This window comes from Polyodon spathula, chromosome 14 (assembly GCF_017654505.1).
Source record: "Polyodon spathula isolate WHYD16114869_AA chromosome 14, ASM1765450v1, whole genome shotgun sequence".
Classification (NCBI taxonomy): domain Eukaryota; kingdom Metazoa; phylum Chordata; class Actinopteri; order Acipenseriformes; family Polyodontidae; genus Polyodon; species Polyodon spathula.
In genome coordinates, this window is record NC_054547.1 from 5,501,871 (window position 1) to 5,618,877 (window position 117,007).

General features: G+C 36.1%; 1 protein-coding gene across 1 annotated transcript; it reads left to right on the forward strand.

Moving 5' to 3' along the window:
* The first annotated feature begins 34,738 nt into the window (after positions 1 to 34,738).
* Positions 34,739 to 100,562, forward strand: LOC121327074 (pre-B-cell leukemia transcription factor 1-like). The gene is made up of 10 exons (XM_041270869.1): positions 34,739 to 34,923; positions 37,082 to 37,137; positions 88,633 to 88,877; positions 89,583 to 89,648; positions 90,179 to 90,369; positions 91,787 to 91,922; positions 93,599 to 93,758; positions 95,565 to 95,677; positions 97,210 to 97,299; positions 100,335 to 100,562. Exons 1-10 carry the CDS (start codon positions 34,739 to 34,741, stop codon positions 100,425 to 100,427), a joined length of 1,335 nt encoding a protein of 444 aa, XP_041126803.1. The 3' UTR covers positions 100,428 to 100,562.
* The last annotated feature ends 16,445 nt before the right edge of the window (positions 100,563 to 117,007 follow it).

Below are 117,007 nucleotides of genomic sequence, written 5' to 3' on the forward strand. Positions count from 1 at the left end.
GCAACAGATTGAAAGTCTTCTTGGCCAACTGCTGGACCAACACAGATTTCAAAAAAAGGCACATTGGGTGACACTGAACTACCACTGAATAAATAAGAAGCTGGTAAAACCTCCTTTAGTTACTAAAGCTTAAAGTCGTAATGATTTGTGTTACATTGATTCTGGTTTCACTATATTCCAGAGGAAATGGGTAAATACAAATCTTAATGATGAAAATGGCTATTAAGTATTAATTGAACCTTTCCACTCAGGTAGAACTTTTTTTTCTGCTAGAGTTCCTTTATACTATTTAGAAGTACTATTGAAGAATGCAGTGGGGTGTACTGAACGGTTTAATTGTAAATAAAATAAGTTTTGTAATTCAGCAAGCAATTTTAAATAACGGGCTAGAAAGGAATTCTTTATTAATTGCCCATTGCAAACTCTTATACAAACTGCCTCCATGCTGATGGTGCATGTGTATGTAAACATCAGTCTAGTCTAGGTACAATGCTGGAAAAGTTGATGCTTCATCAAGGTGCCCTGAGTTAAGTAATATGCCCCAGGTAATACAGTAGTTCAATGGCTGTACAGGGATTCAAATCAAAGATTTCTAGTTTTTTTATGATTGGATGAATGCAAAATCCCCAGCTGGCTTGCCTGTCCAGCAGTCATTACAGCACATTACGATGCGGGACTGAATGGAGGTAGTGAGACAGGCTTCTCACACTTTTCCATGGCTCAGGTGACCCCAGACCCCCATCTCGGTGGAAGCTTCTTGGGTGTCCTGTAGAGCAATGAGTGATATTCACGGCCCAGCTCACTGCTGTACTGCAAGATGTCCTCATGGAATTAGTGACTCATATTCTGCCAGGGGTTTACTAACGGCTTATGGAAATCCATGCCAACCTGTGTGGAAGCCGTTTAGCTTGCCAAGGGCTACCCTGTCCTTTGCTGAAATGGGGATTTGAAACAAGTAATTTCTAATTAGATTCTCAGACAGTGCATACCTAGACTCCAACTACAGTTTTCCTTCTTGTTTATTTGCTTTAAATATTTAAGGAGACAAGGAGGAAAGTATTATATAAAAACTAAGAATAAAACACTGAAATTATGTTTGTCTACAGTACATATCCTTAGTTTCCTATTGCTCTGTAATTAGTTCTGTATTAGTGCAGTACCTGTGTAGGCAATGATGTCATTCACTTGGAAATGCATGGGGGAGCAATCCTTGCCATATTATTTAATATTCTCCACCTGCATTAAAGTAAATAACCACTGAATAGTCGCTGCTTTAAATCTTCATTATGCATGTGCCATTACTGTAAAATAGTGAAATCCTTCCGTGGATATGATCGACTAAACTCTGTTTACTGACTGATCTCAAGCAAGACAATATAAGTTAACCTGGTATTAAAAGGCTACATTTCCCATTAGCCCTGCTCTAAAACTACTCAGGCCAATTGGAGAGCACTGGATTATAAATTATACAGTGCTTCTAAACCGAAAACATCTGTTGGCTCTTTTTTCCCAGGTCCAAAAGCAGGCCTCCCAACACCTCTCGGGGACTGAACCAACCCTCACCTGTCTATTTTTATAATAGATTTTATCTTTTAGCTTCCCAGTCATTGTCCCCTCTTTCATATCATCTATTTATTATTACAGACATATCGATGTATGGGAAAGAAAGTGAGTCCTATACTTAAATAGCGTCCTTCATGCACAGGTATCCCAGATTACTTTGCAAAAATACTTTTTACAGAACTAAATGCTAGCAATAATAGGGACTAAGGTGTGTACAATTAATAGGCTACAGGTTTGTCAAGATTATCCAAAACCCTTTTTGTAAGCGAATGAAGGAGAAAGGTAGTAATAAAACAATCATATCTAGGTGGTGGATTCAATAAAAACAAACAGTGCCGGTGCTATGTGCCTGTTCTATAGTGACAGCATATTGGATTTTCAATGTGGGATTATCGAATGGAAACAGTTTATTTATTCCCCCTAGCTAGTGTTGGATGTGCATCCTCCAATGTCTGGAAGTTTGATTGAATAGCGCCAACATGGATAGGGAAATAACGTGGGTCAGGTAGCAGCGCTGTATTTGTTTATTGATTGAACTCTCCCCAAAGTGAGGCTAGTGGAGTGCCTCGGAAGAGACAAATACAAACAGAAACCATTTTAGAATAAAATGTCAGATTTTGACCTTTAGATTGCAGGAGATTCTTTCACATGATTTAGTGACATTAAAACACTCTTTAGGGAAGAAAAACCCAGGGGCGGTTTTAGTGTGTTCTTAGAAAAGCTTACCTTTTTATCACAGATTTTTTATGATCGAGTTCAGTGCGTTCAGGTATATTTCCAGCAGACAGGAATGATTGTTTACTCTTAGCTCGTCATTTGTATCAAATAAAAACAGACCTTATATGAGGTAATGTATTCATTGTTAACGGCATGTGTACTTAGATAAGGTTCCCATCCTTTAGATAATATAAAAAATACTTGGGTTGCATTTTTAAACCAAAAATCTCAGGGCAAAGTGCAACTCCATCCCCTGTCTTGTGAGCATATTGCCGAACTTGCCTGGGACAGAGAAAAAGCTGCACTGCCCTGCAGGCTTATGAAGGAAAATGTTCTGGGAAATGTCTGGGATTCAATGCAAGTCCTACTGGTCAGGTGCCTGGCATGTGCATATAGAGACCTAGGCTGGACCCTTGTCAGGGTTCTATTGCACAGTAACACCCGTTGCTTAGGTGGATGCAAAGAGGCGGTTGTCTTGGGAAGGAGGGATCCCATTCATCTGCTGTCTTCCTGATTAGTAAGTCGATATTGCTTTTACCACAAGAGTGTGTATTACATGGAATTTACCTCCCAGTACTGATTCAGATAGTAGTTTTCTCTTAATACAATAGTCTATTGAATGCACACCCAGGGCAGAGTGGCCAAAAACCCCACCATTCATGGACAGCAATTCTGCCCTCCAATGGTGCTATACCAAATTGTACACCCTCTACCCCATATTAAAACTGAATATAATAGCTAAAGTACTAATTTATGTTTTAAGTTATATCTTTAACTGGATATTTCTAATGGAACAAGACTTTTATATATATAACAGTATACAGCTTTAAATGAGAAAAGTCCTTGAGTAGGTATCTCAGGGGCTTTCAACATTCTGTCTTTCTTTAACTGTTTAGCTTTTTATGAGCTCCCTTGGAGATTTGTCCTGTTTGTTTATTTTTTTCTCATAAAAGATGGGCCTGCCTTTCCATCTGTAGCCAGTCTGCAGTCAGCTGAACTGCAGTCAGTGTTAGACAAGAAAGTGCTGAATTATTAAGAGTGCCAGATTTTTGTACTGCATACTGCTTTCGTTCCATCTGTTTAAAAAGCATTGGTATATGTGAAGCACACCTTTTGTGAGTGCTGCCAATCTGTTTCTGTGCACCTGATAGAAAGTTTGAATGCTGTGACAGCATGAATCTATATATCAGTACCTTAGTATCACTCATTCAAAATAACATCATATCAGTTAATTCAATATTTAAATGGTAGCTGTATTTATATCTTTCACTGTTCAGATCAATTGACTAGATCCCAAAATAAGCAACACATGAGTAATCTGTTGCATTAATATTGAATATCTAAGTATTTGAAGTAGTACTATCTGAAAATGTCCTTAATGGATTAGCATTAAATGTTTCCCAGACTCTATTTTAGTGATCTAAATAACAGTGGTCATATGATTGATCCCTTTGTGTGCCGTGGTTGAAACATTCAACATCTCCAACAGTGCATGTGAAGCTCTTTAATGAATGTTGGTCAGTAAAAGTACTTAAACGGTGGCAGATCTGAACTCCAGATCATTAAAATGAAGCCCATTGGCTGCACTTCAATGCAGTATGCATTCATTTGGGAAATCAGCATATAGATAAGTTGTGAACATTTGCTGAAAATGTGACCATATATCTCTTTTTAATAGACTCTAAAGATTAGGTTTTGTTTTGTTTTAATATACAGTATTTGCATTAGAAATACAAAAGGTTTATTGTTTCACGATTTCTAATTTTTCTAATTGTTTTAAACATTCAGCTGCGCATTAATGTTAGCAAAGGGGAGTGGTACCAAGATAAATAGGGAACCGTTCTTATTGCATTCAAGTTTACCATTTGACAACAAACCTAAGAGCTTTCTTTGGCTTGCAAAGGATAACTTTCTCTTTATTGTGCTTCTTCTTTTGTTTTTCATTTAGTTTAGCCGTAGCCTTTGGATTCTGAACAGTAAGGTAGGTTCTTTATGCCAATTAAAACAAGAAAACCATATAAAAATAAAAGGTAGGAAGGAGGATGCGGTGGGCATTTAGAAGAAAAAAAAAAACAGAACAGCAGAGCAGCCTGGCAGCTGGTTTGAATAGACTGTATATGGAATAAATTAAAAGTTCAACCTTTCCTGTGCTATATTCAGACGTCTGCCATGCAGTGATTAATCATTTGTGTCCGGATCTTTAATCCTATTCAAAGAAAAACAAACCTGGTGGCAGCATGCCCCTGTCCTGTACAATAATCCTGTTTGTATGTGCAGATAACTGAGCCATTGATGGGTTCCATGCTGGACTTCAGCCTCTGACTGCAGACTGCACCAATATGTAAACCCTAACTGTTTTGGGTGAAGACTTTAGAAAGGGTTTTCAAGGGCAACCAGAATAATTTTCAAAGGGTACTCTAATCCAAAGAAGGAACATCCCTTCCATGAGATACAGAGGTACAGTATGTGCTGCACATCGGTGTGTGCATGATGCCAAATCCTGACTGGCAACCATAATGAAATTCGTGGGAATGCTTTTCTTATAACAATGGAAAATCTTTAAATAATACATTTCCATAAAATATGCTTTCAGTCCCTTTTTTTTTCTTATAATATATTTAATTTTGTTCATGTCAATGACAAAATACAATACATTTTATAAGTAGACAAGGCACTTGTTTTCACAGTGGAGTTTGCTTTGAGTGTAATAAATTGTGATCAAGCCTATAAGAAATTATTTTGCTTTATGTATAAGCTGTAGTTTGTTCAGAGCCCATGTCTTTCAGTTAGGCTGTGACCTTTTTTTATATGGGCGTAGATTATTGGATTACACTATGTAACACAATTTTTGTTCCTGGGTAGTAAGTGTTATTTCCTAATTGCTTATGCCTCAAAAGTATAGAAAATGGCTATTATTCCCCACAAACTTTGCTTTTGTGACCAGGGCAGTGATATTTCAAAATATCACTATTTCCAATGGGAAAATGGGCAAATGTGTGTCTTTTCGTTCACATAAAGTCAGAAAAAAACAACATATGAATCCAAATTAACACGTGTTTATACTAAAGTAATACAAAAATGACTACAAAAGATTTAGAAGTGAGTAGTTTTTCGAGATTTACGATTATACTGTAAATGATATGTGAGTCTACACTCAAATGTAACCTGCACATGGAATGCAGAATCAAAACTCAACACACATCGGTAGCACTGGCAATATGCAACAGTTGGGAGAAACTGAATGGTTCAGGTCAGATGATATCATTTACCAGATAACTTCTTAATTTTGTTTACGAATGCACACATCTCTGCAAATGATTATATGTGACTTAATAATTTATCAGTATAGTCTTGAATTAAGTTCTTACTACACCTTAAAGATGAAATCCAAACAAACGAACCCAGGTGCATAGATCCCCAATTACATATAGTAGCAGAAGTCAAAAAGGATCCACACACTGTGATCAGGAGAGTGGCAAAAAAGAAACCGCTACACATTCAAAGTAAGCGAAAGTGTAAGTGCATAAAACAGTGCGATTTATCAAACACAGTGAAACGTGCACATTACTTCATGACGTCACTGTATCATAGTGACGCTAACGTATTCTGAACACAACAGTTTATGTTACATCTAAAAAATATATAATTAGCAGTGAAATTCTGCTTTATACGTCTTTAAATGTGAACCTTAAAGAAATCATAATGCAATAGCACTTAAGAAGGGGTTACTGTTGAATTTGAGCAATGCTTTCAAGAACACAAACATATTCAATCTGCAATACATTTCAGTCAAGGGAAATAAGTCTTTCAACAGCTCAATATTCTAAATTCAGGGTTTAATAAAAACAACTGACAATTGGAGACATTGAATCAGACATTTAAATTTTGACTGCCAAAAAACAGATAAGGACTTGTGCTGATATTCCGTGGATATGTTCACTTCCATCTGCTTCACTCCGGGAGTCTGACTTTTTGGAGTGGTTAGTTCAACAATAGCCTGGAGATTGCAGGATTAGCAAATCATTGCAACCTAGTAAAAGGATGGGCAAAGTACCCACATTTCCTAAAGAGTCACCCAAATGGGGGCTTATACTACTGCAAGGTTAAGTCTAGGGAATGCATGGTGGTGATCAAGACAGTGTGGCACAAGCTTGGGGTTGTGGAGGTGAGTGGTTATGCGGTGGTCCCCAGTGCTCCCTAAGGAAGTCTAAAGGTAAGAAATGTTGACGTTGTGTCAATGATGTTCTCCTGTACTGAAGTCCATATACGTGTCATATACTAGGTTATATCACTTTATTATTCTGCTGGTCTGTAGCAAAATTACATCAAACATGGAATATATGTAACATAATATAATGCCAGATATTATGATGAAGTGAAATTGCATGGGAACTGTTATCATGTGGCCTTTTCATTTTAGGTTTCTGGTTACAAATGCATTCATAAATGGCATCTTCTAGTGCTATATCATTACATCTGTGGAGCAAGATATATATATATACCTCAACTGTATGTAATACTTTATTAACTATAGATTTCTTTTACTAGAAGATGGAGTATTCAATTTAAGACATACTCAGTGTTCAACAGCAGTATACAATATATTACAAACTCAGTCTCAGTTTCAATTAGAATCAATTTGGCTGCAGTAGTCCTAGCTAAGTATAGTTCGGCATTGTTCCTGTTGAACTTTTTTTTTTAAATCCATTATGAATCTGTCGCTATTTTTTAAGTTACTAGGGCAAAACTACAAAATGTAACATAATTTCAAATTTAATTGCATGTAAAATACAATCTAATTTCTGATTGAATCATCAGTTGACTGATTAGAGGATGATTGCCACTCATATTAAAAGCATTATACCAACCTGTAAGTTTATAAACAGTCTAAAAGTTTATAATACAGTAGCAAGCAATACTATACTATTTCTTGGTTTAAAATTGTATTTAACCAAGATGTAACATTAAATAACCAACGTGTTAGTCTGCGCTAGGAACCATGCCTCATAGGAAGCTCTGTTGAGCCCTTGTTGCCACTATGGACCTCTCTCTTGACACTTCTGTGATCCATGCCTAGAATGAAGTCTAGCCTGAGGGCTGTGTGGGGCTCATGTGGGAAGGAGACATTCTCCGCCCGGCTCATTTAGCCAGAATGTTGGTCTGAAAGCACAGAAGATTTTTTGGTTTTTTTTTTTTAGAGCAAGCGTCTTGTTATTGGATTGTTTGGCCTAAAATTTCAATTATAATTATTAACACAGTTTTAATCACACATGTGCTCAAAATATGTGAGTAACATTTTAACAGCCAGTCGTGAAGACAGATGAGAGTGATTACATTTGTATCGGATTTCCCACATTTTTGATTTTCTGTAAACTTGGTTTTAATTAAACATTCCTCTTGTCTTTAAACTTTTTTTTTTTCATTTAAAAATGTCACACCAGATTAAGCATCTTTGGATTGCAGTGTTGTGCTTAAAAGAGGATGGAACACCTGAAATGTACATTATTACACATCTACTTCTGTTCCATATGAAATATGTAGAAAACATGGAGACTGTGTGACATGTTTGCATCGCTGAAGAACTCCCATAGGAAAGTAGATGTTATGGTTGTATCTCATGGTATGAAGTGCATTTGTTGTATTTTAAAACCCATCTAAAAAAAAGATAAATAAATCTGTAACAAACCTGTGTACAGGTGACGACGCACTGAGAAATGTGAAATGTGAATCCAACAGATCAGAGGTCGAATCACAGGTGCAGATTAGTTCCTGCGAAGGTGTAAGCAGAAAGAAGGAAGACATTTTTATACAGTGGCGAGAAAGGACTCCTGGAGTGTGGTGGTGATGTCACTGGCCGCGCACTGTGAGTGTGCTGTGCAGTTTATTCCAATGAGGAAATATTTCTCATTACACAGCCCATATTAATTTAAAGCTCTGATGACAATTTGTTTGCTTTGTTTCTGAAAGATGCTGGAATGCATTAACTGTAATAAATACATAAGAAACACTTGCACACAATATTTTTAATTAATCAACTAAACTACATTTTGTGCTAGGGTTATAGTTTAATACCAACTTTGATAAAGCTAAAACATTAAAATATTTATAGAGTGTACAATAGTATATTTTTTTCACAACCCTCTTACAGCACTGAAAGATCGATTATGACTATTGCAGTGTATGAAAGCAGGACTGAAAGAGAAATGGGGTGCAAAACTACCTGAAAATATTGCAAGGAAGAATTTCTCATATTCCAGGCAAAGACTTGCTTGGCATTAAAATACATTTTACCAACAACTGTTTAATCGTGTAAAAGGTGAGCTATAACACGACACCTGGGACTTAGATAATTTGATCATTTATATACAGGGGGAAGCATTTAATAAGAATAGTGAACAGTTGGACTTTGACAGCAATTGCTGACACACATACACACTCCAGATTTGAGCTTGTCTGCATTCAGTCAATAGCCTCCTTTTATTCTGACAGAGAGAATCAAAGAATTCATTACAGTCCGCTTCCCCATGCTTTTCTGGTTCATTTATTTTTTATATTGAATGCACTGCCATTATAGTTCTGCTTTGGTTATTCTTGATTCGGCTTTTTTGTCCAATGTTGTTCCATATTAGATTACCAGATGACAGGTTAGTTTTAGTGTTCATCCAGTATATTATCCATTATTGTAATTTGCAAACATAAAGATGCTTCATGTCATTTTTAGGATACTAGGGTACTCCTCCTTGTGTGTATTGATTCAGTAAATACAATAAAACCAGTTTCCCACCAAAACAGCCCCAAACCATGTTTTATTTTTGCATGCTTCACAGCAGGGGCTGCAAACTGGTCCAACAAATGCTCAGCAAGCTGCCAGCGAACAAACGCTTCACATTGCATTTATTGTTAAGATTGTGGATGCTTAGAGTGTGCAGATGGCTATTTGTCACACTTTAAAGATAAAACAAAATAAAACAGAATTGTGTGTAATTAATAAGACTTACATTAGAGAGCATAAAGAATTAAACTAAATTATCTTGTAAATAATATACATTCTCTTGTTGGAATAAAGAAAACAAATTATTTTAAAATTACTTCTGCTTTTTGCTGTCTAGAAACATGCTCACGTTGTGCACCAGATATGCTCTTGTATGTTATATTAGGGAATACTGAATAAAACAGCTACACGCAAGGTTAACTCTTGCAATTCAGGGGAAATTTAATAACAAAATAACTCATTCTATATGTTACAGTATCTGTGAAATCCCTAGAGCACGAAGGAAGACAACCACTCTACAATGGAACGTAGCCTAGCAACAGACACATAAAAAATACACAGCTATTTGTGTTTACATATAAGAAGGATGTTTCTGTCTTCTAGATAGCTTCTGAAGTATCCTACTGTAGTGACTAGCTTGCATGTTGTATGTTTTAAATTCTAATGTGCACAAGAAACTGAAATGAGGACATTTTATAGGTACGCTATGGGATCCTCATAATGTATCTTTCACATCACCCTGCATTTTTGCCTGTCAGTATTATTTGATAGTTTTGTCTTTCTTAAAGAGTGCTAATCAAGGTTTTAAAATCAATTTCCAAACCTCTTAAAAGCATCAGCAGCATTGTAACGGTTGTAGAATATCTTTTGGCTCTTTGCTTGTTTTTCATACTTGGAACAAGCAGGAATTTCAAAGACAAACATCAGTGGAACAGAAGCGTAAATCCACTGCTGTTTAAACACTACCACTTTTATTAAATGTCATGATAAGCTATTACTGTTTGTGTTTAAACAGTGAATTTTTACATCAGCTGGAATAAAAACCATCCCCAGCACTGTATGGTTTATGAAGGAAATAAGTAACTGTTTCAGTGTGCAAAGTATAAAATACATTTTACATGACCTCTTACACTTCCTTGCATCTTGGTATTTTGTGCATATTTAAGTAAACGAATTACAGTTCTTTTTTATAAACAGCTCCTTTAGGGGCTCATTGCATTGACATGCTGACTCTAGGTATTAGCACCATAAATTTTATGCTGCTCTCTTGTATACTTAAGAGATTTGCTGTCAGAGTAACAAGATTAAAATCTGTTTTTTCTGAAGAATATATTACTGTATCACAATGCCATACAGTGCAATACAATGCCAGTATCTTTACCGTTAATGTGGTGTTTAAACAAAAGGGAAACACAATCTAGGTGACAGAGAAAGGAAATATTGCATTGTCTGTAGGTTCACATCATGAAGCACTGATTAAATAATGATGTGCACATTAAACTTTACATTCCACTTTATAAAGTTACTGCATCATATAAAGTTTGTGCTCCCTCTCTCTCTCTCTCTCCTTTTTTCATCTTTCTCACACATCTTCCCTAGTCATGATACTGAAATTTTCTCATACCTGGGGCACTACAGGCCTGGATAAGTAGTTTCCATAGTTACAAAGGTGTATTGGTAGAAGGGGATGGTGGACCTCTGAAAGGCTGTTCTAATTAATACTCTAGGTACCTCCCCTGTCATCACCCCAAAATTCTGCAATGAAGGATGCAACTGTGCAGTGGATTGTGGGAGAATCCTGCAATGAATGAATGCATTTCTATGCAGTTTAATCACTATTAGGTTTCTTGTTTTTCTCTGCCAGATTCATTTTGGTCTTTCTGCGTGATATTATAATAAATACTGTATTAAGAACATAAGAACATAAGAAAGTTTACAAACGAGAGGAGGCCATTCGGCCCATCTTGCTCGTTTGGTTGTTAGTAGCTTATTGATCCCAAAATCTCATCAAGCAGCTTCTTGAAGGATCCCAGGGTGTCAGCTTCAACAACATTACTGGGGAGTTGATTCCAGACCCTCACAATTCTCTGTGTAAAAAAGTGTCTCCTATTTTCTGTTCTGAATGCCCCTTTTTCTAAACTCCATTTGTGACCCCTGGTCCTTGTTTCTTTTTTCAGGCTGAAAAAGTCCCTTGGGTCGACACTGTCAATACCTTTTAGAATTTTGAATGCTTGAATTAGGTCGCCACGTAGTCTTCTTTGTTCAAGACTGAACAGATTCAATTCTTTTAGCCTGTCTGCATATGACATGCCTTTTAAGCCCGGAATAATTCTGGTCGCTATTCTTTGCACTCTTTCTAGAGCAGCAATATCTTTTTTATAGCGAGGTGACCAGAACTGAACACAATATTCAAGATGAGGTCTTACTAGTGCATTGTACAGTTTTAACATTACTTCCCTTGATTTAAATTCAACACTTTTCACAATGTATCCGAGCATCTTGTTAGCCTTTTTTATAGCTTCCCCACATTGTCTAGATGAAGACATTTCTGAGTCAACAAAAACTCCTAGGTCTTTTTCATAGATTCCTTCTCCAATTTCAATATCTCCCATATGATATTTATAATGTACATTTTTATTTCCTGTGTGCAGTACCTTACACTTTTCTCTATTAAATGTCATTTGCCATGTGTCTGCCCAGTTCTGAATCTTGTCTAGATCATTTTGAATGACCTTTGCTGCTGCAACAGTGTTTGCCACTCCTCCTACTTTTGTGTCGTCTGCAAATTTAACAAGTTTGCTTACTATACCAGAATCTAAATCATTAATGTAGATTAGGAATAGCAGAGGACCTAATACTGATCCCTGTGGTACACCGCTGGTTACCACACTCCATTCTGAGGTTTTTCCTCTAATCAGTACTTTCTGTTTTCTACATGTTAACCACTCCCTAATCCATGTACATGTGTTTCCTTGAATCCCAACTGCGTTCAGTTTGAGAATTAATCTTTTGTGCAGGACTTTGTCAAAAGCTTTCTGGAAATCTAAATAAACCATGTCATATGCTTTGCAATTATCCATTATGGATGTTGCATCCTCAAAAAAATCAAGCAAGTTAGTTAGGCATTGTGCCTATCTATTAAGGAAACAACATTGTTCTATAAAAATGTTGTCAGTTACCAGTTGTCCATTGTGTATTACTTTGCTTTCAATGGAACTCAACTAGAGAATGGTATTACACTATCATAATAACACTGTCTTACCTTAAAGAAACAGAGCAGAACAATTAGCTGGGCTAATCCTTTTGGGTCAGAATGGTGCCAGGAATGTTGTGATGATGCAGGTGGCTGCTTGCAGGCTTCGAGGTTACTCAATAAGGTTTATGGTCTATTTACACTAAATGCTAAGCTGGGTGTTACCACATAGCACTTCCCTTCATATTCAGATAAATAGAATATGTTTAATGTGGTCCATTCAGAACACAGGCAGGAACGACATGTATGTCAAAAAGTGAGTTAATAACAATCCATCTTTTTGAAGTGGAGCATAACCGATACGGAAAGCTGATAATGGCAGTGCAAGACAGACATGAAATATATTGCTGGGCTACAGATACAAAAACTGTACTAGTTAAACTGACAATGAGTTTGAATGTCCAGCTGAATACATAGAGTAGCACTATATGTATACTGTGTAAGATCTAAGCAATACACAGAGAGCCAATTGTAACTGCTACTTTGTTTACACACATTCTTTTTTTTTTAGGTATTTATTTGAATGGGTTAACTAAGCATTGCTACAACACATGATTGGTCTTTATGAGGTGGATGCTCTGAGAGAGGCCTACAGATGATGCTAAACAGCCAATAATGACAGCAATTCAGAGCAATCCAATTATGCGAATGGGAGTCTAAACAATTTCATCATCCCCAAATTAGATTGTCTTAATGAGATAAAGACACCAATTAATCCTGAATTAATTTCAATTGCTCATTGCAGGAAAACACTTTGGTATGCAAATGCAAATGAGAAACAAAGCCTGCAGTTGAATATTCAAAGTTCAAACCATTTTATTTTCATCTGCGTCTGGTGTACACAGAGGCTAATGAATGGGCCAGAAAAAAAAAAAAGTTCAGTTAGATGTGCAGCAACCCACTTGTGCAGCCTGTGATTCAGGCTGGCATAAGCCATCTACAAGTAGCATTTCCAGGGCTGCACAATGAGACTCTCTCTATTGTAGACAGCATGCAAAAATGAATTTGTGGTAGGGGAAAAAAAAAAAAAAAACCTAAATAGTTTTACGGGAGTATAATTCTGAATACCTACCAAACATAGATATGATCACTTATCTAGGCATTGGACCTGAGTGCATAATTCCCTACCCCTTATAAAAGTTTTCAGCAGGACACTAAAAGTGGGGGAAAGCACAGTAAAGCAAAGCATAGTGAAAGTATAGTTAACATGGGTGGAATACCATAGACTGAGTATAAGAAAAGCATTAAAACTCTAGACTGAAAACGTTTGTGCTAATTTACCATGTTGAACGTTTGTAACAACATACAATCTAGCGTCCTGTAAATGTTTGCTATGTGCTTCTGGTCTGTTTCTGAGTGGTTCTGGGCTCTGCTTTGATGGGATGTCACATCAATAAAATTTGCACACAATCACACAATGCAGAGCTCGCATTTAAATTTGATATTTCATTATTTGTTATTTTCCAGTCTTGGAAACAGTCGTGCATGGGATCTCAGATAGAAAAAGAAATTGCTTTCTGCATTAAATGTGTTGTCAATTCGATTGAGTTTAATTGAACCAGGGTTGAGACGCTTTTTCTTTTTGCAAGATTGCAGCAGAAGGTTACAGAACTAAAAGAAAATCTGATAATGCAAACAGATGTTAACAATTAAAATAAAGGGAACATTTACCTTACATAAAGCAAACAGCAGTATGCTGACAGCAGCACAGAGGTCCTTTTCATTGTCCAGTCGAGGCCAGTACTGCTGTATTAAAGATTAAAGTGGTCAGAGTCTTGTCTTTCCCAATATGAAAGCCATTTAAACTTTTCTCCCAGGCCACTCTACCACTCTCTAAATCATCCCAGCATGTAATTTCCCAACTACTTACCTAAATGAACTATCAATTCATCCTCCCCTTTTCAGAACTGTTTTACATGGTGAACACTTTGCATTTCACTGCAGAGAGCTTCGTCTGATTTATTTTACATAAATAAATGGCCAGCTTGTGACGAGAAAATCATCTCAAGAACATCTAGCAAGGCAAGTAGAGTTTCGGTTGTTTCAATGGGCAAATCAAAATGCTATAGCACTTATGCAAGACGGCTTTATTATGTGTTTGGTATCACAGAAGCTGCATAAGCAGGAAAGGCCTAGTTTTTTAAATGTGTGTATTGATTTCAAAGTAGGAGATACCTGTGCCACCAACTTCGGCAACTGCATGTCCGCTTTCTTTATTAAACCACAATACAGAAGAAAAAATAATAACTGACTGTATTGGCATTTCTGCTGATGCATACAGACCTGAAAGCTTAGTCCAGTAATGATGTCTTTCTACTGTATGTAACCCATTAAAAAAAAAAAAAAAAAGTGTTTCTGAGGAACAGGGTCTGAGAAGAATCTTGGAATCATCCCAATCCGGTTTCTTTCTGGTTGCATTGACGTGATTGGCTAAAAGAACTACTTGTTTTCTTCCTGCTTGTGAGCTTTTTCAGTTTGTAAACAACAGAGAACCAACGCACGATGGTCACCTTGACAACACAACCTCAACCAAAGGAGTTTGTGACCAAATTGTGGTAAATGACATTCAACTTGACTTATACAGAGTTAAAGATTAGAATGGACCCCACTTTACAGTCTATGACAATTTTGTATATACACTTTGTATTTACACTTGACTGGTTGATTCCTTATATGTGATTAACTGTTTATGCATTATTAGAAATGTTTAAGAGGACAGCAGTGGGAGAAAGCTTACTTTGCCATCATCATATACATTTTCTTTTGCTTGGCTTCACATTTAACACATTATTGGAGGTTTTTCATGCAATTCGCTGCTGCCCTGCCCATTTGAAACCCTTAATGCAAGTGCATGTCTGAAGGTCACTAGTTCTTGATGCTCTGCATCGCCTCAAGCCTCACATGTCTTCCGACAGGTTGGTCAGGCATTATGAACAGATCATTTAACCGCATTGATCTCCCACAAACACTGAATGAAAAGAGGAGCCCTTCCAGTTAGAGCAGAGACAGGCAGAAGTATTGATTTTATGACAATGGGAAAAGCCAGTGTCAAATCAAGCAGCAAAACATTGCAAGAAAGTTTCAATTAGCTCTTTGTGGACGAAATTAGGGGTAAAAATAGATTCCAGAGTTGCTCTCTGTAATAGATAGATAGTAGCTTCTCTAGATAATAGATAGTACCTTCTCTACTTCAACTGCAGTATTTTTTAGCATTTAAATCCAAATTCAAAACACATCTCTTCATAATTCCAGTTGCAGAAAATGTAATAATATTGTAGTTTTATGGTATATACAGTCTGACTCATAATCCTTAGAAAGAAAAAAAAAATAGGTATAAAAACACAAAGGCTTCTTATAGGAATGGTGTATTTGCACTAATGCCAAGATACTAAGAGACTATGAGTATTTTACTATGATTAGGGTCACCATGGGTCCTGGATGGTCCCAGTTTTCAGCCTTAATTTTCTGTCCCAGTCAGAATTGTCCAGGTTTTTTTTTTTTATTTTATTCCATTTTTAAAAAAATGTACAGCATAAGCATGGAAAAGGCATAAGACAGCAAAATGACTGTTAATTTACCATAGCAAAGAAACAACCATTACAAGTTTTTCTCTAAATGCATCTGCGTTGAGTTACATGTGGAGAGCACATGCAGTGTACCTCCTAACTGAAACCAGTGCTAGGACAGAAAATAATATAAAGCATGTTGGTAACACAAACACATCTATGCCGAAATATTTTGATGTTTTGATTGTTATTATGGAAAGGGATATATTGCACATGCTGGACTCTTAGGCATGCACATGAAACTGAAGTATCAGAGGCTATGTGTGTTAAAACAAGCCTTATACTAACCACCTTCTCATCACTTGAGGGCTCAGTTAAACTATGGGCAAGGCAAGGAATAAGACACTGCATGTCCATTAAGGATATATACTGTGTGTTTGTATCTCTCGCGCTCTCTCTCTCTCTCTCTCTCTATTTATATATATATACACACACACACACACACACACACACACACACACACACACACACACACACACACACACACACACACACACACACACACAGGGTGATTAGAAAGTAAGTTCATCACATCAATAATATTGGTATATACTGTATTAATCTTACATTTCTAAGGAAAGCTGAACTAAACTCAAACATTGTAATCTGCCCACCATGATGAAAGCAGCATTCTAAGTGCTGGGCTCACCTCTGACTTACTGAAGTCAGTCAAAAGTAAGCCTGCAATTGAAGGAATGTAATGAAATAAAATGGGCCTAATAACTGCTGTCAGATTTTGCTTGTAAACTAGGAGGGTGGTGTCATACCATCATACATGTCTTGATTATTGAATTCTGTACATGTCACTTGTTGTTTCCACAGAGATGTCATCTTATGACACCACCGCACAGTGGATAGGGCCTTCATTCCTCCCAGCCTTTATCTTTTTATTGTACAGTATGTCTAACAAGTATGAGGCAAGCCCTACCAATTGGTAAAGCCATCTTCTTCAGGTTCTAATGGTTAAATGTTTTTTTTTTGGTGTTGCAACTGTTTTTTCTTTGGAAGTGATAGGTTCAAAACTATTATTATTACACAGTTTGAGTAGTAATAAAAAATAAATATGCTATAGCTTGCAAAGAAAGGCTCATGAGCTCATTAAGGTCAGTTGTAGCTTGTCCTCATGTACAGCAAATTATTTTTATAAGAGTGCAATCTTTTCATCTAGCATAGAGCTTGTACTTCCAATTATCTTGGCTCTGAAAACAATTCTAATTGTGGCTGGAAATGAAACTGTAAGAGAGATTAAAAAAGCAGAAAGTTTCATTATTATTATTGGTTGAAACTCTTGGTTTTAAGTATGTAAGGTTGTATGTATGTAATGTGTTTTAAAATGGAATACTGATTTTTGATATATGGAATGTCAGTTATGTTAAGTGCATCCAGCCGTGCCAGAAACATACTGGACTGTTACATTTAGCTTATGGCTAAAGAATAGGTTGAAGTGATCGAACTTGGTACAAATGCTTGATTGACAGTAATGTTGCTCTCAAGCCATAAAATACAAATTTGACTCAACTACAAGAGTAATAGACATCTCTTTTGAGACTTTATTTGCTCCACTTTGGCCCTTTGTCAATCAAGCCATGTGAAATGTGTCATATAGACATTGTTCTGAAACAGATGAGCTTTGCATCATTTCTGTGCTAAGAAGGCATGTGCACTTTGGTTTCAGTCGATGGTTGAACTCTCCCTCCCCAGTCTACTAAATACTCCGTCTTCCTTCATGGATCATTCAGGTTACAGCCTGACTCTCCCTGTCCAATTGGAACCTCCGTTTTTCCATCACTGCTGTTAAGCTTTCCTTTCTTTTAGGAAATACCTGTTCATGGGTGAGGATTTTAAGTCTTTGGAGCTGATTCTTCAGGTCTTTTAATGTTCTTCTTGATTCTAGAAGTGCAGCGTTTAGAAGAGGTCTTTGCTGTCCCATTATTTTCTCACATGCACTTGTGTATAGTATAAACTTTACATTCAATGTTTTAATTTTAATTTTTTTTTTTTTTCACATATTGAATCCAGCAAAGGATGATACCCTTGGCTCAGGGCCAGCATAACCATAGGCAGAACAGGTGGCCGCCTAGGGCAACATATTGAAAGGGGTGTCAAAAATGGTACATAATTACATTTTATACTTCGCATTTCTTTAGTCGTAAAATGTTCAACATCTTAGATCACTGTTTCTTTTACTGCAAAACATATTGCTGATGATACAGAACCATATCGTGAGCAGTGGTGTAGAGGCTAAATCTGGAAGTACCGGATCATGCGAAATCTGGTCTCTCCTGGAAAACAGGCTTGTGGTTGTTGAGCCCATTGCAAAGCAAAGGACGCATTGAAGTTACTTAGTATTCAAATGGGGTGGGGCATTATTGGATTTCATTTAATTGTCCTGACAATTATTCTTATAAAAGGACGTTGCTAATACAGGATAATCGAAATGTTTTACTCTTTCTATATCTCTGAAATTCTCAGATGACTGTTCTGGAAATCACTAGATTTGTAGCTAGTTGCTTTTGACAGCAAGTCTTGCCAAGTCACCCTTAAATCGCTAGATTTGGCGAGAAATTTGCTAAATTGGCAACACTGCTTGAAGGCGGAGAAAAAAAAAATCGATTTACGCGGCTTATTATTGCCTTGACACAAGGAAAAGAGATTGCGTCATCGGTGCCCAGGCACTGAAACTAGAGCGGTTGTGTGCCATTTAAACATTTTCATAACACATCGGTAAAAATTCTTTAATTATTTAAAGTTGATTCTTAAGTCAAGGATCTGCCTGTAGAAAAAAAAAAAGTACCGGAGGATTTGCTGTGCACGATTATATTTATATGATCAGTAACCTGCATGTTTCCCAAGGAATGCAATACGGTACTGTACAAATAAGGTACAATGAAAATACAATGTGTTTGAAGTAACCTGCATATCCTGTATCAATTGTTATTCATAACTCTAAGCTCATGCATGGTGGTAGAGTCCATTGATCATAAACATGAATTGCAGCTTACTTGTGCCTAATTGGTTGCTTTTTCAGCATATAGAATTATAGGAAAGGCCAATTTTGTTACAAACATGCCTTGTTTTAAGATGCTGCTATTTTAATACAGTACCATATTGTTTTATGAATGGCAGGCAAAATATATAGGATTTTAATGGAATTTTGATGGACAGATAATGGCAAGGTTGGGTGACAATATGAAGGCTGGTTAGATTTGTGACATGGTAATGAACATTAGTTTTCCTTCTTGTTTAAACATGCAAGCCTGTAGATAAGTAAAAGACAAACTATAGCATATAGGGAAGCCCCAGCTAGTTTGTTAAAGACATTTCTTTCCATTCCAGTGCACTGGCTGTAAACACTTTGCTCTTCAGCCTCTGTGGTCCTGAGCTGAACTCACAACCTCTCTTTTCAAATGGTGCTCCCAAGGTTCTTTGCTCAAGGCTGCCGAAATCACTGTTTCTAAAATGCAGCCCTGTAATTCACAGAATGCTAGATCGCCTGCCAGCAAGTATTGATTTTTGTTTCCCAATCTCCAAGAGAGAAGGGAAGAAAAGATTAAAAACACTTTGTCAGTTTGGAGTTGAATAAGAATTCAGCACAGGGGATACCTTGCAGTGTGAAGGGTCAGGGCTGAGGTATGTCTTTATGGCGTTAACTGTTTCTCTTCTGAAATAACCATCCCCAGCAAACCCACATTAGTGCTGGAAGAAAAACCTCAGTGTACACCACAAGACAATTATTGACAGTGTTTGTACACACAAAACGGTTTCAAATTGTAGACACGGAAAAGTGTGTCAGCTTAATGGAGGCTGTGGATAATCCTAGCAGTTCTAATGTTGGAAATCCATTTGCTTTTATGAAACCAATCTGCCAAAAGCTTTGAAAACACAGCAAATAATTAAGCTGTTTCGTATAAATTGATTTTGTTTTGCTAAACCCTTTTTATTAAAAATTCTTGTCAGCTTGTGTCGCTCTGTTTTTAGAAGCTTTCTTTTGTGAATTTGTAACATTCTTTCCTGTGTATTTTAACACGGCTTGTGACAGAATGACTTGCAGACATCTTGTCAGTGAATTTAGCATCAGCATTATCCTTTGAACTGGTTGGCTGCTTTTACCTCAGAATGCCACGTTCAGCTTCACTGAAGGGCATTTTATCGATATCTGATGGGGTAACAATAACCCAACACATTAGCAATTCGATGGATGGTGCAGTCGGATAGTTTTTACTCTTACTTTCAGCGACATGTGTTGTGTTATTTCTCCCTATTGCTGGTTCCACTAGAGGCTTTTAACTCCACAGCAATATCTACAGCATTTAGCCAAACATGTAGCATCACCCTATAGAATTAACTAATTTTGCTTCCTAAAGTCAAATGAAACCTGCTGAATAATGTTACATAAACATATTGAATTACATACCACTTTGTAGTTTTCCATACACTTTCGTTAACAAAAAACTGACTAAAATTAAAAAATGTGACATTTCAAAATATAACATGGAATGCTGTACTACTGTTATGGCTACCGGTAGACTTGTGTGATATCAGTTTGCAGTTTCTTTGGTTAAATAAAATATCTAAATTATGTTCGTATCATTTTAATTATTTTTAAATGATGTCTCAATCCTAAGATGCAAAATGTTTGGCCATAGCTGTACGAAAGAAATCCTGCTGTGCTGTGCTAAACATTAGTTTTTATGCAAATCAAACTTTATGGTTCTAGAACACATTCCCAAAACTCCTGACCAGCCGCAGCATCTGAATGTGGAATGCCCTTGGGCACCAGTAATGATCATCACACAACAAGATTATACTATTGCTTAATAGGGCCATAGATACTGCATTACTGTATATCTATTAACACATTAACCACACTGGTGACAGATATGTAGTAACAAGAAATATATCTCTGTCAATTGCTATTGAACTGGTACACATTCATTACATTGATATGAGGATTTATTTCAGTATTTTAATGTTCACTAAGAAACCAGTACCAATGCAAAAAGATCAGGGAAGAACACAACCCTGGACTAGATTAGTCCACGAGGATCAAAGGAGTCCAAGGTTACAGCCAAACATCCCATGATGTGAAAAAACTAATTGTTGCATTATCTTCAGGTTACACATCTGAGGCCGAAACACAACCCCAAATAGCATGTCTTAAATTAATATTTCAGTCTGACTAATCTAAAGGGAAGATGCAAGCATTCTAATCTGGACTGCTATATAGACAATATGTACCTTATAACGTCAGGTACCTCTGTTGTAATATTCATTTGAATTTGTTGACAAAATAATAAAGGTGTTCCTTTGGGAAAGGTATCTGTTTTGTACACAGAATTGGATTTAATATTCATTTGTCAGTCATAGAGGTACACTATGCTGTTGGTACAAAACTGAATATACTGTATTAGAACAATTTATTGAAATGTTAGAGGTGGATGGAATTCTGTTTCACATAGTATATGAAATTAAACCTAAAAATTCCAGTTTTTCGAGATTTTCACTCAGTTTGGCATCATTACTGCTGTTCCTCTGTTAGTAGGCCTCATGTTGGTCATTCACATGTTTTGTTTACATAGTTGAAACACGTTTTTAAGTACAGCTCTGAAAGGCCTATCGGTATCTCAAAGTGTTTCGTATAAATTTATAAGCTGTCTCTGAACATTCACTGTTTACTGTATTGCCCATACAATCCCTTTATTGCTTCCAACTAGTTGAACCCAGCTGTAATTTTGAATGCTTTTCAATAAAATAAATTAGGGAACAAAAGCAATGTTTCCCATCGGAAATAAAAATCGAGCAGAGGGCAAGTCAGTCTTAACAAGCCTACCCAGATGAAGTTTTCACATTTAAGCCTGAATTGGTAAGGATAATTATTTGGTCTTTAACAGACTAATCATTATTTTATTAATGACAATTAATTGACCAGAAAATGTGTATTCATTCCGACGTTAATATTTTTGAGGCCGCTTGGATATTACAGAGTAATAATAATAATAATAATAATAATAATAATAATAATAATAATAATAGCAAAGGATTTTGTCAATGTTATTTTTATTTATTTATTTATTTACTTGTTTTTTTGAACAGATGTGCAGCAATAGCAATCTGGAAAGCAGTCACCACGGTGACATTTTTTCTTTTGCCTAGGAGAGAGTATGCAGGTGAATGCAGGAAGAAAAGACGACTAACAAAAGGAAATGTAGATAAAAATACAGCAGCTGAAACCCAGGTGGAATTCGAGCAAGCTGTTCTCGTCAGCATCCCCACTCCCTCCTGTCAACAGAGCTGTCAGACAGGCACTACTCATAATGAAAGGAAAAATATTTTATTCAGATTTATTAATTTGAAAATGAAGCATGCCTGTCGACAGAGGGACAGTTCTTCTCAATCTGTCATCGTTGAACCACACGCTGCTGACATTGGGATTCATTTGTCTTGTCGGCTCTGACAGTCGGATTTTCCCAGAGCTCTTCCGAGAGGGATCGCCTTGGGATTTTAAACCGGATAAAACACATTCCGACAAGGAACAGCCTCCTTATTAATGCAAATTACCAGAGAAAAATGCTAGCAACAGCTACTAGCTTCTCCTTTTTGCATCAGTCACATTTTTCAGTTTTAATAAAAGCCCTGAGTGCTGTTACTTGTATAGATCCTGTAGTTTTACAGGAATAATGTCTCTCTAAAGCAGTGGCATGTAAACAGCCTTTTATAAAAACAAACAGAAGAGAGGGACATCACATGAATGCCAGATTCTATTACGCATCTGTTTTCAAAGCTGGTCATTTTAAACAAAATACATTTAAAAAAAAAAATGATGCCAATATGAATATACAGTATGAACTCTGTTTTGTTCTATTCTGGTAAAACAATAAGAAACTGCAGCGTTCAAATTAAATTGTTTCAAATATCAGATATCACAGTGTCACTTCCAACAAGGTATTTAAATGCTGCTGAATTTCACAATCTAAATGACCTACTTCTAATCCACAGTTGAAATTCAGTTATTAATATTTCAAAGATTGCAATTGGATAACATGGATTGTAATTACTGTCATATTCGATAAACACTGTAAACTTGATCAATCCATTTTCCTTCGTGAGTTTTCTTTGAGCAATTAGTTGAAATACCTTTAGTGAAATAATTAATAGAAACTAAGCTTTTTTTTTCACTGAGCATTAAGAGCAGTTTCTCGTATTTGCAGCATTTATATTGACTATTTCTGGCCACTGTCACTGGTTTTGAATAACCATCTTAACTCTTACTTACAGTAGATTCAAATTACCCTCATTACTTACCCTCATTCTGGGTGGTCTGTTTTACTAATACTTATATATATATATATATATATATATATATATATATATATATATATATATATATATATATATATATGGTGTTTTAAAGCCTGTTTAGGAGCTGCCTTGCAGTTTACTTTCCTGCCACATTGCCACAGTGTCTTTATATGCAACTTGGGTGTCGACAGCAGTACAAAAAGATACTTGATCCTTAATACCTGTTTATGAGATGGTGCCGGCTCTTACTTCGCTAGACACTTTGTCTGATCTAGCCTGGGTTACACATGTCTGTGACCATCAACTGAAGCTGAACGCAGCTCCTATTCAAATACACGAAGCCATAGCCCCTTATTATGTGGTCTCTCATTAGTCTAATTTCATTAAGACCTGCCAAAGAGCTGATTTGATTTGACATGCTAAAAAGCTTGTTAAGACCTGTTAACAAACACCTCCAAAAAAAAAAAAAAAAAAAAAAAAAAAAAACATCACTTTAGAATGGTTTAATACTGAACATTTTAATAAAAAAATGAATGCTTGCAATTTTCACATTTTGAGCCTTTCAGCTAACTAATACTTTGCTTTGACTTGCTGCAACTTGTGCACATAGTTACATCAGTTCATGTGTCACTGCCATGCCCTTTGACATGAATTCACCTCACCTGCCATCTAAAAATATTATATTAAGTGTGACAAGTGCTTCCCTCTTCAAACTCATCCAGGCTCTCGCCCTGTTGACATCACCCTCCCAGCCATCTTTGTGCCTCCCTGTTTATGACAAGTCACTGTGCACACAACCCACTGGGCCTTATTTTAAGAGATTGGGTGTAAAACCAGGCAAAACTCAAACCATTCACCTATCCAAGTGAGATTTTTACGGGCATTTGGCTGTGGGAAAATGACTGCTCAACTTGGACTGTGATTGGATGTGAGGTTCACAATGTGAGCAAATAAATAAATAAACAGAGGGGGAAAATTAGCAGTCAGCTCAGTTGTCAGAAAATGCCATTCATCAGTACAAGTTCTGAGACTCTGAGGAATAGGAACCACAATCCAATATACATGGGAGTACTGTAAGGAAAATGGGATGGCTCTTTGGCTCTTTTAATTATCTAATGGGAGGTGAAGGGGATCGAACCTTTTGCTCCCAAAAGAACGCCTTGCAAATTGGTTAATGGAACATTCCCTTAGGCAAGCAGGAAGGTGACTGTTTCCTGTAAAAAAAACAAAAACAAAAACAAAACAAAAACATGAAAGTGCAATACTGGTGCAACAAACTCACTGCACATGCTATTTATTTAGCTTTCTCTGGGACCTATTTTAAAACTGTAATAGGTATGTCTGCATTTTGTCATTTTTGGCTACTGTACTTTCTTCCAACTTTAAGACAAGTATAGTGATTACTAATATCAACCACAAAAAGGCTAGTCGCTAATACCAGAAACGTGCTTCAACCTGTCACTAGAATGGAATGACAGCTCAAAACCCACTCAGTCCTCGTGAGAGGCTGATAGAGTCACATAAAAAGTAAGTTTTTATAGACACACTGTAGGCTTGGCTGAGAACACAACAACTCATTCCACAAAGACTCCCAGCAGCCACCATATGGAAGTTACTTTTGATTAGTATTGATCTTGGCTACCATCCAGCTAGAAACTTTTGTGGTATAACAGTTATTGGAGGTTTCTGCCAACAACTTCAGCAAAGATAAATATGTACCCTATCACGTGTGACACAAGGGAAGACACTGTTTATTTGATGTGTGGTGTAATAGCATGACAGATGATTTACATATGTATTGTAAGCTATGTTTATTTTACTGTAATCATGCTTTATTTAAAAGACACATTTGAAAAGATCACAGTTAAAGGTAGAAAGGGGAAAAGTAAATTGCCTTTAGATTACAGTGACTGGATTAATTTGGGGGTTCCAAATGTGTTGCTTCATTTTTGGAACTTAGTACATAGAACACACTGGTGTTAAAACCTAAAAGGGGTTTCAGAGGAACTATAGTGTAGTATAGTACAGTACAGTATACTGTAGCATACATTACATAAGTGAAATAACCCAACCACCGTTAAAGGCACTTAATAGAAATGACTTCATCCCCATGCATAAAATAGATGGCAAGCACAAAAGGCAAAAAAATGACAACGTGTTTTTATGCTTAATAATAATTTCCGAGTACAATTTTCTTTCTTGTGGTTAAGTTAATACACAATTTGATAACAAGAGAACTCCTACACACAACATATTCACAGTATAGAACCAAAATAACCATAATTGAAAGGTAAGATAAAGGTAAAAATTATAATTATTATTATTTATTATTATTATTATTATTATTATTATTATTAAAACGAACAATTATAATATATTGAACAAATTAATTCCGAGCTCGGACCTCATTATGTTACATGATTTATAGTTAATATATTTTATGTATTCCTATCATTCATGCGTGATTCAGATAACTCAGAATTTGACATCTGAGTATAAGTGCATTTTTAATACAGTCTCAATTTATATTTTTCACAGGTTTTTTTACATTAGAAATGCAGTCATTGTTTAATATTTACATTCCCGTTAATGCAGGGTTTAACCTTGCAACAACAAGCTGCCGCTAAAAGGTTAACCTTGAATCAAAGCCAGAACCATCTTAAGCAACTTGTCAATCTTGAAAAACATCTCAGTCTAATGGATGGGTAGTTGATTGCTCAGCCCATCTTGAGGTAGATGCTATATTTATTGAATAGACATTAAAAAAAACATTTCTCAATTTCTCAGCACCAGACTCAGGGTCAATGGATCTTCAGGGCAATGAAATGCTGAGTCTACTCCTACCTCTTAATTTATCTATGTTTAGATTAAAGGTTAATTAAGTCCATAGAGTTACGTTAATAAATCTATAAGGCTTTTGCATTACATTCCCGCTCCTATATTTGTTGTTTTCTTTTATCTAACAGTAAATATAGATCTAATAACTTGGGCTAGTACTGGAAGCCTTATGTATTGTATACTAGAGACAAGAATGGTAACTTTCTCTATTACTGTGAAATATTTGGGTTACTTTTATAATACTTGAATGAAATATAAGACTAAATAGTTTTTTTTTTTAAATTAAGAAGCTGAGAAAAATGAGAAGCCCACTAGACCAGTAGGCTTATTTTTTGCTAGTTATAAAGGTTTCTACAACTGTTTGTCAGTGTGTTAGATGGAGGTCTGGAGTTTTGGTCTTATTGAACTGTTGGGAGGCATTCATCTTTGCCCCAGTCTATAGCCTAGTTGACCTCCCCTTGAGATTTAAATGAGTAATATCTCACTGGCCTGAAAACTTGATTGGCTAACAAACTGTCCTTAATTCTTTGTAATTCGATTGAGACCAGTTCAATGCAATATCCATGTGCAAAGGAAACGGGCTGCCTACTTTTGAACTGTCATAAACCAACAATTGCATTTGGTGAACTCACTTACCATACCAATGGCTGTCTTAAGGAATTCTGTATCTTAACATAGTCACTATATTATCCACAAAAGTATATACTGTATAAGCAAATTAACAATTAACAAATGGAATGGTGCCATTTGTTTGTCTATGAGTGTCTTATGTGACTTAATAGTGAAGTTAAACCAGTAGTAATAATACTGAGCAAAATCCCTTTGTATGGTTTAACGATCAGTTTTCTGAAGCTGGAGATCAGAACAATGTGCAAAAACATGCATTATAACTGATACATATCCCCATGGGAATGCAAACATATTTCTCTTTTAATCTGTCAGTGGAATCCTTGGTGATATTAAGGGAAAATTAAAAATCTATATGAATTACATTTTTGTCCTTAATTACTCAGTTCAAAGGCTGTAGTCTCTTAGTGACAATACAATTTCTTTATTGTCGCCAAGGACACATAAATACCAAGACTGAATGACACTGAGTGAATATAATTTAAGCTATTGAAGATAAGTAAACATTTGACCTTTGTCTTTTAGTTACCAATGGTAAAGGTCATAGCCTTCCCAACTCTGCATCTGAGCATTAATAATGGTTTGTATCAACAAAGCTCTAAGGTTTCATATTTGATACAGGTCCCTTTGTTAAGATGTTAAAAAAATACATCTATTGCTAACAGTTTCACCACAGCTCTGAAGGAAATCAATATCAACATCTTTCAAGATATAGTCTATGTTGTCTTGCTTGCTGTCTTGTCTTTGATTTACTTATCACTGATTTACGTCAAATACAAAAACGTAATCACATCAATGTAACATGAGGATTTTGAGAAAGTGATCAAAGTATGCAGAATGTTTTTCTACTTGAAGATGACCAGATGACTTCTCCTCCTGAAATATTCATCCAACTTGAATCCATTCCCAAGAAGGAGAAATAAATTCCATTCCAGTTCTACTTCATTTGATCTTCTTTCTTCTTTGGGAAGATCCAGCTGTATCAATATGTAAAACGACAAGCTTAAACCCTCACGAACTGAGACCCTGTAAGACAAAAAAATTACTGAAATGTTAAATGGATCTGTTGAATTAAGGCTAATGAAATTTGAAGAATGGTTATCTGAGTCTTCTATTCTATACAATCCACTGGAAGGATTTAAGAGTTTATTTTAGATTGAGGGACTGCTGATTGACTGATTAATTCATGGATGGATTAGTGGCTTCTAGTAGATCCTTATTATGAAGAGAAAGGTTTCCAAAATAGGCTCTTTTTCATCTAAGGAATATAGCTAGGTTAAGAAATGTTTAAAATCAAGCTCTGCTGAAACAATGGTCCGTGGATAGTTTCTTGTGACTGGATTATTGTAACGCACTGCTCACTGGTCTACCAAAATCTTCCCTGTGAAAAATCCAGTTGGTTATGAATTCTGCTGCTCGAGTCTTGACTCCTACCAGGTCTACAGAGCATATTACAATGGTCTTGAGAAACCTTCATTGGCTGCCTGTTCACAGGGGGGATTGATTGATCCTGTTATCAACATCTGTAATGTATTTAATATGAATACAGTGGAAAGAGGTCTCCCATAGAACAGGTTTACAGCTAACAAAACCAGGGCATTGGTAAAAATGAGTGATATTGACATGAGGTCCTCTTTCAGACATATTGCAGAGCAATGGCCTTGAGAAACCACTCTTCACATAAGGCACAGGCGGAAAGGGATACATTGACAACAGGCATAGAAAATGCAAATAATGTGTCATCAGAAATGTTGCCTTCAGCCACCTGTTCTACAAAACACAATGGGAATCTGTGTCATTCTTTTAATACTGGAGTTCCTCAAGCTTATTCCCAGGTATAATCAGAGAAGGGTGTGTAAACTTAATCGCTCTTCTCTAAGCAATGATGACCTTGAAGTGAACTAATGAACAAGAAACAACATGTGTGCAAAATGCATGCAAAGTCCTGCTGGTGCACAAGGCATCAGAGAGTACTACCTTTCTATTGTACATTTAGAATTTTGCTAAACATTTACATATTACTTGGATTCTACAGTATTTTAAAGTTCCAAACCAGTGGCATATCTACAATAAATCCCATTAACAAAACAAACCTGCAGGATAGCTGATTTTTCTCTCAAAATAGTTTCTTCTAACAGTATATTATAGATAGTGAAATGCCGTTAAAAGTAAGAAGTTTTATTCACCTATTAGTTTAGTGTAACAAATAGTCTTATGAATTAGCCAAGGTCAGTGTTAACAATGGTCAGTGGGCTGATGGAGATTCATATGCATTGCATCTTTCTACCTATACAAACTGTAATGTATGTACAGTACAGTATATGCTGTCCAAAACGACAATTATAGTATCGTAAGATGTTCTCATTCAGATTTGCATGATTATATTTATAAACTGTGCATGTTACACAACTAGTAATGAACTTGTAAACAAAAATGACCTTTACACGTTTATCCAGAGTGATGGACCTTTAGTTGTTGTTTTACCTTATGAATAAATTATGTTCAATTATGCCTTTTATTCAGAATGCAGCTTTTACATTTCTAAACATTTCGTGCACAGCATGTTGCAAGATTTGAACCCAGACCTCCAGATGCATGAAAGGGTTATGAATTAATCTACTGTGGCTATTGCATACCAAAACTGACAGACAGAATTGTATTCTGGAAAATGGAAAAATACTGAACACTTTTGTGATACTTACTGAAGCTATGTTTTACCCAGATGAGTCTTTGCTGGAGATGTGCAGTACACTGTAAAGGACAAGCTAGGATTCAGAAGGGAATAACTACTAAATGAATCAGTAGAGAAACCAAAGTACAGTATAGTTCTCAGCCTGGAAGTTCTATTTTAGGTATGCAGCATTTCTATGATAGATCTTCAAACCTTCCGGTGTTCTAAACGAGGACACCCTAATTGTGTGATATAATTACAATATTCCACAGGGATTAGGGCAGCTTGCTCTTAATGTGATATTAATGTGAAGAATATCCCTTCTCAGGGGCAACAAACGATGAGCAGCACATTCGACTGAAAAGCACGCCAAACTCACCTAAATTGAACATTTTAGTGAAGTGCCTAGCAGAAACGCAGCAGTTGCAATAGTTGAACTAACTACTGGTATTTATATTGCAAAACTAACACAAAGATTTAAGTGAAATGTGAATGTAAAATAAAGACAGTATTTTGATTTCACCTAAAATATTAAATGTGACTTTGTAACTAAAATCTTTTCATTTAGCTACTATGGGTTATATTAATAATAATCGTATGTGGTCCTATAGCCTCATGTAAAACAAAGCTCATGTTATGTATCCTAACCTGCCTTTAGGCTGTAATAATTACCATACACATTGAATCAGCCTGTGTTTGAATATAGGCAATATAGACAGCTATCTTTCCTTAATAACACACTTGCATATTGTCCTATACATTAACATATTTTATATCATGATAATTTTGAGTACATCATTTTTGCTGGTAATTGAAAGTGAAGCAGAAGTTTAATGTAAGTCTATGAGACATGTAGTTTCATCTCACAAAACAAAACAAAAAAAAAATGTAATTCATCTTTAAATATTGCAAACAAATTATTCTTATGTAATTTGACAAATATTGGGTATTAAGGGCCTTAAATCAAATAATCATTTAAAATGTAACTTCACTGGAAAGCGCTATCAAATTAATGTCTTCTACACATCCGTTTGATATTTAGCATGCTGAAAGTCTGCAGACTGACTGGCAAAAGTACCTTTATATGTACAGTAGTAGTAGTATGAAATATACAATCCTGTAAAGATTAAATCCTATTATAGACTGCTTAGGATCTTTCACCCTTGCCACTTTCAATTTTTACTGTGCTGTATTTGCTTTACCAGCATGGTTGACGTCGCCTGTTTTAAAAATCATACCTGAGGCAACTTGCCTTTAAGACAATTGAAAATGCTGATATCACAATCAGCCGCGTACCTCAGCCAGTTAAAAACATTCTGTTCACCAACCTTCTTTTCAATGAAATTGACAATTAACTAAATAAAGATTGGTAATGATTAGAAAACAAAAGCAGCTCGGTTTAAATTGTCTATTAATAATAAAGCATAATATAATATATTTATAGGATGGCGGGTATCTTGTGTTTGAGTTATATCAGCACCTCAATCTATTCGGTCTGTTCACTTCTATTCGTTCACAGACGTTCACAGTCCCACAACCTTGTAGTATATTAATTAGTTCCTTTTTATACAGACAATCTATGACTAGATCACATTTATGTCAAAATATAAAGATGGTAAAAGTTGTTGCCCTTACAAGAAAAAGCTTTCACTTTGAATATTCACACCTTAACAGAAGAACTGAATAAGCAAAAGGAATTTGTATACCCCCTGCTGCTACAATATGTGATCAAGATGAGAATTATGTATGCAGAGTTCTATTGTCATGTCTTGCTGATCTGTAAAGCAGTGGCATAAGCAACCATACTGCACAAAATAAACCGAGAACTTCTTCTTTTATGTATAAGCAGTTTATTTGTTCCACAACCCCCTGAATCACAGACAATTAACTTATCAAAGCGGGCTGCACATTGTAAAAAAAAAATACATATAAAACAAGGGGAAAATTGCAATCACATGCACTGTGTGCAAGTATGCAAAATGATCTGAGGGGCCTAGCTGAAACACCAAAAAAATGTCATCTGATCCATTACAGGCTGCAAGATTGTCATGTTAGATTTGCTCACGGCCAGGTTTTTAATTGACATATATACGCCAGGTTTGGAAACAGCAAGAACCACTTTAAATATCTAGCATACAATTTGGTGTACAATGACTTTGGATTTGTGTTAAACAAGTAGCATCCCTGTCATGTCTGTAATATTTAAAAGCTGTATGCTCATTGTTGAAATCAGTTTAGGTCAAGAAGGAGAAGCCAAGAATACCTGGAAGATTATACAGTATATTCTGCAATCACAAAGGTTACTTTCTAGGTTAATTAGACTTAAGAATCAGAAGGTGAGGGCATCACTCAGCCTTTTTCAGCACTGTCCTGGGTGGCACTGTTGGAGTGTGATTAGTGTACTGTAGTTGTTTGGAGACAGTGGGGGTCTATTTTAGTGCTCCGATGGCCAATCTAAACACCTGCATTCTTTAACTCTGGCTTTTTCTTCCAGGTGTGATTTAAAAGACGTGTTATTAACATTATCACATGAAATATAAAACTGAGGTTTGCATTTTGTTTTTAAGGTATAGGTCATTTAAATATACCCCAATATGAGGACCTCTCTCCTTTAAGCTCAGCTATTTTTAAAGACTGCTCTACTCTATATATTTAATCCCTTTAAGGACTAAGTTTAATTTCTTTTTTCATGTTGTATGTTTGATTCCTTATGTGATGAAACTATTCAGTTAATATGATCATGGGAGGCACTGTGATTCAGAATTGCTGAAAAATATATACATATACTTTAAAGGAAGTGGAATATCAATTAGCGTTGATTAAAAAATGTTAGCCTTAAAATCATTACAAGCAATTTCTTCCCTAAGTTGTGCACATTTCCTTCTTTGCTACTTCAGAGCCATCAGAGTGTACTGATCTGTCTGTGGAAATTGGTATTGACTTGTACCAAAGCAGCTGTAGTCTTCTGTCCTTCTTAAAGAAACAGTACATTATGTGTAAACAGGCAAAATGTAATTATCGAATTTGATTATTTATACAGTATATCTCTTTACTGAAAGATAATATTAAGAAACCTGTATTCAAAAATCTATTTTTAGCTGTCTGGTCCAATTCAGTTGGTGGTTAATTACAAAACAAATAAAAAATAAATAAATAAATTATACAAAAATTATTATACTAAATTAATCCAGGTTTTTTTTTTTCTGTCTGTAAGACATTTAGTTTTTCTTTTTTAAAGTACGTTTTACAGAATTAAGCTGATGTGCATTTTTATAGAGGTTTTGAATTGCATAAAGTTTGGAAATACAGGACACAGCTGCTGATGTGTGCAATGCTCTGGTGATGGTTATACAGCTTCTGAAAGTGATGCCTAATCGATGTCAGCTACATAGATTTCAAACAGTCAGATCTATGTAGCTGAAATCATACAGTACAAGCCCAAAATAAATCTGCAGAAATGAAGCGCCGGTTATAAGATGTGGTATTGCTAACTCGATCACAGTGCCTTAAGTAAGTAAGCTGGCATGGGTAGACTATTGTCTTATTGGTGGAGAGAGAGGATGTATGTTGTATATTTTTATCATTATACAGAAAATTGTGCCTTTTCAGAGAGGGTAGGTATGGCTCAGAACTAAATTCAACTCAGCACCTACCTCACAAGTAATATTGAGTTGCTTGTTATGAGTTTACACATTTTTAATGATATTCTCCAATTCAGCAATGTTGAAAGCAAATTTTCTATTTTATCTTTTAAGTAGTGTTCGTGGAGCGCTGAGAAGAATCCTAACACTGAAGAGTGACACAGATGATGTCAAGAACTAGACAATAACAAACGAGGTGCTGCTTTATAAATGTGACAGGAAGGACTGATGCATTCTAGGTGCTTATTGAGATGATGATGCTGAAATTGGGTTTGAATCTCAACTCGGGTTGGCAGGTTTGTTAACAGTGGGCTGCAGAAATTAGCACACATGCATAATTGACAGTCAGATCTGCCAGCATGGCTGTAGCGTGTGGCTATCATTGAATACAAGGTTTCACAGGCCAATAGAGGGACTCCAATATCTGGTGGATCACCTATGTTTTATCAACAGAGATTTGACAGTATGAGAAACTTTTCTAAATAACATATGGCATTTAAACAAAAACCAGTAACAGGTACAGTATATATAAACTTTAGAATCATAGCATTTTATGTTAAATACTGGTAATATTCCTGAGGTTCCAAACGGACAAAGCTGTGAAGGAATCTGATTAGTGCAACCTTTGATCCAAATACATTAATGCACTAATGTGTCATTTCATATGGGATCAATAAAAATACCTTTTTACATAAATTAATATTTAATCAGTCCTCTCACATTGCTTGCCACCACTTATTGTTGTGCATCTGAGGTTTGTTGTCCTTAAACCCAAATGCAATCCTGAATATGTTAAATACACACAGGTGTCTTTCTATATAAAAATATTTCGTTCTTTAGTTTTAAAACGATAACGAGATAGCTTAAACTGCTTCTTTCTATTGCTTGGGCTTTTTTTTATTATTATTTAAAGGAGCTACTAAGTTTAACAAGATACTTCAGCATTCATAGCTGGAAGACAAATTGTGCTTTTAAATTGCATATTATATTTAAATTTTATATATAATAATATATATATATATAATATATATATATATATATATATATATATATATATATATATATATATATATATATATACTATATATATATACTGACGATACTTTGTATGGAAATTGGGATTTAAAAAAAAAAAAAAAGATGACAAGCACTGTAAAATAACAGGCCATTTCTGTCAATTTTGTTTATTTCAAATTCAGGTTCATTAAATTGATACGATGTTGCCACCCAGCCGTGTCCTTTTTCAAATGTACCACATTTTTAAACTTACCCCACCTTCCAGTCCCTTGATTGACGCTTTGTAATCAGTACTTCGGGGCAGGGCTAGCTTTCCCGACTGTCCAATGACGTTAAGCGGGCGGAGTTTGGTCTCCATACTCTGACTATGTGTCAGTTCCCAGTTCTGAGCTAAACAAAGCATTAGAAAGAAATAGAACTAACCTGCAAAGAGGGGGCTAAAATCAGACTTCAGACGCATCAAAAGCATCAAAACCTTCGAGGCCAAAAAGTTAGCATATTCCAGAGAGCAGCGCCGTCATTGTTTATCAGGATTAGCACACTGATTCAAAGTTGAACCTGTTTTTTTTTTTTTTTTTTTTTTTTTTTGCAGAGCAGGAGTGGCTAAAGACTGCAATTCAGATCAGATTTCACTCAGACCAGCTGGGAAAGAGAGGGCTTGCTTTTCCTCTGGTCACACAGAGAGATCCGAAGGAATTTCCAAGGATTTAGCTCCAGCCTGAAGGATAAGTGTGGTTCTCTACTGGAGGCGACGCAGACGACGAGGAGGTTGAGATGGATGATCAGCCCAGGTTGATGCACTCTCATGCGGGGGTCGGGATGGCTGGACACCCAGGCCTGCCCCAACACATGCAGGATGGCACAGGGACAGACGGTGATGGCAGAAAACAGGACATAGGAGACATTTTACAACAAATAATGACCATTACAGACCAAAGTCTGGACGAAGCACAGGCCAGGTAACATGGTTTTGGCACCTATAATGTTATCTAGTTTTGTATATGTAATTGTTAAGTATTGCCTTAAAAAAAACAAAAAAAAAAAAAAAAAAAAAAAAAAAACCAAAAAACAACAAAAAAAAAAAAAAAAAAAACCTGCTTCAACAATTATTGCTGAACAATTAGATAGATAATAAACATCGCTCACGATACTACACGGTTTACGCCTCACAAGTTCAGTGGGATGCACAAGTACCTAGCCGGTACAGTAAGCTGATACTTTTTTTTGTTAATTTTGACACAATGTAAACAGTTATGGTTGTCTCTTGTTAACTTTGCAATTTAACGTCCCAATGCATGTGATATCATAGATTAATATTGAACCGTACATAGGGAATGTTTACCAATGTCAATAACTGCCATTCAAAATCAAGTTTCTGGAAATCAGGTCACAAGACCAACTTAAAACTTGCCGGCTGTCACTGTTAAGTACTGTATGGTTAACTAAATCCCGTAACTGGAGCTTAGCCGCTAATTTATTGGTTTACAATTTATTGGAAAAATAATTACATAGTTCCCGGTACCTCTGCAACACGCAGGACGAGTGGAGAGTGATTGACAGCAGCTTGTTTGAAAAAAAAAAAAAAGTCTGAAACGCATTGAACTTGAAGTTTAAAAAAAAAAAAAAAATTATATTAAATTGATAGATAAATGATACACATTTTAAAGTAGACTTTAATTTAAATACATGAGCATGGAATAATGATCACGTTTGTTTACACAAAATAAAATAAATAAACCAATCACGTCTTTAAAATACATTTTAAAAGTGCAAGTCTAGAGGTTCGATACAGAAATGCGAGCAGCTTTTCTACTGGTTGACCGAGAATTTAGCTGAATAAGTACGAGGACATTCTTTGCTACTTATAGGTTATGTAAAAACATTGTCAAGCTGTCTTGTAATAAAATGATGGCATTTGCACTGAATGTGGACGGGGTCAAGAAGCACATAAACACATGTTTTAAAACAAGTATTGCAACAACATTACAAGCTTCAATAAACACGAACGATACGTTGTTGCGAATTTACATTTACTAAGCGAACACCCGCGCTGCAGACAAAATAACTTTTTGTCGACGAAGGAAACGGCTGTAATACATCAACACAGTCGTTTATAAATACACTATACATTACTACAAACCATATACACAGTATGGATTAAAGGCGCCTTAAACAAAGAGTAAGGATGGCATTTGCAGCAGCCCAGGTGCGATACAATGTCAGAAAGAGCAGACTCGCTCCCCTGGACAAAACCCGCAGCAAAAACGCGCACACGCATTCCAGTGGAACATAGCGTTCCCGTTTATTGTTATTATTTATTATCACTATGCTGTCTGAAGAGCATAGTACAATGGCTTAACTTTCCAGTGATTTTTTTTTTTATTATTATTATTATTATTATTAATAATAATAATAATAATAATAATAATAATAATAATAATAATAATAACAACCTGGGCGTATGTTTTTTTTTTTTTTTTTTAAGTACTGTTAAAAAAAAAAATATGTGAAATGGGTGTGTAGTCAGGGGAAAACATGACAATAATGTAATACAAAACATGAAAACAGTTCATTGATATCTGCAGTGTGATGATATTTATTATTATTACCAAAACCGCAAAGTTAGCTCTAGCTGTATGGTGGTTAATGTTGCCTGTGACTATTTTAACTTATAATTTACAAGAACCCAATCGCTATTTTATGTGGGAACATAGGTAATATGGCGCCGAGTTTTGGTTTGAACGTCGGCATAATAAAAGTATTGTCTAACAATTTAAACAATTAGATTAAACAGCGCTCTGACCTACAATTGGATGCCACTAATATATAATATATATATATATAATATATATATATTATATATATATATATATATATTATATATAATATATATATATATATATATATATATAACATACACCACACACCAACACAAAATTTTATTGTTAACTGGTCGACGTTATTTTACCGAACACATCATAAATATAAAAGACTGGAACAACTACTTTTGATTTTACTATATGAACATAATAAAATGATTTATTGTATTACTAATAAAAATAATAAAAAAAATATAAAAAAATTTTTATCCTTTGTAATTTGTACGCAATTTAACAGTATCTTCTTCGGACGAGAAAAGTCTTTTCAACACTTGTTTGAAATTCTTAAAACAGGTAAATAATTTTTTTTTTTTTTTTTTAATTTAAAATCATCATGACTGTCATACTGTTTTGTAATTAAAGATTCCTGGTTTTCATGAAAGTAGAATCATTATAAATCTTGATGTCCACAGTGGGCCTGCTGTGTTTTTAATACCGACGTTTACAAGCAGATCTGAGAACGACTTATATTATTTTCCGTTGTGTTTGTTCAGTGTGCAAAGGTACATTGTCAGTGAGCTAATTCCTCAGCTGATTATATCCCACTGCAAATTATGATATTAATGTACAGTATAAGAGCAGTACATAAAAAAAAAAAAAGAAACACTCATAAGATATACAGTAATGCATATTCTTATTTGATACTATGATTGACCATTGGGTTATATTTCAGTGTAGCATGTCTGGGTAATTGTATGATTATACAATTTATAAGAAGAACAGTTTTTCTTAGTGAGGTCAAATAAGTTACTGTTAATGTGGGGAGGGAGAAATAATAGTATTATTTTACATTTGTGTGCGTGTGTGTTTGTATTTTTTTGTTACACACACACACACACACACACACACACACACACACACACACACACACACACACACACACACACACACACACACATATATATAATTTTAAATATATTCAATTTACTTAATAATTCAATGTATACTGTTTAAGTGCTTGCTTTGCTGGTACTGATTAAAGCATTGGCTAGAAATGTCATCGTATTAGTGGAGAAGTGAGATTTACAATTGGCACCTTCGTGATGGGGTTTAGCACTTCAGCACCTTCATGCTACGTTCAGGAGGCATTATCTTTGGTTTTGCATTAAGAATAAAGTTATGTCTGTAATTGTTAAGTATTGCCTTAAAAAAAAAAAAAAAAAAACAATTATTGCTGAACAATTAGATAGATAATAAACATCGCTCACGATACTACACGATAGATAATAAACATCGCTCACGATACTACACGGTTTACGCCTCACAAGTTCAGTGGGGTGCAGAAGTACCTAGCCGGTACAGTAAGCTGATACTTTTTTGTTAATGTTGACATAATGTAAACAGTTATCGTTGTCTCTTGTTAACTTTGCAATTTAACCCCCCCCCCCCCCCCCCCCCCCACACACACACACACACTTAATTAGTTCTTAGATAATTAGTAACACTTAATTTTAAGGTATTGTAGCAAAGCAAAAAAAAGTAACCTGAGGAAAACACACATGTGTATATGTACAGCTACAGCTAAGAATCTTGCATCTCCTAGAATTTTAGGATTGAGACATTAATTAAAAGTGATAATTATAAACATATTTTAGACATTTTATTTAATGTCATGTAATCAAAAATCACAAAATGATACCGCAAAAGTCTACCGAAATCCATAATAGTAGTACAGTATTTAAAATTTCACAGTTTTCAATTTGTCAGTTTTTCGTGAGGTATATGGGAAAACTACAAAGCGGTATGTAATTCAATATGTTAACGTAACGTTTTTTCAGCAGGTTTCGTTCGACTTTATGAATGAAAAATGAGTTAATTCCATAGGGTGATGCAAAACTTTTGGCCATAGCCGTATATGCATATGCATCATACAGCTGTTGTTCGCAAATCTGTGCAGAATTAGTTTAAGGCAGGGGAAACAGCAAGAATGTAAGCCACTGCTGTTCTGTTCACTGTTCAACACTTGAGGGGACATCCACATATTGCTTTACAATCTCTGTGAACACACAATTCCTGTTGTCAGTCTCCCTTATGAGTGACTGAGCCACTTATTGAACTGGTGCTCTGTTACAGCTTGGCATTTTCCAAGGCTTTGGTACCATTTCATTAGAATGTACACTGTTGTCACTGCTGTGGTACAGAGGGATTCACTAACATTTGCTCACCCGGATTGCAGAGTTGTGGAATATGTGACATTTGCTTTTGGGTCTCTGTAGGGTTTTCCGTTCTGTCTAGCTTAGGAGCGATCTTTACCCAGGCAAGTTCTCAATGTCTCCAGCTGTTATTTTTGTTTTCTGTCTTGTAAGCCAGAGGGAATGTAATACTTGATTTGAAGTTATATCGAACTGTATTATTAAATGCAAACAGTAGGCCTTCAGTACTGTAATGTAAATCACCATGTAGGCTACAATTGTAGTTTGAAGTTTATGGAATCTAGTGTATTTTATATGGAATATACACTTCTTTGTACAGTACGGTATATGCATGTGTTTGGTTTTGTTAATACACAGAAAAGGTCTGTACTGTAAAATTCTGGCAAGCATCTTTTCTAAAGAATTTTAAATTATTTTATACATTTTTTGCCACTCAGACTTATGCACAGATAAAATGTTGCATGCACATATATTATACTTCTATATCTATATCTTATATATATATCTATATATATATATATATATATATAGATATCTATATATATATACATATATCATATATTACACATATCACACTATATCGATCTCTCTCTCTCTCTCTCTCTCTCTCTCTCTCTCTCTCTCTCTCTCTCTCTCTCTCTCTCTCTCTCTCTCTCTCTCTCTATATATATATATATATATATATATATATATATATATATATATATATATATATATTTTTATTTCTGTTTCTTCTGTGAAATGCATTCATTCTATTTATGTCTATTTCAAATATTTTAAATTCTGTTTTGGTTCACCAAATATGAGAAGATAGATATTATCTCATTTGTGGGGGTAGAGGTTGGGACATGCATCCTATTATTCCCTCTTAATTAGCCTCATAGTTGAATATATTGAGATTTCACTGCTGTGAAACGAAGATTGGCACACAGCCAGCAGTGAACAGTTTTGTTTAAAGACCCTGTATTGGCATCCAGTTTTATTGAAGTTCCCCCCCTAGAAAGCAGTGTGAATCGGCCACTGTCTCTGGAGAGCAGGGGGCTTTTGGCCGGTGGCTTTCTTCTCTTTTTTTGTTGTTTCTTGAGGTTTCTGGAGGAGTGAAAGAGTTATGCATGGTGTTTTACTCCCTGGCGCTTTTTTTTGGGTTCATCCAAAGTTCGTATCCAGATGAAGAACAAAGTAGCTTGGACCTTTTCCTGACTGCTCACCCTTACTTTTCTCCCTCCTTAGTCAAGAGAGAATCAACTGCTCTGAGAAAGGGACTTCCTGTTATTTGAGGACCATTACTCATTCATTATTTAATTTACTGGTATATAAACATTTTGATTTATTTTGTGCATGTTATTATTTTTTAATCCTTAAAACGGAATGCGTTCTTTTTTAAGAAGCAAGTCTGAGACTATATGATGTATGTTAGAAGCACAACCAATGCAGTTGGCTTTCAGATAAGAACAGTAGGGGGAACCCCAAAGACTTGCTAGAGGGACCCCCCTGTTGTGTTTTTGTTTTACTGGACAACTGTTTGTGCTGTATATTTAAAAAGAGATTGCATGCATTCATTTTCACAAAGTGTCTGATGAATACACTCCTGTTTTATGACAATTTTGGAGACTGGCAGTTCTATACATTGTGTTAATATGAAAGACATCCTTAAATAGTAGCATCTTTGGTTCTTATTGTCTGGTAGATTAAAAAATGTTGCGTATAATATAAATTAATGTATTTAAAAAAAAAAAATGTGATTGATTAACAAGATTGATTCTTGCTTCCTCCGAGAGTGGACGCTTTAGAAAGAAAGAGATGCCACTGAAAAATTAAACTGTAACATCAGATTAAAAGCGACATAATAGAAAATGAATCTGTTTCTAAAGAATTTTTTTTTTTTTTTTTTTTTAAACAATGTTTTGTGCTACTTATGCCTGGTAAAAATCTATTCTGTTGAATAAACCATGACTTTCCTTTCTAGGCTTGCTGCCAACATTTGCTAAAAAGTCAAGACAAGTTTCCCTTTTAAAAGGAGGCAGTGTCCTTATTTTTTTTGGCTTGTGACCACCACAGTGCAAAACTGCCAAATACCAGTGAGTCTACATACTTTTCTGAAAGGTCGGCTCCTCAAACCCTAGGAGATTCAGCACCCTTCTTAGGCTTGTTAAGTCTAGCTCTAAAACTATGCCAACTCCACGATGCTTTGAAAATGTCATACCCTCACTACTGATTTGTGTTTAGGGTGAAGTTTCAGCATGTATTACATGGAGTTGGAAGTTCAACCATCCAATACTTAAAAAAACACAAAACTGGTTAACCTTTGCTCGTGTATATAAACCGCTGTTGAAATTTACAGCAGTGATTGAAAGTACTGTACAAAGTGGGTTGTGTTTTTTGTTGGAATGCGTCATCTGATGATATATATATATAAATGACAGCCAAATTACAGCAGTCTGTGTCAAGCTGTATTGTATGCCTAAACCCAGTTTTTTTTTTTTTTTTTTTTTTTTTTTTTTGAGAAAGGTTCTCTAAATAACACAGCTTTGTAATTTGAGCCCTCTTTCTGTTCTATTTTATTGAGGAGCATTTTTATAAGACCTTAATAACTTATTGGATGTTAACCTATTATTTGTTTTATCCTTATTTCAGGGTTGGGAATCTAATCGAATGGCTCTTTAGAGCAGTCTGCTGGTTCTTAGTGTTGTTCTGGACCGACCCTATGTTTCATTTTGTAAATGTCTATAGGACTATGCTAGTCTCTCCAGTTCTATACTGTTCCTAATGTATTCCCGGTGATTAACTCAAGAGAAAGCATTCAATCTGCATTGCGCATGTTGATTTGAAAGATACAGGGCTGTATTGCTGTAAACACAAGTGCAGATAGTTTTTAAAGTCTGAGATTACACGGATGTACATGCATGCCCAGAGTAATATTCCTTTATGGGAATGCCATGCAATTCCAGAGTAATATTCCTTTACGGGAATGTCATGCAATTGTGCAGTGAAGTCTGAAGTAATGATCACGGACGTTGGTCTCAAAGCTTTAACTCATGAGTTTTTATGAATACAATATGTCAAATTAATGAAACTTCATACATGTTAACCATAGTGAATGATGAGATTTTAGAAAGTATACACTCCTCTGTTCAATAGAGAATTTAGAGCTGTTGTACAAAGATCATTAACTTGCAAACAGCATCAACAGCTGATTTTTTTTTAACATAAATGATTGACTTGTTGTGCCACTAGCCTCCTATTAAATGTGGTACATGTTTTCTCCATAGCGACTCCTGCTTTCTTTGAGAGAATGGGTTTGAGCAGCTGCCAGCTCTAGCAGGACCGAGTGATAGTGACAGGCTGAGCAGAAACCAGCTTCTGACTTTTCACTGTATTTTTATATAGACCCGCTGAGCAATATCAAATAGAAGGCCTACAGTAGTTAAGAAAAAAAAAAAAAAACAGTTTAAAAGGAACGTTATTTTTAATGTTACTACAACTATACTTGCAAGCTCTTTGCTTGTTTGTATAGTTTTGTACAAGTTGAGTTTCAGGTTTTTCAGAGGTTAAGATAATTTTAAAGTTAGCCGAGACTCCACTCGTGTAGTGTTTTTTGTTTTAAGAGAATATGGCTATTAGGAGACTTTATAATATTCCCTCTTTCACATTCACCATCAGATAAAAGGGGCCATTGTGATTAAAAAAAAACAAAAAAACAAAAACAACCTCAAAATCTCAACATCCGTGATTTTTTTTTTGTTTGTTTGTTTTTTTGTGTTGAAAACAGTTAGATCATACTTTTATGTTTAGTTGTTTCCTAAGTACTGAAAAAGCTAATTATTCAGGACAATGCAGACAAGCAAAATCTTCACGCAAAAAGTTATTAATTTAAAAGGCGGGTCCTTGCTTCACTGTTGTGTGTTCAACCTTTGTCACTTTTGACTTGCAGATAATTAAATAAATAGCCAGTAGACATATTGCTGTTGGCTATGTCTGATTTGACGTTACTATCTGAGCGATATTTCTTGTATTTTTTCTGACAGTTTCAAATTTTCACACACATGCCTATTCAATTTGCTAAGAGCTTTAATACACAACGAAACTCAATATACACGGATTGGAACACAATTACCTGTTAGCAGTCATTGCTATTATAACACTAAAGCCTTTCATACAAAGAGTGGTTGGCAGGTGACATCTCCATGCTGCCAAAAAAGGAGGAGTCTTATTTAAGCCCATTTATGAAAATACAGCATTCCCTTATGGAAGAAGTCCTTCATTTTAACTTAAGCTTCAGCTATTTGCTACACAAATGGTCTTAAGGCTTCTATTAATATTTCTTGCCTTATTTTGAAACTCAACTTTTAAGTACAATGCCTCTGGTCTTTGGGAAATCCCCAGTGCTCCCCTAACTCCATTTGCCTTGCTTCCTGTAAACTGCAATTAGACATTTAAATACGGCTGCAAGAATAAATGTATAAATAAGTTTTATTGCTATAACTTTGTTAACTGTTCTCTACAGAAAGGCATTTCTGTGTTTTTTCTTGAGGCAAGGTTCATATTATATAGTCTGTAGGTCAGTGGTAATCTTATTAATGCTATTTGTAGTAAATTGAAGTGTGGCTAATGGATTTGATGAGAACAAAAAACGCAGATTAAAATACAGGATATGGATTTATACTGGTACGTGTAGCTGTTCCATGCTTTTTTGGAAGAATTATTGGAAATTTAGACATGAAATGTAAAACATCTGGAGAAATGCTCTTGAAACTACAGTTTATTTTATTTTTCTTCCAAGTGGTCGATACAAATATTAAAACATCAATGAAATGGTCTGCATGAGTCACGGCTGTTTCTTATTTGCCATAAAACTCAACGTTGGACGGGGCTCTGGAAACAAAGTTGTCCATTTGGTAAACTACTGTATTTATTTAAAAACAGTACTGTCATTTATGGGTCGTGTCTGAGTATAGTAATTTTAGTAGTAAGGTTGTTGGTGGCACACATCTATCTGCTTGTTGAAGACATTTTCTACTAGGTTGTCTGTAGTAATATGACTTTTAAGCATGGTTACTAAAATATATCTACACCACCAAACTCTCCACTGACTGTATGTGCAAAAATACATTTAATTCCAGGTGAAATTCCTGTGAAATGATCCAATTTCACACAACCAACATAGTTTGTGACATTTATGCTGTGTATTGATGTTTGATATACAGCAGCTCCAGTGTGAGGCCTGGCACAACAATGGTTTTCAGTATTCAATTGGAGAGCCGTGACATCCCTATTGTAATATTTTGCTGCCTAAGTGTACGATTATTTTAGAGCTGTGTGGACGGGGGTAAAGTTCAGGAATTGAATAACCACATACTATGTATGAAAGAAATATTTTACTGGGATTTGTTCATTTTATTGTAGCATCTCAGGTTGGGGTTTTGAATTGAGAATCTCTAGTTTAATGTGAGATTAACAAGGGGAATTTCTAAAATAAAATAAATTAAAAAAAAAAATCTTGTTTGAAACCCAGATGGATTTCATTAAAAATGTCTTTGTGTGTGCTACGTTCAGGAACGGAGATGCTTCGACTTGCTTATTTTTCTTTTTCTTTTTTTTTTAAAAAACAAACTTCAGCTAAATGCCCAATTTTCTTGAAGTCTTTGTTTAAATTGTATTCGGTTACATGCCTTGGGGAGGGACTCATTTATAAGTATGACTAGCAGCATGATGTAATGTTATTTTTCATGAGTGAAAAGAGAGTATTTTACAGCGGTCAGCAGAATAATGGCTGATGTTGGTAAAATAAGTCAAATATCTAATTTATATTACTGAATGCATTGTTAGAGGGGTTTCAATCCAATCAGTGGATTATCACCTGTCTATTGTTACTAGAGTTGAGTCTGTAATAAAGATGTAATATCCCATTACAATGTTTGTTTTGCTAGAACACAGTGGGCTAATGCAGGGTGCAACAAGCATTGCATTTGCTTATACAGTACATAAGCTTGTGCTGTAGTCGGTCAGCTTCTAATTGAAATTAGCTTGCAAATTCTGTATTTTGAGACAAAACAAAAGTCACAGAGCATGTGCATTATTGAAGAAACTAATGCAACCAAAAAAGAAATAAAAAAGAGAGAAGGAGGCAAATGTGCCAGAATAGAATGAACATTTAGATTTGGAGTTATCAGTTTTATTTAAAACTATAAAAAAACATTTTTTTAAGTGGCCTGTTATCTAGAAGCATTTTCAGTAATAAACAGTCGAATTTATAAGGACAGACCCATAAACGTTACAGAAAACATCATAACATACTTTATACTAAAATACTTTGCTGTACTGTATAAGACTCTCTAGTCAACCTGTTCATTAAAAATTATTTTCACGGTGTATCATGTGAGGACAGCTGTCATTATGCTGTGTAGATATCATACAACAAATACACTGCCAGTGTTCTTCTGTTAATAAACTGCTGTTATCGTTATTCTAATAGAGTGGCACTTACCAACTTCTTAATATATTTGCATTTACACACTCCTTATGACTGTGCTCGATTATGGCTAAAAATAATGATTTAAATATGCGAAGTAGAATTTAAAAGAATGCACTTGACATATGCTTCAACATTAGTAAGAGGCTGCTTTCTCTCTCTTTATTTTAATCAGAAAAGTAACTGTATTAATCCATATATTAACAGTCAAATGGTCATGCTTCAGTGACGGTGTAATGCACTTTGTGTTCAGTTATTGCCAAGCTTAAAATCAGAACTTGCGCGCAATTAGGACTCCTTATAAATTATGCAAATTATCACTGCTGTAATTGAGACATGTTAATCATATTTTAGGAGCTTAATTACAGAAATATATAATTGCGGATGTGATTTGATAATTAACTGTGACAACAAGTTAGTAGTAAAATGATCGTTTCTGCACTGGTTGGTTTTGAAACTCTTTGGGGCGGCTATTCAAGTCAGGTCTGCAAGGTAATTGGAGTTTAACTACAAGATAAGGAAGTTGGCATCTTTTTAAATGCCCTTCCCACATTAGCCATTTCTTGCAGATTTTGTCCTTTTCTTCTGAGTCATTGACTCTAGAGGATGCTCAGTTTCTTTCATTAATTATAAAGCTTTACAGCCATCCTTGTATTTTGTTTCCAGTGTTTTGATATTATAATTTCTTTACAGTATTTGAGAAAGTAAGTCTGTTTATGTATACAGGGTCTATAGTTTTAAAACATGGTGAAATTAAATTGCTCACACTTACAATTTATGGGTAGATATAGTTTAATAAATGTTGCCCATCATAAGATGGTAAAATGGTTATTAATCTGGGATTCCATAAATCCTCAAACAATAACCATTTTCTCATCTACTTTATTTTATATCGCTAAATCCATTGTATTTGAGAAGTTGAGTATGTTTGTTTATTTCTGTATTTAACTGATGGTATAAACTAACCATTGAGATTGACAGGTTTCTTTTTGCTTTTATCAGATACCTGTGCTCTGAAATCCTTGTACAGGTTGGAAGGTTTATGTGGTTCTGGACATGAGCCCAGCAGTTAATTCACAATTCCTACTGTATGATGATATAACTGCCTAACACAGGAATGTGTGTGTGTTTTTTTTTATATATATAATCACTGCTATACTTGAAATTGTTTGACAGATATCATATTCCAATCTATTACAAACTAATGGACCTCTACTTATTGTATTAGAAATTGCTTTAGAAAGGAAAATTGCCTATACATACTGTAGATTTTATCTCTGCTACTGAATGCCCACTAGGTATTTGACTCGCTCCCTGTGCAAAATAAATTCTACCATTACTGCATGGTGTATAATATTGCTAAGTTATAATTTGTTGTAGGGTATACTATATTTTCATTTAAATTAAATATTCACTTTGGTTTTTTGTTGTTGGTTTTTTTTTTCAACATTGGAAATAAAACCCCTCTTTTATTTAATCTTATGAATATGTTGCAAATGTATTAAAATCTACAAATGTGTTAGGTATGTTAAATTTAACAACCAGTGCCAGTTTTGAAAGTGGTTGCCATACCAACACCCCAGGAGTTCATTTTCTTTAATTCAGGGGTTGCAATCTCATTTCCTTCCATCCCCGCTGCTCGGTTTGAACGTGAGTGCAAAATCTGTATAAAAAAGCTTAACCACCAAAGCGTGGAAGAAGCCCTTCTCAGTACGACTTAGTAAAAATGACACAAATTAATATACACTACTTAAACCAGACCAAGATTAATGGTTCTCTTTCACAGCAGCTTAGTCCAACTGTCACTCGCCATGCGCGCGTTGGACAAAATCAACACTAATCAACATTTATTCGTCTTTTGCCCTCGGCTTCGAGGAGTGAGAGCGGACTGCTCAGTTTCCCCGTTCATCTCGCTACGCTTTTCACCTTCCATCCAGCCTTGCCATATATCACCCCTCCACGCTGCGCCACTCCTTATAGAAATGCATGCTTCTTACTGTCAGGGTACATTAGAGACCTAATAGATTTTCTCTTTTAATTTACATCTGATATTTTACAATGCAAGTGCATTTTCATCAATAACATTTTGGCATAGCATAGCTATATGCTATAGTAAATATGATACAGTATATCTGTCACCAGTAAAGGTCATATCCACATACAGTGCAGTATGTCGACACACATTTGGGTCTGTACAGTATGTTGTTTTTGTAAGTTATACATCATCTAAGATATGTATCACATATACATTACGTGCACACTCAAGTGTATTTTACTGATTATTTTCGGGTTGTTCAGAGGTATCTACTGTGATAACTGGTTCATCTATAAGCAGTGTTGTTTAATTGTAGTTTTTTTCTTTTTAGTTTTCTCCTCTCAAGAGACTGTTCTTACACTGTATGCTTCAGAATTGAAATTTTGGTAAAGCAAAGGTATCTGTAAAAATACATACATAGATGTAAGCTGTTTTATACAAAAAGTCTTGAATTCCAGAGATTAGTGTGCTTACTCTTTTCTAAAGCAGCCTAATTATGGCATGGAAGCAACCAGCATCGTAACCAGAGCTTAGGTTTCAAGCGATACTCGCAGTATTTACATGACTGGTTGTTATTTACTATTAAACTTCCAAATCATTGTTAGATGGCACACCAACAGAGAAAATTAAGGAGTCTTGTAGCAGAATTTTTACATGAGCTTCAGCTAAAAAGAAACAGCGAGAACACAACCTCGGTGTCCTTATAGCTAGTTACAGCCAAGGGTGCAACCATTCTGATTGGAGTCTTCTGCAGGTTTAGAGTGCATTCAAGGAAGTATAGTATATACTGTAATATGAAAAAGCTTTCTTTGAAGAAATACATGCATTTTTTTTTTTTTTTTTTTTTTTGAGAGCTGATTAATATTGGATGTATATTACTATGTGCTATGCTACGCATTTATTACCCAAAATCAAACGTGTGTTGGGAGTTGTTGGGGTGGGTGTGGGGTGTATCAGTAATTGAAAGTAATGAAGCTAAATGAGGTGTGCTACTCTGTGTGTTATGCTAATTTATGTTAATACAAACACTTTTATTATAATTTTGAACCTTTAAATACTGTAATAAAGAAAGGCAGGCCCAAAGATTGGCAGTGCTGATGAACACCAGTGATGGCAATACATATATAAATATAAAGCCATGGCCTTAACCATTTACAGTCATTGGTTATTTAGGTGCAACGCTGTATGTCTGTTAACACACACTACAGCCAGAGTTTGCAAAATTCACACTAATTGCAAATGCTAATCTACAGCAATGGCAGACTGCTGTTTCTCATTGTATTCCATTACCTCCCCATTGTGAATATACTGCCATCAGGCTCTGGGAAATGAAGCTTAGTGTGTGGACCAACTAGAAATGCTGCCATGAAGATGGCTGAATTGTATATAAAAAATACCATGCTTTAGAAGGGAATGCCAGTCTCTAATCATTGAAGTGAACACTTAGTATAATCAGAATGTGCAATACATAATATCAGATATATACTCTGGATCGATCACAGAAAATCCTAAATTTTCTTCTCTGTGGTTTTGTAACCTTAATCCTAACCCTATCCCTATCAACCTCCGCCCCCACCACAGAATTGATGCAATTTTTACTTTTTGGGACATTCTGTATCGAGCGCCCACACATTCATCTGAGCTACATAATATCTCTCCCAGTGTTGTGTTTGTTTGTTCATTATCACTGTGTGTGGGATTAAACGGTTATTAGGGTGACCAGACGTCCTGGTTTTCCATCAAAGGTCCCATTGTCTCGACATTTCTATATAACTTAGTTTATGGCACCTGCAATGGGGGAATAAATAAATAAATTAAAAAAAACTATATATATATATATAAACACCAAACTCCAGACAATGAATTTCAAACTTTAAATGTGTGCCTATTTACAGTTAAGAACTCAACTTTACTATCATCAGTACGATAATGAGTAACTGTTTATTTATTATTTTAAAAAAATTCTGTAAAATGTGACCAGGAGTGAGTTTTTGGAACATTGATAAATAGAGATGCGAGAGTCTGTGCGATGTATTTAAATGCGCTCAGTAATTTAGAATCAGTAATATATTGTGATGAATTTGGTATAATAATTGTATAAAACGTTATTCGTAATGTATTTAGTTTTTATTGATGTCTATATTTATTTGCACAAGGCACAAAGGTCATTTTGCTGTTTTAACATTACTGTTTTAGTTTGGAATGAAGTTAAAGGGTAAATAAGGACCTTTTTTTATTTTATTGTGTTACATATTTCCGTGTTGCTACAACTGTTTTCGTAAGGTGTGTATACTGTTTTTTTTTCCACTGGTAAATCTATCTCAGTTAGATATGAGGATGATGGGAAATGTAGTTCTGAGAAGTCCATGTGGGTACATGAGAAGCAGGGGCAGGGAATGCAATTTAAAAGTTTAAAAAAGTGTAAAAAAATTAATAAATACACACACCTTACGAAAACAGTTGTAGCAACACATGGGAACATGTAACACAATAAAAAAAAGGTCCTTATGTACCCCTTAAACGGTAAGTAGATACAAACCTCGGTGTGATAACATTAGTAAATAACACAAGCTATGTTGAATTACAAACTTAATCCCTTTTCCTGTGTTTTGGATAGAGCATCGTAGTGCACCCTCCTCTATCTTTGTCCTCCCGTCTGCCATTTTTCCCCAACATTACTGTGATCTCAGGCTGTATACACATTTGTAAGCCGGGGTCTTTAAACTACACGCCACGTATGTTCACTTCCCATTGGTCAGTTTCCCTCGTTAAGGTGTGTGCAGCTCCAGGATCTGATTAACGTTGGGTCAGTGGAGCCTAATCTAGATGCTCGTAGTAAAACACCATCTCATGATCCGGCTGCAGTGATCCCAGATCCAATCCCATTTTTCTTTCTATTGACTTCTATACTGTCTAGTGATTATACCAATAAATTATCATGAAATACAAGTTGTAGTACTCCTGCAATGTGAGGGGAACTTTTCCCCATCATTGAAAAAGTAAGGGGGCCATGTCCCCTGTGTGAATTATACCTATGAACACAGCCATACGTGTTTGTTCCTCAGTGTGCCATGCAGTTTCATTTAGTTTATATTCAGTATGAATCTGCAATTGTGTAATATGGTAATTTTGCAGCTGTTCAATTTTGGCGGGATTTAATCCAGACACTAGACAGAGCAGCAAGATGTTACAAGCACACAAATTCACCAGGTTAAACCACATCAAAAGTGTCACCATCTAGAGCCAACCTGACGTATCGAGTAAAAAAAGAAAGAAAAATGCCAGAACCTAAATGTATTTTTAACGATGATCTACAGAATTATTATTATTATTATATTATTATTATTATTATTATTATTATTATTTATTATTATATTACTATTATAATACTACTACTAATAATAATAATAATAATTATAATAATAATTATAATTATAATTATTATTATAATAATTATAATAATAATAATAAACTATCAAAGTAGCAATATGTATAGCACAACATTGCAAGTTAAATGAATTAACTGCGAGTCATACACCCGGGAGTGTAGTGAAATTAGATAGCTGCTTAAAAGATAATACTAAGAGTAAGAGGATGGCTATTTAAATAATCATTAAAATAGCCTATATTTAAATTAGTCTTATCAATTATTTAACAATGTATCCTGGTTTTGAGCTTTGAAAATTGGGTTACCCTATTTATTATGGCACTACAGTCCTCACAGTATATTTAAAGAAGTACTGGATACCTGTAATAAAATCTGACATAAATTCAGTGATCTGCAGTTTTTGTTTGTTTTGTCATTTTGTATTAAAATGTTTGGAGGCAGTCACAAATTATTCTGTTGAAGACCTTGTTTCCAAAGTATGCTGAAATGTCTAAAAGTGCCCCAAACCTCACTGGTCATTATCACAGTTGTTTATTTTGCCATAATTAAAATGCAATCTCCATCTGCTTTTGTTTTAAATATATTTTGTGGCACAATAAAGTTTCTCTTTATTTTCAATTACCTTGTCTACTGATGCTCGGATTTCCATTTTGCTGAATTACATTTTTTATTGTCCTGTGCACCAGTGGAACTCTGAACTTTTTATTTTAAAACACACACACACACACACACACACACACACACACACACACACACACACACACACACACACACGTGTGTGTGTGTGTGTGTGTGATAGATAAATAGATTACATTTGAAATTCCACTAATTGTCTTTGATATTCAGGTCAAATTCTGTATCAACAAATATGTTTTTTTAGTAATATTTCTGTATCTGTAATAGTAATGGGCAATGAAGATTCTGTAGCTTTGTATTTTGATCATTTTGAAAAATGATATTATGGTACAGTTATTGCATATTGTATTTGATTTATTTTTTGTTTCTCTTATGAAAACTGTAAAATGCACTGCTGTTTATTATTTCTATATATTTTGTACACTGTGTAAAACAAAGACATTTAATTTGGCTAAAAAAAAAAAAAAAAAAAAAAAATTGAGTGAGATGACTTCTAGTAAAAAGTTACACCAAGCATGCAGGTCTTTTTATTCAGTAGGCACTTGCAGTTTCTGTGCAAAAGAAAATCTGTCTAAAACTAGTGTTCAACGTTTGGCTCACTTCCCAGTTAAGACATGAGTGACATCACAGGTAGCTGGTATCGCAGCGGGATTAAATAAATGACCTTTCACATGGGTCAGTGCTTGGCATGGTAAATTGGCAGCAAAGGCACATAAAAGAGATGTTTTCAGACCAGCAAAGAGTGTAGCACAAAGTAATGCTTAAAGGTATAGTCCACTGTTAACATGAGTTTTCTAGAGGGGTTTCCTTGCAAGACCATGGTAAAAGAACTGTCAGTCCTGTAGCTTTTACCTGTTAAATGTGAGCCGTATAAGTGTCATATCTTATTCCAGCTATAATTCTGCACTAACTGACCACTTCATTAGGATCACCTTCCATCTGTGTAAGAAAGTGGATCCGCACTACAGTAGATGGTAACAGCTATCGGCCTGCACCCTTCCCTCTGATTTGCTATTGCCATTATCTGTTATGCACAGTTAAGTCCTGCCAGTATTCTATTTTTTGCATAATCTGCATTATCATATTCAACCTCCTCTGCTTTGCACAACTTTGAATTTGTGACCTGATGTTTTGCTTGTGTGCAAGAGAAAGGAGGAGGGGAATTCCTGCAGGGAAGAGTTTCTGATTACTTTGACCTTGTGTAATGCCACACTACTGTACCGTGCTGCCTTTGAATATCTTGAAGCTGCAGAATTATTTACTACAGTAACTCAGATGTTGGCTTTGTGAGGTCTTACTGGTAAAGGAGAACAGGTTAACATCTAAGTCTATAAACACTCTTCAGTGTTTATAGGCTGAATGGCTTAGATGTTATCCTGTTCTCCTTTACCAGTAAGTAATATTGGTTATACCACAGAGCATGTCATTCAGATGCTGGGCTTGTATATTTCGATTGTAGTATTGGCAATGAGGCTGAAAAGTTGCCTAATATGGGATGTGTAAGGCACTGGGGAATGTGGGATGACCCTCCTGGAATTGAAAGGGTTAGGAGATATGCCAAACGTCAACAGGAAATATCAATCCAAACAGAGAGAGAAAAAAAAAATCACAGATTTATGTATGTCAAGTACCATTATATGAGCTATTAAAATGAAAAAGAAACTACAACTTATTAAATCATGCTAATTTACTGACGAGATCGAGCAGTGTGTATTTCTCATTGCGATATTGTGCTTCTCGAGGTGCAGGTCTGGTTTGTAATTCATCTATGCAAAGTATCTTTGACTTCATGTACTTTGCACTTGACTAGCAATCCATGCTGTCACGATAAGCAGAAACTGCAGCAATTTAAAAAGACCAGTTTCGCAGGATTCTTGTGATGGTTTGGAAAATCTTTCCTCAAGTCAAAAGGCAAAAAAAAAAAAAGGTGCTTGGATTTTATTTGCTAGATTAATATTCCAACAACAGGACAGGGGAAGGGGCTAAGAGCTTGTAGGATAGTTTAACCTTGATAAAACAGTTGTTTCAATGAGGTTGATTTTCTCCCATCTATCTTCATCCATCATAGCACGGCTGAAGTATGCAAATGAAGCTAACTGATAGGAGTACAGTGCAGTTAAATGGGGCGTTTCAAATGTTCTGTGTACCACACTGACAGGCTGATACCACTTACTGTCCAAATTTAGTGCATCTGCTGTGAAACTTTTTTCCTTTGCTTTAAAGATAAATAGTTTACAAATATAGTGTCTCATAAAATAATCTTTCTATCACACAGTATATTTATTTATTTATTTATTTATTTTATTCACCCCATTCGCATGCTACAGTACAGTACCAAGCAATATATTTACAGTCTGGCACTAAATCAGTCTGGCAATTAATCTTAAGAGCACTCTTTGCTACAGTAAATCATGAGACCTGAAATGAGCATTGTTTTATTTTTTCCTACAGAAGCAGGTTTTTGCATCTATGATAACTCTCCTTTTGGTTTTATTGATAGTGACGTTTTTAAATCAATCATGCAGAAAGGGTCACAAAAACAACCCCATGTATGTTTTAATAAGGGAACTGCTGGCATCTCTGTCACATGTGTTTTCCTGTGTATTAAACTTATTGATATTTTAAGACCTGTGTTTTTTATAAAGCAGTCCCATCCCTTACAATGAGGCGAATACGATCCCAGAGGGATATCTCTAAGGGGAATGTGGTTTAAAAAGCAGGTGGCATTAGTTTACATTCCCTGTTTTTTGTTTTAGTTTACAGTGTTTTTTTTTTTTTTTTTTTTTTTTTTTTAAAGATCTACACTATCTTTAAATTACATTGTTTTAAAGACTTGAAAAATAAATATTGAAAAAGGGTGCATGATAAGAAAGTGTATTTAAAAAAAACCCACCAATGGAATGGGTACTAATCCATACTAATACATTAATAATACATAATACTTTCTTGGCACCAGCGCTTGATAATGAAGCCAGTATTAGAGAACTACTGTACTTGGATGATAAGCTTCAGGGAAATATATAAAAAAAAAAAGAAAAGAAAGAAAACTCAAATGATGCCAACAATGCAGCTGTCTTGAAAAGACAGATTAAAAGGATTTTACTAGGTTTATCCTCAGTAAAGATCTAGTTGTACCACATCACTGAGTAGCTGAGAAATACTAATGCATGTAATGCTTCTTTAAATAACATCTTTATAGGTAGGAAATTTAAGAAAATATATATCAAGGAATGAATCAGTGTGGCCACAATGAGCTTATCAGATGAAGCTATGTAGTGTGTAGCTAAAACATTCAAGTGAAGTGCTTCCAGGGAGGCTAGTGGTGTGTCAGCAAGGGACTAAACAGCCTCTTCTTGTTCTTATGGTGGTCTTAAATAAAGGTTTGGGTATAATCTACTTCTGATTCCTCACGTCTACCAATATGCTTGCTCTTCTAACATCAATACAGATGTCACACACCTGTATCTTACCTTTCGTCCAGAAGGTATTTACTCCCATATTCGGCTGTGATTTACAATGTACTGTATCAAATTCGCAAAGCATTTCCCTTCACTGATGTATCTCTTTGCATTGAGATGATTTATTTACTTTCATTTCTTTCTGCTCACAACTCATTTGAAAGGACATCAGACGGACTGGGGGAGGGGCATGGGCTGCGGGGTGTGCAGCAAGTGGACCTGGTTTTTCACTGGGGAACCAAAGCGAGAAGATTATTCTGTAGCTGTCAGTGACTCCTGCCTTTGCCTCCACTCACTCAAGTGTGGGAACTGTTGCCAATCAGACACAGAGATCAAACAGTCTGTACTGTAACACAGGAATGTATTCAATCACATTTTAAGGTGTTTTTGTTTACGTTTGATTTAAATGTTTTTTTTTGTTCCATAGGTATAGTTCTTTCTAGTCTCCATGCCAGGTGTGGCTGGAGGAAGTTATTGAAGGTGTGCTCCGAGTCTTATTAGCTGCCTGGCCTGGGTCTGTTTGAAAGAAACATAGTGCAGGATATAGTATAGTAGCACCTGGTGGAAGAATGCTGTTATTTTATTCCTGGTGTATTCGCTAATGAACATCACAGGCATTTAACACAGAATTTTTCTGACAAAAATTCAGTTAGCTACTTAATTAGTAAATTAGTTGCATCCACCCCCCCCTCTCCCCCCCCCCTTTTTTTTTTTTTTTTTTTTTTTTAACAATTATATGTACACCTGTCAGTTACTGTAGGATGATTAATTAGAAAGAGACCTGGAAGTAATGTATCTATATTTTCCAGGGCACGGTCGCAGCACCAGGGTAGGTTCAGTGTCTCCCAGCCCGTTGTTCTTTCAAATCACACTGAGAAGCATCGAGAGTTTTCAATATGCAAATTCAACCTTTTTTTTTTCTTAATTAGGCTATTTTAGGAGCCTAGGGCTTCCAGCTTCAGTCTAGATAGGCTTATGATATAGTGGTGCGGACACTGTATGTGGTCATTAGGGTAAAAATAATTGTTTTTATAAAACAGAAGAGAAATCAACAGCTACTGATCGCTGTTAATCAAACCGTCTCTTAAGACCTTTAAATAGCTCCTAGTGTCATTTTCCTGGGACTCTTTATGGAGCACAAGTGCTGACAGTTTTGTCTGCCTCGGGAATAATAATATACATACAAAAATTAATCCTTAACCTGATTGGTCAATACGAGGTCTCAAATCTCTGGCAAAGTTACCTTTCAAACTATTTAAATACTTTTTAACACCTTAGGACTTTTAACTGCACCAGACTGTGAAGCCCTCCTCTTTGGGTTCTGTTGCTTAAATATGACTTTTAAACAGAGGGCTAATTTGAGACTGCCACTTAATTTATAAATCTAGAATTTATCCCAGGTCTCCAGAAATGTGCATCAACTCAACACCTCAACTGCTTTTTGTTTTGACACATTCACATTATTGTTGTATTTCATGCTGGCTAACAAACTCCCAAACTATAACTTCAGATTCTCTATATTAGTTGAAAGAAAGAAATGTATACTGCAGGGAAAAAAAAAAAACATCTGAAAAGCTTCAAAATTGTTACCAAAAAACCCCCCCAAACTTTTGTCACGTGTGTGGGTAACCGCTGATATGCAAGACAGAGATTGGAGTTGGAGTTGAAACACCGCTCAGACGCACAGGATTTATTAACACGAAACAAAAAGTAAACAAATGGGTCATGTGCAGCTACCAGCGATGGTGGCGCACCGAGGACACAAACAACAGGCTGTACAAAAGACAGAAGAAACACAGTACAAAAACTACAAATAAAAGGTGCCGCACAGGGCGAGCACTAGCCTTATTAAATGAGGAGTCCCGCTCCAGGAACCCTCGCTATACATTACTTGGGATCAATATCCCGTAAACTAACCTACTTATGAGCCAGTATCCATACGACGACTCATGCTTCTTCATACGGCCTTGGTTGGGCATTGCCTTCACAAGCACAATGTTGCAGTTTCAGGGTTGCGTAGCTATGGTTCCTGCAGAACAGACTCTTTCCTCCTGAGTATACGCAGAGCCCCTCTGTGTAGCACGGCAGTGCAGTCATCCAGAACGATCCTCACCGGGTGTTTTCATGCTGACGGATACGTAGTTGAGACCCGCCCACCTGCTAATTGAGGACCGGCACAGGCAATCACTCGCTACCCTTCCTCTCAACCAAACCTAACAGGCAGCAAGTCTCAACTGAACGCCCATCTGTAAACAATAATTTAATCAAACACAGCAACTTCAAAAAGCACACAAAACAAACCCATTTCCACATATAAATTACACCAACACTAATTTCCCCATGTGAGGGCACTTGCCCTGCTACACAGACGCAAACAGGTGTTTATTTGCAAGTATGAACAGTTTTTTTTTTCTTCTGCAATGCTTGATCATACAACCGATACAGTGCTTGAGCGCTATTTATTTATTTTTTTTATATATTTAGCATTTTTTGTAAATAAGTATTGTAAAATCAGCTGGTAAAAGAAAAGCTGTTCATTTTATATAATCAATTTCCTCCAGTTCCCTGCTGTTCTACCTGACACCTTGTGACACTTCTCTAAAGCACAGTGACATGAAGAAACTGTAGCACAATTACTAATGCAAATCCCTTACATTTTCCTCTTTTATTTCATGATGAACACTTTTTTTTCCCAAAGTAAGTTTGATTTTGAATCAATAGGCAATAAGAGAAGGTTGAGCTGGCAGCGGAATCATTAAATGTCAGTATTGTCCTCTATAATAGAATATCACATTTTGTGCCATGCAAATTTTTCATTATATTTCAGAAGATGCATATGGGAGGCATGTGAATACATTTGTATTTTAATTATAGGAGTGCATTTGTATCCCACTAGGGTATTGCTTCTGGATGTTGTTTATGTTGTATAAATTAAGGGTAGTCTAAAGATGCTGCTGCTGTTTATTTCTTTCATGTATGAAACTGTTCTGCACGGCAGCCAGTATTCCTCTTTTATTTGCTTTTATTTTTATTGTTGTTATTAATTCAAATTATTTTTTTGTTTTCTCCTCCCTGAAGTGTTGTGTAAAACAAATAATCTTCAGCTTTGTAAACTGTCTGGCGTTATCCTAAGGATTGAAGGTCCTTACCCAAATCATTCTGTCCCTTTGCTTTGGCTGTCACCACTGACAGTCCTCATGTTTATTTCATATAGCGTTTCGGCTGTCTCGTTTCCCTATCCTCCGATGTCATTAACGCACAGAGAGCGGACCCTGCAGTGCTGAGCTTAATGAATTCCACTGCGACTGCTCGATCCCCACCTCGTTACCAAAAGCTCAAGGTGTCAAATTAAAACCAGCCTGGAAAGAAGCCAAGGAGATGGCCAGCCAGGGGTGGGGGGTGGGGGGGAGGGGGTACAAATAATATCGGACTTCAGCATTTAATTTAAACTGTTTATTATTTACAGTCGAATTTGTGTTTTTTCTGCCTTCAAAAATAATAATAATAAAAATAAATAATTCTTTACAATACAGATAGATAGATGATCTACTAACCGCTGATCATTTGTACACTGTTTGGTTTACAAACACAGCATACTGTGGTTTAAATTGTTAAAAGAAAATACTGCATTTTAAGTAAACCAGTAAACTCTCATTGTTTGTTGATCATACTCGTGTTTAAATTAACAGTTCACAAATTGAAGGTGTTTCTTTCTGGTTGAAGAATAAATCAAGTTTTAGTTGCTTATATTCCCCTAAAGAAATCATAACAAGAAAAGTCCTTGTCACTGGTTATTTGCCGCAAGATGTAGAACTTTTTCAAATGCACCAAACAACCGACAAAGACCAACTTTTGCATTCCTAAACAATAAAATATTGTATTTATTGTTTGAATTTACTGAACCAATACTTGCTGTTTCTATACAGAATGCCAAACAATACTTTCATAATGAAATGTCTGTAGTTGATGTCTATTATTTATGAGGTTTAAGTATTATAGTTGTGGAGGCGAGAAACTTTTGCATTTAAGAGCCCTGTACCACAATTTTACTTTTAAGAAGAAAGCTACTTGCATAGCCCAAGCTTCACAAATAGCAGTTTTTGGTTTCCTGGTTAAAACTTTACTGCTGTGTTAATGAGAACTGCATCTGTGTCAAGGCTGTAGCCATGGATTTTATTTCTGCGAGCTGCAGTCAGTCATCATTTGTGAAAAAGAATACATAAAAGGGTTTTGTTCTATTAGCAAGTCATTGCTGAAGGAAGAACACATAATTTTATATCCACAGTTTCTCTTGTGAAGAAACAATAGTCTATCAGGACTATTTAAAGCAACAATCCCTGAAATTGTTTTCTACTTTTGTAAAAAGTATAGCGTTGCGCTTGTTTCACTTTTAACATTTTAAATGTGTTTTAGTGACCTATATCTCAGATGGTCATCAATGCAGAGTCCACTGTTTTCATACTGTAAAACATGAGCTTGTTTTATAGTTACTAGGTATAGTACACTTCTCTAGTACTGGGTCCCAAGGTGTACACAAAGCTGAGATGTTTTATTAGAAGTCTGTAAGCCCTACTTTCCTGAGTCAGCAACATCACGACCACACAGCTTTGTGGGGAATGATATGGCCCTGTGACTAAAATACATGTAATGCTGTATGGCAGCACAGACAAGAGCATCTGAAGAGTAGAAGTTTTTTTAGAAGCAGGTCATCTGAATCATTGGCTTAATCCGAAACACCTGATTGCACTCAGCCTGTCAGCCTTCAAAAACAAACAAAAAGCCTAGTAAATCCTATGTATGTCTGAATAATTCCCCAAGAAAATATATTTCTACAACTACCCATTTACAAACACCCAAACCACTGACATGCTACACTACACCTAGCACAGAATCCTAGTTGCTACTTATCTGTCCTTTCTGAAGCTACTGTACTGTATTTCTCAAGTTGATCAAAAACTGATAAGATGTAGCCACATTTGCAATCACAAACTCTCTCTCTCTCTCTCTCTTTCTCTTTCTCTTTCTCTCTCTATCTCTCTATCTCTCTCACACACACACACATACACACACAGTGAATAGAAAGTCTACACCCCCTTTCAAAATTTTCACCTTTTGTTGCCTTATACCCTGGAATTAAAATGCATTAAAATAAATATTTTTTGCATTTAGCTACACATCCTACCCCCAACTTCCAAGTGAAAAAAAACTATTCTTGAAATTTGTAGAAAATGAATTAAAAATCAAAACTGAAACAGCTTGGTTGGATAAGTGTCCACCCCTCTTGTAATAGCAATCCTAAATTAGCTCAGGTGTAACCAATCGCCTTCAAAATCACACACCAAGTTAAGTGGCCTCCATCTGTGTTAAAGTGTAGTGATTCACATTATTTCAGGATAAATTCAGCAGTTCCTGTAGGTTCCCTCTGCTGGGTAGTGCATTTCAAAGCAAAGACTCAAACATGAGCACTAAGGTGATTTCAAAAGAATGGTCAAGACGATTATTAGGACGTGGAAGGTGTATGGCACCACCAAGACTCTGCCTAGATTGGGCCATCCCTCCAAACTGGATGACCAAGCAAGAAGGAGACTGATCAGAGAGGCTACCAAGAGGCCAATGGCAACTTTACAAGAGCTACAGGCTTTTATGGCCAAGACTGGTCAAATGGTGGATGTGACAACAATATCCCAAGCACTCCACAAATCTGGCCTGTATGGTAGGGTGGCAAGAAGGAAGCCATTACTCAAGAAAGCCCACCTTGAATCATGTTTGAAGTATGCAAAAAAACACTCAGGAGATTCTGTAGCAACGTGGCAAAATTTTTTGTGGTCTGATGAAACTGAATTGCAACTTTTTGGCCTAAAAACGTTATGTTTGGCGCAAACCCAACACAGCGCATCACCCAAAAAACACCATCCCTACTGTGAAGCATGGTGGTGGCAGCATCATGTTATGGGGATGTTTCTCATCGGCAGGGACTGGGGCACTTGTCAGGATAGAAGGGGAAATGAATGGAGCAAAGTACAGAGAAGTCCTTGAGGAAAACCTGCCACCCTCTGCAAGAAAGCTGAAACTGGGACGGAAGTTCTCCTTTCAGCATGACAACGACCCAAAGCACACAGCCAAAGCTACACTGGAGTGGCTAATGAACAAAAAGGTAAATGTCCTTGAGTGGCCCAGTCAGAGCCCCAACCTAAATCCAATCGAAAATTTGTGGCATGACCTGAAGATTGCTGTCCATCAACGCTCCCCAAGGAACTTGACAGAGCTTGAACAGTTTTGTAAAGAAGAATGATCAAATATTGCCAAATCTAGGCGTGCAAAGTTGGTAGAGACCTATCCCAACAGACTCACAGCTGTAATTGCTGCCAAAGGTGCTTCCACCAAGTATTAACTCAGGGTGGTGGAGACTTATCCAATTATGTGTGTAGATAAGTGGAAGAAAAAGAAAATAAGTGAAAAAAATCCTCATTTAAATGCGTGAAACTCAGAAGCACTGACACAACAAAATGTGAAAAAAGTTCAAGGGGGTGTAGACTTTCTATAAGCACTGTATTATTAGTCAAAGCAACAATAACTTCAGTATCTACAGTTTTGCAGTATAAAAGCACATACTTTCAGTCAGTGGGGAAAGAAACCTCTCATCAGCATGAAAAATGATGGAAACAAGTGTAGAGGTGGATGACAAGTCCTCTTCCAGGTTTTTTTTTTTCTCTGTGTATTAATGAAGGGTGTAATACAGTATAGCTAACTTAATACCAGAAAGGAATGTGAGAGCACACAGAGGAAGCGAGAACCGCATCACCTTGGCAGCCCCAGCCCACAGCTTGTTAGACTGAAAGAATGTGCCGCTTTAATTAATGATATGTAAATATCCTTGAATGGGCTACATTTGCATATTAAGAGAGATTTGCAGAATCTGTGGAGTAATATATTTTAATTAAGGATTAATTAAAAATAATGGGAATTTCATTTTGCCTGGCAGAATCAGTTTAAGTTTGAGCACATGTCTGCCACAGCTTATCATATGAATACTGAGCAAATTCCTCTCTTGAAGGTGTATCTTTTAAAAACAAAGCAATACCCTCTAATTAAAACTGATAACAGTGGTCCTCTTTGTGCTAGTTTAGATTTTTTCCCAATTTTTTTTTTCTTTCTTTATGGTTGAAGGAAGTGAATGGCTCAGAGACATGGAACACTAGTTGTGTTGGCAATTATGTTAATGGAATGCTATTAGGGTATGATTCTATATGAGCGATTGGGGAGAAGTGCCTGTGTGAGAGAAAGTAATAAAACAGACATGTGCCTCACTGACACTGCTCCAGCAGTCATTTGCATAATCAATCCCTCCCACTAGCCGTGGTGTGGCCACTACATTGGTAACAAATATAACATTGCCACCAAAGATGCAGCTGCAGAGTAGTGAAAAAAAAAAAAAAAAGAAGACACCTTTATTCTGTAATTCAAATCAATAGTGTGCTTGAAAGGTGTTAGAAATCACCTGCAGTGCCCATAGTTGGTCTCATTATTGTGGGGAAAGATAATGAAGACCGTGATACAGGGACAGAGCAATGCAACTGTTAGATACAGAAGAGTAAATGAATAAAAAAAGATTAGCCACAGATGAAGGTAAATACCTGTACTGAGTTTGCTCCTTGAAAACAGGATAGATCTCAAGGGAGCAGTCCCCTGTTCTTCTCAAACCATGTGTTTGTCATGATAGGATGACTTCCATATTGAATTGAAAGGTGTTCCCTCAAGAGCCAGCTACAGTGCTGACAGCTACTGCAGAGCCTTCTCTTTCCAGGAACAATGTGGGGCTCTTTCTTGGATATCATCAGAGCTGTATATGATGGACACGCGATCATTGACTTCACCTGAGATCAGCTGGATTAGGGAACCATATCCCTCCCAGGATGTCACCTTCATTGCACTGTGACACCAGCGTTTTGTTTTTGCTGTTGCTGCCACGCAAATCTTATTCTGAAGAGCCAACTGTAATTGCCACCAGGAAATGATTTCCATGGCACTGTGCAGTAAAATTATGGTTGGTGACAGACCCAGCCGCGCTGATTGCAGAGCAAGTTCTGCCACGCTGTTTTTGTATAGTTTGGGCTAATTGTTGATCAGTTCACTATTTGCAGGAGCTAAACTAAAACCTATATTGTAATTTACTCCCTGGGATTAACCATGATGTTCTTGAATGCATGATCATTATAGGATTGCAGTACTTGAATTGAATAAAAAGGCAACCGTCTACTACAGCTACTTCCAACTAACTACAATATACACATACATAACAATTGCTAGTACCACTAAACCTTCTAAAATGATCTTTAGTGTGGCTGTTTGTTTGATTGCATGAGCTATAAAAAACATGACCAAACAAATATCAGAAACCAGTAAAATTGTAAACCGGTATGTGGTTTAAAAATTATTATTATTATTATTATTATTATTATTATTATTATTATTATTATAGGTAATCTTTTATTTTGGTAATTAATGTATTATATCATTAGAAATGAGGTCAAATTAATTTAGCCTTCATAATTCATAATTCATTTTGTGTAGCTCTATGCAGTGTATCTTTGTGGTCCCTCTTTCCCTTCTTCATGTATTATTCTTTCACTGCTTCCTTACTGTGTGTATTTTTCTGTGGATAAGACCTGTCATCTTTAGGCACTGCCATGGGATTTCATCAGAGCGATATCCTGGCCCTGTGGGAGACATTAAACACCTCGCAGGCCCTTTGCTCTGCCTCAGTCTCTGAACCTTTCACTTTCCTTTAATGAGAATTTCTCCTAATTATTTCAGTGGCTACAGCAAAGGGACCGCAGTGTGGTTAGATCTTGATGCTCAGACGTGACTGTTATGCTGATCAATGCAGCAGATCAATAATTTAGGCCCTGGCCTTAATGGCAGTGCTAGAAGCTTATATGTCTGAGTCTGAGATTAGGCTTTAAAGGTATATGAGGGCAGAAAAAAAAAATCATCCTGGTTACTTAGCTTCAGTCAAGCATGGAGCTGTATGTGACATGTTGGAATTGCACACACCGAAAGTTCCAAGGGAACAGCCAGAGACAATTGAGCTGATTGGATTTTTTTTGGTTGGAAAGGGTATAGTTTGGTTTGCTTACACAGAATAAAGATCAGGTCAAATATGTAATTTCTTTAATTCAGCATGCGGTATTTATAGTACTGTGTTGTTTTTACAGTGTCTCCATCCTGCCATGACTTTATTTAAAACATATATTAAAATATTCTTATGATCTTTATAAACCCTTACTCATTTTTAGTTACACAATAAAAGTTTTAGTATTTGTATTTGTTTTAAATATTTGTATTTAATATTCACATGTAGTCTTCTGTACTGTCTGCAAATTGCATACCTTTCTCTGTTACGTTGTGTATTTACAACATTTAACCTTTTTTTTTAAAACAGATAGGCTTTGGCAAGCTGTATACTTTAATTGTGTATGAATTTGAAAGGAAAATTCCTATCATTTCAGAAATAACATTGTATTGCATACACATGGGACTAGTTAACACATTATTCAGCTAAGTGACTTGCAGCTATGTGTGAGGTACAGTACAATATGAGAGGTTTCAAAGAGTTTTGAGTTGGACTCCCTTCTGAATTCTGGTATCTATAATCAAAGTTTGCTTTTTGTTTTATTTATTTAATTTGTTTTCATTTCTTTTTTTAAAACAAGTCCCTCCTTTTACCAGTCCAATTATAAAATAACCAGAGTTTATCTCTAAGCTAATGCCTGGATGCCTATGAAATAAATACAATAAAAAAATAAAAAATAAATAAAACAAACCAACAAAGACAACATCACAAATAATGTACCCAGTGAAAGTCATTTTAATTCCACTTATTCTTTAAGTTCCTAATTACAGTGGTTGCTCACTATCATCCAAATTGACTCCTCTTTTGTATTTGTAGTTTCCTTCCTTTTTTATTCATTGGAATAATTGCATTTGAAATGATTTCACTGCTCGTTATCCTTTCTACATGCTTTTGGCATGGCTGCAAATCCCAGAACAGTAAAGTATACGTAAAATATCTGAGCACTCCAGGTAATACACAACAAAGGCAGTTGAAAACAGCTTTTTTTTTTTCCTTCTTTTTAGATGCAGTTTGCAGCTGCTGTACATTTACGTTCCTTTCATGTACAAAAAAATGCACATGCAGTCTTTCGGCATTCATGGGGATGATTTGAAGCATTAACACCCAGGTTCTGATCCTCCAGATGTCCACCCAGGAGAATATTAGGGTTCTGGCTTTCTTAGATCTCCTTCCCTTAAATGAAATGCCTTTCAAATTAAGCATATTGCAATCTTAGTATATCCTGCTTACAATACACACGCAGAAAAATGTATAGGTTTTTATTTGATATGCCTCCTTAGAAATTGAAATGATTATAACATGACTCACTCATGCATTAGCTTTGTCCCAACTCAGTTTGTGTAAATTTGGATGTACTGTATTCACAGTAAGTTGTCAGTGTAGCAACACTTAATTTTCTTTAGTTCCTGTATTTTCTAGAAACCATTGGGTCACAAAACAGAGCATACATTCTTTACATAGCCCACTTCAGTGGCCACAGCGCAGTTTTACAATCAGTATGAAATGCACTGGAACAGTCTGGAAGAATAATACCACTACAGTTTCTAATGACGTGTGCGGATTCCTGCCCAAGATTCCTTTTTATACATCAATGAAAAAGTTTGCACAGCTTAATTTTTAAAACCGGATCAAATAAAAGCTTATTTTAATGATTTGATTAGGTGTCATGTATCTTTTACTCTTTTATGTTCTAAGCAAACAAGACTTCCACTCATCACAGTGGTCAGGCACTCTTGAACAAGAAATCCTTTGGCCCTAGGCAACGGTATCTCTGAAACGGGAACTAAAGGCTGTTTGCTGAGTTTAGCTGCCTACAAATATGGATGGTAATTATTATTACTTATTTAAGTACATGTCACATTTTAAGTAGTTTATTCAAAGGCACAGCCTTTTTCACTAATGCCATCAGGAAAAAAAAAAAAAAAACTACCATTAGATTGAAAAATAGAGCTATTGTTTCTCCTGACTTGTGGTGTGCTAGAATGAATGATCGTGACAACCCAAAGTGTTTAAATGGTGAATTGAAATTAATGTTCCCTCATTGCTAGCCATGCTGACAATACATTAAAGTTAATACCTCAGTTAAGTAAAATGAATGTTTGTTTCTCCTTGTGAAATATACAGGAAACTGTTGTTTACCGCAAAATATCACCAAACCAAAAAAAAAAAAAAAAAAAAAAAAAAAAAACCCTAAAAACACAGATCCTGTACCAAAGATTGGCATGGGGAAAAGGAGCACCTTTCATGAAGTTATAATAAAAAGTGGGAACAGAGGCTGACCTGTTGTCTGTTATAAACAAAAAACCAGAATAATCCCCCAGTCCTTTACAATTAGTATTGTTACAAAACTCTGATTCACACGTGTTTCCACTAGACAGTGCAAATAAAACAAACTCCACCAGTGCACTTTGTGATGCAAAGAGGAGACAGCCTCCTATAAATAAACTGGGAAATAAAAGGTTCTTTCATTTATTTTATTAATGAAATCTATTTTAACCCCATCCACCAGATATCTGTTGTGCATTCAGGTTACCTATACATAATGTCAAGGTATAGCTTTGTAGTAGCTGTGCAATGGAAAGTCCATTATTCTGAGATGTACTTTCCTGGTGCAAAGTATTTGTACATGTGCACTACTTTGGTATTTATTAGGCATTTCAGATATTCTGTTTCTGTAGTAACGGCTGATAAGTAGGGTTGGCACTAACTCTTGATACATATTTTCATAGGCACTCCTTTGAAACAGATGTTTAATGTACTGTGTGGATTTATGCATGTAGGAATGTTATTGAAGGCTGTAAATAGGCTGTTCAGAAATGACTGTATTTACTATGTCTCTATAGTATGTGTGTGTTAATTAAGTGGGAGTGCCTGCATTATGCATCCTGAGACTAAGGCCGCTACAACTGGATTGGCTTCCATTCGAAGACTAGATAGAATGGAAGCTACTTAAGGGTAGAACAAGATTTCCTTTTTGTTTTTGCCAAGGAAAAGAGTCTTAGGGCAGATTGGTAGTAAATGAAATGAATGTAACGTTTCTGTAAACAACACAGACTTTAAAACTGCCACAGACTTTTGAGAGGAAATTCAGAAAGAATATATATATAATATATAATTTAGTGTCGATATTCACAGTGCTATTTATTTTCCTCAGTTGCTTCTCTGGTATCAGAGAGTTGACAGAGTGGTTTTGTAGGATAGAAACATTATAGACTGTTACTGTCAGAGTGTTAAATGTGATGTATAGAAAGCAAGGAGGGGGAGGGAACACACTGTAAGCAATGTCTGAGTGCTCTTGGGAGAATAAAGCATCCACATATAAGAAATGAATGAGGCAGTGTGGCGGGAGGTAATGGGTTTACGCAACATACTAGAACAGAGGAGCTCATTAGAGACTCGACTTAACCCTACCAGGCCCATGCTTACTTTGTCACAGCTGACATGTATCAAAAGATGCATAGTACCAGTTAAGAAAGCGAAAACACTCAAATCAAACCGGCCAGACTGGAAACGCATTTAAAACAAGGCGTTTACAGTTTAAGCAAGAGCTCCGGTTGGGGTTTCGAGAAGGACGGCAGATTATTAAGCAAGGGGCAGTTTTCACTTTTTTCCCCTTTTTTAATTTTTTTATTTGCCAGTGCTTAAAGGAATGGAATGAATGTAGCTTGCTTGATGCTGATAGTTAATCAGACGCAAGGCATGCTATGTAAGAGGTGGGTTTCTATGGAATTTACTAATGGATTTTATGTTTTTTAGTATTTAAACAGTTGAACTACATATTGTATGTAAATATGTTGATAAGCATATCTATATCAAATAAATTGCAATTGACATTAACTAACCAGGCAGAGAAGGTATATGCAGTGTTAGGCTGCACTGTGTTATACAAATCCTGTTCTGGATATTTCTTTTACTGTAGTATTTTATGCAAGCATGTAATGCAGTAGCTTTGAAAAGCTGGTTTTGCTATAAATTCATACCTCATAGTTGCTGTTTTTAAAACATTCCTGTCATACTGCAGGTTACCTTCAGTAAGCATGTTGTAAATAATCCTGTGGATGAATATAATTTGATGTAAAACAGACACAGTACTGCAGTAAATAAATACATGCCTTTTGCTGATAGTACAAAGGTGTCAATGCAAGATGGATTGACATGTTGGAAAGAGTCTTGTGGGAAATATGATAATAACAATACAGAAGACCAATTATTCCCCAGCTGACAACTTCCAAACCTTTTTATAGTCAGTTCAAACATATAAAACTTTATTGCGCAAGTGTAAAGGGGGGACAGTCTTTCCCAGGGTTGGGTTTATACTGTCTGTGTTATTGCTCTGCTGTGACATTTTAAACTTTATTGAACAAGGCTTTTAAATCTGAAGGAAGTGTGTAAAACTGAGAATTTATTTATTTTTGTCCAGAAAAATGCCCTGTACATTTGAGCTGTACCATTCTGGATACATGAAGTGTGGCTCTACCTCAATCCTAGATAATAAAACAAAGGATTACATACCTAGTGATTTTGTTGCAGTACTACATAACGGTTCTTGTTTTATTAAAACTGTAAAGGCATCAGAATAAAACAGGTAGATGATGCTACACATTGCTGCTTTTACAGATATACAAACCTGCACCAGATGAGTGTATGCAGTAAATCAGTAGTTTAGCTAATTTAATGACAAATGTTTCTTTTTGTAAATCTAAATTTATCACTGTTAAGTGTTTTATTTAAAGTAAATCAGGAAGCCTTTTGTGCTGTATCAACGTCATGCTCAGTACATCTAAATATTCCAATACAACCTATGGATAAAATGCTGTACAGTTAGAGGGCCATAACCCTAATGCATATATAGAGTCCATTCAATAAATTACACACACAAACTATAAAGTCAGGAATCTTTCTAGTGTGCATTTTTGTGGCTGGATTTGATAACCAGTAGCTGTCCAGTGTCTTACTACAGTTGTGCGCTTCGGCATGTCATATTATGGTAATTTATTGATTTCTTGTTATGGAAGACAATCGTCTGGTATGTTTTTTTTTTTTTTTTTTTTTTTTTTTTTTTTTTTATCTAAGCATGTAAAATAAATTTAGATGTGGTTCCTTTTTTTTTTATCTAGTTCTGGATTTTTAAAAAAGCAGGATTTTCTTCATATGCTTTACTAGTTCAAAATAACACAACCTCATTAAAGTTTCACTGCTTTTTTAAAGGTTCATCGTGACCGAGACTTTGAAAGAGATTGAGGGAGGCATGAAAAGAAAATGGGAATAGGAAGTCAATAAGGCCTGAATCTTTTATGAACCCTTTAGATATTCCGATCACAGCTTGGCTGACAGAAAGAGCAGGATGCAGATTATACAAGGGGACAACACTGAAGAGGGCGAGAACCTAAATCTTTCTGCGTTATAACCCACTTTTATTATTGTTTGCCTATTCAATCTACAGTACAGGGCTAATCCTTGTGAAAACTGACAAGATGGCAAGTCTGTTGCTAAACAGGTTTGCTGGCAATGAATGATAGATGTATATGATATTGAATATAAAAAAAGCAGGTACTATGGACTGTGAAAGCATGTTGTGCAAAACCACAAAGATATTTATTAATTGTATTTTTTTTTTTTTTTTAGTGTTTACAATGATTTATAAAGTGTAACCCTCATCTGTATGGTGGTAGAAAATCAGCCACCACAAACAAAACAGTTTTGTCTCAGAAACCAATTACAGATGTTATGTTTACCCCTTGATAAAATCTTGAATCTAATTTGGCTTTCGTATTGCGTTCGCCTGATTTGGCTTTTTGGAATTTGAGACACTGGCTTCAAATTTATTATAGAGCTGTATTCTATGATTCTCTTGGTTTCAAGTGCGATTACAGACATAGTACAAAGAAAAATGAATTGAGAGACATATTTGCAAGGTTAAGTACCAAATAATCTAAGTATATTCCACAGATTCTGTTTTTACAATGTACAGTGATTTTTCTGTCTAAAAATGTAGCAAACGAGAAAGCAGGTTTTACTCAACTCTTTCAAACCCATTGTTTCTCATGTGGAACCTGACATTGCCTACACACCTGGCCAATTTATAATGAACTCTCAGATGAAGAATGTCCTTTGTTGTCCTTTAGTGAAAACCAGAAAGCAGACTCTTACAGTTGGCTCTAATCTTGTTTTTATTTTGCTGGAATAGGACTAACACTGTTCATGAATGTTTGAAATTCTTTGTTCTGGGAATGCTACTGTATCATACAAACTGTACAGTGATTTGTAATGAAAGGTATTTAATCCTTACCAAGGTCTTTATTATTTAAACCATTGTTTTTTGTCAAGCAACAATGCATTTGCATTTATCCCACATATGTTTAAGACCAGGGGTGCAGGATTTGTATGTCATGTCACAAAGGGAAGGCAAGCAATTTCAAATATTTAGCCTCACAGATTAAGAAAAACCCAGTAAAATAATAAAGCAATGAAATGGAAACCCCAAATGCATGTTTTCACAGTGAAATAAGAATGGAGAAAAATACTACTTAAGATAAGTGATGAGAAGTTGAATGCTGATTTTATATTAAATTCCAAGGATGTGATACTTAATCTATGACTAATTCCATGGTTTTATTGTCAACTTTTTGTTTTTCCAACCCCTTATTCTTATCACACTGTTTCTACAGGCCTTGCACATGGAATAGCCCATTACTTTGGTTTACCATTCAGTGCATCCATTGATTGTAATGTGCAATGGTCACATGATATTTGTGCTTACTCTTAGGGCTTGTTTTCTCACCCTTGTGTAACCCTTGTGTAACCTTACCTCACCGATAGGGGACAGAATTGGTAACGGCAGTGAACCACTCAACATTGTATGTTACACTTGCTCGCAAACAAATGGATAGAGAATGTGTTACAACCTTTCCCATGCTCCTGTACACTCAAAATACGAACAGTACAATTTCATAAATTAACTAATATTAAACCTTAATTGATCTGAACTTGAAAAAATACTGTCACAATAAAATGTATCTCATGCAATGGGCTAGGGAGGTTAGGATTAGAACACAAATATATTCTGACCACAACTCTAAATACAATTTTACAGTCCGAGGCAGTCTGAAAATCTCGACAATAGAAGCAGCCTTTCTTTTGTGATTTTATTTTTTATTTTTAGCAGTGCTCTGCTGGTACTCATTGCAATTAAAATGAAGTGTCCATCTTCTCTGTGTGGCCCATATGTTTCTGTGCTGATACTGTCTGGATTATTCTGTTTGGGAAACCGATAAAGGCTGTTTATAACCTTGGCAGAGACCAAGGTCTAATCTGGCAGGAGCACATTTTCAGTGACTCACTGATAACGGCCTGTTAGCGGCTTTATCGCAAGGGAAGATAGGCCAAAATGAGTAGATCAGCAACACAAAACCCAATCTGGAGGTACACACTTGCCGGTACTTTATTTTTTAGACATTTTTTATATATATTTTTAAAGCTAATGTCTGGGTATTTGGAAGAAATCAATTTCAAAATCATTATTATATTAAGGTGTTTACAGTAAAACGGTTGATAGAAAAAACTAAAGAGAGGCAGAAGAGTATGTGCTTTTCCCTGAAATGAGGGTCTGGTGGTGGAGGCTGAAAATACGCAGAAAGGATTTCTGAACTTTCCCAGACTAAATAAATCCCCAGTCTTTGTCTATGGCCCAGTGCTTTCGGATTTCACAATCCTCTATTAGTATTGTCAGATTTTTAAAAAACGTTTCTCTCCTGCAATGCTTCCCTTCAAACATAAAGTCAACCAGAAGCACACATACAGTACCACTCAATCTTTGCTGTCAAGCATTAGTGATGCTTTTACAACTATTACAAAATATAGTACTGTTACTCAGCTACCGGTTCATATTGTTTTATTTTTCCTTTTGTCAGTGTGTTTCTACAATAGTTCTCTGTTCTTCTTGTTGAATATTATTTCCTGGGATTTGAGTCAAAAGCTGTCTGTAATTCCATGCTTTCCTTTCAATTCTTTGTATATCTGAAACATGCAATTGCAATTGTGTGACCACAACTTTATAATTAGCCAGCAGCTCATTCTGGTGTATGCCTGTGTAGGCCTGTGGATTTCAACTCGTTTCAAGATGCAACTCTGAACGTTACAGTAAGTTGTTCTATAGAGTGTGAGCAAGCTGTTTTTCTACAGGTAATAAAGCAGGTCTATATGTGCTGCAGCTTTCATTAGCAGCTGACTTAGTTATATTTGCCTCAGGACAGGGCAGACTAGTGTGCAGCAGCCACCTTGACACATGTCCAGAACAAGTCATTAAACAAGTCACATTGCTGCTCCACCACAGAGATTGTGCGAGTGTCGGGAAAACTGTCAACCACTCCACTTTTTCGCAAGGAAGCTCAATAAATTAAAGTTACACACCGACTGCGAGTTCTGGCACTTGGGCTTCCTGAGGAAAAAAAAACATGAATTTGGAGTCTCAAGAGGTGCTGAGCAAGTAGGCCAGACAAAAATTATAATCTAGATCTCCAGAAGAAATGAACCATCTCCTTCAGTGCAGAGAGTAACATTTTTAAAATTCTTGCTCCATAAATTTGATGCAAAAAAACACTGTTCATTTACAGCATTCATTATTTAACAGGTAAACAGTCCAATCGAATTTACTAGACATTAGTAATTATTTTTTTAAATAAGTAAATCATTTGAATAATGTACTCAAGTAATCCTACCTTGTATGCTTCCAGAACAGTGTTGGTCCTCTCCAAGCAAAATAAAGACATACCTGGAGCCAGCTGTAAGAGTCTACTTTGTGGTTTATATTTAAGGACAACAAAGCACATTCTTCACCTGACAGTCCATTATGAATTGCCAGGTGTTTTGGTTGTTTCAGATTTCACATGAAAAAACTGACATAAATACAAAAACATGGGGTTGAAAAAGACTCGCAAAATGCTGATGTGAAGTAAAACCTGCTTTCTCCTTTGCTGCATCTTTAGACAGACTAATGAACTTTCAGTTTGTATATTGTTCAAATATTCACATCAGTAAAATATGGGTATTAATTGTAAGAAAAAGAGTAAGGAAGACAGCAGCTGGAAGTGGGTTGGTGAGCCAGTAACACGTGTTTTTATTTAGTAGAATATTCTAGCGCAAAATGTCCAAAGTTTTCTGTGAAAACACTCCAATCCAGGCAGGTGTTAAAATAAAAACAGAAGCTAAAAATACCTCCAACAGCTGGGAGTTATTCAGAGCACCAGGACAGCAGGCTTACTGCATCCCTGTACCACTGGCAGGTGCATCACCACTAACAAACAAATATGCAGCATGCGTTTTTATGCAGCTTTTATGATTAAAATGAAAAAAAGAAGGCCAGAAAGTGACTTGGTTATTTAGCTCTTGGAGGTGTCAAGCACAGATGCTGGAGTTTTGTTTTTATTTAGTAGTTCTTGTTTAAAGAAGAGTGAGAGGTGTTCTTTCAACACGTAAAATGAAACCTTCGATAGCATGTCAGTGTGGGATGCATTTAAAAGCACGACCTGACTGGACAACAGCATTATTAAACAAGGAAACCTGAGGCTTGTAATGAACCAGGGGGGGTGTTATTGCTTTTTGCCAGCTGTATAATGATGAAAAGCTGAATAAATCTGTTCAGAAAGGACCTTGCCCCCAAACCTTTATTCTCCAACATTAATATTAATACTTTGTTTTGTTATCATTATGATATTGGGATCTACTCCAATTGTCTATCTAGCTGTAGCTATAATCTCCCTTAAAGCAAACCAAGGCCCACTGTTAGTTATACATGATTATCATGACAAAGGACACTATTTCCAATGCAAAAGCAAAGGTTTTGTTTTCAGAGAGGAGTGAAATTATTTTAAAGGTATAAACCAAGCATGAAACTACTCAGAATAATATTTAAACTGCTCCTTCCTGCATCTTGCCAATTGTATAGCATTGCAGTTATTATGCAGAAAAACTGTTTGTTTATGCGTATTTGCTCAGGCAACAAACATGACCAATTTAATGCCATAATTTATACAGATAAATTGGCGGTAATCCATGAATATTTCTGTGTTAAAATGTCAAAATTGTTTAGCCTGACCTACACTTAAAATGCAAACAGTGTGCTATTATGCTTGACATCGTATGTAGACTAGTTGAAGATACCGACACACTGTACATTGCAGAATGACTACCTAGGACTGCAGTTTAGTGTATGTTTTAAATATTTAGCGCTACCATAGTGGCTGCTGTTGGGCTGAAGTAGCATCATTTAAAACAACAAAATCACATTTTGTTTTGTTTTTCAACTGTGCAAAAACACAGTTAGCATTGGCAGCTTTCAGCATACACAGAAACACAAATGGATGCTCCTGTGGGAACTCTGTCGACAACAGTGGCTATAGTTCAAACTTACCCAAGATGCAGTAGAGCTCCTGCAGTTTGTTTTCAACTATCAGCACTTTAAAGCAATGTCATGAAGGTGCTTAAAAGGCTATCATTGCGTGGCCTTCATGAAGGTGTTGCGTCAAACTTTGTCATTTTAGCTTAGCAGTTTTTATGTAGTCAAATATGAGAGCTGCTTCCATTCACTCTGTTGCGCCTTCACTTAAATGTAGGAACACATCATTTTAGAAGAGGTGACCACCAAGCTGGAGTAGTACATGCTTTCTGTCATGAAGTGATATAGGCTCTTTAGTCTGCGTCGTGCCTGGCAGTAACAGTTGTAAGTTCTCGCTCTCCGCTGTGTTTCCTAAGCTCCTCCCAAGCTTCCCCTGCAGGGTAAGTTGAAGTGCTATCCCAAGCTGCAGTCCTGCTTGGTTGTCAGTGGCTATGTATTTCTTCTGCTCGGCTCTGTGATTTTCTGTTGCCACTTTTTCTCGCTGGAGCATTAACCCCTAATGCAACACTTGGCGGGTGCAAGGCACTTGCACGCTCATTTTTATTTTAGTCCCTTGGCCTTTCTCAACGTCATAACAAACATTTTTTTTTGGAGAATGTCCCGCTCTCCCTCCACCTTCTGGGCCTCAGTCCTGGACATCTCTAATTGGATTATTGTATTGAATGATATGCCAAACCATTTTAAGGATGGGAATCGCTTAAGCAGGATCTATACATCACAGAACTGCGGCATACCGTCTATTTAACTTCGAGTATAGGCTTTTTTTTTTTTTTTTTTTTTTTTTTTTTACAGCACATAACAAATGTATTTGTGCTTTTAGCTAGCATCCAGTTTGCCAGCTTTTCTTTAATATCTGCTTGTTTCCAGTTCCCTTTGGTTTGCAATTAAGATGTCATAATTTCATGAAATGTAATTTACATGCTGAGTGCTTTGCTTTATTTTAAATATGTTATAATCACAAAGGCTTGCTGTACAAGTATGTAAAATGCAAAATTCTATTATTTCTATCACTTTGGAATATCAGTCCCACAGGAAGCTTGTGATGTTATAATGATGACTGGAAACCCATTTCTCTCCATTGACTGCTCCACTGAATTTTCTTAAACTGCCAAATAAGTCACATTAATAATATATCTCATTAAAGTGTGTAATTAATCCAGCGATGTAGAATAAGGAGGGACTTTAGCAGAAGGCTGTTTTATGAATCGTTTTAGTGTGTTAGTGGGTGGACTTTGAACTCAGCTGTAATGGGAATGGCAGGAGCTCTTTCTATTCACTGGAGCACACAGTGTTACATTATTTATCAAAGTAAAAATGTAGAAAGCTTCATTATAAACCCGTTCAAAAACATATTTTACACCTACCAGAAACAAAAATGAACTTAGAATTGTCTTTGTATGTTATATACAAGGTGCTACAAACATCATCTGTTTTGCGGATATGATGGGGAAAGAGCGTACAAGAAGCAACAGTAGTAAAAGCTGGTGTGACTTGTACTTTTGAGTTCCTGGCGTACAGTAGCATGCCTGTTATGTATACATTGTATCCACCACTTCTTTCCACAATAGCTTGCATCAATGTAGCAAAGCAATAGGCATTGCAGGAACTTTGTGACTAAGTTTTTTTTTTGCTGTAAGGAGCTCCTACAGTTAGTATTTCTATGGGGGAGAACAGGCCCTACCCCATACAGTCGCACAGTATACCCTAGGGTTCACTGTAAAATGAGCATAGAACATTACAGTAATTAAAACCTTTAAAGAAGATATGGAAAAAAAATTTGAATGCTTAGTGTTATAGTTAGTTGCATACTTAATATACTACAAGGTTAAAGGTTTCCTTGTCAGTTAACATGAAAATAAAATATAAAAGCCTTTATAATTAACAGTAAGCATCATGAAGTAGAGACTGTACCTGTGAATCTGACAGAGAGTGATCTTTTTTTTATTTTTTAAATTGCTTCATTATTTAATTTATTCAGACCCACCAGTGTCAATAAATCTGGCACTTTGTCTCACTTATTTTTAAGCGAATAAAACGTGCAAAACGCCCTCTCAAAATCTTTTATTTGCTGTGCTTGTAAATACTAGCTTGACTTTGAGATGCTTAAGTAAAAACACAGGGGATGTAAAATGCGTTATAATTATTTTATACTGTATTTTATAAAAGGAATAAATAATTAAAAAGCTGTGAAAAAAAAGGTTTAATGTAAGCAATAGTTTTGAACACCATGAATACATACAAGCAGTTTTATATTTTAAAACCTATTTTGTAAACAGAATTCTCATCCCCGACTGGGATGCATATCCAGTTGTTGAGGACCAGAATCTGGAGCTATATGGAGGAATCTGTTCGGTCTGTGCTTAATTAAGTATGCAACATGGAGGAACCTTATTACTAGCATACTTGTAATGTAGACTAGATGAAGTGATAGGCTGACGCTTCATTTCTTAATTGTGAGCATACTTGTAGGACCCCTGTATTGATGATTCTCAAAGAGGAACAATACCAAAATGAATTGCTCTGTGTACAGTTAAATTAATTGCTCTGTGTAGTTTTTTTCTAAAAAGCCTTCAAGCAAGGGTTTTTGAAAAACTGTTGAATTAACCAGGGAAGAATTTGAGAAAAATTAATTATACGCGCACACACATGGTTCAGCATTTGATAAACACATTAATCTAGCCAAGATGTACACTTTCCTTTGGCTGTTCCACGTTTTTAAGGTCATGTGAGATTTCTATAAAGGAACACTAATCCATCCACATGTCTCTGGGTCAAAGATAATTGATCATCCCTGCCTCTATCTTTAGAGCAATTCAATTAGTCAAAACACTTATTTCCGGCTTACTTGTCCAAGTTGAAGTTGAGGATCAAATTAGATAATATAATACTCTACAAACACAAGCTAGTGTTTCATTGGTTTTATACTATTTGTTTACAACTACACAATAGGAAACAATTTCACTGTATAAAAAGCCAATTCCAATATTTTTCTGGACCTTTATTGCAATAGGAAAGGGAGTTGACTTTTATATGATTTCATGGTCACTTTACTTTTTTGCTGGCGGTGCTGTATGTGGACTGGGCGCAGTGATTTCCAGCACAGATGTTTTCAGTTGAGGGCAGGTTGAGGTTAAAAAAACTAAATATATGCAGATTATGCAAATGAGACCTGATGCAACAGGTAGACTTAAACAAATGCTGTCAGATGAATTCAGTGTCTCTCTGATCATCACTGCTGCCTGCCTCCTTTCAGAAACCCTCTTCTGCTCCAGATGTGGTTTAATTTACTGCGACTTGGCTAATTACAGTAATTAAGGATTAATTACTGTTAATTACTTTCACATAAACTCATCGGCAGTCAAAGAGCGAAGCCTTATGAAAGCTGCCACACAAGCGAACACAAACACGCTGGCCTGTGAGATGATGGCAGGTCTTTTTATTCCCCTCGACGGGTATGAGAGGCCCTGGCCTTTTGTTATTACCTCATGTAGATGTGACAGGGCAGCTCCCATTGAGAGTCACCTTAAAATTGTGATGCACTTACTGTTCTGCAACATAGCGATTTTAAAAATTTATTTTATTATATGCTCATTTGGAGCTTTCAGAAACACCAGAGCCACAGCACTATAGCAGATATTTCCATTTGAGATCTAGCTTTAAAACCTTTGAAACAAAAAGCAGACAACAACACATTTTCATTTATGGGCCAAGCTCAGTGGGAAAATCATCAATGGAATGCTAAGGAATAAAGGTGTAAATTTAATCACCACATCATATCAGAGGCAGCATGCCTCTTATTTTTTATTACTCTTTTAATATGATTTTAAACTAACTGTGAATCTGTGACAGTTGAAGAAGACACAATGTAGTCTAATAAAGATACAGTTAAAGAGATGGGAGTGAAACCAGACAATAGCTGAACAGATAGAAAAATTAAGCAACCCTTGGACAGAAATATTAAATGAATAAGAGATGGTTACCCCTTAAGACCAGTGTTAAAATCATAAAAATTACCCTTTTCTTGGTAAATGCTCCCCAGAAACGTGGGATAAATCACAAGAAGGTTCTTTGTGCCAATGATGTTAGAGTTCCAAAATTGACTTGGCAAAAAACATGCATAATTTAATTAGGACTTGGATCAATGTCACATTCCCTAAAAGGGATAATCTTTCATTTATACCTCATGATTTTTGCGAGGAAACCTCTCACTGACATGCGATACATCATTAACAGGAGGATACTAGTGGTGACAGAACAAAAAAAGGAAGAAAAAAACAGCAATAATTGTGCCAACATATGTTAGTGGTCTCTCCATTAAAACACACTACCTGAGCAGAACAGGTAGGCAGCTTCGTGTCTCAAGCAGCAACATTTCATGCGTGAAAAAACAAACAAACAAACCCCAAAACACATTAAGTTATGTTATAGGGAGAAAAGAAATCCAAAACACATCGATGAAATGTCCGATTATTAAGAGTAGAATAAAATGGCTTTCCTTTTTGTTTGATTATGATTTTAGACTAGTATTGGTTTACAGCTTATTGCTCGCCAGTGTTAAAGGGTGTGACATATTCATTTAATCTGCTGAATGAATGGTTTTAATAAGGGCAGTGAGATGAGGTGGGGTAGCATTAATGACATGACAAACCCATCAAGATTTCCCCCCAGGGAGTTTCATCCTCGTCTGGGACGTGGTGTGCTGTTTAAATTAAAGTCTCCCCAAGTTATGAAAAGTGTGTGTTTATGTGTAATATTCCTCTATAAAATGAATGATGATAGAGGTATATGTATTGACATATAAATCTGCAACAACACACGCATACACAGTAAAGATGCAAACTACATTTTATATCTTTAGGCTATATAAAAATGTAAAAACATATTTGCATATTTTAAATTTAATTTTGCATTTTAGGTGTGTGTGTGTGTTATATAAACTACACAGGCACTCTAACATTTAACAGTATTGTGACAAGGTACTTGTGACACGTATGGGTAACCACATTGTAAGATGGAGAGAAATGCCAGCACAGGCGCGCAGGATTTACAGAAAGTAAACAAACAGGTCATGTGATCCTACCAACGCTGGTAACGCACAGAGGACACGCACAGAGGAAGTCTCAATTGAGCAGCCCTCTGAAAACAATCATTTGATCAAACATAACTACGCCAAAACGCACACAAAACAAACCCGTTTCCACATATACATTACACCAACACTAATTTCCCTTGTGCAGGGCAATCGCCTAGCTACAGGTATGTTTAAAAGAAAACAGTAAAGAAATGAAAAAGGAAAGAATGTACACTTACATGCTGAATACAGTAATTACCTTTCTCTTGAAAAAAAAAACTATCCAGCATAAATTGCTCTTCACGTCTGATGCCTGGTTGCAGTTTGTGTGAAGATGACGGACAGGCAATGGTTGCATTCGCCATGCATGATTCGTACTACAATAGGTCATCTTTGAATCAGTGTTATCTTTGAATTAGTCAACCGTGGTCTTTGTTTTAACTGAGAGAATAACACACTTGGCACTGGAGAAAGTTCAGTGCCAGATTGTTGTATCTGGGACAATCCTGTACATGATCGTTCTAATAGGGCTAATTTGCATTGAAAAAATTGGTTCTTGCTGTTGGGATTGTTAAAAATGGGTGTTCGTTATTATGAAGTTAGCCTGTGTGTTGTGTGTGTATGTGTACATTATATATATATATATATATATATATATATATATATATATATATATATATATATATATATAGATACACACACACACACACACATACATTTCTTCTTGTGATCTTGCATATCCAGGTATTTTTCTCTAACAAAAATGGCCTCAAATATTTCATATGAAGCCTTGGTATATGCAAACTGTGTTACATGGAAGTGCTCAGTATTAGTCTGAATAGATCAGGATGATGCATCATATTTTTTGGATAAAAGAATAACTTCTGTATCCTCAGGCTAATATATTGCCTATTTAAAATAAAGAACAGCATTCTTTTCATGACCCCCTTCTTTTAAAATGCAAGGTAAATAATGACGTTCCTGCGCCACTGACTGCTTCATTACAGCCAGCCCCTAGGCCTGGTTTGGCCTGCTTAAACTTTCAATGATCATAATTACCATTATTAGGAATAGCTACAGGGGAGGTGTTCAAACCCCAAATCAAGTGTGTGTCTGTCCGTTTGCCTCGGAACTACTGGTTCAGAGCTCTGGGGACCATGAAAGACAAGAAGCCACCAAAGCTGGCTAATGTGATGGCTGTCATGTCCACTAACGCAAGCTGTCAGATCTAGAATGCGCCGGGATTCATTTTTTTAATTGACACCTTTACTTTCGTATTCCATTCTTGTTTTCGCTCTCCCTATTATTCTTTCTGCTTTTTAATTATTACTCAAAGTAACAGTCTGTAAGTTAGGCAGAGGGTATCATATTTGCTGACTGTAGCATACACAGAATTGCTTTTGTTTCTAAGTTGATTACCTTCTTTCTTTTTTCCCGGCCCATGAATAATTGCAATTATTATTTATTTATTACAACGATGCCACTTAAACTAAGGAATGTATTAAATGTATGTGTTTAGCTAGCTGAGATTTTTAGATGCTGTTTTTTTCTGTTGCCGCATAATAAAATAAATAAATAAATAAATAAATAAATCAACCCATTATTTCCATCTACATTCAAAATCTCCATGAATTAAAATCTTTCTCTGACAGTGCATACAGTAGGCAGGGGAACTAAAGACTGACATAGTGTAACAACTTTTTGCAGTTGTGTCATATATGAGGTTGTACTGTACTGTGTTCAACCACATAATTTCCTTTGATGTTATACATTCTGTTCCTTGTACACATAAAAGCATTGTCAGGCCCAGATCCTGTGACAGTTATCACATTGTGGGGGTCACTGTATATGCATTTAATGACAGGATGCAAAATGAATCTTGTTTGAAAGAATTTCTAATACAGTTGTATTGTTTGCCAGCACTCGCTGAATAAAACATCCACCAGAATAGAATCCACTTTGAAGAGTTGTGAGCGGTCTGTTCATCAAACCAGTGCATGCTTAACCTTTGTGTATTAAGATTTCACAGATTCACTGTTTGCATGTCTATTTTGCATTCAGATTCCCAATTCTCTTTATAAATCTTTAAACCTCATACTTAATGTATTAAGTCTATAAATTAAATAAAGTAAAATGAATCCAATCTAAATGAATGAAAAAAAAAATGTAAGCAGCGTATACTATACATACTGGTTTAAAAAAGGTGTGTGTGTGTGTATGTGTGTGTGTATATATATATATATATATATATATATATATATATATATATATATATATATATATATATATATATGCTTTTGCAGAAATAGACATGCCGTCCAACCAAAAAAATATGATTTTAACATTTTGATGTCTGTCATCTTATTTTGTGTGTGTTTTGGGTGCCCATCCATTCCAGTACGTTGCATTACTATAATGAATGATGCTGATGTTAAATTAGCGTGTAGCTGTCACCTTGGTTCTGGTCCCTGGTAGCTGACAGGCCCACCGTAGCACAGCCTGATGTCTTGTGATTTATTAACTGCTGAGGCCACAATGAAGTGCTCCCAGTGAATCACCGACATAAACAAATAGTACTAAAATGTCACTATAAATTCAACAACAACCGTAAACCATAGAACTACCATAAGGGGTTAATTATTTAAAATCTTTGCCCATATCTATATTCTCCAGCTGACATGTGAAGGCCAGTCAACGTCAGTGTTTGCTTGATCGTCGCTTCTTTAGTTGTCAGTGGATCATGTTACTGTATTGATAAAATGGAGCTGTTCCAAGAGCCAGTGATCTGCCAGTCTGAGATGGAAGAACTTTTATCATTTCTGTCAGAAACATCACAACTTGCTTGTTTGACCATACATCTTCCTAATTGTAACGGAATACTCCAACATTATTAATTAAACATGGTTTAATTTAACCGCTTAGCAAGAGAAAAGGGGTGGCTGGTTTGTCTTTAGTGATGGTACAGTACTTTTTTTTTTCTTTTTTCATTCATTAATGGAAAGCATCTTTCACTAAATCAGGTTATGGAGTCATTTATAAAATAATGGGCTCATTTGCTGTACACTATAGAATTAAGCCGCCTTGCACATAAATACAGCAGAATTCCCCAGTTTTGTCAATTAGTCATTAAAATGTGCGGTGGCCTACAGTAATTTAAATATTTCATTCTGCCGGCTGCTAATGCACTGTGAGCTGCAGATGGTGCTCACTTCATCCTTCTGGACAAGGTTCAATTATACATGAATAGAGTGAACTGAAATTTGCCTTTTGTCGTGTTTAAATTAAAGCACCAGAGACAAAGGGTTAAGTTGAAGAAATAATCTGTTTTCAAGGTTTGTTGTGGTGTAATAAATACTTTAAGATCGAGGGACTATGCATGGGAATTGTGAACCTGGGTGTCATGAATGTGAAGTGAAATGAAGCAGCTGTGTTCAGATGTTGTAATGCTTGGTTTTAAAAAAAAAAAAAAAAAAAAAAAAAAAAAAATCACTTTAATAGATCCTGCTGCGGTAACAAATATGATTTCAGTATGTCAGACGTGCCCTGCAAATGCTGATGTCCAACAGCAGATATTATTAAATATTGATTTTGTTTACAAAGGCCAGGTGCCATGGGGGGAAAAATAATGCCCAGTGTTTATAAAAAAAAAAAAAAAAAAAAAACCCTGATGTCTCTTGGGCTGAGTATGATGAAGAAAAAGAGGAAAGTTTCAGTAACTAGTCCTTGTGGACCTATTGTGACCTTTTCCAGCTTCTGCTCTTGTAAGATGGCTGGTAATGCATTGAAGAGCCATTGTCCCCTATAGAAACAGAAAAATGTGAGTCAACATATGAGCCCGCAGAGCTATCAATGAGTCTCATGCTCAAATTATTACAGTATATTATTCCCATGTAAGCGCCCAGTTATGATAATGGGAAGACAGGGTTCAATTGAGTAAACACAAACCAGCAACAGTGCAGTATGTAACCAACCCCCTCTGAATAAAAGTGCCAGGAAAAAAGGTTGCCTCTAATCGGATTCCAAATGGGAATCGCACATCAGTGCTTGGGGAGTAGGATTAAGGCTTATCTAACAACAAGTCATCTTTGAAATTGTTCCTAATGGGAAAACATGTCCATTAGAGACTCAGATATTTGTGCACAGCATTGTATTCATAGAATTAAAGAAGCTTTTGACGTGTGGGGTAGTGAGGGAGTTATACGTTTCTACAGTAGTTAAGTGGAACAGCACTCAGAAAAACTCAGAAGACCCAAACAGCTTCAGCATCAGGACAAATTAATTAGCTCGCTACTAAAGAAAAAGAAAATAAAGCCGCTTGGAATATTAATGGATGTTTTAATTATAAGCAGCAGTGAAGCAAAATGATGGAAACTGAAAGGCTGTCATGGATTATATTTATTTAATCTAATCCGTTTTCATGTTTTTAACTTTGTTTGCAGACGTCATTGCAGAGAAATCAGCATTTGCTTTTTACAAATTTAAAATTAATTGGCTGGCCTGTACAAAGGGTACCAGGTTGTGTCCAGTTCATAGGTTACATCCTGAAACATTTTTGTTGTACAGTTCTTTCTGGTTCAAGGGTTAAAATGTCTGAGGGATAAGGGAGGGTCACATCACAAAACAATGGGCTTTACAAATCTCGAGAGCCAGGTAGGGTAGCAAGTGTTGCTGTCCACAATGAGGGATCCCCTCTTGCAAGACACATCTGGTCAGTGTTTGACTGAATGCAAATCATTTCTGTCATACCATGGTAATCCATTTCCTACAGACAGCAGCCCCCCCTTTGTTCAACGCTTGCAGAAAATCATAAACAACAGAGATGAGAGAAAAAAGATGCTGATGGTGCCATTGAAGGCCATATTGCATTGTCTTGCATTTGCACGGTTCATATTATACCTGACAGTGACTCCTAAAGTATCGTAGACCTGAAGTATTAAATAAACTGTGAAGTGTTTAGTATGTTTTGTTCATTTTCGAAAAAAAAGATATTAACACTTTGGTTGTTAATTTGAAGTAAACAGCTCCATTGATGATGGAAACAGTCTTTGTCAGATAATGCCTGTGCTTTGTTCTCCAAAGACTGAAAGGTCTTTTTTACAAATGGATTTTGGTTTGGTAACAGCAGTGTTACTGGCCTGGCAGATTATCTGGCATTAAAAGCATGGTATTGGGATACAAGCCAAGTAAAATAAACATTTCTGAATGTGAAAGATAAGTCTGGCAGGAGTTAATTTAATCATTGCATGGACAGATGCAGGGAATTCCTGTTTTGTGTTCAAACTGTAAAACCACTAACACAGGTGTTTTATGTGGATTAATTTATATTTGAGTCCTACATGTTTTACACCTAAGAATATGCTTTAAAACCTTGCACATTAATGTCTATGTTTGTTTGTTTGTTATACATTGAATTTATATTATGAGAGTTTGTCTGTTTATTTACAAAGAAAATAAAAGTGGCTTTGATATGTATTGAAGGTAATTTAAGTTTGACAGATAGTCCTTAAACAGGTTTTACTATAAAATACATCAATTATTTATTCCACGCTGTTTGTTACATGGGTCTACAATCCATAGTACATAAAAAACACATTGTGTACCCGGCTGGTCTTCTTTTTATAATTGGATCTTAGTTGCAGCAGATTCATTGATAACGATCTTGTGTGTTTGTTTACACAGACATTAGGGTGTGGGAAATGCCTCACTGACCAGGGTAAACTACTTTAGGTGTCAGTGGGTCAATTCAGACCCTAATCCCTCATGTAAAGAAGGAGGAACACCAACTTTATTCAAGACGTGGATGTGATATTTATTTAGTTTTAAAAGAAGAAAGGAGAATGTTTGTAAAAGGATTACAGATCAGCAATGCCCTTTGAAACCCCTGCATGCTTGCTGACCTGACCGATGCAAAAATAACCCCTACTTTGTCAACATGGCCTGTGGCAGAGGTTTGATACCTCTGGTAATGACCTGGCTAAAAGTTTAAGGGACATTTTTTCCATTAGTACACAGACACTTTCTATACATTAATAAAGTCTGCGCCACTAAGATAACAGATTTACTCATCCATACAAGAGTGTAAACAAAAGAAGACTGTATTTTGGAGCCTAGACGCTGTCTTATTGTGTTCTACCGAATAGCTAAAATTCAAGTGCTTGTGGAATGGTTTTATGGGACAAGTGGGACCCCCAACCATCTTAGAATTGTTTCTGCTTTAGAAAGGGTCAACACACACTGCGCATATACAAATATTTTGGGAAAAAAAAATATTTAAGCTTTGACGTTTTTGTTTTGAAAAAGTAAATCTTTTGCTGTTTTACAGGAATTATTACCTTGTAATCATTTCCCTAACCTTCAATCCTATTTTATCTGCAGTAGCCAAGCAACAGTCGTGGCATTAATCCTCAAAGCCTCCTGCACCTACCAAGTTTTGTACAGATCGAAGAAGAAGGTTGGCATAGATTACAGGGACCATTCTTGCATGGCGACATTCTAGCAGTAGAATGGTGACACCTGTCTAGTTTTCTTTGCCATAGGTAGTGTAGTGATAATGATTTTATTTTATTTTCTAAATAACCTTGCCAAGTCAATGAAGGACACATAGTTCTGAAACATGATGTTTCTACATCCCTGAATCCTTACAATAATACCTGACCTCTCCCACTCCCAGCTCCTCCTCCTCATAGTTAAGAGAATGCGCCCAAGTTCTTGACCCTCTCGTAGGCATGGATAATCTTGAGACATTTTAGAACCGTCCGGGAATGGTTACAATATGCAGTCTCACTGCCGCTGGGCAAAACTGCAGACATCCTTTACATTAGTAACCTTAATATCATGTGTTATAAAATATAAATTGAAAGAGAGAAGCCAGGATGAACAGGTCACCACAGGGACTGAACACTCCTGGTTCATTATTCACGATGCCTCTGCAGTTGAGGTACAATAAAATCCAGGTGACAGTTAACCCTCAGTTTAAGACACCCAAGAATGCTTTTCGGAATGGATTTTGCATGATAGCATGGATTTTTATAACTCAGATTTAATCTCAAACTATTCCTAATAATGACAACGCACATGAAGTCGCACAGTATTACAGTAGATAGATGTTTGACTTGATGTAGCTGTTTTCCTTGCAGCCTTTTTGCAATGTGTAAAGGTAAGATTTCGAGGTCATTTTACCTTTCAACAGTTCCACAGACATCCATGCAGTAAATTAATTCAGTCCCAAAAATGCTACATGTTTAAGTGCTTTCTGGGATATCTTTAGTATTATGCCCAAAACGAAATTGTATCCAGAGAAAAGGATTATGAAATTAAATTTCTAAAATTAATCTTTAGTTGACTGTCTAAAAAAAAAAAAAAAAAAAAAGTTTTTGCTTAAGGATTTTCAGTCTTATATTCTGTAGGGATGACCACCAGACCTTTATATACTGTATACATTATGGAGAAAGGGTATTTTTTTAAATAATAGAAATTTTTAGAAATAATAATTTTTAATTAGTTATGTTAATAGCATTGCTATTTAAATATATAAAATACATATACACCCTATTTTTATATACAGAAATGAAGTAAAACTTTTTCTTCAATATAACTCAGAGAGACCTCTAGTGGGAATAAAGGAAAGGGTGCTTTGTCAGAGTAGCACAGACCATTTCTTCTGTAGCGACAGCATTTGTGTAGGTTACCAGGAAAAGCTATATAATTACAAAGCATTTACATTTGGTGTGAAGCCATTATGCAAATACAATGTATATGAAAATGTATTTGATAATGGAACTGTCACGTGACCTGTGAATGGTGAAATGCCAAAAGGAAGATGTATTGTTTGAAGCCGATTTTTACAGCTGTAGCTTAGCAGACGCAGTTTTAAATATGCAGTGGCAATTTTGAAAAAACTAAGCAAAATCAAAATTTTAAAAAATCCTTTGTAAATATAATTACAGTATTTCTATTCTTAATTCATATAAAACTAAATATGTACAATTCTGTGGGCCCTATTTTAAACCAAGTACAAAGACACATTATCAAAATGAGTAATACAATCATTTTCAAGCTTCAAAATATAACTTGTACATTTATTATTGTTTTTTTTTTTTATTTTGTTATTTAATTTTTTTAAAATAAATTTAGACTCCAATTTTTTTACCCCAATTTTCTCCCCAATTTAGTGTGCCCAATTATTATCTGTATCCTTGGCTCACCGCTCTTGTTCTGAACTTGATGACTCATCTTTGCAGTGGGGGTTCAGAGACTATGAAAGTGGATGTAATTACACTGCTCACATTTTAGACAAAGTATACAGTATGAGACAAAGTATACATTATGAACCCACTCAGTATCTGCTAGTGCAGCCCGATGTTATGGCTGGGTGACTATTTGAAATGCCCTTTGTGTTTGGGTATAAAGCTGTATAAATGCTACATTCAGTCATTCTGGCAAGCCAGGCATTTAACCAAACTACTAAATGTCATGGTTTTGGCCAAATGACTGCAAATTGTGTATATGGGAACATGTAGTACAATCTATGAATTCTTGTGATCCCTGTCACTCCAACATGATTGATTTATGTATGTATTTATTTAACCAGGAGATTTGCCCATTAACACCAAGGCCTTGTTTCAAGGGGGTCCTGGAAAACAATTAGCAATTATATATATGTCTTACTATTCTAATCTGGACTGAAGGAGAAGCATTGGCACGAGGTCTAACCAATTCACAAATATGATCTTTAAAACAAGGGAAAGATAGATAATCATATTCCATCTTCATACAATGATGGAAACAGTTCCACATCTTCGAATATTATTCTTTGTGTTCGAACCTTTGAAACATCCAAATGAATTGAATCCTGAGAGCGTAAACTATAGCCAAGGCTAGTCCTCTCTACCAGCACCCTCAAATAATTGCTGTGTGCATGTGCGTGTGTGTGTGTGTGTGCGTGTGCGTGTGCGTGTGCGTGTGCATGGGGAGGCATAGATTTTCATTTCTTATCCAGCTTGAAGTTACCCTACATTTGTGTAAAACAGTGCTATCGCCTTGCTGTCTTACAGTGCTGAGTATCCGGGGGACCCAGGAGGAGGAGCCGCCAGACGCCCAGCTCATGCGTCTGGACAACATGCTGCTGGCGGAAGGCGTCTCGGGTCCTGAGAAAGGGGGCGGATCAGCAGCAGCAGCCGCAGCGGCTGCAGCCTCCGGTGGAGCTGGATCGGACAACTCCGCCGAGCATTCAGACTACAGAGCCAAGCTGACACAGATCCGGCAGATCTACCACACCGAGCTGGAGAAATACGAACAGGTAATATCCATATGCCCATATGTGTAATAGCTCTTGCCTTTTGCATTTGAAAAAAAAAAAGGAGTGCATGTTCTCTTGGCTGGATTTCCACCTTACTGATGCTTTACGTAGGTCTTGTAACTTACAGAAGGGAAGGCCCCCATATTTGTATCGTTTGGTGCTTTGAGCTTCAGTACCTTTCATAGTTGCCTGTTTACTAAACCTGCAACACAACACAGGACTGCATAGTAGGGTCTACTGTTAAGGTTTATTAAGGTGAGTTGGTAGAGCTCTACTGCCTGGCCTGCACATTACCTGGCTGTAGCTGTTGACTCCATGAACAATCGCCAGTTATTTTGCCTTGCAGTTGTTGTTGTAGTAGTAGTTATTCTGGCTTTCAAATGTAAAGTGGATTAATAGGAGTGGGTGTAATTAAATAGTTTATTTCAGATGTATTTTGCATGAATTCAATGGGAAATGAAGTGTGTGTTCATAAGAAACTTTTGACAATTCTAAAACTTTTAAACTTTGACCCGGGATACAAGCTCTGATTTTCCTGTCAACAGTTAGGTGCAAATTCATTTAATCTGACTGATCAAAGTACTGTTGATCGGATCCAGGGTTGCCACCCATCAGTACATTTACTGACAGACATCAAATGAATAAAATAAATTCAAACTCAACTGAACATAAAGCCATCACATGTTCACAATTTATATATTTAAGATGGTATCCAAGGGCGGAAGGAGTGGCAATCAGAATTTCACAGGAAATGCTGCCTACGGAATGCAGGTACAATCCTTAGTGCACATTTGTTTGTTTTTTATACTGCAGTTATTAGATTTGTTTTTGATGATGTTAGTAAATGGTTTGCTTTTACATTGACAGAATGACCATCTCAGTCAGTACAAATAAAACAATACTTTTACAGTGGTTGGCAACCCTGAATCTGATATTAACAAACCTTGATACAAACACTAAAGGATAGAAAAAATAAGTATTATGTTCACTGTACTGCATATCATATCAATAAGTACTGTAGCATCTTTTATAAAACATTTAATTAACCAGGATAACATGATTGGAACATGTTGTTTTTTTTTTGGGGGGGGGGGTTTGCAAGATGTTCCTGGTATGAGATGGAATATAAAGACTTAACTGTAGTGTCACAGTCCCCTAACAAAATTTAAGTAATATAACTAATGTTGTAACCTGACTTGTCATTTTTAGCATTGTTTTAGAAATGTTGACTATGCTTGTAAAGTGTAGGACATGGAGTGGTATTGTAATGTAATTTTTTTATCAATCCTCTATCTGTCTAGGCATGTAATGAGTTCACTACCCATGTGATGAACCTCCTGCGAGAGCAGAGCAGGACTCGACCCATCTCCCCGAAAGAGATTGAGCGCATGGTCGGCATCATCCATCGCAAGTTCAGCTCCATTCAGATGCAACTGAAGCAGAGCACGTGTGAGGCTGTCATGATCCTGCGCTCACGATTCCTTGATGCAAGGCAAGTACAGTGAAAGAATGAGAGCATTTCCCACCTACATAGCGCTGGAAATATCCATGTCATCCCAGCCCCCTTAAGGGCTAATTATATTAAACCTGTCTTTCAACACCCACTGCTTTTAATACATGACTGGTATTTAGTATATGTATATGAAATTAGAACTCATGAAGCCACAAGGTCAGATTTCAGTTACATATTTTGCCATAAGTATTTCTTGTGCATTGTAGACTACCAAGTTAAAAAAAAAATAATGGCATTGATTTATAATAATTTTAAATCTAAAGTGTTGCACTCTTGGCTATGCGGCCCTTTTGTCCACTTTAAGTGGTCACTAGTAGGCACTTAAGAGTACTTGGGTGCATATAGGGGTCTCTTACTTTCACACTGTTATAATTGTTTTATTCATCTCAGAAAAATAATGCTGTATAACAGGATCCCATGCACCTGTGCTCTTTCATCCTGATGCAAGCTTGTTGCATTGGATTGGCTACAGTATTTGTTGTTGATATTTGTCCACATTTCTTGCCTGAATGTTTATGCTGGTAAAATAAGAGATTTTAAAAATGCATGTTTTGTTGTTCTCTGTGTTTAACGAACATACAACTGGTACATTTTTAAAGCCAACAGCTGGTGCCTGATAAGCTGAACATATTGGTTAGAGACTGAATCCGAATCATTCCATTGTGATTTTCAGAATGTTTATGAACAATTTGTTTTATCTGACACAAAGGCTCTTAGGCACTCCAGTTAATATTTCAGTGATACCCCATGCTGTGAGTATTTCCATTTTGAAGGTGCGCACTATTGTGCAGTACTGGCGTTTTCCAGAAACCTCTTTGTTTTGTGTATTGAAAGCATTGGGGGCTGTTTAAATATGGTTTATGAGAGTTAGACTGCCAGGAATTATTTATAAAAGGGACTATGTGGACTATATACTCACTTTTATTAGTTCAGTCTAAAGTTTGATAACCTTTTAGCTGGGGTATGAACATATCATCTTCTCCTACCTCTTCTTTGACTTTGTAACAAGGTAACTACCAACAGTTCCAGCTTATACACAAAACAACTACCATGTAACTTCATGGAAATGGCCTTTTAAGTGAAATTTTGTTATGGGGTGTAATTGCACACCATGGCACAGGTTATTTCCATGTAACTGCAAACATGTTCAACCAGTGAAACATTGGTAGTTACCTAGTTGTTACAATGTGATTACATAGTTATGCAAATCTAAAGTAAAAAAGCGTTTATGCAGTGTGCGCCTTTACCTTGTATTGCAGGTGACGTTGCAGGTTAACACCTTTTAGTTTCTTAATTGTTTTCAGTCTGGCTGTACATCCTTTTGCCGTCAGAACTTTGGCAGTGTTGTGTTCTTCAGTAACAGTCTAGTTTCTGCTGTCATGGTCCCTCTGTGCAGGAGGAAGAGACGAAACTTCAACAAGCAGGCAACAGAGATCCTGAATGAGTATTTCTACTCACACCTCAGCAACCCCTACCCCAGTGAGGAAGCCAAAGAAGAGCTGGCAAAGAAGTGTGCCATCACCGTATCACAGGTAAGCTGCAGACACTCGGCCGCTCACACCCAGGACAGTCAGCTAGGCAAACAAAATCTTCCGTAGACATTGAAATTTACTAGTTGCCTTAATCTCTGTTGCCTTGACTTGAGTTTCTTGTAGTGTTACCTCAGAAGTAATAATTGAGTGTTTTATCTGTTGTCCCCTTCACCTCATTTAGAAGTATGGAGGTACTGTATGGCACCAGAACTTGCTGGTTAAAAATGGAAAATGTTTCTCAATGTAGGATGCATTAAGATGCACATTCAGTGGCTCTTTATCAGAATCGGGTGCTTTGCTTTATGTACCCACATATTTCTTTTATATTATAAACCAATTACTTGCTTTTGTTACAAAGCATTGTTTGTTTTCTCACTATCCCTTCCATCTTTTTTTTTTTTTTAAACCAGTGAGTTCTGAAGAGCTTTGTATATTTTAGGAAGCGTTTCCATTAGGTGTTATTCTTGAGAATGTAATTCAAGGCTGTGTGTCAGCCTGAGTTGAGATGATTTTCTCAGACTGCTGTGGCTTCAGTCTAGAGCTTTGTGACATCATCAGACCCCCTTCATTGTGATATAGCCTGGTTTCACAGCATTGCGCGTCGCTTATATTAAATTTTGAACTGCAGTACAGCTACAGCTGGTTCATGTGTGCCAGGGAGATTGGATTTTTATTGAACAAAAGAAAAGGTTTTCTCAATGTGATTCAGTTTTAAAAGAATCAGGTTTTGATGAAGACTGTAATATGTTTTTAACCTGATTTGAAAAGTATCATTATGATTAAAAAAATATTTTATATATATATATATATATATATATATATATATATATATATATATATATATATATATATATATATATATATATATATAATATATACACACACACACACACACACACACACACACACACACACACACATATATATAGTATATATCTCATAACAAAAACGTCAAGTTGATATATAAAACTCATATATATAGATATATTATAGTTATATATATAATATATATATAATATATATATATATATATATATATAGTTTTCTTATATATAAGGTGGCTTATGAAGTGTCAATTTTAAAGGCATGTGTGTATACAACTTATTGGCGTTAGAGAAAATAGAAGTAAATCACAAATAGTCTGAAGAACGCAAAAACATTTAATGATTGTACTGCCTGCTAGGACTGGGCCTTGCTGTCATTTTCTAGTTTAACTTGTATTTGTGAAGTGCAACTGCCTCCAACAGCCCCTAGATATAAAAAGCATATTCTTTCAATTGCTACGTTTTTGCGCCTCAGAATGATTTAAAAACAAGCTCAGCTGGAAAGTATTTGAAAATGCCCTTTATAGAAATAGGATCAGCTGCTAACTTGTATAAAGTAATTCTAACTGTCTAAATATATCTGTCAAGCATTGTTCAATAATGAAATTCCACACATGCACTGGTTAGACATATAATAACTGTTTGTGGTGTTGAATTAAGTTACATTGTTCTTCAAAATAAATATAGCCAAGTAAGGAGACTGAGATTACTGAACTACAGCTTGAACTCTAATACTGCTGTTGGTTCCCCAGAGTGATTTACTCACCCTCATATCAACATCTTGCATGCAATCAAAAATATTGAAATAACAAAAAATTTAATTCAAATATATATGTTTTTTTTTTTCTGTAGGTATCAAACTGGTTTGGTAATAAACGAATCCGATACAAGAAAAATATTGGGAAATTCCAAGAGGAAGCCAACATATATGCTGCCAAAACTGCCGTCAACGCCTCCCATGCATCGGCACATGGAAGCCAAGCCAACTCCCCATCCACTCCAAACTCTGCAGGTGAGTGTTTACAGGGACGCTTCATCATCCTGTGTCATCTCTATCACCGGCCATGACTGCTGTTTGAAAGCTCTGATCTTCTCAACATGGGACTGCAGTAAAGTAAGTTATGCACTCAGTGATGAGCTATTGGATAAATGGTAGGTCCAGTGCCGATACGTCTTGATGCAACACACCTCCAGGACCGGCAACAGGCAGTAATCATGTCAATGGTGAAGTGACTGTTTTTATTTTTTTTTAAGGTGTTTTCAAATAAAGCTTTTTATAACCATTTGTTTATACACAATGTTTTTTTTTTGGCACTTACTAAGACATACTTTAGCTCAGTTTTGCTTTAAGACATCAAATATACACATTGGATCATTTTTCAACTGTATGAAGCCTACATTTTGTATTTGAAGCAACAGTTAGTCAGGCTAGGTACTATTGCTGACCTGGGCCCCATTCCTCTTACCACGTCTCTTGAGCTTTATCTCCGCTTATTCAATCTTGTATACTACTTACTCACTAATTTTCCTGAGAAGTCTTCTAACCATTAATTATCTACATTTAAAAACTGTTTATTAAAAACTGGTGTTAGGTTGGCTTAAACATCGTTGACCCTCAACCCTGTGTGTGAGGGTAGTTCTGTCACCATAGACTTAGAACACAATTCTTTGCCACTGTTGGCAAAATAGTCATTCAGTGCCACATTTCTGCTAGATTTGGGCTGAGGCCAGTACTCACGTTGGACCTTACCAGCTCAAATGACTTTTGAACTCTGTTGACTTGGACTAAACCATTAATAAAAAGGTGAACCGCTGTACTGTATATATGTCTCTACCTGTGTACTGTAGAGTACAGTAAACTGCTATCTAATGGGGGTTAAACATGGCAACGACATTCTTAACACAAGCTATTGAGACTGGGGATATTTACAGATGGTGAATGGAGGTTAAGGTGATCGGCTTCTTCATGGCACTCATAGCTCTAACTGTGTTGGTACAGGCTGTAGCCTCAATTTATTCTTCAATTGGAGTTGCAGAATTAGACATGTCATGCAACGGAAGGTGCAAGGTTAGCAGCAGATGACTTTCAGCTCTTTACAAGGGAATTCAGGGATCAGTAAATATTATAAAATAATAAAGCGTCATAAACGTCTTCAGGGATGTACAAACAGCTGGGAGAGGACATTGATCGTATGTGTTGTGAATCGTTTTAATGGATGTCCACTCTCTTCTGGAACACATTGAATTTAAAGTCTTGTTCAAAAGTCATACCCATGATTTAAAATGAGCATTTTTTTTTAGTTATTCAGTATTTATTTAAAACGCACAGCGAGATTAAACACACCTGAGCATGGATAGTGAGTTACACAGTTGTAGGGAAGCTGGGCCAAGGCGTGGGATCATGCTGGTTCTGATGCACTTGTGAGGATGTGGAGGTTCTTTGTAAGCAGGGAAGCTGGTTAGTGGTAGTTGACAGGTAGAAGGGTGGCAAGTTATCTTCAGCAAAGACCAAATCGGTTGCAACAAATTTTTTTTTTGCCAACATTTGAGAATGTTAGGAGGTGGCATTCTGGTTTTACAATAGAGAGAGAGTTGTTGTCCTTTGCAAGTGGCATAATTTCCACTGGATTCTTTGCCAGTATTAGTGACTGCCATTGCAGTGTCTTCCTCCTCCTCCTCTATCCTTCTGCTTGCTTTGCTTTGCACACTAACTAACATGAGAGTTGGCTGCTTTGCATGTTTGCTGCCTTGTCTTCTGGCAGAGGCAGGACTGATCCTCCTTCTCTCTGTGATTCAGGTGCTCACTCTTTCCTTTCAGGTTCTTCCGGTTCTTTTAACATGTCAAATTCCGGAGACTTGTTCATGAGCGTGCAGTCATTCAATGGGGATTCTTACCAGGGGGCCCAGGTTGGAGCCAACGTGCAGTCACAGGTAGGGACTATTACAGCTCAGCGGCTGTTTTTATAAATAGGCCCTTCCACCATTCTGAATTTTATTTTAAATAGCATTCAGGTTCCTTCCTATTTCACAAGGAATGAACATGCATCTCAGTTCCAGCAGGTCTTTCAGGAAAACAACAGTACACAGTCTAATTTCTATAAATTTACACTGCAAAATTATAAAAGAGGGGTCAGTGTGGTTGTGGGGTATTTTTGTGCGTTTTGGTGGTGCTTGGCAGGGATGGGGTTAATTCCTGTCCCTGCCAACCAAAACACACAAAAACACCCACACTATTTACAGACAGGGCTCTTGCTCTGCAACAATGGTCTTGCAAGTGGTAAAAATATTGACATTATTATAATAATAATAAAACAATACAAAATAGGACAGATTTAAATACAACATTCAAGTGATCACAGAGTATTCTAAATCGGTAGGCCACAAAATATGTGCCGCTATCATAGTTTAGTCAGTTTAGTTTTTATTTTTAGCAGCAAAGAAGACCTGGGTATTTCAATTTATGTCCGCTGTTAGGATTAAGTCCCATTTTAAACAAACAAACAAACTAAATCATTGTTATGGTTAGTTGCAACTCAAAAGTTGAAAGTCAATCATCTGCTAATGCCTGCGTCGTGATGGGCTGAGCACCATGCCACAGGCACAGTTGGAGAGGCAGACTGGTCTTGTCTTGTGCGTTCAAGGACATCTCTACCAATGTTGTTGTTTTGCAAAGATGGCAGCAAAAAAGCTTCCTGATAGCAATTCCTTTTGTTATTTTTGGTCCCTTTTAAATTGACTTAACTTACACATGCAGTGGGTGGTAAAATGAGCATACTCAGTAAGGGCCTGGAGGTCAAACAATTAGGTCTTCTGGGTTCTGGGTTGATACTTCAGCAAAGCCAATGTCCTTCTGTTTTCAAGGTCATTTATTCTCTAGTGATGTAATGCAACTAACAGTTGGTTATATTCTGAGGCAAAGCTGATGATGAGCTTGCTAGTGCCACTTTGTGTTATTCTCAGGTGCACCTACAAGGTCACGTAGATCCTGGTAAACACAACAAGCGTCCTCCACCTTCAGAGCAATGAAGCGCATTTCATGGAACAGTAACTTTTGCTTAAGGTTACGTTTCAAAACATCCTACAGTCACATGGTTTATACATAAATTATTGAGTAAGCAGTTGCATACAAATACTTGTTTAAGCTTCATTTAAATTATTTAATGAAAGGCATTACATTTTCTTAAGTATTTGCTTTAGAAACGTTAAAACAGTTAACAGAAAAAAAGCTGTTTCAGATTTAGTCAATTCCCACACATTCAGCTTTTAAGTGTAAAAGTGTACTGCATATTTAAATTGAAGTGCCCGAGGAGAGAGCTACGTTGGCCTTTTTTTTTTTTTTAGTGCCATATGTCGTTCATAACCAACCACGTAAAGCGACTTTGCTAATGTAAGCACGTTTGAAATTCAAAGGCACGTAGAGGACATCAGATCTATATGAGTCTGTTTTGTGCTTTCTTTTTCAGGTGGATACCCTTCGCCATGTTATCAGTCAGACAGGCGGATACAGTGATGGACTCGCAGCAAGCCAGATGTACAGTCCGCAGGCCATCAATGTAAGAAAAATATGCTTGTTTTCTTTTTTTTTTTACATTTTGTTCCCTCTACCAATTATTTCCAAGCCATAGGGCTTAGAATGCCACTTAGTAGGACTTGTCTGAGCTTCACGGTCACCTAGTTGATTGCTTCTGTATCGGTCACGCCATTGGCAGCGCACTGCCCACGAAACGTGGTGATTGGGCAGGCTTCATGCAAGCAGCTGGCATCTAAGCCTGTCAAATACAATCAGTGTTTCCTGGCACCTGCGGCCACATGCGCCCAGTGAAGAAGAGCTGTGGAACAGGTGATAACGACTGCAACACTAGCTTAAAATGTCACCCAGGACCAGACAACGATTTCCATAGAAAGGCCAACGGCTGAAATGCACCAGGTCAAGCTTAGACCCTCTAAAAATAAATCTGTTAACCAGTGGAAATGAAAATGAAGGCAACAGCGTCTTCCACTTGTTTTTTTTTTTAATTTCGGGTATGCTGGCGGCTGTGACTAGCATGACAATTCATACCGACAAGCTGTGTCGTAAAGAGGAAAATCGATAAGACAGACACAAGAAAAAGTGAGTGTAGATTTGGGACAGCAATCTAACTGCATTTCGCAGATCACGCGTCTGCCATCTTAATGGCGGTGACAGCAAGCTGGGACAAGAGGACCATCACAAGCATAAATATAGTCTCAGTGGATTTTTAGCCTCCTTCTGCTGCTGTATGATAAAGAAATGGTGTTTTCTTGTTAAAAATGTATACATTTAAAAACATTTCAAGGCATTTGTTTGAGTGTTTTTTGGGGTACAAGAGGAATTATTTTTCCTTCAAGGCGCAGACATTAATAAACAAAAAACAACATTAATGTATACCTATATCCAGACAGTCAACTGTTTTAGCAGATATGGTGTTGCAGATGTTGACCTGCTTTTCCATTTTAGACAATTGAATACTTGAAGCAGTAACTATTAAATGCTAACCAAAATATTAAAACACACACACACACACACACACACACACACACACACATATATATATATATATATATATATATATATATATATATATTTGGCCACTATTTGATATTTTGAAAATTAAATATGCCATATATAAAATCTTAAGAATATATTCTCCAAACAACTTTTAAAATGTTCTTCTGCAATATTGGCATAATAGATTTTTAAGGATGCTGCATTGCAGCTTTACTGTTAATGTGATTTTTATATTATAGTGGTTCTTGCAGTAAGTATGTACTGTGTTTTTATCTTTGAGGGGGTTTGAACCCCCACTGTACTAATTCTCTGACGTTATCTTTTATGATAGAAAATACACATATTTTATGTAAATGTGTGGTATAGTATTATCTGTTATTAAGTCTGTAGGTTGTGAAGAATATAGCCAAATGCAATTTGCCTAATTTTTGGCAATAACACAAAATAAAATGATAAAGCTCCAATTGATGAATATAAAGTATATGTATTACATATTCACATATGATTTCTAAGTATGTTTATAAATCACGCTGCAGTCTATTTAAGCTTTTGAATGATAAAGGAATGATAACACAGTATAAGGAATGACCTTCATTTACTTACTGGTACTACAGTGTGCTGTAAAAGCAAGTTGTTGTTTTTTTTCCTAGTGTGGCAATGTAAGTCTTTTTTGTTAAATTATTCCATTCTCCTTTCAGTTAGTGGTAATGACTGAGCTAGCAAACAATGCGTTTAGGTGGCAGAATTTCTTACTCTGCCTTGAAACAGCAATTATGGCTCAGAAATAGATGTAGAGTGTCACTAAAGCTGAAGATCTTGAAAGTTTTTGTTTTGATTACAGACTGCTTCCACCTTAAATAACAGGCTTTAAAATAAGGGGCTGCCAACGACCATTCAGGCTCTCTTTGATGGCATGAAAATTGCTATTAATGTCCCAAATACTCTTTAGCAAGCCTGTCTGAAGCATTTGAAATGGGTTCACATTCCTGGTTATATTTATATTCCAATCTTGAATGTGCTAATTTGCTATAATTGCTTCTTCCATAGCTTGTCTGTTGAGTTTTGTTTCAGGCAGGACTTGATACATTCCCAATATTGTAATTTTAGTTTGTTTTGTGTCTTTCATGTAAATCGCTTTCTGAGCAGAAGGCTTAAGTAATATATTTTATTTGGCTGAGTGATGTATTATTTCTGCAAGTGGCATTTTTTTAAGAAGATTAATCAAGTATAATGCAAATAATTCAAGCATTTCTATAATAATGTAGTCATTAAATGGAAATGTTCACTATAAAAAAATGTAATCACATTTGCATTCCAGTTTTTATTTAAAAATAATGAAGACACCTTTTTTTTTTAATTTAGTCATCATCAATTATTTTTACCCCAGTTTTCTCCCCTATTTGGAATGCCCAATTATTATTATTATTATTATTATTATTATTATTATTATTATTATTATTATTATTATTATTATTATTATTATTATCTCTGTTCACCACTGCAACTCCTGCGCCGTCTTGGGAAAAGGCAGCAGACACATGTGTCCTCTGAAATGTGTTCTGCCAAGCCGTCTTTCTTCTCTCTGCAGGTCTGCAGTGAAGCCACCAGACCCATAGTGCCAGAGGACAACACAAATCTGAGTGGCTTCTACAGCAGACCCGCAGGTGCTCTATCGGCCACAGGAGTCGCTGGTGCACGGTGAACCAAGGATTACCCTGCTGACCTGACCTGAGATTATGTTAACCTAGTGTAGTACCAGATATCGTATTTTAAAATGAAAATGCATGTTTGCTACAAAATGCGTTTTTTTCAAAACTGCACATTTGAGACTATGCAGTGAGTAGACTTGCATGGTGGTGAAAATGTATAGAACTGTTGTATTAACTACAATCACTTTAAGACATCAATTCAACACATTTTACTAACATTTAGAAAGGTCATCCAAATGCAATATGAGTAAAGCCTGTGAATGACTACAGTATAAAATGTGGCCTTAGTGATATTAAAATAGATTTGATTTGTACGTTCAGTCACTATTGTTTCTTTTTTTTAAATTCTCAGACTAACGGAAGCTGGCAAGATGCTACTACCCCCTCATCAGTGACATCGCCAACAGAAGGACCTGGGAGTGTTCACTCTGATACCTCCAACTGATCTCTTAGCAACAGAACCCCTATTAGATGATGGGATTTCTCCCGCATAAACCAATCAGAGCCGAGGTCAACTAACCAATAACCACATAGGATGTCCTTCTGCTTGGAGTGCATACATTATTATTATTATTATTATTTTTTTATAATAATAATGGTAACATCAATACTGACAGTTCGTTATACCCTTTCTTTTCTCTGTGGGTAGAAGCCCCTCTGACACTGAAGGACCAGTATAGGAGTTTAAATAAAAGAACACATGTGCTTGTACAATTTTCACAATATTCTGAGGATCGAGTTTACCTCTCTGTAATTTCTCACTCCCACAATCCAACAGGCAGCCCTTCTCTTTAGGTTAAATGCTTTCACACTACCTCTCAGCAGAAAAAGACAAAAAAATCTCTCTTTTTTCTTTTCTAAAACTTTGTTATACTACTAATAGCATCAGAAAGCACCAGTTCACCTTCTTCTTTCCAGACAGTTAGATTTAATGGACTCTTTTATGTCTTTCATCTTACAGTATTTATCTATGACTGTACTTCTGGAATGGCAGATTATTTTATAGTGAGATTATAGCTAAATTATGTCATATCAACTAGGGATTTACACTCTAACAGTTTTGCATGGAGTTATTATTATTATTATTATTATTATTATTATTATTATTATTATTATTATTATTATTATTATTTAGAATATGTGTACAGATGGTATCTCATTAGAGCAAGATGCAATAATCCAAACTATGTAGGTAATAAATGCCAACATAATCTTTGAAACAAGTTCATCTGTACATCTGGTTTTTTTTACAAGAATTTAAAATACATTCTAATGTGATTTGTGCACCACAGGTCCATTTTAGCGTCTCAATTACACATATTGCAGGTTCTATGAAGTTTTAACTTCATAACAGAAATCTGCACACACACACAAACACACACACCACTTTTAATTCAAGTGTTGCCAGTCCTCAGGATACAATAGGAGTGTACTTCAGTGGTTGTATGTGAATAAAAAAAAAGCCCATTTTAATAGAATGTTGCATGATAATGTTACATGCATTCTACAATAATTTGCTACCTGCCAAAAGATTTCCGTTAATTTTAGCAAACTAATCCAAAATGTGAAATGTAGAAAGATTTAGTTTTAAGTTTAGATTTTGTCTGATTTACACATATAATAATAATAATAATAATAATAATAATAATAATAATAATAATAATAATAATAATAATAATAATTCTACTGATTGCCTTCTCTTGCAATTCTACATATCTGCCCAGATCGTTACTTTGATACCAAATACTGCAGAAGTTTGAATTCTATACATTGTCAGCTTTATTAACACATTTTCATGGTTTCTTGCAAATTGTGTCTTGTTGTTTGTAGTATTGATGAACATTTGATATGGATGTTCTTGTATACTCAAAACCAAAAATGCAGTCCGAATTCACAAGTGTTTATAAGAATACCTTCATGGCACGCAAACACAGCTTGTTTGGAGATGTTTCTCCTTGTCATTTCATTGTAAACAGAATAGTTGTTTCTCTTTTATGTTGTGACACAGAACTACCTACATTCATTTTTCTTGTACTCATGTGTGGATTAGCTGAAGGATGCTAGATATATGTAGAAGTGCACTTTTGTTCTTGTTTTGCTTCTTTCAAATGGACAGTATCCATTTTGTTATCTAATGTAAGCGATCAACAATTAAAAATAGTCTTTTCTGCGGGTTTGGTTTTGCATTAGGGCTATAGTCAAACTGACTTTGTACGTTCTAGAGTATAGCACATTTTTTTAAATGGATACTGTCTTTTAAAGGTGATGTGAAAAGTTTAAAATTCAAACATTTTCAGTCAAATACTTCCAAAAATCTCTCTCTCTCTCTCTCTCTCTCTCTCTCTCTCTCTCTCTCTCTCTCTCTCTCTCTCTCTCTCTCTCTATATATATATATATATATATATATATATATATATATATATATATATATATATATATATATATTCCATTTTAGTATCTATGGAACATCTTGTTCAAGGGAATACCTCCTGTTCAGATACATTCTTATGTGGTATTTCATTGCAGCAAGCATACAATTATGACTCAATAATGCATTTGTGTTGATCATTGTAAAGTAAACACGTCCATCCTTTTTATGTTATTGTAAAACTTTAAACAATATTTTTAAATTTCAGTTCCAATTGCTTGAAGAGTCCACTTTCAGCATACAAATTTGGCTTTAAAATTTGGCGCTCTTTGATTATCACTTTTCACATCGCCTCTTCTTTTCCACGGTACAATTCAAAAGCCTCATGTAATGATGCTTTATTTTTGCAAAAAAAAAAAAAAAAAAAGATAAAAGAAAAAACGAGCAATTTGTAAAACATCAGATGTTTGTTGCATGTCTTTTGTTCTAAAAAAAAAACAAAAAAAAAACAATACTGCAGTGTTTTTTGAATGTTTATTCTTTTTTTTATAACGATTTGTGATGAAATCGCTGAGCCCAGCTCTGGCCCAGTTTTAACTTTTAAGATCTCTGCATAATGATGTAAAAAAAATATTAAAATGAAAACACATAACTAGTGTCTTTTTGATTACAACTTAAAACTCTTGTGTTCTGTGAGAAAAAAAATAAAAAACTAACAAGGTGTAGGTTTTATGGACTCTTAATTTGTACTGTTAATGCATATTCCAAATAAATAGGTTTTTTTTTGTTGCAAAATATTTTGGTGTACGCTTTTATTCAGGAGTCTTAAGGGTTATTGCAGTCATTGTAGGTAGCATGCGCTGGACCCAGTCTCTTTTAACATACAGGCCAGCAGAGGCTAAACTAGACCTTGAAAGAGGAGAATCACTAACTTGAGAACGTGGATATTGTCTTTGTGTTTTGACCTAGTTGGTCATTTGTGGGTTATAAACACACGAGACAAAGCTACGGAAATGTGCAAATATTCTATTAAGATTGCCAAGTAAGAAAGAAGGGTTAGATTCAGTGTTATGTTTGTCAAATGAGACTGTTCACATGAATATACCTAAATGAACTGTTAAGTAAGAATATTAATACAATCATTCTCTATTCACCTATACTGTAATGATTTTTCTTAATCATTGCAATCCACATCTTTTTTTATATACAATATTTTTTAGTCCCACAGTGCCATTTTAATATTTTGGTGAAATATTCTGATCAGAATCTGATATCCCCAATATTGCATCCATACGTGCAAGTTAGATTTAGGGTACTTTAGTGTTCCAGTAAAAGAGCTCAAATATGTTTTACAAATAAATGCCGCCTTTCATGTTTTTGTATATTCGCCTCACAGGGGGTATTTTGTGATAAAACAGCTCTTCTGTTCCCTGTAAATTTTGAGTTAAAAGTAAGTCTAAGTAAGTGGCCAGAGACATCCCAAGGCCGAGGTCAGCCCTCCAGGAAAGAGCAATTCGAAATAAGGTCCAGTTCAGCAGTAAATAACGTTTCCAATTGAACTGGGCCTGTGGTATGTATCCTACCGTTACCTTCAAATGGAAGATCAGTAGAACGTTATGCACGATACAATAAAATAATAACAGTAGCAATGATATAATATTGTAGCCTTATTAAAGTATAGCCTTCCAATCCACATCAAGTTCAATTTGAATAATCTAATCCTTTCAGGTCCCTGTGTGCACGATTGGCACTGCCTTTGAGACTACATACTGTTACTACAATATGGGCTGGTTTCACAAAGCCTGATTAACATTAATCTTACACCTAATGTTATCTCTTAAGGTAGTCCAAGACAAGCGCTTATCTGTGTCTATGAAACAAGCTATGAGAAAGGAAAATGGCAGTTCCCCTTAAAAGCTCACTTTCCTTTTGTGATAGTTAAAACTACATTTTTATTTGAGTGTCTTTTCTAGAGTAGCGTTATGAGCCTTCTCAGGTGTGTGTGTGGGGGGGGGGGGGCAATTTCTTCTGGAACTGCTTCTTGTTTTTGTCTCTGCAACAGAGGTACATGTAGATGTCTGTCATACAATTTTCCAGTGATTAAGAGTCATTTGACATTTAAGTAACTCTGTAGCGTGCTGTTTGTCAGTTCTGTACTCCATAAATAAATTGCCATCAATTTTAAAGAAGCAGAACTGTTGTACAGTACACATCTATGTGTTTGATTGTGCCCTCTTTTATAGCCAATAAATAATTAGAACAAAGAAAAGCACAGCTAGTCAGCTTTAAAGAAATCAGTATGATTTCAGACATTCATGTCGACTGTCTGGTATCCCCAGTAGTTTCTCGGTCAATTATTATTCAATCTCATACCTGACCTTTCTGTTCTAAATAACAGTATAATATCTGTGTTGCCGAGCCTGCATCTTTCCCAGGAAATTAACTGTATCTTAATCTCAGAGGATACCCAAGAAATCCCCACATCAACTGAACTAAACACTTTCTTTTTTTACATAAAACCCAGAGAATTATCTTCCTCCCACACACTCCCTCTAATACCAGTCAAATATCACACCGCTTCCAGCTGTTTAATTCAAATAAATACGCGTCTGTTCTCCAAATAAGGAAGGAAAAGAAGCGAGGTCTCAGGTGCCATTTCTATGCGTTTGAAAATTAAAGATGAGTAAACCCTCCGCAAAGAGCCAGTGTTTAAAATGGTCATCTGATAAAAGTCAAGAAGGTCTTCAGGCAGCGAGAGATATTAGTCAGGTCACCACGTCTTTTATGTCAGTGACAAAAAATTATCAACTAGATTTCATAAAGATTCAGGTTTGTATCGGCAACTGTTAGCCATTTGAAATATAAAATACATTCATGAATAAATAAACATCACCAAAATAAATAGCATGGCTTCACTAACTTATCTGCTCCCTGGTTACAAACATATTTTGTATATTACCCTCCAACAACCATTATTTGGAATGAAAGGCAGACCATGATCTTTTTGTTATCTTTTTACCAGACTGTTACTAAATATCTCGATACCCTGAATAGAGAATTCCCCCCTCTCTTCTAATATAACACTATGTAATACAATTTTTGTTCCTGGGTAGTAAGTGTTATTTCCTAATTGCTTATGCCTCAAAAGTATAGAAAATGGCTATTATTCCCCACAAACTTTGCTTTTGTGACCAGAACAGTGATATTTCAAAATATCACTATTTCTAATGGGAAAAGTCAGAACTGACACACCTTTTTTTGTTACACAGTGTAATCAAACTATTTTAATGAGCAAGTTATCTCATTAAGTACAGTGGTACCCAAAAGTGTTATCTGTTTTCTTGAGATGATAAATAACTTGTGGTGGGTAATTTAGTGGCCATTTTACCCACTCAGGCCCTTATTTCTCTGAATATGGAGTGGTGTTATAAAAATCAAAATAAATGCACATTTTATTTTTATATCGTTTTAACTTACAGTATGGATGGACTCATTATATGTGGAAAGATTTACACAGATAAGGAAAATTGAGTGTTTTGTGCCGTGTGTTAAATGTGGGTGTATGTAATTATTTATGGAGAGTTTTGTTTGCTACATGTTGGCCTTTAATTCTGTAGAGATTTTATAGTAAAACTCCAGCATAATTAGGCCCCAAATTCACCCTGAAGACAGAAATTGAGTGGCATTCCATTGTGGTGTTATCTTCACAGAACACAAATATCCAAAGAATGGTAAAAAAAAAAAAAAAAAAAAAAACCATAAATACAGGAAACAAAGAGGCTTTTAAATAAAGCATGAAATCCCTGGCACTGGAACTGAAGCACAAAGTCCCTCCCATGCTGACCAATTTGTGAATACACATCCCTTTTTGTTGTGCACTCTATAGCCGCTAAATAATTAAATCAAAGAAAAGATGCATGTTAATATGTTTAATTTCCCAAATGTCTACAGCTCTTCTGAAGCCACTGCCCTTTAGGTTGGTTAATCTGATGTGTGAAAAGTATTTGGTTAACCTCTTGCATGGTGTCTTCTTTCAGGGAATTGATTGATTCTCCTTTCTGGGTTTTGTCTGCTATTTAGATTGACAATTGATTAGGAATACTGCCAATGGGATCCAGATTTCTTTGTGTTTCGTACAAAGCAGAGCACATGAAAGACACTATAAATTAAATCAAGTGCATTATGTGTCGTCTTCTGGTGATCAAATGGGTTACAAAAGAAATGTATCACACACTATTTAATATGTGTAAAATTATATTTTTTTCCCCCACTGAATTCCAAAGGTTTATTTTTTTAAACTTAGAATCTTCAGGTTTTTGTAGCCTTGAATTACAATCATAAAGTACAAATAACAAATGCCCAGGGCTGGAAATTAGGATTGAAAGGTAGTTGCTGACTGAGGGTGACATAGCCAATGTATCCCAGGGGTGAAGCCCAGCTACCGAAAAACATATACAAGGGTTAATACTCGAAGAGCCGACCCTCGGGAGAGGAAATCGGTCCTGGGCGCCAGGACACAAAATGGAAGTACAAGGGAGTCACCCCTCGCGAGTAGTGTACCCAGCATCTGAGGCTTATGTAAAGGGGCAGTCGTTAAACCCCACAATTGACCGTCCGTGTCTCCACGCAGCTTGGTAAAGCATGCAGGTTAGCATGTGGCTCAAGCACTAGAAGCATAAAGTGGCCATGTCCCAAAGAGAGGAATGGATACAACAGAGCCTCACTAGGTGAGGTAATATAAGTGCTTGAGCTGCGATAGGATAGAGTGTGGCCGGGGGTCCGCTGTGACTCATGGCGGTGAGAACCCCCCCTATTAGAAGGAAGGTAGATGGATGCCTGAATCTGAGGTCGGGGAAGTAAGATCACTTGCCCCCCAAAGGATGGACTCCCGGCTCTCCACGAAACACCTGCACCATGAGACAATAACAAAGAACACATGCCGACACATAACATATACAAAGGACTAGTAGGACAAACAGGACGAACAGAGGTGGTTAGGAATTATTAGTAGGTGTGACTAAGTGAATACCTGCTGCTCAGTGGAGAGGAAAAAACCCTTGAGGTTGATTAGAGGAAAACCTCTGGTGGCCCTGACAGACAGGAAGCACCCACTCCGGACATACTAGCAATTTTAGAATGGGTTGCAACTATATAAGAGGAGGATGAATGAGTGTAAGAAACCACCACAGAAGAGGACTAGCTCCCCATATTCGTGATTGATTCTGGTCCTCGCGGTGGAGGTGGCAGTGCCTACATGGAATGAATGGGGGTGTAGAGCCGAGCAGGGAGGGCTGCTCTGAATATGAGGGCGGAGAGGTGGGTAGAGAACCAGTGGTGAGTAACGATAGAGCAGAGGGTCTGGGGGGGAAAGGTTTCCTGCTAGGGAGATACCTTACCATTTAAAAGAAAGACGGTAGGGGACGCGATACTTGACGGCTGAATGAACTGATGTTGTACTTTTATATACATGTGCTGCTTATTCCTTGTTCAATGTAGTTTTGTTCTTAGCTAACAGTTGCAACTTGACAGATTTAGAATGCGGAATTCCTTCCAAAAAGCACCACAGCACTGTTCATAGTCTGTTACATGACTAACAAGGGCATCCAAGAAGGCACCCACTTAACGTAGCAAGATGTTTAGATTGTTCTGTTTAACCGTTGGCTCTAATTCCATCAAGGTCTGTTTCTCTGCAGCATACAGGAGCTCCTGTTACTATCAAAGTTTGTCAGACCTACTATCTTGCTCATTGTGACTGAAACTGTTAAAAAAATAAGGAGATGCAGACTTTATATATTGCAGAACACATCACGTCAATGACCATTCGAATGACAGCTGATGGGTGGAAGCAGGGTGGATCAGCTGTTGTAACTTAGATACTGAAAGTAGAGGCAGGGGGAGAGCTGAGGTGACAGCTGGAGCTGAACGAATATAAGAATCGACTGAAGCTCAGCGTCCTTTACGCCCCATTGTGGAAATGAGGGTAGAAAGATGAGATGCCGACCATCCTATGTGTTAGTTAATACAGGATCAGACAGCGGTTTGCTATCATGTCTGCTTGAAATGGAAAAGGTGAACTCACATTCCAGTCATTCTCCTAATAGTGGAACTCCTTAACTCATAATCAAGACAGATTTCCAGTCTTGTACCACATCTCTCACTATGGATTAATGCTTGTAGTATCTGAGGGGATGAGCAGACTTATGACTAAATTGCTGGGGAAGTCAAGCGGCCCGTTTTTTTTTTTTATTTGTTTTTTCTTTAGATGGAGATTAGCATTACCTTGACTGCAGACATATTGGAGGAAAGCTGGAGCGTTGGAAGCTCTGGAGGAGGGCAGTGGAAACTTTAAACAGTAAACTAAAGCAACTTTTGCATGCTGCAATAGTGAGCAGATCTGAAGAGGGAGACAAGATTTTCTGTAGTGAGGAGTCATTAACAGTAGAGGGTGGTATTTGCTGAACAGGCAAAGATCTGAGAAAAGTAAACGATGGAATGTTGTCAGTAGAGTGCAGTGGCCTGTTGTAGAGAGCAGAGAGCTGCTGAATGTGGTGGATATTTACAATCAGGCATGCTTAAAAATCAAAGATTTTTTTGCACACAGCACACAATAAAGAATCAAGAATTGCAGTTAACATATTTATTGGCTGGTGAAATACAATTCAAAGCTGCCTCAGTATGTCCACTGTTTTGTCATTTTAAATATTTTCACAAACCAAACATAACAAACATAACTATATCTTTATAACTTTAAAGCTGTAGTGTCTAGTGCAAACCCACATCATGAAAAAACACATTTGTAGGTGAAAAACGCTCAAATATAATTGTGGTGTCCAGTGTGAAAACACAACATGAAATAATAAATAAGTTACAAGCACTTCCCATGTCTAAAAAAAACCCCACTATAATATGGATTGTAGCATAACAACAGGAAAGCATAATCAATCAGACTGAGGAGTCAGTATCGAAATCGCCAAATTCAACATTCCACGTTATCTGGACCCTAACTCTAAATCATTCAATGCACAGAGCAACTACTTCTAGCAGTTTTTTTTTTTCTAGTGACATGGGCCTCAATATTTCCCCTCAGGTTATTAAAAACCGGCAATGAATGGGGAATATTTGACTTTCAGCTAAAAGTTCGGGTGGAGCAATTGTTTAAATCAAGGTGTTGACTCAGCAGACTCTGGTGTGTGTGTATATATATATGTGTGTGTGTGTGTGTGTTATAGATATACAATTATGGTAAATTCTAATATAGGAATATCTGAATAAATAATGATCTCTATGTGGTACATCTGGTCATCCTGATAGCTTACAAGTAATGTCCAGCATTTGAATTGAATATAATAGGAATTCAGTTGTAATAACTTCCAGATTATGTTCCGGTACCAGAAACTTTTCGAAACAGGCAAGCTGTTGCAAAGGCTCAGGGAGTCCAAAAACCACATAATTAACCATTTTAAAACATTCTGATTGGTGATATGTTTGGAAATACAAAACTGCATGTAGTGGTAACAAATGAATACAATCAATTAATTAATTTAAATAAATGGCCTAATTGTTCAGGTTCCCTTTTTCTTGATCAACATTTCCTATGACAGCTGGTACATTTTATATATTGGGGTATAGCTTTTCAAAGGGAATCACCTCTTACTCTGGTTGACAGTATGGTATCTGACTGCTAAAAATTGATATTCTAGTTTGAATTTGCTGCTAATGTCAGAAGCAGTTTGAGAATTTTAATCTCCTGCTAACCTCATGTCAAAAACCCACAGTAATATAATCCAAATATCACAAGCTGTTGTTTCTTCAACATGAAAGTACACCTGTCCTGATGCATTGATGCTAGACTGTCTTTTTAAATAATGGCAAAAGGCTTTGGTGGAATAGGTTTCTAGGCAGATTCTTCTGGCAGATGGCGAACTGAGTTTGCTGATTACATTGGCATGCAAAGTTTGAATTGTTAGAATTTGGCGTGTGATGATTATTAGTTTCTGTTCGTAATCAGCTAGCATTAAAAATGATTGCATGGTTATTTTTATACTTCAAACTGTATTTTTTTTTCTGTTCTTTCTTAATGTTAAATACATGCTGTTCATGTCTAACAGCTAACCTTAATGCTTTGGATGATACAATGAGGACCTCTTATGGCCAGTTTGTAATGAGTCAAAAATGAAATAGCACAAAGAAAATTGATTTAGTTGTGTTATTATAAATTCAGTTCACATATGGTAAAACAAGTAGTTAACATTTCAACTACAAAGGCATTAACACCTTGATTGTTATATTATGTCTCACCAGTCGCACTAACCTTGCAGATACAGGCATGTAGAAATGTGTGATTCTCCCTGCATTGTCTCACTCTCCTGTAAGGGGTGTTTTTGAAAGGTAGTACATGTCAGGGCGCATTTATAGAAACAGAGACCTAGCCCTGCCTACTAAACAGGATATGATACTGAGCAAGGCAGTGTTCAAAATGAGTGGCGATCATGTCAAAGTTAGTGAATTGTCTGCACTGTCTCACTGCTGCTATTTATTTGGGATGATTTTTATAAAATGTTGTATCTATCTATCTATCTATCTATCTATCTATCTATCTATCTATCTATCTATATATATATATATATATATATATATATATATATATATATATATATATTATTATTATTGAATGTAGTTTGTTTACTGGTGCAAAAGTGCTTTTTTTTTTTATTTATTTCTTTTTCTGCATGGCAACTTTAGTTTTGTAAGCTCAACAAATTGTTATACTGATAAATTGTGTATTTTGCAACTGGTTTACAGACAACATCCAGACCTGTTTTTATCATTATTTGTATCTCAGCCTTCATATTTTCAGCTCTTTTTTTTTGTCAATAAGGTACAGTGGTGTCTCTTTTTCCTTTCCGAATTGCCGTGATTCCAGGCTTTTAATAAAGTATAGCAGTTGTGACGGAGAGATCATCTTTAGACGTGGTAACATCATTTACATTTTTCTCTTATATGAAACATTCTCCAATGGGTTGATGTGAGACATCATAACAGCAGTCTAACAAATGGGTTTCTTGTTCTTCACTTTAAAACTCAAACTAGCTTTGCTGTGCATGTTGGTATATACATAAGTAGCAGTACTGAGATGAGGTACAATATACCTAAGGGATAAACAATGCTATTATCACCATACAGTAGGGCCCTGTGTCGGGTAATCACTCTTACTGAGGTAGGTGATTTTCTATAAAATGCACTCATTCTTTGGAGACCAGGCATATAACTTTGTATCGCCATTGTGTCAAATCATGTTATTTCATCTTATTTTTTTATTTTTAACTTTAATGTCTGAGGTACAAGAAACATGCTTAATTCTTATAATCTGCTACTTACTGAATTGGCTGATTTTAAATACTCAGCTTTACGTGTCCCAGTGACACTGTGTTCATTAAAAAGAATGAAAATAAAAACAATATCTAAGCTACATATTGTTAATGAATGGATGAAGCACTGATAATTTGGGTGTTCTATATGGAATTATTGAAATTAATTCAGATGCCATGTTCCAATTTCCAGTTGGAATGAGTTGGGATAAGTCAATAATATCACTGATCTAAAGTTACGGCACAGTACTTGGCTAAAAAGTTGCAACATTTCAATTTATTTGTCTTTCAGCCAGTTCTAAGACTCATTCCTATCAGGTAGAGTTCCCCCAAAGCATACCATTCATTCTAAATTTATTCTGTTTGCAGTTTATTTTTTGCAGGGGTTAATATGTAACCCAGAAGTTACCAGATCTTCTGATTAAGGAAGAGGGATAGAATTTTTGTTTCTAGACCTAATGTCCTGATCTGGATTTGCAGCAGCTCCTGTATCTGCTTCAGGTCTCATCTGCTTGAGGCTCAGGGTTATGTGTCTTATTGTTGGTGTTGGTAGCTGCCCACCACTGATAAGCCATGTTTTAACATAGTCTTCAGATTTAAACAAGTGACTTTTCTGATAAACAGGGACAGCGGTAATGTTGCTGTTAAGAGCTATAGTTTTTTGGCATTTTGCCATTTGTGGTGTGGAAAACTAACAATTTCTCACTCATAGACATCACATCCTATAATATATCATTACAGTACACTTTTGTAATTCAATTAATGGAACAGGAAAGTGTTTTTTTTTTATTGTACACGTTATGTATAAGAGTTACTTCTTGCAAGAATAAAAAAAAAAAAAGTTTTATTTTCCACAAATGAACCCGATATTGAGGACAGATATACATAAAGGACATATGTTATTACTGGTACTGTACTGAACCTTTAACTTAATTGTTGACAAAAGAATTTGATTACCTTTGGTCAGATGTCAGCGGTCACAAAAACTATATTTCACTCTGTCTTGAACTGTAGACTCCTTGTATTTATTTAAATATGTAAATTAACAGGTTCAATTGTATTTACAAAATGTAGAATTTTAAATGGTGACCATATATTAATGTTTAATTCTAATAAACTGGTCAGAGAAATCTCTCAAATGGAATACATAAATAAAATAAGTAAAAGCAGCTATTATCGAAACCTTGCTAGTCCCTGCACTACCATATAAAATATTTCTATGCAAAGTTTGTTGCTTGTCACATCTCTTTTTAACAATTTAATTTTTTTATTAAACTGATTTTCTGATTACTTTTTTTTGTGAGTTAGCAATGGTTTTAAAGGTCACCCTATCCTTTGCAAGGTCGTATTTTACTGACCACAAAAGACAGGAGCGCGCCCTGTTATTGTGAGAATTTATGTTAGTATGGCAGTTTGGTCCTCTCAGTTGACATCTGAGATGTAATATGGGCCTTTGGAGACACATGCCAAGGTTTCCAAGTCTATTAAGTTCAAGTACCAATGGCTTGGAGAAAGGAGAAAAACTAAAATCATGCAGAAAACAATTCTAGTTTTTCTTCTGTGTTAAAAAAGCAAAAAAGAAGAAACAGAATGGAGAAATAAAACTGATAGCAGATTTATCTATCTATTTCTGTGCTGCTTAGCAGTGTAGGCTCAGCAGCAGCTTACATCCTCCTGGGCCTCATAACACTAGCGGCGCCTGGCTTCTTCTCTGGCAGGGCCTATGGGGCTGAATTGCTGTAACTCAGATCTCAATTGCAAAGAGCAGTTCTTCAGAAAAATAACCTACTGGGACCTAACCCAATGCTATTCTAACCACAAGACATGTGCGAGAAATATTCAGATTGGACTTTATTTAAAAAATTACATTTCTGGAAACTTCGGTTCAACTCAAACCAGTGAAGACAGCTTCAAAACATTGGTTTTACCTTTTCTGCCGGTAAGCCTTAGGTTGTGTTATAAAGTAATTATTACATTTCTTATAATGCCTCTGTGTTTTATTCTCACTACTGCAGAGTGAGCCATGCAATCAGGGGCTCACTGGTTCGAATCTTTTAACCACAGTACTGTTTAGATGGAAGAATGCCTTGAAATGCAGTCGAATAAAATAACTTGTCTGAATGTGTAACAGTGTGTACCATATTGTGTCTGATGTCAGTAAACTTTGACACAATTGACCAGAGGGGCTGTGTGTTGTAGCTCAGTTTTGTCCAGGCAAGGTTGGTTAATAGTGTCATAGTCACGTAGGGTGCTGACAAAGTCTATCAGTGTGTCGCATTTCCCTGAAAAACACAAAGCAGGGTGCCAACAGCCGGACATCTCATGGCATGCTAGTAAGAACCTCTAATGAAGAACATGCACTGTAGCGTTGAATTAACATTTCCTGGCCAGTTTTATCAAAAAGGTATGCAATTTTAAAATCATTAACGAAGAGCGTTTCATGTTTTTGATACTGCCAAATCAAGTTTTATAGGAAATGTAATATTTAATAAATCATTACTTTATTACATCATTCTTATAACTTTCTTATGCAATACAATTCCTTCTGTGTAAACCTTGGTGATCACTCGCGACCATCTTTCTTTCATATCATTTTAATATAGCGTAATTTAAAAAGAGAAAGGGTAGTGTTTATGTGGAGCTTACAATATGATCTCTTTTCTGCGTGCAATATAAAAGGTAGCTACAGAAGCTTCAAGCTTATAAGTAATATGTAAAAGGCTTAAAATGAGGACTGTATTTATTTAATTCTATTACGTCAGCTTCTAATGAGAGTCATAAGGCTGACAGCATTAGGTCTCTAAGAAGCAGCAGCTTATACCAAAATGATGACAAGGTGCATTAACAAGATAAAAGCATTAGTTTTCGATGCAGGAGGCCTCGCTGGATTGCTGCATCCTACTGCCATTTCATAACTAGTTAAACATAAAGATAACATCCCATGGTTTTGAATCCAAAGGCTGGATTTAAATGGCACATATAAATGAGAAAAGGTTGCCTAACTCCTTTCCAGACGAGTAGCTGTTAACGGTAAACATGGTAGGTGGCACATCAACAGCGAAGATAAATTAGCTGTCTCTTCATGTGATGCAAGTGGAGTTGCTGAGAGACCTGGGTTTCTGTAGCTCCTGCTGATCTCATTAGTAGCGTGGGCTGAGACCTGGCTGCTCTGGCTCCTCGGTGCAGATCACACCCTGTCAGGACTGATCAGCATCTATTAGTTCTAGTTCACATGCAGTCATCACTCAGCATAACCACAAGAAGCAGTGCATTGTAAAAATGAGGCAGTTATCATGGAATTGCTACACACATTAGCCAAGTGTACATCTGTATTGTTTTGGGCCTTAAATTCACACATATTTTGTCTCCTCTGTCGTACAATAATCACTATATTTCCCATGGTGTTTTGGAGCTATTGCTACTTCCATTAAACTACAAGCTATTAAAGGAGCGCTATCATTGTAACTTTTATTAATGGTGGAGCTGATTAATAAATAGCAGACATACACAACAGTGTGCCTGGGCTAATTATTTGTTTATACCAGAAAATGATAATTAATACAAATACTTTTAACCTGGTCTTAAATGCAACTGTTAAAGTTTTACAATTAAATATTTATTATGCGTTATCATTTAACAGCCTTTTCAGCACTTTAGTCATTTGTACACACTAAATTATCAGAAGACAGGATGATTTGACAGTTCAGTTGTTTCTATAACCCACTGTTCCCACCCACCCCACCGCTACAGTGTCTAAGAGAGCCAAAATGATACCAGTCGCAGTAAAAAAAAAAAAGACATCTTCAGGCTATATTATCAGGAAACAATTGTTATTGTTTTTTCTAACACTATATGGGGATCTACGCATTTAACATCTGGTACAAAATATTGAAAAATTATGTGATTTCAGCATTTCAGCAATGCTTTGAGTGAACTATGTAATCAGGATAAACAATACAGGTAAGAAGACAGCAGTGACTGAGGAAGGAATACAGTGCAACAAATCTCTGAAATATGTTGAATACATCAGGGCTCCCCTGAGTAGCTGGATGGTGGTTCAGCAGACAATAGCTATCAGATATCAGCGGACACTTCATCATCAGTGTGGCGTGGAGATGTACCGAACATTAGCTTTCCCTAGCTTTTAGTGTTCCTCTCAATCACAGAATCGTGTGTAATAATGTACCTGCATATTGAAATGCATCCTAGAAAAAGCATATTAAGTTGTACTAAAGCATAGATAATTAAGGTAAATCATTGCAGAAATACAGTTTAAATTAAAATGTTTTAAATTATTTGAACCCACATGTATGTCTATGCAATTTAGAAAGAATAATTCAATTCCCTTACTGTAGTAAATTCCCACAAAAGCGTTGAAGAACTGAAGGTTGGTGAGCATCCTTTGATCCCCCTGCCAATCCAATCTTTACACCCAGAAGCTCAATACAGTATGTCCTGCAGGACAAAGGACAGCCCTGTAGATGTCCCCTCGAGGGAAATCAGCCCCTGCTTGTTTTACAAGGTGAGCCATTCAGGGATTCCAACTCAAATAGGTTTTAACGACATTTGTTAACTGTCTAGCTACTATCAAGATACTTCGTGGAGAACTTTACAAGAAAGACATGTATCAGGGTTCACTGTGGATACTGAAAGACATGTATCAGGGTTCACAGTGGATACTGAATTGCCATCCATGGATGCCAAACTTGAATAGCGCTGATTCTCAAACAAAGAGAAACCAGTATTCATCTTTACAGATGGCTGGGACTCCATTTGTATCCACTTCTTTGGCTATATAAAATATTCTGTCATTCTTATCTAACCTTTCAGTGGTTTTGCCAGCACAGCAGTTGCCGTGAAGCACAACAGTACAATATTTGCCTGGCTGTAATTAGTTAGAAGGAAAGCTGTTCAGAGTTTGCTTGGTGGTGCCAGTATTACACAGCTTATACATAATCAGCTGACAGTTGCAACATCCACATCTCATCTACGCTGGTGTCAGTGGGAGACAGGAATAGATATCAAGTGCTAGTGTCTTTAGTTGAATACAATTTAGAAAATCACACTGTAAAAAGAAGGGGAAAAAAGGGTACCATGTACTGTTTCTGCATTACCATCCCCTCACTTCCAACACAATGCCCAACTAAACAGTATATTGAAACCATCAGTGACAGTGTTATATCTTAATCACCTGGGGTTTGCAAACAACATGCATGCAATACTTTACAATGCTTTTTTTTTTTTAAACTACACTTTACCGTTGTTTCTGTACAGGGGACTTCATTGAGG

Coding starts and splice junctions, on each gene's coding strand:
- LOC121327074 (XM_041270869.1), top strand. CDS start 34,739: ATGGATGATCAGCCCAGGTTGATGCACTCTCATGCGGGGGTCGGGATG. Junction 91,923..93,598: donor GTGCCATCACCGTATCACAG/GTAAGCTGCAGA, acceptor TTTTTTCTGTAG/GTATCAAACTGGTTTGGTAA. Junction 93,759..95,564: donor ATCCACTCCAAACTCTGCAG/GTGAGTGTTTAC, acceptor CTTTCCTTTCAG/GTTCTTCCGGTTCTTTTAAC.